We start from the raw sequence: 140,316 nt of genomic DNA, 5'->3' as shown, positions 1-140,316 counted from the left end.
TTCAAGCTGGATTTAGAAAAGGCAGAGGAACCAGAGATCAAATTGCCAACATCCGCTGGATCATGGAAAAAGCAAGAGAGTTCCAGAAAAACATCTACTTCTGCTTTATTGACTATGCCAAAGCCTTTGACTGTGTGGATCACAATAAACTGTGGAAAATTCTGAAAGAGATGGGAATACCAGACCACCTGACCTGCCTCTTGAGAAACCTGTATGCAGGAAGCAACAGTTAGAATTGGACATGGAACAACAGACTGGTTCCAAATAGGAAAAGGAGTACATCAAAGCTGTATATTGTCACCCTGTTTATTTAACTTATATGCAGAGTACATCATGAGAAACGCTGGGCTGGAAGAAGCACAAGCTGGAATCAAGATTGCCAGGAGAAATATCAATAACCTCAGATACGCAGATGACACCACCCTTATGGCAGAAAGTGAAGAGGAACTAAAAAGCCTCTTGATGAAAGTGAAAGAGGAGAGTGAAAAAGTTGGCTTAAGGCTCAACTTTCAGAAAATGAAAATCATAGCATCTGGTCCCACCATTTCATGGGAAATAGATGGGGAAACAGTGGAAACAGTGTCAGACTTTATTTTTGGGGGGCTCCAAAATCACTGCAGATGGTGATTGCAGCCATGAAATTAAAAGACGCTTACTCCTTGGAAAGAAAGTTATGACCAACCTAGATAGCATATTCAAAAGCAGAGACATTACTTTGCCAACAAAGGTCTGTCTAGTCAAGGCTATGGTTTTTCCAGTAGTCATGTATGGATATGAGAGTTGGACTGTGAAGAAAGCTGAACGCTGAAGAATTGATGCTTTTGAACTGTGGTGTTGGAGAAGACTCTTGAGAGTCCCTTGGACTGCAAGGAGATCCAACAAGTCCATTCTAGAGGAGATCAGTCCTGAGTGTTCTTTGGACGGAATGATGCTAAAACTGAAACTCCAGTACTTTGGCCACCTGATGCGAAGAGTTGACACATTGGAAAAGACTCTGATGCTGGGAGGGATTGGGGGCAGGAGGAGAAGGGGATGACAGAGGATGAGATGGCTGGATGGCATCACCGACTCGATGGACGTGAGTCTGAATGAACTCCGGGAGTTGGTGATGGACAGGGAGGCCTGGCGTGCTGCGATTCATGGGGTCGCAAAGAGTCGGACACAACTGAGCGACTGAACTGAACTGAACTGAATGGCAATTCCAATATCCCAAAGAATTGAAAACAGAGTCTTGAAGAGATATTTGTGTATCCATGTACATAGCAGAATTGTTCACAATAGTCAAAAGGTGGAAGCCATCCAAGTGTCCATTGGTGGATGAATGGATGAACAAAATATGGTGAATATATGCATGCAATGGAATGTTACTCAACCTTCGAATGAAAGGATAGAGGCTACAATGTGGATGAATCCTGAAGACATTATGTTAAGTGAAATAAACCAGTCACAAAAAGGCAATGTATGATGCCATTTATATGAGGTTCCTGGAGTGGTCAACATCATAGAGACAGACTGGAAGGGTGGTTGCCAGGGGCTGGGGAAGGGCCAGGGAGCTGTTGTTCAATGGGTATGGAATTTTAGTTTTGCAAGATGAAGAGTGTCCTGGAAATTGGTTGCACAACAATGTGAATGTACTTAACACTACAGAACTGTACACTTGAAAAATGGCTAAGATGGTAAATTTTATATTAACGTGTATTATTTTATCACAATGAAAAATATTTTGGGGGGGTAATTCCCTGGTGGTCCAGTGGTTAGGACTTGGTGCTTTCCCTGTAGGGAAAATGAAAGTGTTAGTCGATCACTCGTGTCCCCCATGGACTGTAGGCAGCCAGGCTCCTCTGTCCGTGGAATTCTCCAAGCAAGAATACTGGAGTGAAAAAAATTATAAATTTGTATAATTTTTACTTAAATTAAAAACAAAATTTAAAAAAAATTATAAAATTTTTAATCTAAATTTAAAAAAAAAGAATACTGGAGTGGGCAGCCAACTATTCCCTTCTCCAGGGTATCTTCCTGACCCAGGGATTGAACCCAGATCTCCCACACTGGAGGCAGATTCTTTACTGTCTGAGCCACCAAGGGGCCTGGGTCAATTCCTGGCCTTGGAACTAAGGTCCCATAAGCCACACAGCATGGCTTATATATAAATATACATATATATATGTGTGTGTGTGTGTGTATATATATATATATATGTATATATATATATAATTCTTTCCCCTGGGTGCGTGGTCTGGAGGCATTCAGAAGGGTCTAGCATTTGACACATCATCATAGGCTATCCTACCCAACTACTCCCCCAGTAATAGAGTCGTTTACCTTTACACCAAGAAGGTTAGGAAAGTACTAGAATCTGCACATGGAATGTGCTCAGGCCGACTTCGAGAAGTTTGTGCTGTGAGACCTAAAGTTCTTATGAGATTGTCTGAAATGAAGAAAGTATGCAGCAGGGCTTCCAATGGTTCCATGTCTGCTAAATGTATCTGTGACAGCATCAAGCATGCTTTCCTTACTTATTTATTTTTAAAAAAATGTTCCCATCCTCGAAAGTGCATTTCCCTAGTAAACACAGCAAACAGATGAGGGTCTTATTTTTTATTTTTTGGTCACACCACTAAGATTGCATGTGGGATCTTAGTTCCCTGACCAGGGATTGAACTTGTGTCCCCTGAAGTGGAAGCATGGGGTCCTAACCACTGGACCTCCAGGGAACTTCCTCCTGAGAATTATTTTTGCTTCACGTTTCCTAAAGTCTAGTCCTTAGTCTTCTGCTCTTTTCTCTCTGCACAGATTCAGCCATTACATCCATGTAGGTGCCTTTGAAACCCCAGTCCCCTCTGACTTTCCTGGTGATTGTAGACCCACACATCCACCTGCCTGAGAGAAAGTTCCACTTTACTGTCAGGCCAACGCTGGCTCCAGAGTTCAGTGCTCCAAACTGACCTCATCGTTCTTCCAGGCTTGAAACCTGGGAACTGTTTTCCACTCCTGCCTCTCCCTTGGCACAGTTAGTCACTACGGCGGAGTCACCCCCTACTGCTAATGGCTTTCATGCTCATCATTGTAAAGCTGTGGGTGTGCGACCTTTCACACAGACTGGGCAGAATGGGTCCCCACCTGGGATAGGCTGGTGTCAGTATAGAAGTCTGTTACAGACATCAGAAGTGTGTGACAGGGGCAAGGGCAGGGGAGATGAGGACCGGGGCAATGGGAGGAGAAGGAGGCATGTGGTCAAGATCAATGCCAGATCCCTAGGGTAAGAGGGGTCAACAATCAGGGCAAGCATAAAAACTGAAGTCAAGAGGGACTTCCCTGGTGGTCCGGTGGGTAAGAATCCACCATCCAATGCAAGGAACATGGGTTTCAACCCTGGTCGGGGAACTAAGATCCCACATGCCTCAGGGCAGCTAAGCCCAGATGCTACAGCTCCTGAGCTCTCAAGCTGTAGAGCCAGGGCTCCACGACAAAAGAAGCCTGCATACCACCAGTAGGAAAAGCCTGCACACTAAAACGAAGACCCAGTGCAGCCAAAAAAAAAAAAGTCATGAGCCAAAAGCAGACCCAGGAGCTGAGTTGGTGGGGCTTGTAGGACTGAGCATAGGAGCTTTCACTGGCTTCTAGGGACAGAGTTTGCTTTGGGGGCCGAGGGGGGGTTCCCCTGGGGGAGGTCCAGGTCTGTACTTTCTCAGCTTTGCTGTGTGCACCTGTCAATTCCCTCCTTTCTATCCTCCTGCCCCAACCCCAGCTCAGAGCAATCCATTTGTTGTTGTTTGTTGTTCAGTTGCTAAGTTGTGTCCGAGTCTTTGAGACCCCCATGGACTATAGCACACCAGGCTTCCCTGTCCTTCACTATCTCCTGGAGTTTGCCCAAGGTTATGTCCATTGAGTCAGTGATGCTATCCAACCATTTCATTTTCTGCTGCCCTCTTCTCCTTTTGCTCTCAATCTTTCCCAGCATCAGGATCTTTTCCAATGAGTCAGCTGTTCCCATCAGGTAGAGCTTCAGGCTTCAGCACCACTTGCCTGAAATTTGGGAACAGTTTCTCTGCTTGGCATCAGGTCATTATGCTTTGTAGCCTCTGAAGAAAGAGCACAACATCTACCGCACACCTGCCAAGGCCTTTGTATATTTTATCATATTCATCCTGGCAGCCACACAGGATGGCAACGCCTGACATTTGTTCCATGCCTCTGGTTTTTGTTTTATTTTCACAAGCACTAACTCATTTGACGCTGTGGTAACCTAGTGAAGTTGTCAGAGCTCTATTTGGTGGATGAGAAAACTGGGACCAGAGGGATTAAACTTGTGACCCAAAGGCACCCAGGTCCTTGTGACTCCAAGTCTAGCCCATCTGTATCACCTGCGGGCTTGTTAGAAACACAAAATCTTGGACCCATCTTGTTGTTGTTTAGTCGCCCAGTCATGTCCGACTCTTTGCGACCCCATGGACTGCACACTAGGCCTCCCTTTCCCTCACCATCTCCCAGAGTTTGCCCAAGTTCATGTCCATTGCATCAATGATGCTGTCCAGACATTTTATCCTCTGACACTGTCTTCTCCTTCTGCCCTCAATCTTTCCCAGCATCAAGGACATTTTCAATGAGCCTGCTGTTCGAATCAGGTGACCAAAATACTGGAGTTTCAGCTTCAGCATCAGTCCTTCCAGTGAATATTCAGGGTTAATTTCCTTTAAGATTGACTGGTTTGATCTCCTTGCTGTCCAGGGGACTCTTGGGAATCTTTTCAGCAGCACAGTTCGAAGGTATCAACTCTTTGACGCTCTGCTTTCTTTATGGTCCAGCTCTCACAACTGTCTGTGACCACTAGAAAGACCATAGCCTCTGACTATATGGACCTTTGTCGACAGGGCCCACCTAGGCCACCCAATAGGAATCTGCATTTTAAGAAAACCTCTCCTCCCCCACCCAGGGATTCTCTAGCCTGGGTGGTTGTTGGAGGAATTTGTACTGGAAATAGCCTTATATGGCTAAGTCAGCCCCAGTTAGCAGTGTTTGACACAAATAGGACAAGGTTACATGCAACCCTCTGGGTCAAGCTCCACCATTGGCTGGGAGTGAAACTGACCAGGTCCGGGATTGGATGGTGAAAGAAGAGGGGAAAGAGGAAGTCAAGCTGAGGGGCATTTGTGGAGTTTCTGCTGGGTACCCACGGCTGTGGCTCCAGACACACATAGCAAGGAGGCCCTGGAGCTGAGTGTGACTGGGGAGCAAGACGTGGGAACCCATCAGAGAAGACTGCAGCCCAGCACCTGGGGGTGAGCTCAGTGGTGTGACTGTTAGTGCTGGAGAAAGTGCCAGTCCACTGGGAGTGGATCATCCTGAGTGGAGGCAGAAGGAAGATCGGGGGGAGGCAAGTAGGCCTGGGGTGCAGAAGGCCCTTCAGACCATGCAGGGAAGTGCAGGATCAGTCTGCCGGGCAGCGTCTGGAGGGTCTTGGCCGGAGAATGTCTTACTCATTTCTCTATCCTTTGTCGCTCTCACCAGTCTCCCCTTCTCAGGGAAACTTCTATGTTTACTTCTCTTAGGACTTTGCAGCTGGATGAGATGGTGGGATGGCATCACCGATTCAATGGACATGAGTTTGAGCAAACTCCAGGAAATGGTAAAGGACAGGGAAGGCTAACATGCTGCAGTCCACGGGATCAAAAAGAGTCAGACATGACTGAGCGACTGAACAACAAGAACTGCTCCTTGCCAATTCTCAGCACCTAGATATGCATCCATCAGACCTCCCTCCTCTTTTTAAGTCTTGATAAAACCACTGCCCTTTTTAATTTTACTTTTTAAATTTATTTATTTATTTTGGTTGTGCGGTCTTTTTTGCTGCATGTGGGCTTTCTCTGTGGTGCACAGGCTTCTCATTGCAGTGGCTTCTCTTGCTGCGGAACACAGGCTGTAGGCGCTCAGGCTTCAGTAGTTGCAGCACAGGGGCTCATAAGCTGTGGCTCGAGGGCCCTAGAGGATGCAGGCTTTGGTCATTGCAGCACTCAGACTCAGTAGTTGTGGCTCCCAGGCTCTAGAGAACACAGGCTCTATTGTTGTGGCAGATGGGCTTTATTACTCCACAGCATAGGGAATCTTCCGCGGATTGAACTCATGTCTCCTGCATCAGCAGATGGATTCTTACCCACTGAGCTACCAAGGAAGTCCAAAACCACCACGTTTTACCCTCACCTAGGGAGTGATCCCTGACTCCTCCCTTTCTTATGACCTCTACCTTTAGCTCACTTACCTCTGCTCTGAATTATCTCTAAGAACACTCTATCTGAAAATGGTTTCCTTACCTTCAGTATCCCTACCTCCTACACAGGAGTCTTAGAGGTTTCCTTTGATGGCTCCAGATACCACAACCTAGCTGTGGCTAGTAGCCCTCCACACATTCCTCCACCTGACTCTACATCTCACTTGCCCCAGTGTTCCTGTTGAGTTGGCCACCCCTTCCCCTCCCTTCCCTCCCTCAGATCCTTCTTGTCCATTTCTGCTGGTCTGCCTCTACCCAGTGAGACTTCCTATCTTTGTGTCTTCTATCCAAAGCCTACCTCTCTTTTTCAGTTTAGTTCAGTCACTCAGTTGTGTCCGACTCTTTTCGACCCCATGGACTGCAGCGTGCCAGGCCTCCCTGTCCATCACCAACTCCCAGAGTTTACTCAAACTCATGTCCATTGAGTTGGTGATGCCATTCAAGCATCTCACCCTCTGTTGTCCCCTTCTCCTCCCGCCTTCAATCTTTCCTAGCATCAGGGTCTTTTCAAATGAGTTAGTTCTTGACATCAGGTGGCCAAAGCATTGGAGTTTCATCTTCAGCATCAGTCCTTCCAATGAATATTCAGGACTGATCTCCTTTAGGATGGACTGGTTGGATCTCCTTGCAGTCCAAGGGACTCTCAAGAGTCTTCTCCAGCACCACAGTTCCAAAGCATCAACTGTTTGGTGCTCAGCTTTCTTTATGGTCCAACTCTTACATCCGTACATGACAACAGGAAAAACCATAGCTTTGACTAGATAGATCCTTGTTGGCAAAATAATGTCTCTGCTTTTTAATATGCTGTCTAGGTTGGTCATAACTTTTCTTCCAAGGAGAAAGTGTCTTTTAATTTCATGGCTGCAGTCACCATCTGTAGTGATTTTGGAGCCCCCCCAAAAATAAAGTCTGACACTGTTTCCACTGTTTCCCCATCTAATTCCCATGAAGTGATGGGACCAGATGCCATGATCTTAGTTTCTGAATGTTGAGTTTTAAGCCAACTTTTTCACTCTCCACTTTCACTTTCATCAACTCTTTAGTTCTTCTTCACTTTCTGCCATAAGGGTGGTGTCACATATCTGAGGTTATTGATATTTCTCCCAGCAATCTTGATTCCAGCTTGTGCTTCATCCAGCCCAGCATTTCTCATAATGTACTCTACATATAAGTTAAATAAGCAGGGTGACAATATATAGCCTTGATGTACTCCTTTCCCTATTTGGAAAGAGTCTGTTGTTCCATGTCCAGTTCTAACTGTTGCTTCCTGACCTGCATACAGATTTCTCAGGAGGCAGGTCAGGTGGTCTGGTATTCCCATCTCTTGAAGAATCTTCCAAAATTTGTTGTGATCCACACAGTCAAAGCTTTTGGCATAGTCAATAAAGCAGAAGTAGATGTTTTTCTGGAACTCTCTTGCTTTTTCAATTGATCCTATGGATGTTGGCAATTTGATCTCTGATTCCTCTGCCTTTTCTAAATCCAGCTTGAACATCTGGAAGTTCACAGATCATGTACTGTTGAAGCCTGGCTTGGATAATTTTGAGCATTACTTTGCTAGCATGTGAGATGAGTACAATTGTGCGATAGTTTGAGCATTCTTTGGCATTGCCTTTCGTTGGGATTGGAATGAAAACTGACCTCTCTTTTTAGGCCCATTATATGCCTTCACTTTTTTTTTTTTCCTTTCACTTCTTTTATGTTGAATGTGGACTCGGGGATTTGTGACCAGTGGCCCCAGTGTTAATGATGATCGCTGTTATGCAAAAACATCATAGAAAAGACTGGAATAAAATAGCAACATAGCAACCACGGTGGTCTCTGGATTCTGGACAACTGGTACATTTTTGTTTCCTTTTTTCCTTTAAAAAAAGAGTTTCCTATTTTCTAGGCTGGTCATGTATTATGTATTATGATTATACAAAGAGTATAAACTTTATTATGTTTTCTACAGAAGAGACTGAAGTCAAGGAGAGGGGGAAGGGCAGGAGATTGTTTTGGAAGGCGGCGGTTGGACAATCTGGATGACTCTCCTTGGGAGGATGGAGAGGTAGAAGGTACAGTGTTAGATGCTGTGGTTAATTCAGAGGAGTCATAACCTTGCCCCCACCCCTCCACTCTGTGACCCGGGGCAAATGAGTTAACCTTCTGAATCTCTACATTTGCTAGTTGTGTGGTTTGGGGCAGCAAATTTACCTTCTCTAAGCCTGGTTTGTTCAATAGCTTTAATAACTGTGGAACTGTGTGCCAGGCACAGTTCTAGATGCTGGAGTCTGGCAGGGCACGGTTCAAATTCTCCTCTTTCATGGAGTTTTATATTCTAGAGGAGATACATAGGTAATAAACAACCAGAAATAAGTAATATTTTTATATGTGTACACACACACATGGGTTTCCTCAGTGGCTCAGCTTTAAAGAATCCACCTGCAATGCAAGAGATGCAGATTAGATCCCTGGGTCAGAAGATCCCCTGAAGGAGGGCATGGCACCCCACTCCAGTATTCTTGCCTGGATAATCCTATGGACAGAGGAGCCTGATGGGCTACAGTCCATGGAGTTGCAAGAGTCAGACATGACTTAACGACTAAACCACCAACCACCAAAATGTAAAGTGTGGGACTTGGATATCTTTTTTTGTTTGTTTTGTTTTTTGATTGAATGGCATGCAAAATGTGGGATGAGGGATCTTAGTTCCCTGACCAGAGATTGAACCCATGCCACCTGCTAAAGTGGAAGCATGGAATCTTAACCACTGGACCATCAGGGAAGTCCCAAGAGCTGGCTATCTTAAATCAAGTGGTCTGGGGAGGTCTCACTGAAGAGGTGCCATCTGAGCAGAGACCAGAAGGAAATGAGAGAGCCAGCTTGAGTTAGTGCTCAAGGAGAGAACTCCAGACGTGCAAAGGCATCAAGGCAGGAGTAGGCTGGGGTGTCTGAGGAACGGGGAGCGGGCAGGGCAAGGAGGTGAAACCAGGGGCAGTGAGCCATATGACATGGAGCCTGGTAGGTCATGGTTAAGACATCAGTAGTAGACTTCCCTGGTGGTCCAGTGGTTAAGAATCTGCTCGCCAAAGCAGAGGACTCAGGTTTGACCCCTGGTCCTGGAAGATTCTGCATGCTGCAGGGCAACTAAGCTCGAGCGCCACAGTTACTGAGCCTGCGCTCTAGAGCCCATGTTCCACAACAAGAGAAGCCACCACGGTAAACCTACGCACCGCAGCTAGAGAGTAGCCCCTGCTCACTGCAGAGAGAGAGGCCCTTGAGCAGCAACAAAGCCCCAGAGCAGCCAGAGATAAATAAATAAATAAAAGTTCATTAAAATGTATTTTAAGAAGACATCAGTGGGTAGGGATGTGGCAGCAGGGATAGTGGTGGATATATTTCAAACACAGAGCGAAGAGGATTTACTGATATATCAGCTGTGGAGTGTGAGTAAAAGAAACACATCAAGGAAGAATCTTTACCAAAAAAAAAAAAAATTATTTGACTGCACTGGTTCTTAGTTGCGGCATGTAAGATCTTGTTCCACTAGCAGGGATCGAACCCAGGCCCCCTATATTGGAAGAACAGAGTCTTAGCCACTGGACCACCCGGAAAGTCTCAAGGAAGAATCTTAAACTGGTTGTGGCCTGAGCACTGGAAGAATGAAGGCACCGTGTAGCCATTTACTGATCTGGAGAAGGCTGTGGAAGGAGCAGGTTTGGGGGGTGAAATAAAGTTTTGGTTTTGGAGAGTATGTTGGCCTTGTCTGTCATGGCCACGTCTATGACATCTAGGTCAAGGCCTAGAGCAGGCAGTTGGGTACTCAAACCTGGAGTTCAAGGACAGCCACGACTAAAGATACAAATTTAGGTGCTGTCAGCATAGAGAGATTAACCTTAAATCTGTGAACCTGAATGAGGTCATCTGGGTGTGAATAAGGACAGAAAATCTTAGAAGGACTGAATCCTGGGCCCTCCAGTGTTTAGATGTCAGGAAGGTGAACAGGAACCAGAAAAATACACAGAGAAGGAAGGGCCAATGATACAAATGGGAAAATCATGGAAGAGTGAAGACCCAGAGGCCAAATGAGGGTGTGTTCACTGGCCGTGATCCCTTATGTTACTGTTACTCATACACTTTGTTTTGTTTTTGGTCACACCATATGATTTCCGGGACCTCAGTTCCCTGACCAGGGATTAGACCCAGGTCACGGCAATGAAAGCCCAGGATCCTAACCACTAGGCAACCAGGGAACTCCTGCTGTTGCTCATATCATTGACAAAGGCCCACTATCAATATATACATGGGTCAAGTCATGGTGCAGCTAAGCCCCAGCACCACAACTACCGAGCCTGCTCTGAGCCCTGAGCTACTGAAGCCTGGTGCCCTAGAGCCCATTCAGTTCAGTTGCTCAGTTGTGTCCAACTCTTTGCAAATCCATGGACTGCAGCACGCCAGGCTTTCCTGTCCATCACCAACTCCCAGAGTTTACTCAAACTCATGTCCATTGAGTAAGTGATGCCATCCAACCATCTCATCCTCTGTCATCCCCTTCTCCTCCTGCCCTCAATCTTACCCAGCATCAGGGTCTTTTCCAATAAGTCAGCTCTTTGCATCAGGTGGCCAAAGTATTGGAGTTTCAGCTTCAACATCAGTCTTTCCAATAAACACCCAGGACTGATCTTTAGAATGGACTGGTTGAACCTCCTTGCAGTCCAAGGGACTCTCAAGAGTCTTATCCCATACCACAGTTCCAAAGCATCGATTCTTCGGTGCTCAGCTTCCTTTATAGTCCAACTCTCACATCCATACATGACCACTGGAAAAACCATAGGTTTGACTAGACAGACCTTTGTTGGCAAAATAATGTCTCTGCTTTTTAATATGCTGTCTAGGTTGGTCATAACTTTTCTTCCAAGTGCTCCACAACAAAAGAAGCCATTGCAGTAAGCTCCCAAACCGCAACTAGAGAGTAGCCCCTGTGCAGCACCAAGGATCCAGCACAGCCAAAATAAATACATAAATGCACGTGGGTGATTCTACAAGCATCTTGTCCACAGTTTCTCAGAGGAGTGGTGTCATGATGGCTACATGAAAGAAAGGCCACCATTTTTAATGATCAATTGTTGAACATACCAATTCCATTTAATTTAATGTTTAAATTAAATTTAACCATTTATTTTAACTAGCCATGCCCTAATCCCAGTCAAGTTCCCCTGACCTCCCACAGGCACAGTGATGGAAATCTAGAGGGAAGAAGCACTGTAGGGTGGAGGGGAGCAGGTTTGGTGGGGGAGACCATACTTGGAATTCCAGGAAGGCAGCTGGGGCCTGAGATCCCATGATAGAGCTTTGGTCTGGGAGCCTGGTGAGACTCCGATGAGATATGAGCCCAGACAGAGTGCCCTGGCCCTTCAGGATAGTGGCGCCTTGAGCTAGAATCCAAGGAAGCAGGAAGGGGAGCCAGTCTCAGAGCAGAGAAGTCCTTTGATTTTTAGTGTTAGTCATGTCACTCAGTCATGTCTGACTCTTTGCAACCCCATGGACTGTAGCCCGCCAGGCGTTCTGTTCGTGGAATTCTCCAGGCAAGAATACTGGAGTGGATTGCCATTTGCTTCTCCAGGGGGTCCTCCCAACCCAGGGATCAAACCTAAGTCTCCTGAACTGCAGGCAGATTCTTTACCATCTGAGCCACCAAGAGTCCCTCTCTGTGACCCCTGACCTGCCAGACCTTGGAGTCACCATTTCCTCACCCATCTCCCTGAGCAGGAATTCCCTCTCTGATTCCCATTCTAACCTGCCCCACCTCCATCTGTTTTTCTCCCTCTGGCAGCAAGGCCTTCCAGTCCTCTCAAATCAGCAGGCCCTCTGGTCCATGGGCCTCTGCCACCACCCTGTCCCCGGAGTCCTTCACCCCACAGACATCTTCACACCCACCCAAGTGCTGAGCCTGAGTTCATACAATAGCCACAGCAGATACTGTCTGTTCTCTAAAATAAATAACGTCTCCCCTTGTTCCTGCTGTGTCACTAAACAGGCACAACTCATACTTTCTGAAGCCACTGGCCCTTCTTATTATCCTGCTTTCTGAACGCAGAATCCCTCTGGGCACTCTGTGACCTTTATTTCTTTATTTTAAAAAGTTTTTTTTTTTTTTTTTGGCTACGCCGTGAGGCATGTGGGATCTTAGTTCCCCGACCAGGAATAAAACCCTCATCCCCTGCAGTGAAAGCGTGGAGTATAAACCACTGGACCACCAGGGGAGTCCCTCTGTGACCTTTCGAGAGAGAGAGACCCTGCTTTATCTAAGTGAACTTTTACGTAAAAGATGGGAGGATGGACCTTGGCTAATCCTAGAGAAAGCCTGAGGATCACAGGGGTTGGATGGGGAGGGAAGGGGAGAGGTGATGACGGAGGAAGTCACCTGTCTCCAGCCGGAGAACTGTGCACCCCGTTTCATGGAAGAACAGTCTCTTTTTGTCTTGCAGTTGTAATTTGCAACACTCTCTAGAGTTCACAGAACACAGCGTTCCTTCTCGGGATGATTCCACCCCTGGGGAGCCAGTCCACAGCCTTGGCTTTCAGAGCAGTGGCATTAACCGAGATAACTGCGGAAGAAGAAAACCCACAAGGCCTGTGGGGCAGGGAGTGTGGTGGGTAGGGATGTGGGTGTGTCCAGGTGCAGGCTGCAGGGCCTTGGAGTGACCCTGCAAGAACAGCAGGCCCTCTGCCTCTCTCACTTGCTTCAGGCAATGTCACTGGCTGCTGCAGCGGGGCCTCACAGGGTCCAGCTCAGAGTTCATCTTGGAAGGGGCAGAGGAAGAGTCCTTGCGCCTGCGCTGGAGATGTCCATAGTCTAGTTGTGCCAATGAGATAGGAACTCAAGGTTGTTTGGAGGACAAAGGGAAGATATTAAGGAGGTGGGGTGATGATAGAGGAACATTGGGGTGTCCCAGCTTTACAGGACAATCTTGAGTCTTCTTAGCCTCCAGGCTCCTCAGCTTTCCTCTCTAAGGAATGAGGTCAAGGCTGTCTGCCGTTCCTCACCTCAGCCTTGAGTATCCACACAGCACAGGTGGAGGGTGAGGAAGGGGAAACACAGTTGGAACGTGGGCTCCTGTGGGAGTTTCTCTCTGGTCACCTGCTGTCTGTTCTGAGGACTGTTCAAAGCTGGGGAGTTAACAGTTCTCTGTATTGACCTATATGGGAATAAAATCTAAAAAAAAAAAAAATGTGGATATAACATATGTGGGCTTCCCTGGTAGCTCTAGTGGTAAAGAATTTGTCTGCCAATGCAGGAGACAGGGTTCGATCCCTGGGTTGGGAAAATCCCCTGGAATAGGCAATGGCAAGACACTACAGTATTCATGCCTGGAAAATTCCATGGATAGACGAGCCTAGAGGGCTACAGTCCATGGGGTCTCGGAGAGTCGGACCAGACTGAAGCGACTTAGCATGTATGCACATATGTATATGTATCACATTCATTTTGCTGTACACCTGAAACTAACAAATTATAAGTCAACTACACCCCAATAAAAATTAATAATAATTTTTTTAAAAAGCAGGGCAGTTGATCCTTCCTCCTCCCAAGCAGAAAAGTTCAGCAGGATGTGACCTTGTTAGGTGAGCCCCGATAATCAAAACCCTAATGGGTGATGTAGCCTATCTCTGTAAAGATACACAAGGAACTGGGAGCACTGCCTTCCTCTGGGGAGAACAAGGCAGCTGAGCGAAAGGGGTGGGGGAGGGAGGCTTGTTTTTCTCTGGATTATATCCTTTTATGCTGTTTTCATTTAATATCATGTGATCGTAATATCTAATAAAAAATAAATATACTTCAAACTTGAAAGCGATTGTAGTGGTTCCAGGAACCAGTTCAAGGTTGGGCAGAGCCAGGAACTGGCTTTCCTGGGGTTTTCTCCTTTAGATCCCCCTCCTCTGACCACAAAGGGTAGGTGAGGGGATAGGAGGGTAGATGAAGGGTTCAGAGGGGCCTGCAGGCCAGGCTTCAGGTGGCCCCTGGAGCGGGGTGTCTCATCACTGAGGCCTGCCAATGAGAAGAATGCACCTGCCTCCCTTTTCCCCTCTGGGTCCATTACAGACCTTCCCGCCAGGTCCGAGGACCAACATGTGGGGGGGCGGGGGGCAGTTGGCACAGGCTGTACCCTCCCACACAGGGCACTGTGTGCTCACCACCCACCAGCCCGAGCAGTCTGAATACATCGGCCTCAGAAGTTGTATCAGCAATGAGAGCCACTGGGAAGGTGGGGAGGGTCATGAAGGTGGGCGTGTGGCCACCCAGGGAGGTCAGGCACGGCTGAGGGGAGAGGGCAGGCCAAGGTAGAATGCGGCAGATGATGCAGACAGCTTCATTCAACCCCGGCATCAACAGGGAAGCCGGAGGTGGCCACTGCCACTGCTCCTGGGCCAAACCTGGAGGGCTCATTCCATGCGCCCCAGCCCAGCAGGTGCCAGCCCTTGATCGGCATGGCCAGTGAGCCTCGGTCTGAATGAGCAGCTGAGGTACAGGAGCTGCAACCCCCGTGCCCCCTTCCCCCAGATCTCGGGGCTTCCCAGGAGGTCTCCAGGTCTTCCCACTGTGCCTCTACCCCAGATCCCCCAAGTCCTGTTCTCCCTGCCTCTTCCACCTGCTCCTCCTTCTCCTGAACCAAGTCCCTCCCTCTGTCTAAACTAGGCCTCCAGGGACTTCCCTAATGGTCCAGTGGCTAAGACTCAGTGTTCCCAATGCAGGGGGAGCCAAGGTTCAATCCCCGGTCAGGGAACTAAGATCCTGTATCTCACAACTAAGAGTTTGCATGCTGCAACTAGCGCAGACCTGATGCAGTCAAATAAATAAATATTTTAAAAAGAGTTCACATGCTGCAACTAAAGATTCTACATGCCATAACTAAGACCTGGCACAGCCAAATAAATAAATAAAATACTAAAAAAATAAACTGGGTCTCCAATAAGCCTGCTTCCTGTTCGGGTATATACCTGGGAGACAGGATAAAAGCAGCACGAGGATGTAGCAACACCCTGTGGGCGGGACTCCTGGTTCTGCCACATAACTTTCTAGGCCTCGGCTTCTTCTTTGAGGGCCTCCCTATGTCACAGCATTGTCACCAGGATCCCTTGAGGCACTGATTCATCCTGAAAGCACTTTGTAAAATGAGGCATACGGGTCATCTGTGTTATGTTATTGCATATTAGGTAACTGTTACTGGCTCATGGGGATGCATGTCGTAAATGGATGCTTGTCCTAAACGGATGCTTAATGAATCTTCGTCTTGAGCTGATAATGCCTTTAGGGTGCCTAAGAGGGCGGGTGAGCCCCCCCAGGTGGGCTCCCCCCGCAGCATTCTTCCCTTGGGCCTAGGCTCTGAAAGTGAGAGGTAAGGGCAAGTAGAGGAAAATCCACCCTTCTAAAGGAATAGGACGAGCTGGAGACTTCTTCCTAAGGAAGTGGGCTGCTGGCAGGGACAGAACCTGAGGGCCCAGGGGTGCCCAGGCCTTGCCTTCCCACTGGTCAGGTCCAGGTCCCAGCCCCATTCACAGGCTACCCATGCAGAGGAGCAGGACGGAGTCAGAAATGCTACCCTAGCCCCAGGTAGGGTCTGCTCCCAGATCCTCAGGGGGCCCTACTTTGCTTGCGGAGAAAAGGAGCTGGAGACCTAGGAAGGCCAGAGCAGAGGGAAGTGAATGGGTGTGTTTTTCAGGGCGGGTGGTGCACAGGAAGCTCTGTGTGCCAGGGACAGGCTGAGTTCACCCACCCCTCGCCTTGCGTCAGCAGCTGAGCTGGCTGCCAGGCCCTGGGAATTAGGCAGGAGCCTCCCAGGAGATTCCTGGCCTTGACTCTCGCTCTCGGGGGGAGGGTGGCAAGGAGGAGCTGGCAGCCTGGGTCTCCTCCACTTCCCGGTCACCCAGCTGCCCCAGCTCCTAGCTTCCCAGGCCGTGAACGGCCCATGTGATCAAGAACAGTACACACAGCTCTGGGCTGCAGAGGCTCACCCCACCTGCCCAAGGTCTCCTTACTGGAAGACTTCCTAGAGTTGGTGGCATCTCCCAAGTAGATTTGGGGACTTTGGAGCTGGTTTCTCTCTGACCTCCAACATCCATGCTTTAAAAATAACCCTCTACCTACAGCAGCAGTTGCTACAAATGTGGCCTTCCACCTTGCCCTTGCTCTATTAATGATTCATCTCAAGTTAATTATGACAGGAGATTCACAGAGGGACTCCTGACTATGGTGTTTTTCCCAGGACCCAGCGCCACTGTTTGGGATTTAATACATTGGTGAGAGCTGCACGAGGGCTTCCCAGGTGGCACTAATAGTAAAGAACCCACCTGCCAGTGCAGGAGATGTAAGAGATGCAGGTTTGATCCCTGTGTCTGGAAGATCCCCGGAAGGAAAGCATACCAACCCACTCCAGTATTCTTTCCTGGAAATCCCGTGGACAGAGGAGCTTGGCAAGCTACAGTCCATAGGGTCACAGAGTCGGACACGACTGAAGCAACTTCGCACTCATGCATGTAAAAGCTGCTGGCACTTCTTCTTGTCCCTGGATCCCTTTGGAGTGCAAAAGTGTACTGCCTGGGGAGCAAGAGTCTGGAATTTTTTTTTTTCTTTTTTTGGTTGTGTCATGATGCTTGTGGGATCTAAGTCCCCCACCAAGGATTGAATCTGTGCCCCCAGCAGTGGAAGTGCAGATTCCTGACCGCTGGATCGCCAAGGAAGTCCCAGGAGTAGGTTCTACGTGTAAGCACCACAACAGTCCCCCTGCACCTCCCCGATTCCAGGAGTTTCTCAACAAGAGTGGGTGGAATTTAGGAGTCCTCTGGAGGGCACTGATCAGTCCTCCTCACTCTCTGGCTATCTTACCAGCCTCCTGTGGCCAGCCCCTCTGGGGCCCACTTCTGGGTTGTCCAGAGAGCTAAGCTGAGGGCTATGGGCAAAAGAAAGGTGACCCGAGCAGGCGCCAGAGCAGAGGAACATAAGAGCTTGTGGGGGCCTGGATCAGCCCTAACTTAGTGCTTCTAGTCTCTTCTGGACCTGGTTTCCAAGTCTCTCTCAATTCCTTTCTCTCTCCAGGCCTTATCTCCCGCTGACGTGACACTAGAGTGAAAAACAAACATGCCTCCTCCTGCCACCTGCCATCCATCCTCCCCACCTCCCATCCCCCCAATCACAGACCTCTCTGCCCTCCTGGGCTCTTAATCTTCTCATCTACAGAATGAGGACACAGGACAAGGTGGGCTACAGCTTGTGTAGGTGTCTAGGATGTCATCCTCCAGCCAGAACTTGTTTCTCATGATGTTCTTCCCTTCTCGGCCCACTTCTCAGGCCTTGTTCTTGGTTTTTCCGCTCCGCGTCTTCTGTCCTTCTAATTTGATTCCCTCATTATCTCGGGCTGGACATGAGGCTCTTCAAAACTCACGTTTGCCTTTTACAAACTGTGTCTCCTGGGTTATCACGTCATCCAGACCGCACTGAAGATGGGGCACTTCTCCCCAAGGAGCACAAGGAAAGCTCAGCGGGAGGTCAAACCTGGTGGGGCTGAGCAGGGTGGGTTGGTGAGGAGATAGAGGGGGCAGCGGAGGCAGGTGACAGAGACATAATCCCAGGCAGTGTGTACTTGGCCCCAGGCCCGGGGGAGCTGGGACTATCTAAATTGGAAAAGCCCTTGGAAGTTATCTAGGCCAACCTCCCTGCTCCTCCCACCCCATTTTAAAGATAATAATATATAATATGTTAATTACTCAGTCATGTCAACTCTTTACAAACCCACCAGGCTCCTCTGTCCATGGAATTTTCCAGGCAAGAATATTGGAGTGGGTTGTCATTTCCTACTCCAAAAATCAAGTGACTGGAAAGAAAGTATAATTGAATACCTAAAAAAGAAAGAGAAACTGGATTTTTCTTAAAAGGTGGTCCATTAAATTGTTCTGCTTCATTGAATATGTGGATACAACAAACTGTGGAAAATTCTTAAAGAGATGGGGATACCAGACTACCTTATCTGCCTCCTGAGAAATCTGTATGCAGGTCAAAAAACAACAGTTAGAACCAGACATGGAACAACAGACTGGTTCCAAATTGGGAAAGGAGTACTACAAGGCTGTGTAGTGTCACCCTGCTTATTCAACTTATATGCAGAGTACTTCATGCAAAATGCCTGGCTGGATGAAGCACAAGCTGGAATCAAGATTGCCGGGAGAAATATCAATAACCTCAGATATGCAGATAACACCACCCTTATGGCAGAAAGAGAAGAGGAACTAAAAAGCCTCTTTATGAAAGTGAAAGAGGAGAGTGAAAAAACTGGCTTAAAACTTAACATGCAAAAAACTAAGATCATGGCCCCTTGTCCCATCACTTCATGGCAAATAGATGGGGAAACAATGGAAACAGTGATAGATTTTATTTTCTTGGGCTCCGAAATCACTGCAGATAGTGACTGCAGCCATGAAATTAAAAGACGTTTCCTCCTTAGAAGGAAAGCGATGACCAACCTAGATAGCATATTAAAAAGCAGAGACATCACATTGTCAACAAAGGTCCATCTAGTCAAGGCTATGGTTTTTCCAGTAGTCAAATACAGATGTGAGAGTTGGACTATAAAAAAGGTTGAGTGCCAAAGAATTGATGCTTTGGAACTGTGGTGCTGAAGAAGACTCTTGAGAGTCCCCTGGACAGCAAAGAGATCAAATCAGTCAATCCTAAAGAAAATCAACCCTGATTATTGATGCTGAAGCTGAAGCTCCAATACTTTGACCACCTGACTTGATGAGCCAACTCATTGGAAAAGACCCTGATGCTGGGAAAGATTAAAGGCAAAGTAGAAGGGGGCAGCAGAGGATGAAATGGTTAGACAGCATCACCGACTCAATCAACGGCCATGAATTTGACCAATCTCTGGGAGATAGTGGAGGACAGAGGAGACCGGCAGACTGTAGTCCTTGGGGTCACAAAGAGTCGGACATGACTTAGCCACTGAACAAAGACAACAATTAAATGGAATAATTTTGCTTCAGGAAGAACTCACTTTTCAGGTGGTGTTTTTCTCCTTTTTTGTCACTCACTTGTGACATCCTCATCGTGGTCCGTAGGTGTCTGAAAACCAGACTTTCCAGAAATCCTTCTGCTCCCAACACCCCTCTCTCTCCTCCACTAAATTTGCACAGTAGAGAAAGGAAACATCTGGGAGAACTTGAAAACACTTCCAAAATGATTTCAGCAGGAATTCCCTGGATGTCTAGTGGTTAGGACTCCGTGCTTTCATTGTGGGGGGCCCGGGTTCAATCCCTGGTCAGGTAATCAAGACTCTGCCAGCTGTGCAGCCAAAACAAAATAGATAAATAAATAAGGAGTTTTTTTTTTTTTAATGAGCTCAATATCCACATGAAAGTGTTAGTTGCTCAGTTGTGTCTGACTCTTTGTGACCCCATGGACTATGGCCTCTGTCCATGGAATTCTCCAGACAAGAATACTGGAGTGGGTAGCCAGTATTACCAAGAGGAGGGGGATAGGAAACCCAGGTGGGCAGAGAGAACAACAATTATAAACCTTTAGGCAGAGATGCCTAAAGGTCACATGTGTATGTATGTGTGTGTGTTGAGGAAACAAGTCAGGAAGCCCCTGAAAATGGAGCATGCAGTCAGGAATGCAACCAGGCTTGACCTATATTCATAGTTGAAAGTGAAGTTAAAGTGTTAGTTGCTCAGTGTCCAACTTTTTGTGACTTCATGGACATTAGCCCGCCAGGCTCTTCTGCCCATGGAATTCTCCAGGCAAGAATACTGGAGTAGGTTGCCATTCCCTTCTCCAGAAGATCTTCCAAACCCAGGCATCGAACCCAGGTCTCCTGCATTGCAGGCAGATTCTTTACCATCTGAACCACCAGGGAAGCCCATATTCACTGTTGGGACTGTTATTAGGTACCAATCATTCGACCCTAGTACACGTCAGGGTGTGTTAGGCTAAATATACATTAGTAGATAGATAGATAAAATTTCTTACTCTCACAACAACTCTAAAAAGTAGGTATTAATTGCCCCATTTTAAAAGTAGAGACCAAGGTTAAGGCCACACAGACATAAAGCAACTGAGCCTGATTCAAAGTTAGGTCCTTTAGCCCCCAAATCCCATGTTTTTTTCCCAGGGATCAGACTGCCTTTTTATTTATTTATTTATGACCGTGCTACATGTCTTGAGGGATCTTAGTTCCCCAGGGACTGAACCCGGGCCCTCAGTAGTGAAAACAGCAAGTCCTAACCACTGGACCACCAGGGAATTCCCAGAGTGCCTCTTTAGAAACCAAAGTGAAAAAGCATGCTGGCAGGTTGCACAGAACACATTCTGAGCCCCACAGTGTGGTCTTGTCTGGGAGCAGCCACACTTTCAGGCCTTCCCCAGCTGCAAGCCTGCATGCCATACCCTGGGCCCTATTGACCCTTCCAGGCCACTAAAGACAGCAAAGCACTCTGGGTAATCCACAAGCTTCTTCACCAAATGGCATTTCTTCAAGACTTGATCCCCCAGTTGGTGACCGTGCTTAGAATTTTCTAGAGTCTAGTTCACTGGATGAGGGGAAGTAGAAAGAAGGTGTTTGGAGGGTGACTGGCATGGTGAAAAACAAGGGGTGTCATCTATCATCCGGATCACAGAAATATGTGCAGCCCCAAACTGTTCTCCCTGCATCCGTGCTGCCCTCAGACCCACTCAGCACTTCACAGCTGAAGCGATCCTCCCAAAATACCATCCCTCCAGCACCCCCACCCCCCAGCTCAGAGCCTCAGTGGCTCCCCTTTGCTCACACTCATTACGGAGGACCCAGCTGCCACCGCCTTCTCCAGATTTCTCTCTCACCATTGCCCCTCACACTCGGGAAGTTAAGAGACATAGAACATTTTGATAGCCATGAACTATATATGTGGCTATCTGAATTTAAATTAATTAAAAATGAATTACATTATAGGGAATTCCCTGGCAGTCCAGTGGTTAGGACTCTGTGCTGTCACTGCCATGGCCTAGGTTCAATCCCTGGTTGGGGAACTAAGATCCCACAAGCCACATGGCACAGCGCCCACGCCCCCCCCCCAAAAAAAAAAAAACTTGAAAAAAGTTAATTACATTATTGTTAAAAATTCAGCTCCTCGGTCACTGTCACATTTCAAGTGCTATTGTGGCTAATGGCTTCTGTAGTGGACAATGCAACTATAGAATGTTCGTATCACCACAGAATGTTCTATTGGAAAACACTAGGTTAGATTTTCCTCTTACAAATGAAGTCCTGACAAGGAACACTATGAGCTTCAGAGAGATCCAGAGTAGACTTGACCTATTCAGTGACTCTCTCAAGAAATATTTGGCACGTACTGTATCCCAGGTCCTGGATACACAATAGTGGGCAGTTGTGGCAGCTGGTCCTTTCCTGGGAGTGAAAAGGCACTTGCTTGCGATGTATTAGGTGCCCAAGCCTAGGCTGGGGCAGCCAGGAAGGCTTCCTGGAGAAGGGAACATTTAAGCACAGACCTGCAGTCTGAGGAGGCACCAGTGAGCCTGAGTTGCTCTCCAGATCATGTTCTTTTTGGCCCTCCGGATCTTTTGTCACAGATTGTCCCCACTGCCTGGACTGCCCCCTCCTCTTTCTCCCCAGGGAGGGAAGGAGTGAGACTCGTTCCCTCAGCTGGGACCAAGCAGCCACTAACTGCTGAGCCCTTTTCTGTGGCCTCTACTCTCCTCCTACAGGCCATGTGGCTTCAGAGCTAGGTAAATTCATGACTTGGTGAAAAACAACAACAACAACATAAAAAAAAACAGGCACTAGGGTGGAGGACTCCTCCTGAGAAGTCAAACCTGCATATCTGGTGAGGGATGCAGGAGTCTGTATGTGTTGCTGAACTCAGGTTCAGCTGCATACCACTAAGTTCAGTTCAGTTCAGTCGCTCAGTTGTGTCCGACACCCAGAAGCCAATAATTTGAGAGGCAAGTGTCAGTGAAAGGAAAGGTGTTTTAATCAGAGAAGCCAGCAATCTGGAGAGAAGGTGGACTTGTGTACTGACACCAGCTGTGAAGATTCTACTCAGCCATACAGGTTTTTAAAGGGGAAAACTGGTGGAAAGAATCTCAGTGAATCATCTAGACAGGAGGTTGGGTTCTTCATCATTCTCCATTGTGTACAGACTGGCTGACTTTGTCTTCAGATGCTATCCTGCCTGCATGATCTGCCTGCAGGATTACTAAGTGGGTTATCAGGGGTAGACAACTACTCATTTTGTTTTTTAGTTTATTTGGCTTTAGTTGCAGCATGCAGGATGTAGTTCCCTGACCAAGGATGGAATCCTCACCCCCTGCATTGTGAGCGAGGAATCTTAACCACTGGACCACCGTGGAGGTCCCCACAGAACTACTCATTTTTTAACTGCTTAATTTTTCATTCTTACTTCTTTTCATTTAGGAAAAGAATCAACAGTTTAGACAAGGCTTGGGCTTTCCAGGTAGTGCTGGTGGTAAAGAACCCACCTGCCATTGCAGTAGACTTAAGAGACACAGGTTTGGTGCCTGGAGGAGGAAATGGCAACTCACTCCGATATTCATGCCTGGGAAATCCCATGGACAGAGAAGCCTGGCAGGACACGACTGAAGCGACTTGGCAAGTATGGAGTGCATTCAGGAGAGCTAAGGAGTAAGTTTCAATTGCTTAGTGATCTCATTCTTATAATTGGGCTCTGTTAAAGTTAGGAACAGAAGTGGGCCAACAGGAAAGGGGTGAAAGAGCTGCTTTCAATTCCCCACTGCCATCATCATTTCATATCTATGGAACTACGGGGCAAAGATCCATCTTCTGTAACTTCTTTATGCTAACAATGGGCACAGTATTTATTCTCAGAGTGGAAAATGTTAACATGGGTCTGTAGCCTGTCTTTGTTGACAGTTTTAGTTGCCTGCTGACATATACGGGCAGAGTAAACTACAGTCAGTTTGATGCCCACAAAGATATAGGTTATTTTGAGACATGTATGTTAATCCATTCTCTTGAGGCCAGTTCTTAGAATTGTGCTAGCCATGGATTCTATACTGCTCAAGATGGAGCAGCTTATGTCATGGCTACAGTCTGGTCATTATGCAGTTAGGGTTTTTTCCCTCTGTTGGCAGTTACAGTATCTGTAAAACAACTCAGGAACATGCATCAGACACTGGGTCTGTGACTCTATTGTCCTCATCAGTAACTGCTTGGTTTGGTACAGGGAGAAGGGTGAGGGAAGGGTGGGGCCACTGCAGGGTTCTAATAGATTCCGTTAGTATCCTGAGGCCCACCCTAAGGCGGGTCCCCACCCTCTCCAGCCCTGAGTTCCTGCCTGAGTCAGTCTGGTAAAGGGTAGGGAGTGGCCACTCCCATCCATAGTCTGGAGGGAGCCGGAGCAGAAGGGGGCTCACTTGGGGATCCTACTGTAACAGGAGGGGAAGGGGCGGGGCATTACTTTTGAAAGAGAGACAGCCCAAGGACACAACATAAACCGATTAGAATCAAATGGGACCGAGATGCAGACAAGACTAGGCCTTAATCCTCAATCAGCAAGTGAAATGACACACCCAAAAGTGCCATGACAGTTCCAAGGCACTGTCAAGACTAAGGAGTGGGTGGTGGCCCAAATCCTGGAAATCTCTGCCCCTTCCCAAAAACAGTTGGAATAATCCTCCCACTCATTAACATATGAAATGACCCAGCTTATAAAAACTAACCAGGCCCCATTTGGCTGCTGCACTCTGTGGAGTGTGCCTCTCTCTGTAGCTGAATAAATTCATTTCTCACCTATCACTTTGTCTCTCACTGAATTCTTTCTGCCATGCGACATGAAGAACCGGAGCTTCATTAGGTCCTACAACCACTGTGGGTTTTGGCTGGGTTAGAGTCCCAGCTATATGGGTTCAAGTCCTAAGCAAGGTTTTGACTGGGTTTGAGTCCCAGCCACGTGAGTTCAAGTCCCAATCTGTTGTAAAAGGTTTCACTATTATCCCCCTGCTCTACTAGAGCCCAGCTGCTAGTCCCCTCTCCACATGGATGGGCAGCAGCATTCACCCCCACCTCGGCCTGCGCCGTCTGCCCATCCTGCTCCTCCTCCTGGTGCCCTGGGCGGAAATTACATCCGTGCTGTAGTGCACACTGGAAGTGGCAGTTGACTGACCCAAATTCACACGCGTGTTTTTGAGGGGAAAGAAGGGTCAGAGTGCAGCCCATTAGGCCCTGCACGGTCCTCATCTTCCACATGGTCCACCTCACGCAAGCCCCCCAACCATAGGGTAACTGGTAGGGAGGATTATCTTCACCTCCGTTACAGGAATTAAAGTTGGGAGGGGAAACTTGCCAGAGCCAGCTGTGGTGAAGCCAACAACGCTTTCCTGGACGCCTAGCCTGGACCTCCGTAGCGCCCACCCAGCCTCGTGTTTGCATTTCACCCGCGCGCCCTCCTTCACCACCTCCCCCTGGCTCCCGCCCCGGAGCCCCAGCCTTGGGGTTGGGTGCGGGCAGAGTCGGTGGGCGCAGAGCTCAGGCTACGGCTAGGAGCACGGGTCCGAACCCTCCGTGCCAGCCCGAGCGCCGCTGGAGACTGCTGAGCCGCCTTTTGTTTCGCGGCTTGTGCGGAGTCACGGTCACATGCGCTTCCGGCACGGGGTGTTCCGGGCGCAGCGCCAGGGCCCGGGGACTTGCCCGCCCCTCGGCCCAGCCCGCGCGGGGCCGCCCTTCTCCGCTCTCCCGCCCGCCCGCAGGCCGCCGGCTTATCTCGGAGCCCGCATCCCTGGAGCCTCCCTCCCGGGGGCGTGCCTGTGGGCAGCTCAGCTCCGATGGCCTCTTGTCTTCTCTGAACAACGCGTGGATCCGTCCATGGCAGCCTGGCCCGGTTCTTACCCAGATGTTTCCTGGGGTCCGCCCCACCCCAGACAACACCCAGCGCTCAAAATCGGGCGCATCCCTCCCAGATGGAATGCTAGGCGGTAAATGGGTGGTGGGCAAGTACTGAGCTCATTTCATGGGGTGGCTGAGCAGCACCGAGCCTTTCTCCTGCCCCTACCCTGACTCCCGCAAACAAAAAGAAACAAAACTCAGCCCACCCAGGGCGGCCGCCACAGACCATCTAAGGGCCAAAACCCCAGCCAAAGGGCAGAAAAGGGGCCGGCCCTTCTGTCCTGGCCTGGCCACCACTGCTCTAGCACTCCCAGGCCCAGGCTGTGCCCTGGGACACTTGAGAACCTCGGCGCCTCACGGAGGAGGCTGTCTCTGCTTCGCTCAACAGAATTCAAGAATTCATTCAACAAATATTTATTGAAAGCAAAACTATGTGCAGGGCCACCAAGTCTCTCCCAGAGGCCAGCTCCCTGTTAAACCTCCTACAACATGCGGGTGGATTCTCCTTGTGTTCAAGCAGGACTGCCCAGACTCTAACCTGTGAGGTTCAGCTTCCCCCAGAAGAGCTTCATTCAGAGCAGCTTGGGAGGCATGCCTGGGGGCCAGGAATGGGGGCCCTGCCTGTCCCCTGCTTCCCAGTGGAGAGGGAGCAGGGAGTAGCAATGTCAGGCTTTGGGTGAGAATGGAGTAGGGACTTGGGGGCACTTTCTGTCTCTGGGCCATCCTTCCCAGGGGCCTGGAGGGACTGGGACAAAGGATGGGGGAATCTGGGGTGGCAAACTGGAAGAGAAGAGGGAGACAGCCCACGGGGCAAAATATGGGGCCAGAGGTGAGGCTGCACATGTGCTGTGGCATCAGGGCTTGGTGGGGAAGAGCAGGCAGGTGAGCTGCCGGCTGCCGCTCTGCCTGTCCAGGAGCGGTAGGGGGTGCTGCATGTAGTGCTGGACCATGGCGGCCACGGAGGAGAAGAGCTGCACAGGGACGGGAGGGCATCGGTGAGGCCCTTGAGCCCTGTGCCAGGAGAAACTTCCTGAGGGAGCTGGGGGGCTCTGGCAAGGGCGTTTTGGACATTTTTCTACGTATTTTCCTTCCTGTTGCCCCATGAAGCTCCACTGCATCCTGCTGCCCCATTCCAGGCCTTCTGTCTGATGGCACCAGTGTGCATTTCCCCCAAACAACTCTGGGGCCCCTGCCCGGGACCTCTGGTATGGGGACCTGAGGAGTGACTGTCTCTGGTTTGCAGCCTAGCAAATGCTGGGTGCAAAGCTGAGTTCTTGGTACAGACAAAAATCTGGACTACCCAGGCCCTGCCGTCTTCCCAGCTGGGTTCATACAGGTACAAATGCCCCAACCTGGGCTCCAGGCAGGCTGGGCCTTGCAGGAGTGGGTAACTCCTCCAGAGTAGAGTGGGCCTCTTCTCAAAGTGCAGGCTTTTGGGAAAGAGTTCAGACTTGTGGCCAAGGATATTGATCACCCTTGGAGAGGATGAGATGGTTGGATGGTATCACCAACTCAATGGACATGAGTTTGAGCAGCTCAGGGAGTTGGTGATGGACAGGAAAGCCTAGCATGCTGCTGTCCATGGGGTCGCAAAGAGTCAGACACAACTGAGTGACTGAACTGAAATGACTGATCACCCACTCCAGAAAAAGACAAAATGTGGTTTTCCCCAGGGAAATGCTCCCAGCTGGGCCCAGGGGCTGCTCTGCTGAGCTTCACCACTTCAGCACCCACCTCCTCATGGTTCCTGCCCTCACGGCCCAGGGCATAGTGGCGCCCATCAGCCAGCCGCCTGATGGGAATGTTGAAGACTCGGCCGTGGAGAAGTACTGCCAGGGTGAAGGGCTGGGTGCCGCGAGGGCCTGAGCTGGGGCGCACGGTATATGCTCCATCCTGGGGAGGGCGCCCATCCATTAGCCTCACATTTCCAGCTGCAGCCCTGACTCCAATCCCTGCCCAGCTGCTCCCACCTGCCAGCCACAGCCCCTGAGCAGAAGGGGTTTCTGAGAAGGCCCTGGGGGTCTGCAGTGGGTGGCCCACCTTCTGGCATCGGAGCAGGGCGCTCTCAGCAGCATGGCGGTCACAGTTCCCTGAGTACCAAGGCTGACCCAGCAGATTGCCTTCCTGTACACACACCCAGCAGATCAGTGATATGCCAGGGCACCAGATCGGGAATGGGGAGCAGAGAACACCCCGGCGACTTGCAGTTATTTGTGTTCCTGTCGGTCTTCCCCAGGCTGAGTCCACGCAAGCTCAACAAAACGTGTCCTGTCTAGAGCCGCGTACACACATCCAGCCCAAAAGGGCTCCTGGGTGTGGACCTGGGCTCTGTTCCTGAGGGCCTCCCCTCTGCCCCCCAGCTCACTTGCAGCCCCTCCTCACCTGGGCACCTGAGGTGTTCTGGGTGGCAGCTACAGAAGAAAGAGAGGTTCTCCTTTCTGCCGGAAGAAGCAGATTATAGCCCTGGGGCTGGCCAGGGATTAGACCTGGGAGGCTTTGGGCCCAGCTGCGAGGGCGGGGGAGGTCCCAGGAGGTGTGCAAAGGCTTCAAGGCCAAAGTGGACACCCAGTGCTTCACCCCTCCCCTCCTAGGGGTCCCGGTAAGACCCACCGGCCAGGCCACGCGTGACCTCCAACTGAGGAGTGATGTTAAGGTACAGACTGGGAGCTTCCCGATTTGGTGCAGACCCTGGAAAGTGCCCAGGGCGGGTCCTCTCAGACCTGCTCTCAGCTGGAGTCAGAGCTGCAGGGACCCCCTCAACCAAGCAGGGTGCAGGCGGGCTGGGAGACAGTCTGTGGCCTGCAGGGCTGTGGCTAGGGAGGGCCCCACGTGAGTGCATGGATCCATGCTGGTAGTGCTCATACTCACCTTCAGAGGTGGCCTTTGATGCTCCCTAGGACACAGGATGTTGAGTCAGGCCTGCTTCTTTGGGCGGGAAGTCCCACTCTGAGCCTCCCTTTTCCCCTCACTCCCAGCTCACCTCCGCACCCCCACCCCCAGCTCTACCCCAACCCCAGCCTCTTACATTCTGAGCTTCTTGGGGGGTTATGGTGGGCCTGTGGGGAGCAAATTGGGAAACAAGGGTTCAGGGCCTTTACCTCCTTCAAAAGAAAAGGTTCAGTGACCCCAGAGATCTCAGGGTCAAGGCTGGGGAAGCCTGGGCTGGCCATTCCACCCCCCCCACACACACAAACTTGGGGCACTCACCTGGGCCCCATGGATATCCTTGGTAGAGGGACTGGGGCCGTCAGGACTGGGGAACTCAGAGTCTGAGTAAAGGCTGGGACTAAAACAGCAGGGCTGAGCATCAAGCAGGGAGCTCCAGGAGCCTGGGCCGGGGCTAGGGGGCAGTTGCAGAGTCTTCTCTGCTTCTCTGCAGCTTGACCTTTGGGGAGTCTGTCCAACCAGGCAGAGCGCTGTCCTGGCCACAACAGCTGGGAAGCCCCCACAGCCCCTGCTCTAAAGGGGTTCCCTCCGCGGCAGGAACAGTGTGGGTCACTCTAGACCAGAGGCATCTGTGTGTGTGTGTCTGAAGGCAGATATGTGTTGGTGGGGTACTGAGAGAGGATGGGGCAGACAATGGAGCCAGAAGACTGTGCTGTGCTGCTGGTGGGCAGCCGAGGACCTCAGGGCAGGGCGGGGTGGGGTGGAGAGAGGGATTCACCTGGACTGGCCTCACACTCCACATAGATGTCCTCATCGGGCTCCTTCGAAGGGCCTGGCACCTAAGATAAGGAGGGAGTGTGGTACCCAGGGTTTGAGCAGTGAGTGGGAAGGAGGACGAAGCCATCATTTGGGGGAGCTATTGGTACCTCAACCCCCCCACCCCCCCATCCTAGGTGGAAATGGAATGACTAAAAGTGCTCCTTTGCCCAGAAGAGGGCACCCATGAGCACCTGCTTCCCATCCTGGGCTCAGAGAGCCTGAGAGTCCAGGAGGAACTCTGGGCAGACACCTCCTGGGACACTGGCTGACGCCCTGCTAGAGCCTCTGGCCAAAGGGGAAGGATCCTGCTCCAGGCCTCTTCCCCTGGTTTTAGGGGTATTTCCTGGCGCTCCCACCCCACCCCACCACCACCACCAACTTCCTAGCCAGTCCTAGAGTGAGGGGCCACTCACCGCTCGGGCCGGTTCACCCAGCTCTGGTAGGAAAAGGAGAGACCCACCAGTCAGGAGCAGCAAGGAGAAAGGAATTAGTGAAACTTAGGCTGGAAAAGCAGAGCTTCCTTGGAGCTTCTCTGAGGGGATCCTCAGAGCCAGCTTTGAAGTCCCAGGAGAAAGCCCTCCTCACCCCTAACTGCCTTACTTCATACCCCAGGGTGCCCCTCACCTGACCCAGAGACCTCAGCAGGTGCCCAAGGGGCCGAGGAGCCAGGGACTCTGAGTGAGGGCCTCAGCCTCCTCCCAAACTGCCTGCCCTAGGGGGATCAGCAGGTAAACATGAGGAACAACTCGGGGGATGCAGCGACTGGGCAAAGCATGAGACCAGTGTGAGGCCAGCTCCCCAATCTCATGGGAGCCAGGATTCCCCTTCTCAGGGCAGGGAATGGGTGGGCCTCGGAATGAGACTGGACATCCCTATTACCTTGCCTTCCAAAGGGCCAGCTCTGCTTCAGGGCCTCCAGTGGGCTCGGCGCTGCCTTGGGCTGTGGGCACAATGCAGTGGCAGGAGGGAGAACGGGGGTCAGGGAGCAGCAGCATGAGGAGGGCAAGACTAGCAGGGTGGGATGCAGAAGGACTGTGTATATCTGTGCAGCTTTAAAAAAAAAACAAACCCAACTCTTGTGACGCCATGGACTGGCCCACCAGGCTCCTCTGTCCATGGAATTCTCCAGGCAAGAATACTGGAGTGCCATGGAGTGGCATGGAGTGCTATGCCCTCCTCCAGGGGATCTTCCCAACCCAGGAACTGAACCCAGGTCTCCTGCATTGAAAGGCAGATTCTTTACCGATGGAGCTACCAGGAAAGCCCCTGCCCCCCCAAAAACTACAACACAAGCATTAATGTGCAAAGGAGGCAGCTCTCCTCTTTACCTCTGTTCTGTGGCTCTTTCTTTGTTGTGAGCCTCTTTTTCTTTTTATTCCCATACAATATAGGATGAAAGTGGCAGCTCTCAAAGCCCACACCCGGGATCATGGAGGGATGACAGCTGGCAGTGACTGGCAGCTGAGCGAGGGCTTTCTTCACTCCACAGGCAGGGAGGGTCCTGAGAAGCTCTCAGCTTCAAGAGGTAGGGGAGCTTCAATGCACCCACCCACCCCCACTCCCCACTCTTGGCCCAGGCGAAAAGGCTGAGTCTTAGGTGATGCTGATGGGGAGGGTGCAAGGACCAGACCAGGCAGGTGGGAGGAGCCACTCTCAACAGGGCTCTGGCTTCCGACGCAGCTAATTTTTCAGGGGCCTCATGAATGCAGATGTGGGGGAATTTTGCATATGGGATGCCTCTTAGATTTACTCACTGGAAAATGGTGCGCTGGGGTGGGGCGGGCAGGGAGGCTGTGTACCATCTCCGGCTGGGGCTGTGGTGGTGGCAGTGGTGATGTGGGAGGGCCCAGGGGAGCAGAGTGATCTGGAAAACACTCCAACATTGTGACTCTGTGGGCTCCTCCCACATAGGTTCCTGTTTTCCTCTGGCCCCCTCACCCAGTCTGTATTCCCTTCTCCCTCCCTCCCTCCCCTCCCTTGCTCTCTGGCTTCCCGACTGCCCCGTCACCATGGCAACTGGAGGCGGCCAGCTTCCCTGCCCCCACCTGGCCAAGCTGGGAGCTGTGGGGGTGGGATGCCAGCAGCGACTGGGACTCTCCTGGCATCCCTACCCTTGCTCCAAGTTGTACATGGATCTCGGAGGGGGTTCTCCAGGCCCCAGGGACCCTGGCAGGCATCCTGCTTGCCTGCTGTTGCCGTGGTTACACGGCCCCTCCAGGCTCGTCACCCCTTCCCACTTATCCTCCCTTTCCCCTCCTCCCTCCCTTCCTCTGTCCCTCTCTGCCCAACCAAGAGGCCTCAGTGACTGCCAGCTGAGACCTCCCCTCGCTGTCCCAGGCCAAACAGAAGGGGACGAAGCAAAACCTGGGCCCTCTCCCCTTGTGGGGACCCTCCTGTTCTGCCTGATCCCCACCTCTCTGCCTGAACTTCCCAGCCCTCACCCAAGTACAAAGAGTCCTCCTCAGTGCCAGAAAGGTGGGCAGGGGTGAGGTGGCGGAGTAGAGCCTCACAGGGGGGCAGCTCATATTTATCCTCCTCCTCTTCCTCCTCCTCTGGGGCTTCCAGGAAGGAATGCTGAGCACAGGAAGGACAGAAGGGATACAGGAGCAGTGGTGGCAGCCACTGCCTCCTCCCACCCACCAGCTCTGGCTCAGCAGCTGGACTTACCCTGTGTCTCCAGGTCCCTGGGACAGACAGAGGAGATGGGCAGGGTTCATCTTTTCTCCAAGCTTGGGAGTCTGAACAAGAGACTGGTGAGACTGGCCTCATCTCCTCCCCGCCCAGCCCCTCTCTAACATAATGACTTGCTCTCTTTCCCAGATATAATAAACTATCTGCACTTTTCCAGAGGCCTCAAAGGAACCATTCATGATGGGCTCTTTCCTAACACTGCAGGAGGACCAGTGAGGCATTTTGGAGATAAGGGGCCCTAACGGCCTGTTCCGTCTATGTCAGTCCTCCACTGCGTGCGTGCTAAGTCACTTCAGTTATGTCTGACTCCTTGCGACCCCCAAGGACTGTAACCCACCAGGCTCTTCTGTCCATGGTAAGAATACTGGAGTGAGCTGCCATGCCCTCCTCTCCAGGAGATCTTCCCGACCCAGCAATGAAACCCGTGCCTCTTCCGGCTCCAGCATTGGCAGGCAGGTTCTTTACTACTAGCGCCACCTGGGAAGCCTGCCAGTCCTCCACCCCATGCAGCTCTAATTCTGAACCAGACAGATGAAAGAGCTGGGCCCAGTGACTTAGAAGCGCTGAACTATAATGAGCAGGAGGTATCCAGAACCCCCAGGGGAGACTCTGAAGGGACCCCTGCACATCCCAGACTACAGTCCAAGGGGTCACCAAGAGTCAGACACAACTGAGTGCACACACACGCACACACTACACATCTGGGGGGGGCGGGCAGTGATCACTTACTTGCACATCTTGGAGGTGGAAGCGGTGGCCCCGACCTGCAATTGGACTCTAGTCAGCTCTGCCCAAGGGGCCCTGAGTTTGTGTCAGCCAGACATCGCACAGCCCAGGGACATTCACAGACATGGCACTGCCCCCTGGAGTTGTGCGACAGCAGCCTGGGACCAGGGAAGTGGGAGGAAGAGTCTGGGGGCAGAGCTCATGCCCCTGGGTGCACAGCTTGAGAACTTGGTGCTCCAGGGAAGCCAGCAGCAGGGGAGCCCTTGTGTTCCCTGGGCAGTGGAGGCACATGAATGATCTCGCTGGGCGTGGTAGGACCGGGCAGAATCAGCACCACTCTAAGGATGGCTATACCCAGGAAAGTTGCAGCGAGGTGGAAATGAGAGGAGGGTAGAGAAAAGAGAGGAGCCCGGGGACTCACCTGGCCTTTCTCCAGCTGAGCTTCTCCTGAAAAGGGTCAGGGAGGGGAGTAAAGGGGTAATCAGTACATCTAGAATGACTCTCCGTGTCCAGAGTCCTGGGGCCCCAGGGTGGGCAGGTCTGTATATCAGGGGCTGCCCCAGAACCAAGTCTCACCATGGCTAGGGTGAAGGAGCTCTGCCTCCCCTGAGCCCAGGTTCTACCGCAGATGGCCTGGTGACAGGGGCCCTATTGTTCCTATCATTTGCATCTCTCAAGCACCAGGAAGGAGGACCTGCTGTGGCTCCAACCCCAGGCCAACTTCACCCATGCCACGCCCAGCCCTACCTTCCCCTCGCCTCCCTTTCATCACCTCCCACAGCTGAATCTCTAGCCCCTCTGCCCCACCCCCTCAAAAAAAAAAAAAAAAAAACGGGAGGAAGAACTCCCTCTTCAAAGCCCTGGCCCACAAAGCTGGACCAGGGGCCCCCAGTTTCCTGATCAACGTTCCCCTCCTCCTAGAGTTTCAGACTCCACTCAGGATCAGCCAGCCCACACCCTTTCCCAGTTGACAGAAGACAGGGCATTAGATCCAATTAAAAACAGGAGATAGGCTTTCCCTGGTGGCTCAGTGGTAAAGAATCCACCTGCCAGTGCAGGAGACAATGGTTCAATCCCTGATCTGGGAAGATCCCACATGCAGCAGAACAACTAAGCCACATCGATTGAGCCTGTGGTCTAGAATCCAGGAACCCCAGCTACTGAGCCCACAGGCTGCAACAATGAAGCTCATGCGCCCTGGAGCCCGTGCTCTGCAACAAGAGAAGCCACTGCAATGAGAAGCCTGTGCACAGCCACCAGAGAGTAGCCCCAACTCTCCTCAACTAGAGAAAACCTGCACAGTAACGAAGACTCAGCACAGCCAAAAATATATAAATAAATAAAAATTTTAAAAACAACCAGGAAACGATCCCTGCAGACACTCTTCTTACATCTTTTGTGCCTGCTGTCATTTGTTGGTGACTACTGATCGATGATCAAGGAGATGAAAGTTACTGAAAAGCTCAGAAACAAGTAGTTGTATTTAGTTCGACTGCTGTCTTTTGATTTATTAATTTATTTTTGGCTTCACTGGGTCTTTGCTATGCGTGCTTTTCTCTAGTTTCAGGGATGGGGAGCTACTCATTGCAGTGCTTTCTCTTGTTGCAGGGCTTGAGCTGTAGAGAGCAGGCTCAGTAGTTGTGGCAGACCGGCTTAGCTGCTCCGTGGCATGTGGGATCAGGGCTTGAACCTGTGTCCCCTACATTGGCAGGCAAATTCTCAACCACTGACGGTCAGGGAAGTCCCTGATTCCTTTCTTGATGGATGTAGGTGTTCATTTGGTAGGTAGTTATTGAACGTCCACTATATACCAGGCACCATTCCAGGCGCTGGAGGTGCTGCAGGCAAGCTGAACAGGCAGGCATTACACACACATTTCCTCACTGGATTCTCACAATAGCCTCATGGTGTGCTTCCTAATTGTTTCCCTGCTTTGCCGATGAGGAAAATGAGCATATTAGTCAGCTCAGGCTGCCATCAGAGAGTACCCCAGGCTGGGTGATTGAAACAACAGAAGTTTATTTCCTCACTGTTTTGGAGGCTAGAAGACCAAGGTCAAGGTGGCGTCAGGGTTGATTTCTGGCTAGAGCTCTCTTGCTGGCTTGCAGACAGTCAGCTTCTTGCTGTGTCCTCATATGGCCTTTCTTCTGTGCATGCAGGCAGAGAGAGAATTCTGGAGAGAAAGGTTTCTTTTTTTTTTTTTTAATGTGGAGCATTTTTAAAGTCTTTATTGATATGTTACAGTATTGTTTCTGTTTTGTCCTTGTTGTTCAGTCACTAAGTCATGTCCAACTCTTTGCAACCTTGTAGACGGTAGCACACCAGGCTCCTCTGTTCTTCACTATGTCCCAGAGTTTGCTCAGATTCATGTCCATTGCGTCAGTGATACTATGTAACCATCTCATCCTTACTACCCCCTTCTCCTTTTATCTTCAATCTTTCCCAGCATCAGGGTCCTTTCCAGTGAGTCGGCTCTTTGCATACGATGGCCAAAGTATTGGAGCTTCAGCCTCAGTATCAGTCCTTCCAGTGAATATTCAGGGTTGATTTCCTTTAGGATTGACTGGTTTTGATCTCCTTGCAGTCCAAGGAACTCACAAGAGTTTTCTCCAGCACCACAGTTAGAAAGCATCAATTCTTTGGCCCTCAGCCTTCTTTATGGACCAACTCTCACATCTGTACATGACTACAGGAAAAATCATAGCTTTAACTATATGGTTTCTGTTTTAAGTTTTGTTTTTTGGTGGCAAGGCATGTGGGATCTTAGCTCCCTGACCAGGGATCAAACCTGCACCCCCTGCATTGGAAGACAAAGTCCTAACCACTGGACCATCAGGGGAGTCCCTAGAGACAAATTTCTGATTTCTTCTAATAAGGACACCAGCCTTATTGAACCGGGGCCCCATCCTTATGATCTCATTTACCCTTTTTTAAAAAACATTTTCTCATTTGCCCTTAATTACCTCCCTAAGGGCCCAGTCTCCAAATACAATCACATGTGGGGTTAAGCTTTCGACATATGAATTTGGAGGGAGACAAAATTCAGTCCAAAGCACTGAGAATCAGAAATGAAGTGACCTTCCCAAGGTCATACAATTGGTAAGTGTTGGAGGTGGGATTCAATGCAAGCTTTGCACAAACCAGAGCGTATGCACTAGCCACTGAGCATCCTGTACCTCATCTAGGACTGGGTCTTGATCCTCCTTTCCTGTGATAGAATTAGAAATGTCAGTAGTCACACGTTTCCTTTAGACGCCCATAGCATCCTAGTGCTCCATTGTTTAGTTGCTAAGTCGTGTCTGACTCTTTTGTGACCCCATGGACTGTAGCCCGCCAGGCTCCTCTGTCCATGGGATTTCCCAGGCAAGAATACTGGAGCAGGTTGCCATTCCCTTCTCCAGGGGATCTTCTTGACCCAGGGATCAAACCCATATCTCCCACATTGGCAGGTGGATTCTTTGCCACTGAGCCACCTGGGAAACCCCGGTGCTCTGTTACCTGAGTGAACTTTGGAACTCTAACTTCTGAGAAGTTTTGAGGCAAAAAAGAAAAGCCCAGGCCAGGCCTTGTGTCGGGCTCTGTTTAGACAGGAAATGGGGGGACACAGATGAGGATCTCGTTAAAGTAAGACCTTTCTAGGGCACTGTAGCTTTCCTGTGGCTTTTATTTTGGTGACGTCCTAGCTGTTGGCTCAAAGGAACAATGAAGGCCATGTACTTGCATCTCTGGAGGCCAGGGGCACTGGGGAGAGGACCCAGGGTTGGAGCTGGCCACAGACAATAGACAGGAAGACCAGATAATTCTTGGGACCTGCAAGCAAAAGGACACTTAAGAAGCTATGAACTCAGCAATAGGAAAGGATGAAATAGGGAACTTCCCAGGCGGTCCAGAGGCTAAGATTCTGTGCTCCCAAAGCAGAGGACCCAGGTTCGATCCTTGGTCAGGGAACTAATATCCCACATGCTGCAACTAAGACCCCACACAGCCAAAGAAAGAAAGAAAGAAAAGGGTGAAATAATGCCATTTATAGCAACAGGGATGGACCCAGAGATTATTATACTAAATGAAGTAAGTCAGATAGTAAAAGATAAATATCGTGTGATATCGCTTATATATGGAACCTAAAATATAGTACAAATTGAGAATTCCCTCATGCCCTGGAGGTTAGGATTCCTGGCTTTCACTGCTGTGGCCTGGGTTCAATCCCTGGTCAGGGAACTGAGAACCTGTAAGCCGTGGTGTGGTCAAAAAACAAAAAAATTTAATAAATATATAAAGATTTTAAAAATAGTACAAGTAAACTTATTTACCAAACAGAAACAGATGCACCAACATAGAAAACAGACTTATGGTTATCAAAGGGGAAGGAGTATGCATGCTCAGTCGCTTCTGACTCTTTGCGACCCCATGGACTGTAGCCCACCAGGCTCCTCTGTCTATGGGATTTCCCAGCAAGAATAGTGGAGTGGGTTGCCATTTCCTTCTTCAGGGGATCTTCCTGACCCAGGAATTGAATCTGCTGAGCCACCTGGGAAACCCTAAAGGTGGAGGGAGGGATAAATTGGGAGTAGGGGATTAACAGATATACACTTCCATATATAAAATAGATAAGCAACAAGGATTTACTGCATAGCATAGGGAATTATATTCAATATCTTGTAACAAACTGTCATGGAAAAGGATCCAAAAAATAGAATATATATATATATACACACACACACACACACACACATATATATATATACATATATATGTACTATATATATGAAACTAACACAATATTGTAAATCAACTATGCTTCAATAAAAAAGAAGTTATGGAAAGTCATCGGGGTGGTTTGAGAGGTACCCATTTGGTGTTGTAGGAAAAACTAAAAGGAAAATCAAGAAAGAATCCGGGCTTGGAGTCCGGGATAGCGGTTTCCTCCCGACCTCCCCTCCCCAGCTGACCTTTGTTCTGTATTTGGACTATAAGGCAGGGGGCAACATCCCCCCCACCCCAAAGGGACCTCCTGTAAAACTCAACAGGATTCTCTAGACGCTATCCTGATGCGAACCCCAAACTGAGTGATCTTCCCAGTCCATTCAGCTCTGGCCTCAGCCACCTCCTCTCCTGTTCAGGGTTTTGCATAGGCAAATGCCAGGGCCTGGGTGAGGGAAGGAGGATGGAATCCATGCCTTCTGGGTGGGGGCACTGGCTGGCAGATCAGGGAGCAGAGGACAGACAAAGGGTGTCTCGTGGCTTTGTGTCACCGCAGCCAGGCCTGTAGCACCACGCTTCACGCTGATGGCACAGGCAGATTTGGACAGCCTCTTTATCCATCTTTGGCACAGCATTGTCTTGTGCACATAACTATAGCTATTCCTTTGGGATGAATTCCTAGAAATAGAATTGCTGGAAACTCATATTTTAAAGGTTCCAGTGCCCCACTGTCTGGCAGCATCTGAGTGTCAATTTTATGGTTCTCCCACAGCTCCCAGTGATTCTCTGCATATTCCAGATCTCAGCTGCTGATCTCCAATGATAAGAGGCCGACATCCTCAGGCGCAACGTAGTCTAAACCCATCCTAAGAAAAAAACAGCTCTGGAGAGCGGTGTTCCCCCCATTTGCAGGATCACAAGAATCACTGGAAGACTTATTAAAGTCTTAGGTTTCCAGACCTTCCCTGAGATCTTAAAAATCGGATGTTCCAGGAGGGAAGTGGGAATCTATATTATTTTAAACAAGCATCCTAGACGATGCTTACGAACGTTCAAGTTTGAGAAATGCTGCTCTAAAAAATGCTTCTCATTCTGAGAAGATGCAACTCCTAGGACATCTTTAGAAATCACAGACAGCCTTTAGCTCATTTGGAACACAGGGGTCGCCAGCAAAGAAGAAACGTGACACAGACCCCCCCTCCAGAGGTCTCTCCCAGTGATAGAGGGCAGACCCCAGGAGGCGTTCCATCTCTCTAGGCTACAGTTGTCCTCTGTGTCAATGGGGATGAGAACAGGGCATTCCTTGTGGTGTAGGTGCTTCTGCTGAGTAAGATGAAGCACATGAAACACACTTTGGGCTTCCCTGGTGGCTCGGTGGTAAAGAATCTGCCTGCAATGTAAAAGAAACGGGTTCAATCCCTGGTCGGGAAGATCCCCTAGAGAAGGGACTGGTGATCCACCCCAGTATTCTTGCTTAGCGGGCTTCTTGCAAGTCCATGGGGTCACAAAGAGCTGGACATGGCTGAGTGACTGAGAGAGTTATGTGAAACACACAGCACATGTGCAGTGAGTATCACCTCTTCCTGAGGAGGTGGTGCTGAGGTCCGTGGTGGTGTTGCCAGCAGACAGGGAGGGTGGCCAAGGTTGGCTGGGGTCCCAAGCGTGTGTGAAGCATTGTGAGCACGAGGGGGTGGTTTCTGAGGACCTGATGGAGGACAGGTCAGCAGGCTATGGTCAGAATTTTCAGAGGTGGGAGGGTGTAAGCTACGGAGCAGGAGATGCTGAGAACTGTGGACCCCTAAAGGCTGAAGGTCTGCCATTTCCACTGGCTGTGGAGCGCTTCCTGCTTTGGGGGCCACCTCCGTGTTGTAACTTCTTGCCTCCAATCCCAGAAGCCAGCTGCGGCTTTCCCCGGCCTCCTTAATTGCTGGGGTGCAGGCATTCTGCCAGCCAGGTGCCCCCACACTGGGCTTTGTAGCCAAAGCTGGCACCCCAGGGCCATCTACCCTAGGGACGGGGTGATTGCTATATCCTGTTTCCAGAGGCCAGAGAGGCTGAGACCCCAGTGGAACCAGGACTGGGATCAGCTTGGCTATGGCCTTTGGGACATTGTTCCTGGCTCGTTCTCTGGTCCTCCTGGTAATGTAACCAGCTACAGAATATTTTTAATAAATTATTTTCCAGTCTAAACTAGCTAGGGCTGGTTTCTCTTCCTTTAAGTGAAGAACTCTGATTTACAGATGGAGCATCAGTGGGATCACCACAGAAATACCAAGAAGTCCCAAACTGGGAGGGCCGCATCCAGGTATCTCATGAGAACAGGAGGCAAGGTAGAAATAAGTGTCATAGCTTTATATTTCTATCATAACGCTATATTTCTATATATTTTTCTTGGGCCTTTAACATGACAAGCATTAATTAACTTTCTAATTCTTAAAACTAATGGACTTTCCTGGTGGCTCAGAGGTAAAGAGTCCACCAGCCAATGCAGGGGATACAGGTTTGATCCCTGGTCCAAGAGGATTCCACATACCTCAGAGCAACTAAGTCCATGTGCCACAACTACTGAGCCTGTGCTCTGGAGCCCAGGAACCGCACCTGCTGAAGCCTGTGTGCTCTAGAGCCCATGCTCCTCAACATGAGAAGCCACTGCAACGAGAAGCCCACGCACTGCGACTAGAGAGTAGCCTCTGCTTGCCACAACTAGAGAAAGCCAGGGTGCAGCACCACAAACCCAGCCAAAAATAATTTTTAAAAAAAATCAGTTGCTACAGGTCAAAAAATAAAAAGAAGGAAGCAAAGGAGGGAGGGATGACCTGGATTTCAGCTATGAGGACGCACCGTGAGAAGGACAACCCTGGGAGTTGGGGGCAAGGCCAAGGGTAGGTTCTGGGGGGTCACTACAGGACAACCAAGGTCCCTGAAGCCAGGGAAGTAGGGGGACAGGTGGGAAAAATCAAAAGCATAGTGATAAGACAGGCTTTCTCCTCCCAGGAGAATAGGAATCCATCAGGGTAAGTGGAAGAGGATGGGGCAGAAAGAGGGAAAGAAGAACTTTCTGACCACGAGTTAGGACCACATGGGTGGCAGAGGATGGGGAGGGGAAGTGGGGAAGGAAGCAGGACCTCTGAGGGGTAAGGGAGAATGAATGAGTCTTAAGGATTCCTAAGGATATTTTTACCTGAGCGGGTGGTCTAGTTAGAAGCCCAAGAAGCAAGTAGGAAGAGGCATTAGGCCAAGTGAACTGTCTGCAGATGGGTTAAAGTTGGTCAGGGCAATCTTGAAGGAAGGTGGTTAGCAGGAGGAAGAGAAGGAGTCTTCCTGGGCTGATGAGAGGAGGGCAATGTGGGAGCTGGTTTAGCACAAGCTGGCAGAAGCCCTCCCCTACCCACTCACCCCACTCCTGGCTGCCACCCTCTCAGGCTTGCTGATTCAGCTTACTCTGGTGGCAGCTGTGACACGTGATGGAGACTGACCGATGACACTCAGACCAGCCTCCTAAGAGCAGTCTCGGGCCGTATCCCTTCCTGACGCACCTTCATTTATTGCTGCAGCTTCAGAGCTTTGTGACCAGCGCTCCCTCCATCTCCCTGAAGGTAGATACAAAACTGGGTGTTCAGTTGGTATTTTTCTAGAGAGCAGAGCACTAGCTTTCTACAGATTTAGCAGTAGTTAGGGTTGCGGCTGAAAGCTGAGGTTGGCTTTCTCTGGCGTCTAGGGTAAAGCCAGGTCTCTGTACCACCCATCTTGTACTTCCCTGTTCTGGATCACTAACTCACAACAGATTGAGTCTTGACCCAGCTCTGCCAGGAACCCTTGCTCGACCCTCCCCAACCCTCTGACCCCTTGAATGGAGACAAAGGCTTCCTGTTGCCTTGTAAGATCAGCCCTACCTACCTCTCCAGCCCCACCTACCTCTCCAGCCCCAGCCTTTCCATTTTTCCCCATGGATGCACTTTTGCTCACCTTCTGTCTGTGGTTCCTCTATGACTGGGCCCCAGGTGGCCCCAGCTACACCCTGTTGACTTAAGGAAATTTCATTTGGAAGAAATTTAGATCTTTACTGTCCTTATGGAATATGGCAAAGAGGGAGGGCACTCTAGGGACCTCCCTGATTGTCTAGTGATTAAGCTTCCACTGCAGGAGGCACGCGTTCCATCCCTGGTCAGGGAACTAAGGTCCCACGTGCTGCACAGTGCAGGGTGGGGTGTGGGGAGAAGAGAGGACACTCTTAAATGCAGTTTAAAAAAGAAAGGAAGAGGGACCTCCCTGGTGGTCCAGTGGCTAAGACTCTGCACTCCCAATGCAGGGGGCCCCAGTCTGATCCCTGGTCGGGGAACTAGATCCCACATGCCACAACTAAGATGCAGCACAGCCAAATAAATAAATAAATATCTAAAGAAAGAAAAAAGGACTTTCTTACATGTATGTTCTACTTCAAGAATTGTTACCATCCCCCCCAAATCCACTCTCATCGTCTCTGCAACTGGCAACCTTCACAGATGTTGTGATCACCCTGTCCCTCCCCTCAGACTCCAGCCTTCTCCCTCCTCAACTCCTTATCATGCAGATCACCAGAGCTCCTTTAGCTGTCCTTAAACTTGATGCATTAACCCACTGCCCAGATTCTGCCTGTGGGAGAGCCCAGCAGGTGTCCCAGTAGCAGGAAGCCTGGATAAGATGGGGGCAGGGAGGCTTCCCTGGTGGCTCAGACAGTAAAGAATCTGCCTGCAACCCAGGAAACCTGGGTTCCATCCTGGGTCAGGAAGATCCTCAGGAGAAGGGGATGTCTACCCACTCCAGTACTCTTGCCTAGAGAATTCCATGGACAGAGGAGCCTGGCGGGCTACAATCCGTGGGGTCGCAAAGAGTCGGACATGACTGAGCGCCTAAGATGCATTTTCACACACAGGGTGGCTGTCAATACGTAAAATGGTACCTGGCTTGGTTCATCCCTTTCTAGTCTCAAACAGGCTCCTTACCTGGGGGCTGTGCACTTGCCTTTCTTCTGCAGGAACGAGTCCTGCCCCTTGCCTCCCTCTTCCTTCAGGCCACAGATTCTGTGACTCTCAGAAGGGGTCCCAGACCAGGGTAGTGTGTCTCCCACACACATTCTTGGGGCTCCACTGTAATTAAATCTGTGGGTACATTTCAGGGCTGGACTGTGAACTCCCACTCAACTATAAGAGCTCTACACGGGTAGCAACTGTGTCTGTCCGGTTCATTACCGAATCCCAAGTGCCTGGCCCACAGCTTGGCACATACCAGGCTCTCAAAAACATTTGCTGTAGCTGCACATTCAAATGTTACTCACTCTTCACTGCCTGCTCAAAGCCCCGCCCCTCCCTGCAAACAGCCTCCATCCCTTCCCTGAAAGGCCCATGGCTTGCTCCTTTCCTGTCACGGGACACCAACCACAGGCCTAGGCTCAGCACAGTGTCCAGTAGCCCTTTCCCTGTTTACGTGGGTGCAGAGTCGCTCAGTCGTGTCCGAGTCTCTGTGACCCTACAGACTACAGCCCGCCAGTCTTCTCTGTCCATGGGATTCTCCAGGCAAGAATACTGGAGTGGGTTGCCATTTCCTTCTCCATTCTCTGTGTATCTGCTTCTTTAAATGCAAATGGTTACCAACAACTCTTCTCTGGGTACCTTTGACCCTGTCATCACCCTACTGGGTCCTTTCCTCTATTTACCTTAATAGTGGCATCTATTTCTACCTCCTCTTTCCCTACACTCCACCCCTCTCATTCCCCAACCCCACTGGCACCCCCTCCTTGGCCAGATATAGAAAGGCCCTACTTAGGCTTCCTACTTCAGCTCCTATCTGGAGAGCCAGGCATCTCCTGTTGGCATTGCTCCCTTGTTCTTTCCGCCCATGACTGATGAGCCAGAAAGAGTATGGAAAACCGACCTGGCCTTCAATCTCCCCCTCAGGAGAGACCAGGAGCTGCCACTCACGGATGTGTCTCCGGTCACACATCCTTCCTTGATGGGTGTGGAGAGCCCTGAGATCACACTCCCCACCTTAACCAACGGAAAAGCTGAGACTAGAGCGGAGATGAATGCTGGGCCTTGGGCCAAAGCCAACTGATTGTGTAGGCAAGACCAAAGCCCTCAGCGCCCTCCGCCCTGTCCCTGCCTGCCATAGGGATCTGAGCAGTTGTTCCACGGCAAAGGACGACCCCTGGTGGTGATAAGAGGCATGGCGGGCTGTTCCTCACCCCCTAGACTGGCTGACAGAGGAAAGGGCGTAGCCAGCAGGACCGCAGACTTGGTCTTCAACCAACTGTTGGTGTGAGGACTTTGCTTTGAAAAATCAACAGAAATTTTTGAAGTCCTATACAAATGCAATATTAAATATATACATATATATACATACAAACAGTATTCAAAACCTTAAAGATAAATTCAACTATAATTCCACTATAAGTGGAAGATATTACTAAAATAATGAATTTATTTTGTTTTGTTTTTTAAATATTCACTTATTTATTTGGCTGCACCAAGTCTTAGTTACGGCATGTGGGCTCTAGTTCCCCACCAGGGATCAAACCTGGGCCCCCTGCAATAAGAGTGCGGAGTCTCAGCCACTGGACCCCCAGGGAAGTCCCTGTTTATGGTTTTTAAATGCTAGTTTAAACATACATTTATTGAAACATACTTTTATTCATGTGCCAAGGATATCTCTGCCAAAATGGGAATCTTGCTGTTGCATCCAGATGTGTAACCAGGATAGGTGAAAGTACTTTCATGTATAGAATATGTATGTTTCTAAGTTGCTCCCAAGGCCCTGAAACCCAACTTTTTTCTTTTAATTTTTATTTCTTTATTTTTGACTGCACTAGGTTTTTGTTGCTGTGTGTGGGCTTTCTCTGGTTGCTGAGATCAGGGGCTATTCTCTATTTGCTGTGTTCAGGCTTCCCATTGCAGTGGCTTCCCTTGTTGCAAAGCATGAGCTTTATGGTGCGTGGGTTTCTGCAGTTGTGGCTCACAGGCTCAGCTACCCCACAGCACATGGAATCTTCCTGGATCAGGGATTGAACCCGTGTCCCCTGGACACCAGCGATTGAACACGTCTCAACAACTGGACCACCAGGGAAGCCCAAAAGAACCCAGCTTTTGGTGCACCTTATCCTTAGATATATTTCCCGTAATGACTTAATAATACTGCCCTGTGATTTTAACTGTACCCTGCCGGTTGGATCTTCAGGAAGCAGGGTTAGGTGTTAAATGGCTTTGGCATATCCCTGGCAAGTCACATGAGCTCTTACTGATTCAAGAGTCTGGTGCTAAGTCTTGGAATGCAGGAGAGAATGGGCTCTTATAGGGTGCCAAGGACTGTCTCCAAGTTTCTATGGCACCTATCTTTCATCTCTAGGGGCAGAGGGGCTACTCAACAAAAGATTGGTTGTCTTGTTATTGAGCCTAGGTTTGGCTGCTTGCTGATGGAAGCCAATATTAGAGAGGCAAGCTTCCCAGGTGGCGCTAGTGGTAAAGAACGCACCTTCCAAAGCAAGAGACAAGATTCCTGAGTTGGGAAGATCCCCTGGAGGAGGAAATGGCAACCCATTCTAGTATTCTTGCCTGGAGAATCCCATGGACAGAGGAGCCTGGTGGGCTACAGTCCATGGGTTTGTAAAGAGTCAACTCAAGTGACTTAACACAAACAAGCAGCACGAAGACTCAGTAGAAAGGAAAAGTGAGTGACCTGGGGAGAAGGTGGACTCGTGTCTGGAGACCAACTCCAAAGATTCTGCTTAGCCATGACAGTTTTTTTTTTTTTTTAATTTTAAATTTATTTATTTTTAATTGAAGGATTAATCTGCTTTACAGAATTGTATTGGTTTTTGCCAAACATCCACATGACAGTTTTTAAAGGGAGAAATATGGGGGAAGAATCTCAGTGAATCATCCAGGCAGGACGTTGGGTTCTCTATCATTCTCCATTGTGTACAGACTGGTTGACTCTATCTTCAGATGTTATCTTGCCTGCACGATCGGCCTGCAGGATTGCTAAGGGGGCTTTTGGGGGTAAAGAGCTTAGTCATTTTTAAACTGCTTAATTCTTTAATCTTCTTTTATCTAGGAAAAGACTCAACAGGTTAGAGCATAAGTCAGGAGTTAGTTTCAGTTGCTCAGAGAGCTCATTCCTGTAACTAGGTTCTTAAAAGGTTAGAGGGTGGGCTTCCCTGGTGGCTCAGACAGTAAAGAATCAACGCAGGAGACCTAGTTCGATCCCTGGGTCAGGAAAATTCCCTAGAACAGGGAATGGCTATCCACTCCAGTATTCTTGCCTGGAGAATTTCATGGACAAAGGAGCTTGGCGGGCTACAATCCATGGGGTCACAAAGAGTCAGACACGACTGAGTGACTAACACTCTCACAAGGTTAGAGGGTAATAGAAATGGGCAAACAGAAAAGGGGCTAGAGACTTCCCTGATGGTACAATGATTAAGAATCCGCCGGCCAATGCACAGGACATGAGTTCAATTGCTGGATCTGGAAGATTCCACATGCCTCAGAGCCATGGAGCCCGTGAGCTACAACTAGTAAGTCTGTGTTCTAGAATCCTCCAGCCACAACTAGTGAGCCCAAGTGCTGCAACTACTGAAGCCCGTGTGCCTAGAGCCTTTACTCCTCAACAAGAGAAGCCATCTCAATAGGAAACCATCACACCGCAAGGAAGAGTAGCCCCCCACATGCCAAAATGAGAGAAAGCCTGTGCAAAGCAATAAAGACCCAGTGCAGCCATAAATAATGAAAAAAAGGGGCAAAAATGCTACTTTGTCTTAACAGAAACACTTGGAAACAAAATATCTAAGAACTTGCCAGGCAGCAATGGCATGCTTAGAGACCACCCCACAGTTAATATGACCCCTACTCCAGTTACCAAAAGGAACCTGGGCATTTTGCTTTCAATATCCTCTCTGGAGTTGTTTCTAACTGTTCAAAGATTAAATGGAATGCTTATAGAAAGCAGCTAGTCTTCACCTAACTACAGAAGAATAAAATCTCATTGTGACATTACAGGATCATGGTTATACCTTCTTGTGTGTGTGTGTGTGTGTGTGTGTGTGTGTGTGTGTTAGTCGCTCAGTCTTGTTCGACTGATTGTGACCCCATGGGCTGTGTGGCCCACCAAGCTCCTCTGTCCATGGGATTCTCCAGGCGAGAATACTGGAGAGGGTTGCCATTTCCTCCTCCAGGGATCTTCCAGACCCAGGGATGGAACCCAAGACTTGCGTCTCCGGCATGCCAGGCGGATTCTTTACCACTGCGTCATCTGGGAAGCCCTAATACCTTCATAAACTAGTTGTTTTCCACCTTTGATGATCAGGGAACAGCAGTATATGGCCAGATCAGAAAGTGTAAAAGCTGAAAATGGGGTTGAAGACAGAAAGTCCAATGTGTTGCTGGCCACTGTGGTGTCAGTGCTCTCGATACAGATGTAACCTGAACCCTCACTTGGGAGCCAGAAATCAGCCGAGAAGAGGCTTCGGGAGAGAGACTGCCCTGGCCCCGTCAGGTGGATGAAGTGGGGCTTCATCCCACCAGACAGGCTGGACCCTTGAGTTCCTGACTGGCACCGAAGGGCCTGGGTAAGTCCTTGCTATAGTGTCTTCAGCGGATCTTTATGTAAGGAGGGGAGTGCTGGCGCTAGACGCTAAGGTGTGAGCTGAGCACTTTGAGAGCGAGCATACGGAAGGAAAGTGCCCTGGTTATTACTTCCTGGCAGCCCCTCGGCCTTATCTGGCTCTGCCATATATAGCTGATGCCGGGGTGCAGGGAGCTCAGAGCGGTCAGACACCGTGGACCGAATATCTGGACCTACATCCCAGAACTCGGAGAACCCTGGCCTTCCCTGGGCTGCTCCATGAGATGTGCAGGCCACACAGAGACCCCCAACAGGCTTAATCCTGCCACAGGGTCCGGGTACTCCTCCCTCCGGGAAAAGGGAGTTCGCTCCAGGCGGTGGAGAGAGGGTTAAGGAGGCAGACTCTGCGACCCAAGGCTGCTGGCCGAAGCGCCCACCCGCCATCCGCTTCCCCGGAAGCCCCAGCCGCGTCGGGAGGGCGGGGCTCAGGATCTCGGAGAACAGCTCGAGTCCGCGACCCCACGGTGGAGCAGCGTGTGCAGGGACGGGGAGCCGAGCCTCGGGGAGAGAAGGGACCTCTTCCACACGAGGCAAGGGGTACCCCCACCTGGAGCCGGGGGATCCCACCGCGCCTGACACTCGCCTGACATTCGCTTCCGGTCGGGAGCGCCTCCCTCCCGAGGCCCCGCCCCCACGTCCACTGCCTGCTGGGATTTGTAGTTCGTAAAGGCGGGACCAACAGGCCGGGCGCGTGTATGTGGGTGTGTGTGTGTGGGGGTGTGTGCCAACGGGCCGGCGCGTGTATGTGGGTGTGTGTGGGTGTGTGTGTGTCTGTGTCTGTGTGTGTGTCTCTCGAGGTCCGCTGTGGCGTCCCCATCCTTTTAACCTCACCCCTGAGGGCTCATTGCACTTAGGCAAGGCGCAAAGACCGCAAGCTGGCGTTCCCGAGGTCCTGTCCTATCCCCCACTCCTGCTGGGATTTGTAGTTTAGGCTGGGGTCTGGCCTCGGTGGGGCCGGGAATTGGAGTCCCACCTGTGCCCGGCCTGGTGCCGTCCTTATTCCTGCTTTTTTCAGTGGACCTTGGATCTGGATAGTAGGCCTGGCGCGGGTCGCAATCTCGGCCAAGCTCCCCCTGGTCCTTCCTACCGGCCGGCCTCCACCTCCCACCCCGACCCCCGTTCACCAGCTCGATCTTTGTGCCTGCGCCTATGGGACCAGCCGCCAGATTCTCAAACCAAAGCACGAAGAGGGGCGCGGTCTGGGAGGGGCGGAAAGCCCGGAGAGAAATCCAGAGTGAGCACTTAGCCTGGGAGCCCCAGCCCAGCTCTGCTGAAGCAGGCGATGATCCAGGGCCCTTTCAGTACTTAGAGAGTCTGTGATCAACGGTGTCCCAAAATGGTGACCAGACCCGCCCAGGACTGGCTGGGCACATTAGAGCTGATTACCCTACAGGGTTGACAGACCAAAATTTTTATTTGCCAAATTTAGCAACCCTACAGGAGCCCAGAAAATGGCAACCAAACTCCAGTATTCTTGCCTGGGAAATCCCATGGACAGAGGAGCCTGGCGGACTATGGGGTCACAAAAAAGCTGGACAGGACTTAGCAACTAAACAACAGGATATCAGGGAGGGAGGAGTGCCGGGAGCCGGCGAGAGACATTCCACTCGTGACAAAGGTCATGAGGAAGGAGGCTCGGCATACGCAAAGGCGGGATCGAGCCTCAGGAGTCCCCCTGGATATTCCCGAGCATCTACCCCCCAAAAACCAGAGTCTGCCTACTTTATTGCTTTGTGCTCTCACCTCTGACTTTACTGGGGGCTGTCCCCCACCACCATCTCGCTCTCTCTGTCAAAGAGTTAACTTACAGCTCCAATTAATAAAGTTCCTGGGCAATTAGGAGTGTTTAAATCCAAACCCCTCAGCTGGCTCTCTAACTCGCCTGACAAGTTTACCCGGACTCCTACAGCTATGCATACGATTGTTTACAGTCTTCCAGCCTCGAGAGGCACAGGAAGCTTAAGATATTCAAATAGCTTAGAGCCTCTCAGAGAGTTAGAAACTGTCAGAATAAAACTAGTAAAAGATTTCATTGATGAACCAATGCTTGTTGCCAAGTTTTCACATCCCCTGAATTGTATCCTTGAATATGTATTAATTAATAGTTGGTATGTAGAAAAAATAAGTAGTGGCCTTGGTGTTAGTAACTTTAGACCCTTAAGGTAATAAATTCTTTCCTTTGTTGAAAACCCATTACACATCCGCCCTATAGGAATGCAATTTTATCTTTGGAAGATGGCGCCAAACCTTAAAATAATTACTCTTAGAGAAAATAAGTCTTAAGGTTGATAAGTCTTTGTCAAGAGTCATAAAATGTTAATAGGCCTTCCGGCCAGAAGATAATGTAAATCACCTAAACCATTTGTATACGATAAATTTGCAGGAAATAAACTCTGGTTTTTGATAAGGATCAAAAACTGCTGACTTTGCATCCCCTATTATCCTCTATGTGTAACTTACGGTATAAAAGCCCCTGTTGAAAATAAAGCTACGAAAAAAAAAAAAAAAGAAAGAAAAGAAAGCTACGGGCCTTGCTCACCAACGCTTGGTCTCCCCATGTCATTCTTCCCTTCAACTTCCAGCTGAGTCTCCATCTGGAGCGCGGAACCCACCATGCTTACTAATTATGCCTGGGCTTCTAAGATCCGACCGGGAAGGCCTCAGTGTCTCCTTTCCTTCGGGAGAACGGAAGGACGCCTGCGGCCTACGTAAGTGGTGCAAACTTCTTGTCTTGAAGTTTTATTGGTCTCCCGCGTAAACCAAGCTACTCAGCCTCTTTTCTCCACTGAATTTCCTCACTGAGCTATCCTCATTCTATTACTCTTTATATCTCGAATTAACATTTGAATAGGTTGCCTAAGCCATCTCTCCTTCGAATACCCTGGATCAGCCGGGGGTGGACCCCGGCAGAGGAGGGCTCTTCTGACCATGAAAACCAAGAAATACGTCAACCCTGGCCCACAGGTTTGCTTTGAGGATCAAGTTGGGGGATGGGAGTTGTGTGAGGAGAGGGTGTTTTGTAAACTGTAAAGCCTGGGGCCTGGGTGAGGTGTTCTCTGCACTCTGAAGTGCTGGAGAAAAGGTGCTGGGGCTTCAGATCAGATCAGATCAGATCAGTCGCTCAGTCGTGTCCGACTCTTTGCGACCCCATGAATCGCAGCACGCCAGGCCTCCATGTCCATCACCAACTCCCGGAGTTCACTGAGACTCACGTCCATCAAGTCAGTGATGCCATCCAGCCATCTCATCCTCTGTAGTTCCCTTCTCCTCCTGCTCCCAGTCCCTCCCAGCATCAGAGTCTTTTCCAATGAGTCAACTCTTCGCATGAGGTGGCCAAAGTACTGGAGTTTCAAATTAGCATCATTCCTTCCAAAGAAATCCCAGGGCTGATCTCCTTCAGAATGCACTGGTTGGATCTCCTTGCAGTCCAAGGGACTCTCAAGAGTCTTCTCCAACACCACAGAGGGGAAGGTACACTTAGTGTGGACTCCCTGGTGGCTCAGCAATAAAGAATCTGCCTGCAATGGAGGAAACCTGGGTTCAGTCCCTGGGTTAAGAAGATCCGCTGGAGAAGGGAATGGCAACCCACTCCAGTATTCTTGCCTGGAGAGTTCCATAGACAGAGGAGCCTGGCAGGCTACAGTCCACAGGGTCACAAACAGTTGGACAAAACTGAGCGACTAACCCTTTCACTTTTCACACTTAAGTGTAGTTAAGTAAGATGTCACCGTTAGGAAAAGCTGGGTGGCAGTTACATGGAACCTCTCTATACAGTTTTTTTTTAAGTGGGGTGTAAATGGGTGGAGGCTGGTCTTACCAGTCAAAGGTTACAAAGCCCTTTCGCTTTTCATTTGGTGACAGCTTTACTGGGTGTACAATTCAGTGTTTTTTTTTAGTATATTCTCAGAGTTGTGCAGTTATCACCACAATGTAACTTTATAACATTTTCATCACCCCCAAAATAAATCAGTGCTGCTGCTGCTGGGATGCTAAGCAACAGCTAATCTACTTCCTATTTCTATAGCTTTGCCAACTTTGGACATTTCATATAAATGAAATCATATAATATGTGATCTTTTGTGACTGGCTTCTTTCACTTAGCATGATGCTTTAAAAATTCAGGTTGTAATGTGTATCAGTACTCTGTACTACTTTTGTAACTTCCTGTGAGTCTATAATTATTTTGAAATAAAAATTCTTTTTTTCTTAAAGCATGTTACCTAGAGAATGAGCAGAGGTAGCCTTTTATGTGTGAAGAACTCAGAGCTGGCACTAGCATTCACTGCTGAGAGCAAGAGAGGCCTTGGGAGAGGAGTAGAGAGAGCAGGGCCGGACAGGGAGGAGAGAGGCAGGTCTCAGTCCAGATGCACCTCAGGAGATCAGGGAGGCTGGGGGTCCTACCACCTGGCTCTGTATTTACTAAGGATGTCTTCAGCTCAGTTCAGTCGCTCAGTTGTGTCCCACTCTTTGTGACCCCATGAATCGCAGCACGCCAGGCCTCCCTGTCCATCACCAACTCCCGGAGTCTACTCAAATTCATATCCATCGAGTCAGTGATCCCATCCAGCCATCTCATCCTCTGTCATCCCCTTCTCCTCCTGCCCCCAATCCCTCCCAGCATTAGGGTCTTTTCCAGTGAGTCAACTCTTCGCATGAGGTGGCCAAAGTATTGGAGTTTCAGCTTTAGAATCAGTCCTTCCAATGAACATCCAGGATTGATCTCCTTTAGGATGGACTGATTGGACCTCCTTGCAGTCCAAGGGACTCTCAAGAGTCTTCTCCAACACCACAGTTCAAAAGCATCAATTCTTTGGCACTCAGCTTTCTTCACAGTCCAACTCTCATATCCATACATGACCACTGGAAAAACCATAGCCTTGACTAGACGGACCTTTGTTGGCAAAGTAATATTTCTGCTTTTGAATATGCTATCTAGGTTGGTCATAACTTTTCTTCCAAGGAGTAAGCATCTTTTAATTTCAGGGCTGCAATCACCATCTGCAGTGATTTTGGAGCCCCAAAAAATAAAGTCTGACACTGTTTCCCCATCTATTTCCCATGAAGTGATGGGACCAGATGCCATGATCTTAGTTTTCTAAATGTTGAGCTTTAAGCCAACTTTTCCATGCTTGTCTTTCACTTTCATCAAGAGGCTCTTTAGTTCTTCTTCACTTTCTGCCATAAGGGTGGTGTCATCTGCATATCTGAGGTTATTGATATTTCTCCCGGCAATCTTGATTCCAGCTTGTGCTTCTTCCAGCCCAGCGTTTGCCATGATGTACTCTGCATATAATAAGCAGTTATATAAGTTAATAATATAAGTTATATTATTATATATAACTTAACTTATATTAACTTATATAACATATAAATATAAATATATATAAGTTAATAAGTTAATAATATAACTTATTAAGTTATAATAAGTTAAATAAGCAGGGTGACAATATACAGCCTTGACGTACTCCTTTTCCTGTTTGGAACCAGTCTGTTGTTCCATGTCCAGGTCTTAGAGCAAATCATTTCAACACCACTTTGCCACTATTTCCTCATCTGTAAAATGAGGATAATAAAAGGATCTAGTTAAGGACTTCCCTTTGGTCCAGTGGTTAAAAATCTCCCTGCCAGTGCAGAGGACAAGGATCTGGGAAGATTCCACAGTCCTTGGGGTAACTAAGCCCACAAGCAAGCCACAACTACTGAAGCCCACATACCGAGAGCCTGTGCTCCTCAACAAGAGAAGCCACCGCAAACAGAAGCCCATATACCTCAACTAGAGAGTAGCCCACACTTGCCACAACTAGAGAAATCCTGCTCAAAGCAATGACAACTCAGCACAGTGAAAAAGAAAATAATTTTTAAAAATAGTCTAAAAAAAAGAGGATCTATTTTAGAGGGTAAATGGAAGGATTAAATGAGAAACCCATATGAAGGACAGCACCTGGCACTTAATGCCAACACTCAAAAGAGCTATTATCAGGACCTTAGAGTGGTGCTGAGGATCCAGTGTGATCTTACCTGGGCAGACCTGTCCTGTCTCAGGCACGGTGCTCTACTTGAGCTTCTCTTGCCCTGCTCATTTGTGCTGTATTGGACAGTCCCATTTTCCCAACCAGTCACCAAGGAAATTCAGGATGTCGCCATCCAGGAAGCCTCTGAGTACCCTTCAGTGCTTGAAAACAAACTTTAAAAAAAAAAAAAAATCTGTTTATTTGGCTGTGTCAGTTCTCAGTTTTGGCACATGGGATCTTTATTGCATCATGTGGCATCTTTCATCTGAGGTGCAGGCTTCTCTCTATTTGTGGCGTGCAGACTCAGCAGTTGTGGCACGCAGGCTTAGGTTCCCACAACACGTGGAATCTTAGTTCCCTGAAAGTGAAATAAGTGAAGTGTTAGTGGCTCAGTCCTGTCCAACTCCTTTCGACCCCATAAACTGTAGCCCACCAGGCTCCTCTGTCCATGGAATTCTCTAGGCAAGAATGCTAGAGTGGGTAGCTATGCCCTTCTCCAGAGGATCTTCCCAACCCAGGGATCGAACCCAGGTCTCCTGCATTGCAGGCATATTCTTTACTGTTCAACCACCAGGGAACTAGCCCGTGTCCCCTCTATTGGAAGTCAGATTCTTAACCACTGGACCACCAGGAAAGTCCCAGAAACAAACTTTTAAATTCTGAGCTTTATCCAGAAAATGGGCTTCCCTGGTGGTTCAGACGGTAAAGAATCTGCCTGCAATGCAGGACCCAGGTTCAAACCCTGAATCAGGAAGATCCTCTGGAGAAGGGGATGGCAACCCACTCCAGTATTCTTGCCTGGAGAATCTCATGGACAGAGGAACCTGGTGGGTTACAGTTCATAGGGTCACAAAGAGTTGGACACAAGTGACTTAGCATGCACATTCGGAAAAGATAACCATCCAGACTCCTGGATATTCCTCAGAGCAGCTGAAATGATCTAGAAAACTTCATTGTTGATCAGATTAAAGGCTAGTAGCATCCTGAGTGCAGAGAAGGCAATGGCATCCCACTCCAGTACTCTTGCCTGGAAAATCCCATGGATGGAGGAGCCTGGTAGGCTGCAGTCCATGGGGTCGCTAAGAGTCAGACACGACTGAGCAACTTCCCTTTCACTTTTCACTTTCATGCATTGGAGAAGGAAATGGCAGCCCACTCCAGTGTTCTTGCCTGGAGAATCCCAAGGATGGGGGAGCCTGGTGGGTTTCCGTCTATGGGGTCACACAGAGTCGGACACGACTGACGCGGCTTAGCAGCAGCAGCAGCAGCAGCAGCATCCTGAGTCAGTGTTTCTTCATTTTTTTTTTTTCAATGTTTCTTCAAATGAACATTTTGGGAGAATGTGATATGGAATGTTTAGGGATTGTGACAGAACCCTGCCATCCCCCCAGGCTGAGGAAATGCAATAGTTCAGCCTGATCTGCTCTTCTGGACTGGAGTCAGAAGAGCCAGAAGAGGGTGGACAACAGGTGGGAGGATAGTGTCTAAGCTTTCCTCAGGAGTGGAGTGGAGTCCCTTGGTGTTGCCCAGATGGTGTTCTACCTGCTTCGGTAGAACCAGGCTTTGAATTGTCACTCTCCAGGGAGGTGGTGCTAGTGGTAAAGAACCTGCCTGCCATTGCTGGAGATGTAAGAGACACAGGTTTGATCCCTGGGTCAGGAAGATCCCCTAGAGAAGGGCATGGCAACCCACTCCAGTATTCTTGTCTGGAGAATCCCATGGATATAGGAGCCTCGCAGGCTACAGTCCATGGGGTTGCATAGAGTCAGACTGATTAAAGCAACTTAGCATGCACATGTCAGACCCCATGCATCGGGTCTCATCACTTCATGGCAAACAGATGGGGAAACAATGGAAACAGTGATGGACTTTGTTTTCTGGGCTCCAAAATCACTGCAGATGGTGACTGCAGCCATGAAATTAAAAGACGCTTGCTCCTTGGGAAAAAAGTTATGACCAACCTAGACAGCATATTAGAAAGCAGAGACATTACTCTGCCAACAAAGGTCCATCTAGTCAAAGCTATGGTTTTTCCAGTAGTCATGTATGGATGTGAGAGTTGGACTGGGACTGTGAAGAAAGCTGAGCACTGAAGAATTGATGTTTTGAACTGTGGTGTTGGAGAAGACTCCTGAGAGTCCCTTGGACAGCAAGGAGATCAAACCAGTCTGTCCTAAAGGAGATCAATCCTGAGTATTCATTGGAAGGACTGATGCTAAAGCTGAAACTCCAATACTTTGGCCACCTAATGCAAAGAACTCACTCATTTGAAAAGACCCTGATGCTGGGAAAGATTGAAGGTGGGAGGAGAAGGGGGTGAAAAAGTATGAGATGGTTGGATGGCATCACCGATTCGATGGACATGAGTTTGAGTAGGCTCTGGGAGTTGTTGATGGACAGGGAAGCCTAGCATGCTGCAGTCCATGGGGTCGCAAAGAGTTGGACACAACTGAGCGACTTGAACTGAACCAGACCCCATCAGTGGGCCTTGGAGAAAGTCATACTGGTTGTAATTTTCCAAGCTGCTTGAAAAAGTCCTCTTACTTCTGGGTCAAGGGGCCATGCCCTAATCCTGGTGCTTCTTGTCAGCTGACATCTTGCGAGGTTTGGCCTGCTGTGCATGGTTCTCTTCATTCAAAAGCCAATGTGGGAGTGTGGACTGTTGGTGGTTCACTTAAAGAAGACCTGACCTCCAAGTATGGACACTGGCTGGACTGTTTCCCTCTGAATAAAAGGAAGGGTGGGGTGTTATATCTCCTGCACCAGTTTGAAGCCACACTAGCCTGTATTAGAGTCCTGGTTCTACTACTGAACTGGCAGTGTGACCCTGGACCTGTGACCCACCCTCTTTGAGCCTCTCAGAGGATTATCTATTAGGCAGCATAACCACAAATAGTTGTGAGGACTGAACGAGGTCGCGTTTAAAGCACCAAATACAGGGACTTCCCTGGCAGTGCAGTGGTTAAAACACTGAGCTTCTGCTACAGGGGTAATGGGTTCAGTCCCCGGTGGGAAAGTAAGATCCCAAATGCAGTGCGGGGCATTGGGGGTGGGGGCTGGGTGGGGGAGGTGCGGTGTGTGTGTGGTGGAATAAATAAATAAAAGATTTTAAAGCATTGAGTACAAAGCAGGCACTAAAGGAGAAGTAGCTATTCCTGTTTAATCCAGCTCAAGGATCTAACAATTGAATCGGATGTGAACACCTTGCTCTGGCCAAGTTTACCACATAGTAAGGTTGTTAGTTTCCCTAATACCAGCCCAAATTCTCAGTCCCTCTCGGTGCCGAGCCTCCACCGGAGGGACGACTGCGAGGGGCCCGGCCCTCCCCCCTGACTCACTCGGGTAGGCGGGGAGGCTTCCAGCCTTTCACGTCGGGGACGGGGGCGGGGGCGAGGGCTGGGCTGGGGCCCGGGAGAAGAGGAGGGGAGGGCAGCAGAGACAGTGCCCAGAGCGAGCCAGCGGGGCGCAGACAGGCAAGTAGCGCTTGGGGTCTGACCAGCAGGCGCCTGAGTTCCCCCTGTAGGCTTCTGAGGGGCTCAGCCGGTCACGGGGCACCCTGCTCCCCCCTCTTTTCTTAGGGGTGCACCCGCGTGTCTAATCATCTCTCCTCCTTTCCCCTAAGGAGGGGCGGGAGGGAGCAGCCGTGCTAAAGGAATGTTTATTTTATTCCATTTGGGACCAACTGAGCATCTCTCACTGGGAGACCGGAGAGGGAGGAGAAATATGAGTTTGTTAAAAAGAAGTTTTAGTGTTTGGTTAGCAGATAATGTCAATAATAGCCTGTGTACTGTTAGAGTTCCAAGAGGCTTGAGACTCCTAAATTCTTTTAAAGGAACTGCTCTTTTGTTTTCTTGTTAGTTTGTTTCCTTGTTAGTTTGCAAAGCCTCCTCTGCCCTCCTCCGCGATGGGGCCACCTTTTTTTTCAGCCAGGTGAGGCTCCAGTGTAGCAAGAGAGCAGTGAGTTGGATTCATCCTTGTGCCCTTGGTCACTGCGGAGTCTAGAGCCCCAGAGCCACTCAGGTTCTGCACTGGTGCACACCGGAGTGGACCAGCCTTGCTAGGGCGGGGCTCCGGAAGGGCAACAATGGAAAGCCAAGCCCCAGGAGCGATCTGGGGTTTAACTTCCCATCTCTCTGCTAAATTGTGAACTGGGGGAGGAGGCAGGAGGATTGCTTCCAGAGATGCCCGGCACATGAACTGAGGTCCCGGGATAAATTCTCTGTTGGCCAGAGAAAGCCATCTAAGTTAATTGAGCATCTATTATTTGTTCAGTTGTTGCATAGTCGATCGGTTATGTCCGAATCTTTTGCGAATCCAAGGACTGCAGCCTGCCAGGCTTCTCTGTCCATGCTCCCAGGCAAGGATATTGGAGTGGATTGCCATTCCCTTCTCCAAGGGATCTTCCCGACCCAGGGATCCAACCTTCTTCTCCTGCAAGTCTCCTGCATTGCAGTCGGATTCTTTTACTACCGAGCCACCATCTCATTAATTACACCATCTCATTTAATCTGCTTGTTTATCTTCATGCCCATTTTACAGATAGGGCACAGGGAGGCTACAGAAAGTTAAGTCACTTGCAAGAGGAAGCAGTTGTGGTTCAGTCGTTCAGTCATATCTGACTCTGAGATTCCATGGACTGCAGCCTGCCAGGAAGACGAAGCAGAATCAATAGTAATCAAACTGTTCAGTCTTTCCATTACACCAGACCCTCTTCTTAAGGACCTGGAGACACTCAGGTACCAGCTAGAGTTTGTGTTCTTTGAAGAGAACATTTAACTTCTCATTTTGTTCCAGTCCAGAAATTCTAATGTGGATTGATTCTGTTCCACTGCCACTCCCTGGATGGGGCCCTGAAGGCTGAATCTTATCTCAGTCTAGTCTGTTGATTAGCCCTGGGCCAAGCCTGGCGGGTATCTTGGGGAGACGGGCCAGAGTCCTGGGCTAAAAGGCCCTTGACTTCCTCCTGGAGCGTGTACAGATTCTAGCTGCATCCTCCCATACAGATTTAGGAGGGCATGGAAGCTTCTTCCCTTGCTCTACCTGCCTCTCCCTGTGTGATCGTGGACCAGTCACTTGTGCTCTCAGGGTCCCCCTAGCCTCCTCTGGAAAGCAAACAAGCAAGTTGGACAGACTAGCTCCAGGGCCTTATGATGTATTGAAGGCAAGATGGCGTCTGGGTAGAGTCAGAACCATGATTATTTTTATTGCTGTCCCTCAGAGCGCCTGAGGCTGAGAATGTGTGATAGTCAACACCTGGTGAATGAGAAGCTGAGCAAGGGTCGACGTGAGAGGCAGCCAGCATGTGTGAGCGCGTGCTAAGTCATGCCCGTCTCTGTGCCACCCTGTGGACTGGAGCACACCAGGCTCCTCTGTCCATGGGATTCTCCAGGCAAGAATACTGAAGTGGGCTGCTATGCCCTCCTCTAGGGGATATTCCCGACCCCACATCTCTTATGTCTCCAGCATTGGCAAGTGCGTTCTTTACCACTAGCGCCACCTGGGAAGGCTTAGTGACCACAGGGCATTACAGACCCTTCATTATCCTAACTTGCACCCTTAGAATTACTATTGACTTGTTAGGGATTTGACCAGGGACCTAAGCACTCGGTTAAGAGAGATTCAGATCCAGTGCTTGTTCCCAATGTCTGCATGCATGCTAAGTCGCTTCAGTCGTGTCCCATTCTGTGGGACCCCATGGACTGTAGTCTGCCAGGCTCCTCTGTCTATGGAATTCTCCAGGCAAGAATACTGGAGTGGGTTGCCATGCTCTCCTCCAGGGGATCTTCCCTACCCAGGGATTGAACCCACATCTCTTTTGTCTCCTGCACTGATGGATGGGTTCGTTACCACTAGGGCCACTTAGGAAACCAGCATGCAGGACATCGCAAAGTCTGTGTCACCCACCTCTGCCATTCCCTGGGAACTGAGCTTCAACAACTACAACAAAAGTCAAATGTAGTCATTCAGGCAAGGAGAAAGACAAGCCAGGGAGGAGGAAAAAGTGATGCCGAGGCAGTGACTCCACCCAGGAAATGTGACTAATTCAGCTGAAGCCAGGGCCAGGCAGTCATGCCTGCCCCAGGCTGGTAAGCGGGGGAATGTGGCCAGTCTCGGCTTTCCTGTGGTTTTTCTTGCAGGCCCCAGACTCAGGGCTGCTAGCCCTGGCCTGCTGCCGCTGGCGGAGGCCACTGTGATGGGGAGGCTTGGAGCTGGGGTGGGTTTCCAGCCTCTGGGCAGTGGCGGGGCGGGTCTCTGAAGAGCCAGCCTGGTCGCAGTGTTGCTCTCCTCTGTCAGGCCCTGCCTGGCTGCCCAGCACAGTCCACCCCTTCCTGTGGAGGACGGACCTCAGCACTAGCTGGGGCTGGAGCCCAGGGGTGGGGCTGATGGGTGGGGCTACCTGGAGGAAGAGCTGAGGGAAGTGAGAGACTGAGGTGGGGCTGGAGGAGCCTGAAAAGCAGAAGTAGGAGGAAGCAGAGCTGCGCGGAACAGGTGAAAGTGGGGAGGAAGGCCGAGGGAGATGGGGTGTGGGGTGGGCTGGCCGGGACCCTCTTAGGTGGGCAGATGAGGGCAGACACAGAGACTCACATTTCTGGAAGCTGCTTTGTCCAGGACTGGTGTGCACCCTCCCCCAACACACACACAGACACTGCTGCCCTGTCCAGGCACTGGAGCCTTGTGGGTTCCCTGGGTGGGATAAGGGACGCCCGGACCAGGGATTGTCCTGGCTTGTGGAGAGGTGGTGTGTGATCTGCTACCAGAGGCCACCACACCGAGTGACCTGACCAGACTCCTGAAGGCCCTCAGCCAGCCCAGAGGTGCATTCAGCTTTGATGGTACTTGTTCCTAAGACGGGATGGTGGTGTGACAGCAGATGGGTGGGCTGGAATGGGGGAGGGGGCAGGCCTAGCATTTGAATTCAGACCAAACTATGCCTCAGGGTTCATTATTTTTGCAAACTTAAGAAGAACTCTGATGGGGATCTGGCCAGCTGCCTAGGGTAGGGTACGGGAAGGCAAAGGTGGAGCCCGGAAAGGGTGGGTCAGTCACGTGCATGGTCAGTCTTGTCTGACTCTTTGCGACCCCATGGACTGTAGCCGGCCAGGCTCCTCTGTCCATGGGATTTTCCAAGCAAGAATACTGAAGTGGGTTGTCATTTCCTACTCCAGATGATCCTCCAAACCCAGGGATTGAACCCGCGTCTCTTGCATCTCCTGCATTGGCAGGCGGTTTCTTTACTGGCTGTGCCACCAGTTTGCACCTGGGAAAGGGTGGGAGTCCTGCTTGGTGTCTGGGGAGGGAGCACTGACTGAGGATCCCCAGGTGAGGCTTCTAGACCCTGCAGCTCCTGTGAAAGCCCAGGTTCTCAGCTGGGAATAGCTGGTGTCATCTCTAGTGTTGACACTCACCCCTGATTCTTTCTTGGGGAGTGGGGTAGGAGCTGTTGGCATTTCACACCTAAGGGCAAACGATGAAGGGACCTGTTGGGAATCAGTGGAATCGGAATCTGAGAAGGGTGCAGACAGCATCGAGCACCTGTCATCTTTACAGCTGACAGGCATTGCTGGAAAAGTCTGCATAATCAACTCCCCCACTCCCAGTGTGTCTTCAAAGGCCAGCTCCTTCCTAAGTCAGGACCTCGGGACAGCCAGCAGGGCACCCGTCCTCCCCTCCAACCCTGGCCCCTAATTTCTGCCTCCAGGGCTGCTCCTCCCTATTGAAATCCTGGGTTATCTCTTAGGCTCCATCTGGTCTAATCATTGGAGCTCAACAAGTGCAGTTAATCCTGAGTGCCTGCAGGCTACTGGGCACAGCCCAAGGTTCCAGGCAAAATATGGTTCCTTCCTGAAAGGCCTTTATAGTCGAGTCGGGGAGACGGCCAGGCCTGTAACTCAGCATGCTGTGGCGGAGTGGGAAAAACTAAAAGGTTTTAACATAAGAAGTATAGAAGCGGCTCCCCTGTGAGGTGGTGAGTTCCCCACCAGGAAAGGTATTCAAGAAGAAATGGTGAGGGATGTAGGGATTTCTGTGCCGTGCTCATGTCTGGGTGTGTGTTGGGAGGCAGATCTGGAGTGTGTGTGTATGTGTGTGTGTGTGTGTGTGTTAGTCTTTCAGTTGTGTCTGACTCTTTGTGACCCCATGGACTGTAGTGCGCCAGGCTTCTCCGTCCATGGAATTCTCCAGATGAGAATACTAGAGTGGGTAGCCATTTCCTTCTCCAGGGGATCTACTGGATCCAGGGATCGAACCTGGGTGTCCTGCATTGCAGGCAGATTCTTTACTATCTGAGCCACAAGGAAACCCGAGTATTAAATAAAGCTCCTTCTAATGCTGACATCTGATTCTGTGATGTTCCGCACCTAGGGGAAGTTTTATGTGGTCTCCTGGAAGTGACGGTTTCCTGCTTCACAGCCCATCCTCTAGAGACCATGAGACTTGTGGGTTGTTCTTCATTTCTGGGCCCCTTCCCAATGCCGAGTTCCCAGCATAGACCTAGAATGGAACTGAATAGACCTTGTCATGGGCTGCTTGAGGAATGCAGAAGTGCCGGGCGTGTCCCCTGCTCTACCTGAGACACGGAGCTATCAGGTCATACTCTAAGACAGCCTGTGAGCGGGAAGAAGATGAGAACTCCCAGAGAAGGACAAAGCCGCCAAATGAGAGCTGAGGCTTGAAATGGGTCTGGATGAGTGGCAGGGCTTTGATGGTCCTCAGGGTTGAGGTTGGCACTAAGGAAGCTGAGGGGCTGTGGGCTTGGGCAGAGGGGTTGTGGGGAGAGGACGAGTGACAGGCCAGTGTCAGTGAGCGCTTGGTGGGGGCCAGGGAGCAGCGTTAGAGTCACCTGGAACTTCTCTGGCACTGATACTCCAGTTCCACCCTGGAGAGTCTGGTTTTAACTGGCCTGGACATGGGGATTTAAAAAAAAAAAAAAAAACCCAGGTGACTCTAATATGCAGACAGATAGAGATGCTGTTCTGGACACAGTTAACTGGCAGAATGAGAACCACCTAGGACATAGTTCAAATGCCCATGGAATCAAGACCCATGGAATCAAGTCTCCAGGCCTGGGCTTCGAAGTTTTTGTAAGATCCTAACATAGTTCTTCTGCAATGCAGGAGCTGCAAGAGACATGGGTTCAATCCCTGGGTGGGGAGGATCCCCTGGAGGAGGGCATGGCAACCCACTCCAGTATTCTTGCCTGGAGAATCCCATGGACAGAGAAGCCTGGTGTGCTACCATCCATGGGGTCGCAGAGAGTCAAATGTGAATGAAGTGACTTAGCACACGCACTCGAAACGTAATTCTAATGGGTGGCCAGGCTAGAAAGCCAGAGGGATGAGGGCAACCAGCCCCTCTCAACAAAATGCTGCGATGGCTCTCGGAGGCTGGCAGCCCCACGTATGGTCTGCCTGCTATTGAGTTATGGCCTGAGCTCTTAGCTCAGGAACAACAACAACAAAAAATAGCTGGCAATGAGCACGCCATTTCTGTCCCTGAGCTCTACCCACCCTGGCTTGTGCTTGGGGGCGGCCACCTCACCGCTTGGGGCCTGAGTCACAGGCTGAGCTGTCTGTTGCAGGGGATGTGGGCACAGCATGTGACCCTTTGTGGGATTGAGAATCATTGACATTTCCTCCCCCAAACCTCCCCCTCACTGTCTGCCCCCCTCCCTTGGGGAAGTGTGATTCCAAAAATGTGCCTTTCATTTGTGTTTTGAGTAGGGCTTCCCCGGTGGCTCAGTGGTAAAGAATCTGTCTGCCAGTATAGGAGCCCCAGGAGACGTGGCTTCCATCCCTGGATGGGGAAGATGCCCTGGAGTAGGAAATGGCAACCCACTCCAGTATTCTTGCCTGGAGAATCCCCATGGACTGAGAAGCCTGGTGGGCTAGAGTCCATGGGGCTGCAGAGTTGGACACGACTCAGTATGCACATACTATGTTGTAAATTAGGAAAGAAAAGCAAAGTCATTACTCACATGGTATTTTACACCCATGGCCACTGCTCCTATTTCTTTTTTTTTCCTACTCAGACTCCACACCCTCTGCTCTCCCTAAAAGTTCTCTTTGTACTTCCTGCTTCCCCAGCCCCTCAAGAGTCTCCTAATGGTGACTTTCAGCCCTGAAATTCTCCAGGTCCTTCTCTTGCACCACTAGGGCTCCCTGTTCAGTCGCACAGCATAAATTGTGTGACGGTTCTTGACTGTGAGCTCTGCATTTTCAGTCAAAGAAATCCTCTAGAATTGGGCACATAGGAGAGTGAGTGAAGCTATAGCTACTGCAGTTGCTAATTTTTAAAAAGATAACATTTTTAAAATTTTTTGTTTATGTATTTATTGGCTACACTGGGTCCTTGTTGCTGCCTGCAGGTTTTCTCTAAGTTGCAGAGAGCTGGAGCTGCTCTCTAGTTGCGATGCGCGGGCTTCTCTTGTTACGGAGCATGGGTTCTGGGGCGCTCAGTAATGGTCCTCCTGGGCTTTAGAGCGCAGTCTCAGTAGTTGGGTCCCACAGCCTTTGTTGCCCTGCAACATGTGAGATCTCCCTAGTCCAGGGATCGAACGTGTGTCGCCTGCAATGGCCAGCGGACTCTCAACCACTGGACCACCAGGGAAATCCAGAAGACAGTATTTTTTAAAATGCTTGCCTTGAGCATTTTTTTTCCTGAAATAACTTTTGTCCAAAAAAGGTTGCTCTTACTGTCCTACAGAATAAAGATGATATTCATCATCCTGGTATTTGAGGGATGCTGGACATATAGAAGTGGTAGCTAATGCCTGGGAATGGAGGAAATTCCCTAGGTAGGGAGTTTAGAATTTGAGAAAGCGCTAAGTCTAATGTTAGCTGTAGGTTTTTCTGTGTTTTTTTTTTCTGGGATTTTTTTGTTCAATTTTGGTAGATGCCTTTTATTAGGCTAAGGACATTCCCTTCTGGAACTTCCCTGGCAGTCTAATTGTTAAGACTGTGCTCCCATTGCAGGGATAAAACAGGTTAAGACTGGGCTTCCCTTGTGGCTCAGCTGGTAAAGAATTCGCCTGCAATGCGGGAGACCTGGGTTCAATCCCTGAGTTGGGAAGATCCCCTGGAGAAGGGAAAGGCTACCCACTCCAGTAGTCTGGCTTGGAGAATTCCATGGACTTGGAATTCCATGACCCCATGGACAGTCCATGGGGTCGCAAGAGTTGGACATGACTGAGCAACTTGCCCTTTCACTTTCTTTCCCATTGTAGGGAGCATGCATTTGATGCCTGGCTGGGGAGCTAAGATCCCACGTGCCCCATGCTGCTAAGTCGCTTCAGTCGTGTCCGACTCTGTGTGACCCCAGAGACGGCAGCCCACCAGGCTCCCCCATCCCTGGGATTCTCCAGGCAAGAACACTGGAGTGGCTTGCCATTTCCTTCTCCAATGCATGAAAGTGAAAAGTGAAAGTGAAGTTGCTCAGGTTGTCTACTTGAAAGTTATACAATCGTGTCCAACTCCTAGCGACCCCATGGACTGCAGTCTACCAGGCTCCTCCGTCCATAGGATTTTCCAGGCAAGAGTACTGGAGTGGGGAAAGGCCATTGCCTTTTCCCACGTGCCCCATAGCATGGCCAAAAAAAGAGGAAATTCCCTTCTATTTCTCTTTTGCTGAAAGCTTTTTTTAAATCAAAAATGGATGTAGAATTTTTCTAAGTGGTTTGTTTTTATCTATAGAGATGATTTTATGTTTGTTTATATGGCTTGTCAATCGGGTGGATTACATTGATTTTCAGATGTTAAACCAACTTTGCATTTCTGGAGTAAACCCTGTTTAGTCATAATGTTTCACCTTTCTATATATTTCTGAATTCTATGTGCTAAAATTTTGTCAGGTTTTTTCTTGTGTTCATGAGGGATATTGGTCTAATTTCCTTTTCTATAATATTTTTATCTGATTTTGTTACATCAGGAAAATGGTGGCAGCATGGGATGGATTATGAAGGATTGGCATGCCTTCCTTAAGTTTTTGGTAGAATTTATCTGAACTTGAAATTTGGGGGTGGGTAGTTTTTAAGTACCATTTCAGTTTCTTTTGGGATTCCCTAATAGCTCAGTTGGTAAAGAATCTGCCTGCAATTCAGGAGACCCCCGTTCGATTCCTGGGTCGGGAAGATCCACTGGAGAAGGGATAGGCTACCCACTCCAGTATTCTTGGGCTTCCCTTGTGACTCAGCTGGTAAAGAATCCGCCTGCAACTCGGGAGACTTGGGTTCAATCCCTGGGTTGGGAAAAGCCCCTGGAGAAGGGAAAGGCTATCCACTCCAGTATTCTGGCCTGGAGAATTCCATGGGCTGTAAAGTCCATGGGGTCACAAAGAGTCGGACACGACTGAGTGACTTGCACTTTCACTTCCCGTTTCTTTAGTAGATATTAGAACCCTTCAAATAATCTATTTCTTCTTCTTTTTAAAAAAATGTTTATTATTTGGCTGTGCTGAGTCTTAGTTGCGGCATGTGGAATCTTTAGTTTTGCGTGTGGGATCTAGTTCCCTGACCAGGGATGGAACCCGGGCTCCCTGTATAGGCAGCACAGAGCCTCAGCCACTGGACCACCAGGGAAGTCCCTCTAATTCTTGTTGAGTGAACTTGCATAATTTGTATCCTTCAAAGACTGCCCATTTTGTATAAGTTGTTGACTATATTGGCATAAAGTTTTTGTGATATTCTCTTTATCCTTTTAATACTTGTAGGATCTTTAGTGGTGTTCATCTCTCTTGTTTCTGTATTAGAAATTTGTGTCTTTTCTTTTACTTAATCAATGTGTCAAACGGGTCATCATTTTTTTTGATGTTTCCAAAACCCAGCTTCATTGATTTTCTCTATTTTTTTGGCTTCCTATCCATTGACTTTAAGTTATTGATTTTAGACTTTTCAAATATAAGCCATTATTACTTAGAGAGGCATATCCCAGCCTCATGCAATGCCCAGAATTAGGACTCCTGTCTAGAAGCAGAAGAGGTCACAGCAAGGGGAAGACCCTGGCCCAAGGAGCCCAAGACCTGGCTTTCGCTAGCCACTCACAAGTCACTGTGTCACTTGGGACTTAGACTCTTTGAGCCTCAGTTTCTTTGCCTGAATAATGGAGAAATCTGCTTTTGGAGGTGAATTAGTTGAATAATGAAGCACTTGGCCTCTGGGAAGGACCTCCCCAGACCAACGTGAAGGCTGGTACTCATGACATTTGTAATCATAATGGCTTTGATTCTGTCTTTGCAGATCCAGAAACAGCATGTACTCACCCATCCCCCAGAGGTAGGCTGTGCGCCCCTTCCCCTTTCACCCTTCTCCTCTTCACTTCCAAGGGCAGCCCCTCCTCTCCCCCACACCGCAGTCCCCAGGCCTGCCCCAGGTCTCTCTGCTTGTCTCCACTGCATACGGGCCTCGGCCTTCACCAACCCGCTCCCCTCCCGCAGCGGCTCTCCGTTCCCACCGACCGTGAAGCTCCCTGGCCTGCACATATGGAGGGTGGAGAAGCTGAAGCCAGTGCCTGTGGCCCCTGAGAACTACGGCATTTTCTTCTCGGGAGACTCCTACCTGGTGCTGCACAATGGCCCGGAAGAGCTCTCCCACCTGCACCTGTGGATCGGTAAGGGAGGGAACTGGGAGGACTGGTGGGGGGTGGGGGTGGTGCTGGCCCAGGCAGGGGTCGGGGCTGGCCTAGGTCTCACCGGCAACCTCCCCCGACCCCAGGCCAGCAGTCATCCCGGGACGAGCAGGGGGGCTGCGCCATATTGGCCGTGCACCTCAACACCCTGCTCGGAGAGCGGCCTGTGCAGCACCGAGAGTCACAGGGCAATGAGTCCGACCTCTTCATGAGCTACTTCCCCCACGGCCTCAAGTACCAGGTCAGAACCCACTGCCCACGCCCTCTCCTGTGGCTTCTCCTTGAGCTCCTTCCCGCTAGTCGTGACCCTGCAAAAGGCGCAAGGCCACTCAGGGCTGGAGCCTCCTCCCACCCGGTTCCTGCTTGCCTGCTTTCCTTCCTGCCCAGTGGGAGGGGGCATGGGGTGCTGGTGGGAGGGGACGGGGGGGGCCCACTCAGGCTGGCCATCCGGGCTGCAGGAAGGCGGCGTGGAGTCGGCGTTTCACAAGACCTCCCCAGGAACCGCCCCAGCTGCCATCAAGAAACTCTACCAGGTGAAGGGCAAGAAGAACATTCGTGCCACTGAGCGGGTGCTGAGCTGGGACAGTTTCAACACAGGGGACTGCTTCATCCTGGACCTGGGCCAGGTAGGTGGGCAAGGCTGACTGAGCACCCACTCATGTTGCACTGTGTGTGTCTCTCTCTTTTTTATGCCTGTGCTGGATCTTAGCTGTGGCATCAGGGATCTAGTTCCCTGACCAGGAATCGAACCTGGGGCCCCCTGTTTTGGGAGCCTGGAGTCTTAACCATTGGACTGCCCAGGAAGTCACTGGGTTTTTTTTTTTTTCTTTTCAGTCACACTGTGCACACAGCCTATAGGATCTTAGTTCCCCAACCAGGGATTGAAATGGGGGCCACAGCAGTGAAAGTGCTGAGTCCTAGGCACTGGACCACCGGGGAACTCCTTGGTGCTATTTTAAAGGGCAGGGACTAGGAAGCCAGAGCAGAGGGAAAGGGGCTGAGAAGCTGTAAGCCCATTCCAAGTGGGGTCACTGTGGCTGTTAGAAGACATCCCTGTATTTGTTTGGACAGAAACCTCCCTCTGCTGTCTAGTCTTGGCCTCTAACACTGAGTCTACTCTCTAGTGCTCCTGGAACCTTTGAAGCTCTGAGTTAGCTGCCTCCCATCCCATGCGTTAATCAGTTCATTCATCTCTTCCCTTGGTGAACCTATGGCCCCTGCTCTGAGCCAGCATGTGTGCATGCTAAGTCGCTTCAGTCGTGTCCAACTCTTTGTGACCCCATGAAGGACCCCAGGCTCCTCTGTCCAAGGTATTCTCCAGGCAAGAATACTGGAGTTGGTTGCCATGCCCTTCTCCAGGGGATCTTCCTGACCCAAGGGTTGAACCCGCATCTCATATGTCTCCTGCATCAGCAGGCAGGTTCTTTACCACTAGCGCCACCTGGAGACCACAAGTTGCTGGCCCAGGGCAGGCAGCCAAGGCCAGGTCTATCACTGACTGTATTTTAACCCATGACAAGATGTGATGAGGGTCCTCTTAGGAGCAGTGGGATGGGCTGGGGGAGCTTATGGCAGTGAGGAGCCTTCTAGGCCAAGCCACTGCCCCAGGAAAGTGCCACTTGACTAGACTAGGGGAAACGCCATTCCAGGGGAAGGTGATGGGTGAGCTGAGGCACTGAGTGGGAGAAGGGCACAGACATGCCTGTCGACAGCCAGGAAGGAGGCAGCCTGACTTGGACGCAGGGTGGGGACAGGACCAGTGGGAGTGGAAAGTGCTAAGAAGCTGCGACAGGGCAGGAGGAGATTGAGTCTTTGAGGGTCTGGACTGTACCTGTCGTGCTAAAGATTTGGAACAGGAAGAGGAACCTGGATGCTGTTTAGAAGGAGGACTGGAAACATTGAGATGGAGGCAGGGGACCTACTCAGTAGAGGTGATGAGGGCCATGCCTGGCGAGTGCGCAGAGGCATCTGACATTCTGGGCCCAGGGACGCCATTCACCTGTTCACCCATTCACCCTTTCATTCACTCATTCACCCAATTCATTCATGCAATAACTATTTATTCTGGGCCTAAAGATGTGCCTGTTTCTGTTTGGCACTGAGCATACAGCAGTGGGTCAGGTCATGCCAAACAAAACAAAACCCTCATGCCCTAATGAGGCTTACTTTCTAGTCAGGGAAAATACATTATAAATAAGATAAAGATGTTTCAATATATGACACAAGTGATGTGGAAAATAAAAGTCTGTGGGAGATGGGGGTGTGGGGCAGAGAAAGGCTCTCACAGAGACTGTCATTCCTGTCCCCAGAGGCCTTGCTTCCCTTGCTTTCTTGCTTGTCTTTGATCGTCTTGCCTCAGTTCTGCAGAGGACAGGATGCAAGTGGCTCTAACCTGAGCCTCCCCACTTCCTTCCAGAACATCTTTGCCTGGTGTGGTGCGAAGTCCAACATATTGGAGCGGAACAAGGCACGGGACCTGGCACTGGCCATCCGGGACAGCGAGCGGCAGGGCAAGGCCCACGTGGAGATCGTCACCGATGGGGAGGAGCCTGCCGACATGATCCAGGTTGAGAGACATGGGGGTAGCAGGAGGGTGGCCTCTGCTTGAGGCCACCGAAGGAGGCAGTGATCACAGCAGGAGGGCTGTAAGGGCATCTGGGGCCCTGCTTAGGGCTTGGCTGGTTCATCAGGTGCCTTGGTGGGACTCAGAGTCAAGTACCCCTTGGGATGAAGGGACTGGTATCCAGGGACCGAGCCCTCTCCAGCTCTGCCTGGTGCCTTTGTGCAGACATGGGTGTGGGGGTGGGAGTGAGGGGGTGGCCCTGGGCATGATAGGTGCCCAGGAATCCCTGGAAATGTGGCCTGCCCTCGTCCCTGCAGGTCTTGGGTCCCAAGCCCTCTCTGAAGGAGGGTAACCCTGAGGAAGACCTCACAGCTGACCGGACAAACGCACAGGCCGCGGCTCTGTATAAGGTGGGTGTCCCGGGCCTGCCCTGGGACCAGGCGGGGGTGTGATCTTGATGCCTGTGGGGCTGAGAGAAGAGGAGAGGAGAAAGCAGCGGGCAGGTGGGGCCAGGTTCCAGGGTGGTTTATCAGGGCGTGGAGTGAGGGGAGGATGGGAAGTGAACCGATGCTCGGCCCTCCTGGGGAGGTGAATGTCACTTCCCTTCCAGCCCATTCTTAGATATGGAGGTTTGAAACAAGCCGATGCTGAGCTTTACTTTGTTTTTTTTAATATCTATTTATTTATTATTTATTTGGCTGCGTTGGGCCTTAGTTGCAGCCACAGTCTTCTTTCTAGTTGTGGCACTTGGGCTTAGTTGTCCCATGGCATCTGGGATCTTAGTTCCCTAACCAGGGGTCGAACCTGCATCCCCTGCATTGCACACTGAAAAGAAGTGTTAGTTGCTCAGTCATGTCCAACTCTTTGCAACCCCATGGACTGTAGCCCACCAGGCTCCTCTGTCCATGGCATTCTCCAGGCAAGAACACTGGAGTGGGGAGCCATTCCCGTCTCCAGGGGATCTTCCAGACCCAGGGACTGAACCCAGGTCTTCTCCATTGCAGGCAGATTCTTTACTGTCTGAGCCACCAGGGAAGTCCCTGAACTGTACCTTTTTTGAATTCTTTGCATTTACTTGTTAATTTGGAATCTAATTAATTTCCACAGATTCAGGGGCTCTGGGAGGCGGTGACTGAGGCTGAAGTGGGGATGGGGGTTGTCTGGGATTTGCCTATCAGCTGTCAGTTCTTCCCCTCCCTTCGGTCTGCTGTTCAGCCTGGGGTGGTGGGTGGGACCTCTACTGGAGGGACCTGCTCCTTGGTGGAGGTCAGAGCTTTGAACTGCGGGAAGGAGGGTGACACGGCACTGCCCACTGTCCCCCAGGTCTCTGACGCCACTGGACAGATGAACCTGACCAAGCTGGCTGATTCCAGCCCCTTCGCCCTCGAGCTGCTGATACCCGATGACTGCTTTGTGTTGGACAACGGACTCTGCGGCAAGATCTACATCTGGAAGGGTATGTGTAGCTTCTCCACACCAGCCTGAGGCCCCTGTGGTCACTCTAACCAGGAAGGCTTCCCACGAGAGGGCTCAGCCAGCCCATAGACACCTGGCTCAGCGAGCCTCCGTGGCTGATGGTTAATTCCTGGCAAGGGTTCTGCACCTTCAGCCCACCTCTGAATCATCTGAGGGCCCTGTTAAGACCCAGAGCGAACCACACCCCTGAGACTCTCATTCTCGAGGTCTGGGTTTCCCAGGTGGTGCTAGTGATAAAGAACCCACCTGGCAATGCAGGAGACATAAGAGACGCAGCTTCAATCCCTGGATAGGGACGATCCCTTGGAGGAGGGCAGGGTAACCCACTCCAGTGTTCTTGCCTGGAGAATTCTATGGACAGAGGAGCCTGACGGTCTACAGTCCATGGGATCGCGGAGAGTTGGACACTGAAGTGACTTAGCACGCATGAGACTTTGCAGGCTCTGGGAACCATCTCTCGGGTTCCCAGGTCTTGCTGCTGACTTTGTGTTGAGGACCACTTGCCACAGAGCTCTCCTAGGCCTCAGTGCCACTGGGACCCCTGCTTCTGCCTGTCTGCCTTGACTGTGACCAATTCTAGATATGAAATCTCACCTTATGCACTGGGTAGCAAACTGGTAGGGCTCGTTTTTCCAAGAGGTTGTATTGGCTAGAAATGAAACACCCTTGGGCAGAAGCCTGCTTGCTAGATCAGACTCTAAAAATATTGTAACAAAGCTCTGAGTCTGTGAGTAATTCTCTGTGCTTGTCTTTTCTTGTTCTTTTTTTCCCCCCCGCTGTGCTGGGTCTTTGTTGCTGCATGCCTTTCTCTAGTTGCGGTGAGCAGGGGCTTCCTCTTGGTTTGATGCTTGAGTTTCTCATTGTGGTGGCTTCTCTTGTGGAGCACAGGCTTTAGGTGGATAGGCTTCAGTAGTTGCAGCTCGTGCTTGTGGCGCATGGGTTTGCTCTGAGGCATATGGAACCTTCCCAGAGCAGGGATCAAACCTGTGTCCCCTGCATTGGCAGATGGACTCTCATCCACTGGAACACCAGGGAAGTTCTGTGTCTTTTCTTGTTCTTGAATGTGTCTCAACTGCCCAGATTATAAACCTCTTGAATGAAATCACATTGTCTCTAGTGCCTTGATGAGATAGCATTTGCTCAGTATAGCATTTGCTCAGTAAATATTTGTGACATGAACCAGGACCAGGAGAACTTTCCAGCTAGGAGGATGGAGAAGTGTTAGGTGTTGTAACTTGGCAGCTATTAGGCATCACACTCTTGCCTCAGGGAAGGACCAGGAGTGGCAAGCTACAAGGCAGGTTTCTAAGAGGTGAGGAGGATGGTGGTAGGGGGTGGGGAGGATTGTGTTGCTGGGGCTGCCTTTGCATGCCAGGCTTCCCTGTCCTTCACTGTCTCCAGAAGTTTGCTCAAACTGATGTCCATTGAGTCAGTGATGCCATCTAACCATCTCATCCTCTTCCTGCCCTTAGTCTTTGCTAGCATCAGCGTCTTCTGATGAATCATCTCTTTGCATCAGGTGGCCAAAGTATTGGAGCTTTAGCCTCAGCATCATTCCTTCCAAAGAATATTCAGGGTTGATTTCCTTTAGGATTAACCAGTTTGATCTGGTTTGGAAGTGTCTTTAGCCCCAAGCAAAGAATGGAGAAACCAGTGGGAGAAACAGGAAACTTAGGAGCTGGGAAGAGAAGCATCAGGCAATCACAGAGGAAGGATACAGCACATTAATCTCAGATATATTGTGGCTAATTAGAGTTTTAATAGCCTGGCTGAAGAGCCAACCACAGTTGACAACATTGTTTCCTTGGAAAAATTCCTCCAGGTGGAGCAGGGTTTGGTTAAAGGCGAGAAGGGAGGACACTGCTGTTCCTTTTTACTGACTCTCAGTTGGAATAACCATTAGGCTGATGTTGGCATCTAGCTTTATGGGAGTAAGATTGCAGTCAATCATGCCCTTTTTTTCTGTCCAATTTAATTTTGCAAGAAAGGCTTGATAACAGTACAGTTGACAGACTCAAAAGGCGGGGGGCCCTGGAAAGGGAGAGAGGGGCCTGAGTGTCTCATGCGAGGGCGACATTAGTTCTCCCTGAATATCCCTGGGGCCCTGGCCCGAGCAGAATGATGATTGGAGCGGGCAGAGGGCAGTTTTCATCTGGAGCTGTGAGTTGGGAGAGGCTGACTTCTCACTGAGCCCCCTCAGGGTGTTCTTAGGACCAGGAGGCCAGCTATTCTGTGGGTGTGTGAGCTCAGTTGCTCAGTTATGCCTGGCTCTTTGTGACCCCACGGACTGTGTAGCCCACTGGGGTCCTCTGTCCATGGAATCTGGACCTCCTTAAATCTCCTCGAGACAAATGGGATGCGGGCTAGAGAGGGTCCCTGCTCTTTTAAAATTTATCCTCCTTATGATCCAGGGCGCAAAGCTAATGAGAAGGAGCGGCAGGCGGCCCTCCAAGTGGCGGAGGACTTTATCACCCGCATGCGGTATGCCCCAAACACTCAGGTGAGGAGCCCTCCCTGTGCCAGCACACCCTCTTCCTAGACTCTTCCCTGGGCCCCTGCCCCTTGCTTGGACTGGACAAGAAGGGTGAGAAAGCCCCGGGCACAGTCAGGAGCAGTCAGGCCTCCCCTCCTGGAAACACCCAGTGGGAAGGCCCTTCTCAGTCCTTCAGAGTTTTACAGTACATGTTCTTTTCTTTTTTTTTTTTTTTAAACTTGTTAATGTACTTTTTTAAAAAAGATTTTTTAAATTTGTTTTTAATTGGAGGATAATTGCTTTTCAGTGTTGTGTTGTTTCTGCCATATGACAATGTGAATCAGCCCTAAGTATATGTTCCCGCTCTCTGGAATCTCCCTCCCACCCTCTGCCCTGCACCCCCCGCCCCCCGCCCCCACGCTGCACTCCTTCCTGCCCCTCTAGGTTGTCACAGAGCCCAGGCTGAGCTCCCTGGGTTATACAGTGACTTCCCACCAGCTATTTTTACACGTGGTAGTATATGTATGTCAATGCTACTCTCTCAATTTGTCCCAGCCTCTCCTGTCCCTGCTGTGTCCACAAGTCTGCTCTCTGTCTGCATCTCTGTTCCTGCTCTATAAATAGATTCATCAATATAATTTTTCTAGATTCCATATATGTGTTATTATACCGCATTTGTTTTTCTCTGACTCACTTCACCCTGTATAACAGGCTCTAGTTTCATCCACCTCACTAGCACTGATTCAAATGCATTCCCTTTCATGACTGAGTAATATTCCACAATCCGTGTTTTTTTCTAAGAGGATGATGGGCAGCGCTCCCCTGGGAGTCCAGCTAGCCAGATGTGCCTCTGGATGACTCATGTGGCTCCTCTGGGCCATGGATTCTAGCTAGTTCTGCCCTTCTCACTGTTTTCTCAGCCCATGTCCCTGTAATCTTTCTTGTCTCTTGGCTTACCTGGAAGAGCATCACTGGCTGGAAGGCCTGTGGACTCAGGCCTGGTGCCCAGCACCCTCCTCCCTGGCTCTGGAAGAGGCAGAGGTGGCAGCCTTGTGAGCCAGACTCTCCCCTGCCATCCCTACAGGTGGAGATTCTGCCCCAGGGCCGCGAGAGTGCCATCTTCAAGCAATTCTTCAAGGACTGGAAGTGAGGGTGGGCATCTCCCTGCCTCTACCTCCTACCCACTTGCTCCTCCTCTGACCTTCTGGTCAGTGCTGAGGTGCCCCTGCCCATGATCAATAAAGGAGACCAGTACTTTTCTTGCTGTTTGCCTGCATTGCCTGCCCTGGGCTAATACTCCCTGCCACACTAGTCACCCAGCTCTGCCCCATGCTGGGTGGAGTAGATGTGTTCTACGTGTGCTAAGTCACTTCAGTCGTGTATGACTCTGTGACCCCTATGGACTGTAGCCGACGAGGCTTCTCTGTCCATGGGATTCTCCAGACAAGAACACTGAAGTGTGTTGCCACTTCCTTCTCCAGGTCTTCCCAACCTAGGAATTGAACCTGCATCTCCTGTTGTCTCCTGCATTGGCAGGCCGGTTCTTTACAACTAGTGCCACCTGGTGGCAATTCCACAGCCTGTGAGAGGCCAGAGATGGCTTTGCAGAGGGGCCAGCTCCTGAAGGGGCCAGGTGCTCCCAGTGGGCTTGGCTGGCACTACTGCAAACCCAATAGGGAGATGGCATGGGGCCAGGGCTGGGATCACTTTCAGCCCGAGGTTCAGTCTCACATTCCCGACTGGGGGCAGGTTGTGGCAGCGGGTGAGCGCCTCCACCCAAGCTGGAATTTCCTCAGGTGCTCCAGTGAACCGCTCCAGGCAGCTTCCAAATGATGTATGTTCACCAAGCAAGAGCATAGCTCTTCACATCCATACAGGAGGTCAGCTTGTCATGTCCTAAGTACACTGCATGGGCTCAGGGCCACGTGGGGTCATGGGAATAGCACCAGACTAACGTCAAGGAGGGTTGTGGGTTCAGGTTCTCACCTGGCTCTCTTTGAGCCTGGGCAAGTTGCTTTTCCTCATCCAGGTCCTAGGGGTTTTTGGGGGGGGGCGAGGCGGGGGCATGCTGCACAGCATGTGGGATCTTAGTTCTCTGACCAGGGATCGAACCCACACCCACCCCTCACGATGGAAGTCTGCAGTCTTAACCACTGGACTACCAGGGAAGCTTCCCTAGTTCGTTCTCTTGTGTACTGGGGTGGTGACTGGAAGAGCAGAGAAACTAGGGGGCTAAATAGCGGGAGAATGGAGTAACCCCAAAACAGTCCCACCCTGGGGTGTGACCGCTGGGTAAGCCCGGACTGGACAAACCGGAGTCCTAGAGGCTTGGCAGGGCTGCAGCCGTCCTGACCCAGGGTCACTGCAGGCCCTCAGAGCTGTCTGGCTTTAAGCCCTGACACACTGCATCTTCCATCTGAAACAGAGTGGTGGTGGTAGTAGTAGTGTTAGTCACTCAGTCGTGCCCGACTCTTTGGGACCCCATGGACTGCAGTCCACCGGGTTCCTCTGCCCATAGAATTCTCCAAGCTAGAATACTGGAGTGGGTTGCCATTTCCTTCTCCAGGGAATCTTCTTGACCCAGGAATCGAACCTGGGACTCCTGTATTGCAGGCAGATTCTTTACCATCTGAGCCACCAGGGAAGCCTATCCCAACCAGAAATTCTGATCAATTTCATCTTAGTGGTATTGTGCTGAGAAGCATAGAAAAATCAGCTCTTTGCATATCCCCCTTGTTCTCCAACTTTCTCTCCACACAGAGACATCCCGGCGATCACTGGATAGCCTATGCAAAGAGCACGTGCCAGGGGTGAATTTTCAAAGGGGAAAGAGGGATGTTTCCCCTAGAAACTGACATTTTTAGCATTGTAAAGCATTTTGGGTCTCTCATGAAAAGCCTTGGAAGGTTTTTCCTAAGAAAAATGCACAGATTTAAGATTTTTGTTATCTATTTTCAGAGGGTTTATGCATCTCTCCACAACCACAGAATTCTGTCCATCCACAGAATCGCAGCTTAATCCCTGGACAGTTGTTGCTAATGTCTCCAGGTCCTAAGCTGTATGGAGAGCATCCACTGGCAATAACACAGAATAGGCTTCTGCAGGGGCCACTGGGCTCCCCTCCGGCCAGAGGCTCCCTTGGGCTGGTCCCTGCTGTGCCATGGGCTGAGCACTAACGGTCCAGGTCTGTTGAGTTGGCCTCCAGGTCTCAGAGCAAGGGAATGGAATCTGCAGGAATCACTGAACTTGACATTCCACAGTTGGCATGGGGTGGGGGGAGGGTTACATTCTAAGCCCACCAGGCCCAGTAATCTCTCTGCTGCCATTTCTGCTGGTCAGGACCAAGGAGGAGGGCACAGGATTAGTTCAGGTCAGGCAAAGACGACACAAAGCAAACAGCAGATCCTTTACCAGCCCTACCCTTGAGGCATCCTGCTGACAGGGGTTCCTTCCATACTTGGGTGGCCGTCTGTCATCTTCACCTTTGTGATGGGTCCCCCTGCACCCGGTCAGACTTGGAGATGCCTGCGGGGGCTGGACAGCTATCTTCCATGACTCTACTTGGGGGAGGTCAGAGAATAGGAGAGAAGCCAGGTGGGACTCTCGCCTGGCCCATTCCCTAGCTCCAAAGCCCTGGAGGCCCCTTTGCGAGTGAAAAGCGACAAGTAGCTTCCCCAGAAGCAAATGCAGGAAAAACCCTGTGTGGATGCCTCATAACAGTCACCCTTAAGAACAGCCAGGGCCACCTCGACCAATGGCTAGTGTGCAGAGTCTCTGGGTCTGTAAGTGCAGCCAGATGAGGCTGGACGGACTGTGAATTCGGCAGGAGTGTGGCCAGGGCACAGTGGCCTCTCCTGGGGCCTGTGACCGGTGCCAACAACAACCGGCTAGAGTGCTTGGCTCTAACGGGGAACCCTGGGATAACGGCCACAGGACGGTGCAAAGTGTGTCTGGAAGGAAAACACTTGAGATCCTAAACCTAGAATTATTTTATTCAAAAACTGCTGGTGTGTGAATTTCCTCCTTCCTTCAACCAGGCCAGAAAACCAGCCCTGATGGGACATGTGCAGCCTCCATGGGGGGAGCCCAGCTGCGGGTCTGGTTCCCTATCACAAACAGTGGGAGGAGGCATGGGGAGAGATGAGGGTTGGGTGAGCGCCAGACCAGAAAAGGCAGGCACTCTCTGGCTCACACCACCCCCTGTCGGCTGCTGCCGCGACTACCCTCTCCCTTCACATTCTAACTACTCAGCCCCCGTCTGGTCCCTGTCCTGTGGACCCCAGGGCCTGAAAGACCCACTGCCAGGTTTTGGCGCTTCTACTTGGGAGCATCTTTGATGCAGGACTGTGTGGAACATGCATATGGGTCCTCCCACCTGATGATCCATTCGCTGTCACTGATATTACCTGGAATCCGACTATGGAAGCTGTCGCCCAACTAGTAATACAGCAAAGTTCTTGCCCTGAAAGCAGGGCTCCAGAGAGTGAGTCTAATCTAATGGCCCTGTCTCAAGCAGGTGAGGGCCCTTGGCTCCACCCACCAGCCCCAGGGGCTTCCTACATCCCCTCCAGTAGCACCGGAAGGGGTGAAGCCCAGCCAGGGTCCGCCCTCTGAAAGCCCCTCCAAGGCTTCCTGGCTGGTGGCCACTGGGGTTGATCAGATCAGCCACGTGCCTTCGGACGAGTGTGATGGCAGGTCACACACGCCTGTGAAAGTGAGATCCTTGGAGTGAGGGGCTTGTGGCCCAGAGCACTTCTGTGTCCCCAACAGGGAGGCCTGTCCCTTTGACACTCCAGCCAAGTAGGTCTCCAGGGTTTTGAGCAGCCGTCTGGGGCTCTTCTTGGCCGACATCTCCAAATCTGGAACAGAGAGGATTGGGGAACAGAAGGCTGGGGGAGGGGGCTCCGGGATGCACAACGCAGAGGCTCTGGAGAGAAGGGGGAAGGGGTTTTCTGAGATGGAGAGCTCACCAGAGAGGGGAACCAAGACACCAGACTTGGGCACAGGGGCCACATACTCTACCCTGTCCGGACAATCTCAATTTTGAATAGTCAGTCTAACTGAGCCAAAAGTTGGGCCCATCTTTTGATTCAGAAAATACGGTAACCAGAGGTATTTGGCCAGAAAGGGAAGAGAGCAGCAGGCTCCCAAGGGTGGGATGATGGAGACTTGGGATGATGGAGACTTGGGGAAGCTGAAACTTGAAAAGGTATGAATGGGAACTGGGGGTAAGGGAAGCCGGCCAAAACCAGTCGATCAACCACCCTGGAGTCCCTGAACCCAGGGACACTAGGAGTGCAGGAGCTAGGCACCCTGAGAAGAGCGAGCGCACCCTTGAGGACAAAGCCTGAGTCTGAGATGGTCTTGTGCTGTGTCCTCCAGACGTGTGCCAGGCGGAGGAAGGTGGCGGCATAGAAGCTGTTCACCACGGGGATCACTTTCTGCTGCCGGTTACATTCCCTGCAGGACAAGGATGGGCACGCGCTCAGCAGTGGACAGACACCTGAGGGTGCCTTCACCCTGTCCCCCGGGGAGCCCTTCCCGGGGCAGCCTTCACATCTGAGGTCAGGGTTGAGGAGGAGGGGTGGGTTGGGAGGCTGGTGCAGGGGTAGTCTGTCCAGGTTCCCCGGAGCCAGAAGGTTTTGAAGAGAGCTGGGGGGATAAGATGGTGGGGGGATGAGGTGGTCGGGTGAGGGAACCAGGCTCTGACAGCCAGGGCAGTGAGCAGCGTGAAGACTCACCTGGAGAGACACTCCTCTCTTAAGGCCTGGATGGCGATACGCGTGATATTCACAGACATCAAACAGAAGGGGAATTGCTGGAATGGATGGGGTACCAGGTCAGTGGCATTCCAGGCTCTCAGCTTCTGTGCTTCCCGTTGCCCATAATCTAGTCTGGCCCTCGGGAGATGACAACAATCACAGCCAGAGGCAAACAGCTGGCATTATTAATGCTTACACTTAATCTTCACCATAATATTCCCATTTTACAGATGAGGAAACTGAGGCCTAATGATCTTAAGTAACTTTCCTAAAGCACTGAACCAGGATTCCTACTGAGGTCAATGCACTCCAAAGCTGGTGCACAAACCTCTGTGCTAGTTCTCAGCCTCTTCAACATCGCACCCCACCAGCTCTCCTTGGCCTTCATCAGACCCGTCCTGCGTGCTGCCTGTGGCCCACATCACCCCCTGGGGTTGGATGGACATAGGAGGGATGAGGTGCAGTTATCTAACCAACTCTGTAGGTTCTTAAAATCTCTTCTCCCTTCTGTAGGCTTCCGGTTATTTGACTGCTCATAAGCTCTTCACCCAAAAGCTGACAGAGAAAGTACAAGTAGGCAGAGAGTCAGCCTTGACTTGGGGTGCACCCCGACTCTTGGTAACACACAGGCCTGAGAACGGGCTGTGCAGGTCACACTCCTGAGACGGGCAGCCAGGGCCCACCAGAGTGCTTCACCAAAAAGGTCCTCGGAATCCTCCGTGGAGTCCACATGAATGCTGTATTTTTAGAGTGGCCACTTCCTATTCTTTTATAAAAGATTTAAAAAAAATTTCTTTTATTTTTGGCTATGCTGGGTCTTCACTGCTATGTGGGCTTTTCTCTAGTTAGAGCATGTGGGGGCTACTCTCTAGTTGCACTGCATGGGCTTCTCATTGCAGTGGCTTATGGAAGAGCATGGAGCTCTCGGCATGCGGGCTTCAGTAGCTGCAGCACATGCGCTCGGCTGTTGCAGCTCCTGGGGCTCTGGAGCACAGGCTTATAGTTGTGCTGCACAGGCTTAGTTGCTGCACAGCATACAGAATCTTTCTGGACCAGGGATCGAACCTGTATCTCTTGCATTGGCTGGTGGATTCTTTACCACTGAGCCACCAGGGAAGCCCCTTTCCTATTCTTTAACAACAAAAACCCAACCAAATGAAAAGGGGCTTTTCCCAGAGGATTTGCAAATATTACATGTTAGTTTCTGCCATAGTACCCATACAAGGACGTTGGCTGAGAGCAACATGTAGACCAGTGTGTCCCTTAGTTTAGAATGAGAACCAAAATCTACATATTCTATCTGCTTCCTCAAAAAAGAAAATCTGTTACATTATGATGTAGAACCATACAGTCCAGTATAACAGCAAATAGCCACATGAAGCTACTGAAATATCAATTAGTTGAAAATTAAGTAAAATTAAAAATTCAACTCCTTAGTCAAAGTAGCCAGATTTCAAGTGCTCAACAGCCACACATGTTTAGGAGCTGCTACACTGGACAGTGCAGACAGAATGTGTCCTTCACTGCAGAAAGTTCTGGGGGACACACTGAACTGTAGAGGGTCATCTGGCTCCACAAGAATTTTTCTCAGGGTCTTCCATGACACCTGGATTCCAGACCTTGGCCTGGCCATCTGTGAGCTGTGTGTCCCCAGGAAGGCCACCGAAACTCCATGAGACTCAGCTCTCTCTTCTCTCAAAACCAAAAAGGAAATGAACATTGAGTGCTGGGGCTTCCTTGAAGGCTTAGTGGTAAAGAATCTGCCAGCCAGTGCAGGGGACAGGGGTTCCATCCCTGATCTGGGAAGATCCCACATGCTATGTAGCAACTAAGTCTGAGCAGCACAAATACTAAGCATGCACTCTAGAGCCTGGGAGCCATAGCTACTGAAGCCCGTGTGCCTAGAGCCCATGCTCCACAAGAGTGTGTGTGCTTAGTCCCTCAGTGGTGTCCTACTCTGTGACTCCATGCACTATAGCCCACCAGGCTCTTCTGTTCATGGATTCTCCACACAACAATACTGGAGTGGATTATCATTTCCTTCTCCAGAGGATCTTCCTGACCCAGGGATCGAACCTGGGTCTCTTACATTGCAGGTAGATTCATCATCTGAGCCACTAGGGAAGCCCCACAGCAAGAAGCCAGCACACCGCCACTAGAGAGTAGCCCCTACTTGTGGCAACTAGAGAAAAGCGCTCGTGGTTATGAAGACCCAGCACAGCCAAAAATAAGCAATAACAACAACAAAAAAATAAAATACGTTGAGTGCTATGCAGAAAGTAGTGAACAAAGCAGACCTGTGGCTGCCCTCCTTAGAAAAGCATGCTTCGAAGGCTGGCATCTGGGAACCCGGATTTTGAGAAGGCTCCCACCACTCCCCCAGGCTGACTCACTGTACCTAATCTGTCTGTGCAAACCACATGGTTTATGCTGAACACCTGCTTTCCATCCGATTCTGGAATTCTGGTACATGCCACACAGATGGTGGGCTTCCCAGGTGGCGCTAGTGGTAAAGAACCCACCTGCCAGTATAGGAGACATAAAAGATTCGGGTTTGATCCCTGGGTTGGAAAGATGCCCTGGAGGAGGAAATGGCTACCCACTCCAGTATTCTTGCCTAGAGAATCCCATGGACACAGGAGCCTGGTAGGCTATTGTTCATGGGGTCACAAAGAGTCAGACGTGACTGAAGCAACTTAACACACACACACACACACACACATATACACACACACACACACATACACACACATACACACACACACACACATACACACACACACACACATACACACACACAGATGGTGCCTGCATGACCAGCCCCCAGTAGAAACCTCAGATACTGAATCACTAGTGAGGATCTGAGACGTAACAGGCAGGAAGGCCACAGGTCTCCAAATGGAGGAAATAGCCTGCAAGTGTCAGCATTTTTTTCTCTCTCTCTTAAGCGGCAGGAGGAAACAAACTTTAAGTGTCAGATTTTTTTCCCTTCTCTATACAAAATTAAAAGGAGGTTTCTATTAAAATTCTGTGTTGCCATGACGACACCTGGTTCCACCTGAACTTTTCTCAAACCTTGAGCTAACCAATGCATTTTTCTTATGGAAATGTTTTTCTTAGGCTACGTTAATGAACTATGTATTTACCCTAGACTGTCTTTCTTCAGATCAGTTCCACTTAAGACTCAGAACCCATAAGGGTTCAAATAACCAGTATGCCATTGTTCTCCTAATTTATGTTAATGAAACTATATATTTACCTGGAAACCTGCCTTTCTTCAAGATGAACTGAAGATTGATCAAGATCAATTCATCTTCAAGATCAAGATCAATTTCTTCTTCATGTCTTCTTCATGTCAATGGCCCAGGATCACTCACCTTGTGCCAGTATTATTGCAAAATGCATGTTGTGGGTGACGAGCCTAGTGCCACTCTAAGTTTTGAGATATTTCCTTTCTCTAATTAACAGCTTGCTGATACGTATATAACATACTGCTAAAGGTTAGCAGAGGGGCGCTCTTTCTGCCCCCTTCTGATGTCTATGTCAGAAACTTTCTCTATGTCTTTTATACTTTAATAAAACTTTACTACACAAAAGCTCTGAGTGATCAAGCCTCGTCACTGGCCCAGGATTGAATTCCTCTCCTTTGGAGGCTAAGAATCCCAGCATCTTTCACGGCTCAGCAACAACCTTTCAGACCCTAGTTGGCAACATTCAACGTGTTGGCCAATTTGATGCTGCTGGAAGTCCGTGCATTCCATGTGCCCACACAGGGAGGGGAAGCTCCTGGAAGCCTGTGTCTGGTGTCCGATGGATTTTGTCCACACACTTCTTCCCTCTGCTGATCTTGCTTTTGCTGCAGCTAATCACAGCTGAGAGAACAACTATAGGCCAAATCCTGAGAGTCCTCTCAGTGAACCGATGAACCTGGCAGTAGTCCTGGGGACCCCGATGCGAGGGCCATGCTGGGTGGAGTCCATTTGTTAACCATTACACAAACTCTCTGAGACAGCTTTTATGATCCACAGGCTACATTTTCCACTAGCCCACAACCTGCCTCGCAGAGCTGCTCTGAGGAGTCATTTAGATCACATAAGCAAAATGCTAAGGGCAGCACTGGCCTGAGGAGGTGCTAACAAATGTTCGTAACTATCCATAGCTGAGGTCAACAGCGGTGCATCTGTATGTTCCAGGTACTGACTACTTAATTACCACAATACTTGTGTAGTATCATGCCTTCCCTTGATTTCTTTCAGTCTAAAAATAAATATGGCAACAAGAACATGTAGCAACATAATTAACAGGATCTGAATTTAGCATTCATTCACTCTTGGGAACATTCTTTTGTTTTTCAAAGTACTTTATTTTATACAGTATCTTTTTTTTTTTCCTGGCTGTGTGGCTTGTGGGACCTTAGTTCCCCGACTAGGGTTTGAACACAGCCCCCACCCCACCCCCACAGGGAAAGCACTAGCCCTAACCACTGGACACCAGGGAATTCCCTCGGGAACATTCTTACAAAAACGTACTTACTAAAAAGCCATGAAAAACTGGGATTCAGAGTAAAATGTCTCCTTTCCTTCAGCAGTTCCCTTGGACCTGAAAAGTGTGGCTTTGAGCTAAAACATTACACTGAGGTGGTGTTTTGGGAACTGACTAAAAGAACAGCAGAGGGAATCAGAGTCTTCTGAGTCTTCATTTGAAATTTCATTTCTCTTTATGACTCACCTCTGAACCCCGAAGCAGGAAGACCAAATCCAGATCAGTTGGTTTTTTTTTTGGCAGCTGCTGCCAACACAGCGCCACCCCCTGGAGATTCCAGTTCAGCAGTTCCGTGGCGGGAGGGGCCTGGGCACCTGCATTCCCTCAGGTGACTGAGAGCTGGGCTGCTGAGATCCCCACTGTGAGGAGCACACTGCTGGGCGAGCTGTCAGGAGACGGGGGTCCTCACGCCAGCTTCACCACTTTCTAACTGTCCCACTTTGTGTAGACACATTTCACCTCTCTGATTCTCACGTTCCTTCACTGGGAAACGAAGATTTCCAAGGATCATCTCTGCCCAACCTCTTGCAGGCTCATCATGTTGATGGAATAAAATAACAGATGGAAATGGCATGGAAGATGACACCAGTTGCTGACTGTGAGTAACTATTGTGGTGAGCTGCTTCTCTGCCTGCCAGCAATCAGCCCGATGTACCCTGCATCTCGCCATCTGAACTGCAGCACTCCCTCCTCAGGACAGCATGGATCACACGCTTCCACGGAGTCCCAGGGTCCACCAGCATTTGTAGTGTCTGGCCAATTCCTCTTTAGCAGGATGTATCACAGGTACCTGAAGCCTCAGCTCTCTCCTTAGGGAACTATGCTATGCTCAGTTGCTTCAGTCATGTCCAACTCTTTGTGACTCTATGGACTGTAGCCTGCCAGGCTCCTCTGTCCATGGGATTCTACAGGCAAGAATACTGGAGTGGGCTGCCATTTGCCCCTCCAGGGGAATCTTCCTGACCTAGGGACCAAACCCACGTCTCTTTAAGTCTCCTGTTTTGGGATTTCCCTGGTGGCCCAGTGGGTAAGACTCTGCACTCCCAATGCAGGGGACCCAAGTTTGATTCTTGGTCAGGGAACTAGATCCCACATGCCTCAACTAAGAGTTTGCATGCCACAACTAAGACCTCATGCAGCCAATTAAAGAACACACAAATATTTTTTAAAAAAGTCTCCTGTATTGGCAGGCAGGTTCTTTACTCCTAGCACCACCTTGTGGCTAACTGTATTTGGCCTTAGGGTCAGTTCTTCCAAAATTGAATGTCAAGCCCTTAAACTAATGCACTTTCTTTCCCCCCAAAAATTTACCAGCTGTAGTTTCAGCCTCTGAATCAGGTCTCAGGTTTTCTTTACTCTTGGCAGTCAAAGGTCTATCAAAAGTCAGTTCAAAGTTAGGACTGGCTGCTGGCAAGGCTGTGTCCCCGAGCTGTTACTGTGGCTGCCTGTGTGCCTCCTGGAAAACTGTTATTTTCAAGATTCATAAGGGCTTGAAGTGAAGTTTTAAGACACTGAAGGACTTAAGAGTTCAAAGAACTATAAAGGTGGAAGGGACCTTAGGATCATTTAGGCCAAATCTCTTATTTCATAAAAGAGCAAACTGATACTCAGAGAGGGTAAGTGCATTTGTGCTAAGTCGTTCAGTCGTGTCTGACTCTGCGACCTTATGGACTGTAGCCTGCTAGGCTCCTCTGTCCATGGGATTCTCCGGGCAAGAACTGGAGTTGGGTGCCATGCCCTTCTCTAGGGGATCTTCCAGACCAAGTGATTGAACCCGAGTCTCTTACATCTCCTACATTGGCAGGTGGGTTCTTTACCACTAGCGCCACCCAGGAAGCCCATAGATGACTTGCCTCAAATCACAGCTAAGTAATCATACCACAGGTGGAACTAGGATCTAGATTCCTGACACCTACACCTGCCCTCTTATTATTTTAGGCTGCTGTTCCTTTTATTGTCTGGCATGCATACTGTGGAGTAAATATAAATTCACTATAAACTGCACAAAGGCCAGCGGGTGAAGGGATGACGAACAGGTTAGTCAAAGTGGTCAGGCTGGTCCATACCTAGATGGAGTACCAGGGCTTCCTCTCTCGTCCTGCTCTTCCCTCAGCCTAGCATGTTCTTCCCTTGGATATCCAGGGACCTGCCCCCCTCACCTCAGTCAAGCCTGTCCTTGAAAACAAACGAGGGGTGCTGAATAACCCTCTACCCTGACCTCCCTGTTTCTGCAGGAAGGTCTTACAGGAGAGCCTTAATACCCCACCAGAAGGGAGGCACTGAGCTCCTAGATGATTTCTAGGAAATACTCATGAACTGTGGGACCTTGGGCAAGCCATTTTCCCTCTCTGGGTCTCTCTCCACTGCCTCTACAACAAGAGGCTAGTCCATTATTGCTAAGCTACCCCTCAGCCTTCGGGACACCTTTCCTAATTGTTTTTCATTTCTGGCTGCGCTGGTTGCTGGGCACGAGCCTTCCCTAGATGTGGCGAGCAGGGGCTACTCTCTAGTTGCGGCGCACAGGCTTCTCACTGTGGTGGCTTCTCTTGTGGAGCACGGGCTCGAGAGCTCAGGCTTTAGCAGTTGCAGTATACGGGCTTAGCTGCTCCGTGGCTTATGGGATCTTCCCAGACCAGGAACTGAACCCATGTCCCCTGCACTGGCAGGCAGATTCTTAACCACTGGACCACCAAGGAAGTTCTGGAACTCTTAAGATGAAGTAGCGTCGCTGCAGGAGATTGCACTGTTTCATAAGCTAACTGATCTGGTTCTTAAACTTGACCCAGACATTACCTCCCTGCATCGTGAAGACCACAGAACACACCCACATTTTCAACTTGTGGGTCCTGATCTACCTCAGAACCAGATCCTCATGAAGTACCCTCTTGCCTCCTCCAGTGTCTCCTGGAAGAGACGGGCGAATGTGAAGTCATCAGATGTAATGAGTGTTTTTTCCTCAAAAGATAACAGAGATATTCAGTGAACATCAGAAATGAGAAAACTGCCTGCGTGATAGGAAATGTGTGATTATTTGTTTTTGCAGTCCAGGTGGCGCTAGATGTAAAGAACCCACCTGCCAATGCAGGAGACATAAGAGACAAGGGTTTGATTCCTGGGTCAGGAAGATCCCCTGCAGGAGGAAATGGCAAACCACTCTAGTATTCTTGCCTAGAGAATCCCATGGACAGAGGAGCCTGGCAGGCTACCGTCCATGAGGCCGTAAAGAGTCAGACACAACTGAGTGACTAAACACACACAAGAAGTTTTAGATTCAAATGGATCTACTTTACTTTACAGTGCCTGTATATCTAGGTGCAGGATGTTGTGTGTGTGTCTGTGCATGCTCGTGCAAGTACAGATACAGTTTTGAAAACACAGTTATGTATTACATATGTATAATTATCCAAAAGATGTATATAAAAATGTATTTTTACTCATGGAAATCAAAAATTACTATGATAACTAACACTCCTTGAGTGACTAATGTGCTTAGCACTTTACACAGGGTTGGAATTATTTTATACAGGGTTGGAATTATTTTCTCATGTTACAAAGGAAGAAGCTGAGGTTCTGAGAATTAAGTAATAATGACCAACAACATGGTTACTGGAGCAGTCTGCAGCACAGGCCGGCCTGCCCAGGCTCTAAGACACAGTGATCTGATGAAAATGCTGCAAGTCTCACCTCTGGTTACTCATTCTCAGGTCCTCTCTCTCAAGTAGCATTACACCCCACTTCCTGTTCTCTGTGAAGTGCACTGGTGGCTGGGCGGGTCCACTTACCCCTGGCGACCATTCCTATTAGAGCCGAGGGAATCAGTGACACATACATATCTCCTAAGCTCTGGCCGCTGAGAGGGCCTAGAAGCAGGGAGATCGTAATGGCAGTGGGAACACCAGCATTCAGATCTTGGTTTTCAGATCACATTCTCCAACGAAAGAACAAAAGCTCCGTGGAGAAGTGTTTGGCTTCAGGGCTGGGAATCACACAGAGAAAATAAAACATGAGCGAGGGTGTCTTCTCGGATCTAGAAAGTGCTCAAAAAAGGACAGGGCATGTTCAAAGGGCACAGGTACCAACCTGAAAGAGCTCTTAAAGTGGGCATGGCTGGAGCAACAAAACACATAATACATAATGATAGTACTGGATTATAACCTATAGATAAAATAAATATCTGATATAAAAAGAACCTGAATAAATAAACAGCACAGATGCCTCTTTCTTACAGAAGAATTCCAACTAACAAACGTAAGGGGAATGAGGGAAACAGAAAATCACCATTAGAACCAAGTCTGAGGAAAAACAGGATATTTATATAGTTTCAAGCTATCATCCTCCAAGACAGTGATTAATTATGGTGGCTCAAATGGTAAAGAATCCGCCTGCAATGCAGAAGACCCAGGTTCAATCCCTGGGTTGGGAAGATCCCTTGGAGAAGGGATCTTCTACCCACTCTAGTACTCTTGCCTGGAGAATCCCATGCACAGAGGAGCCTGGTGGGCTATGGTCCATGGAGTTGCAAAGAGTTGGACACAGCTGAGCGACTAACACGTTCACATTCAAAGTATATCCCCCCATGAGTGATTATTTACAAAGGGAAAAATAGTGACTTTACAGAGGAGAGGCCTGGCTGCTACCACCTTAACCACGTGCTCCGGGTTAACCTGACCAGTAGTAAGACACACTGACACGGGTGCTCCTGACGTGAGGGCTGTCACTTCCGTAGGGTTCTTGCTCAAAATGCATAACCTCAATCTAAAATTCATATGGCAAATGGAACCCTCGCCCCACACTTGCTCTTTTCCATTTCAGTTGGTACCACTCTGGTTTTGCAGCTGCTCAAGCTAAAAAGCACCATTGACTCCTCTCTTTTTCTTACACCTGCATCCAATCCATTCAAAAATATGCTGGGTGTATTGTCTACAGCCTATACACTCAAGATTCTATACCCAGGATCTGATTACTTCCTACCTACTCTGAAAAATACTCTGGACCAAACCACCATCACCTCTAGCTTGACTGTGAAAGTCCTCACGGGAGACCACTCTCAACCCACTGGCTGGCAGGATGCATTAAAGAATGTAAGTTGGACCGTCATTCCAGGCTGTTCAAAACCCTCATTTGACTCAGAGTAAAAGCGAACGTCCTCATCACAGTCTATCAGGTCCGACACCATCTGGTCCCTGTTACCCCATCACCTTCTTCCCACTGTCCTCCCAGCTCCTTCTGGCCTCCTGCCATTCCCTCCCATGCCAGACACGCTCCTTCCTGGAACCTCTGCTCTCTATGCTTCCTTTGCATGGAATGTTCTTCCTCTAAATACCAGCCTGGCTAAATACCAGGAGAGCTAACATCCATCCCCCCAACTTCAAGGCATGGTTTAACCCTCACCCTCTCATGAGAGCTACCCTAATATCCCATGAAAACTGTATTCCCAGGACTTCCCTGGTGGTCCAATGGTTAAGAATCTGCCTCCAATGCAGGGGATGGAAGTGGGATTGATCCCTGGTTGGGGAACTAAGGTCCCACATGCCGCAGGGCAACAAAGCCCAAGTGCTGCAACTAGAGAGCCTGCAAGCTGCAACTACCGGGACTGCGCCGCAACCATGCTGCAGTGAGGACTCAGTGCAGCCAAAAACCCCAAACAAAAACCACCGTAATCCACCCATGTTCTCCCAACTAGAGAAAGCCCCCATGCTGCAGTGAGGACTCAGTGCAGCCAAAAACCCCAAACAAAAAACCACCGTAATCCACCCATGTTCTCCCAACCAGAGAAAGCCCCCATGCTGCAATGAGGACTCAGTGCAGCCAAAAAACCCCAAAACAAAAAACCACTGTAATCCACTCATGTTCTCCCAACCTTGCCTACTTAGCACTTAACACACCCTATTATTTATTTATGTATTAAACTTACTGTCTCGTCCTCCCTGCTAGATGGATCTCATTGATGCATCCCAAGCACCAAGAACAATTACTAGCACAGGGAATGCTGAATAAATATCTGTTTAGTCAATGAATGAATTCCAGGCCCCATGAATCTGGGATAGACGAATGGAAGGAAACAGGTCAAGTTTGTTGTCTAAAATCGGGGGACTACCACCTTTACTACAGGGGAAAACCCTGAAGAGAGGCCTGGACAGAACCTGAGGGCTACAGGAGCCACTCCTGAGCTTTCATAAGCCCATGTGTGTCACCCGGCCCTGGGAGGCAAAACCTCTCCTCTGGGCACGTGAAGGCTGAATGCGCCCTCCCCCAGGGCCAGGAGAACATGCCAGAGTCAGGAGGGCAGCACGCTGAAACACTGACACCAGGGTTGTGTCCAGTGCTCGTGCACATTACCGCACTGAACTTCCCCAACTACACGGCTGAAGTTTCCATGAGCTCCTCTCTATGGATGCAGAAACCAGGGCTCTGAGCAGCTGAGGTGCTGGCTTGAGACACACACTAATGAGTGGCGGAGCTCGGGCTCCAGCCAGGTCAGGGGAATGCGGGTGCCCATGCCTGCTTGCCTCAGCTGTCCTGAGGGCCCACAGCAACTGGAGATCTACCTGAGAAGCTGTCCCCCTACTCAGGACAGCCCTGTGCCCAGGTCCTAGCCCTGCAGCCTTCTCTGCTGGCTTCTCACCAAAGCCCCACCTGGATATGATGACGAGACAGGCGGAGAATCTCCCGGGCCATTAGCAAAGTCTTTGAGTCCATCACCAGGTACAGGAGATGCAGGAGGGCAAGGAAGCCTGCTCCTCTGAGGTCTGTGGCTGGATTTGTTCCTAAGACAAAAACCAAGAGAAAACTGAGGGAGTTTAATGAAACCCTTGGACAGCAAGGAGATCAAACCAGACAATCCTAAAGGAAATCAACCCTGAATATTCATTGGAAGGACTGATGCTGAAGCTGAAGTTCCAGTATTTTGGCCACCTGATGCGAAGAGTTGCCTCATTGGAAAAGACCCTGACGTTGGAAAGACTGAAGATAAAAGGAGAAGTCTGGGATGACAGAGGATAAGATGGTTGGATGGCATCACTGACTCAATGGACATGAACTTGGGCAAACCTGGGAGATAGTGAAGGACAGGGAAGCCTGGTGTGCTACAGTCCATGGGGTCCCAAAGACTTCGACACAACTGAGTGACTGAACAACAACAACAGTGAAATCCCTGCTCCCTGAGTCAATGACCTTGATCACAGCCCAGGTGGAGAATCTAGACTTCCTCTGACTGACTGCAATGAGGTGGCCCTCAGCTCTGCCAGGGTGGTCAGAGATGCAGGGAAGGGACTTTTATCCTTCCCTGGTGCCAAGGAGCCCACCTCTCTCTATGGGATGTCAGGGGAGGTGACATGGAACAGCAGTGAGGCACCCCTGCCCCTCCCAGCCAGTGGTACTAGTGGAGGCTCAGTGGGATACTTGGATTTCTATCCCCACCTGGCAATAACGAGGTGATATCACCTGTCCCCCACTGCCCAGTGTCAGAGGAGGCCTGCTACAATAGAAGATTTAAAGAAGATCCACAGTGTCATTATATACTACCCCAAATGTCTAGGACAAAATAAAAAAATCACTCATTACACCAAGAACTAGGGAAATCTCAAGCTGAATGACAAAAGACAATTAATAGACAGCAACATTGCTGGGGGAAGGGATAGAGTTTGGGATGGTCATGTACACACTGCTATGGATAACCAAACAGGACTTACTGTATACCACAGGGAACTCTGCTCAATGTTATGTGGCAGCCTGGATGGGAGGGGAGTTCGGGGGAGAATGGATACATGTATATGTATGACTAAGTCCCTTTGCCATTCATCTGAAACTATCACAACATTGTTAATTGGCTATACCCCAATACAAAATAAAAGGCTGCACAGCAAGGGGGAATCAAGATTACAGTCAGAATGAAGGCTGCCAATCAGGATAGGGAGACTACCCTCGCTATTTGGCTGGGCCCAGTGTAGTCAGTCATGTCCAACTCTTTAGGACTCCACGGACTACACAGTCCATGGAATTCTCCAGGCCAGAATACTGGAATGGGTAGCTGTTCCCTTCTCCAGGGGATCTTTGCAAGCCTGTGATCGATTCCAGGTCTCCGGCATTGCGGGTGGATTCTTTACCAGCTGAGCCATCAGGGAAGCCCAAGAATACTGGAGTGGGTTGCCTATCCCTTCTCCAGTGGATCTTCCCAACCCAGGAGTCGAACCGGGGTCTCCTGCATTGCAGGCAGATTCTTTACCAGCTGAGCTACCAGGGAGGCTAGTAAAGTAATGCTCAAAATTCTCCAAGCCAGGCTTCACCAATATGTGAACCGTGAACTTCCAGATGTTCAAGATGGTTTTAGAAAAGGCAGAGGAACCAGAGTTCAAATTGCCAACATCCGATGGATCATCAAAAAAGCAAGAGAGTTCAAGAAAAATATATATTTCTGCTTTATTGACTATGCCAAAGCCTTTGACTGTATGGATCACAAAAAACTCTGGAAAATTCTGAAGGAGATGGGAATACCAGACCACCTGACCTGCCTCTTGAGAAACCTGTATGCAGGTCAGGAAGCAACAGTTAGAAATGGACATGGAACAACAGATTGGTTCCAAACAGGAAAAGGAGTACGTCAAGGCTGTATATTGTCACCCTGCTTATTAACTTATATGCAGAGTACATCATGACAAACACTGGGCTGGAAGAAGCACAAGCTGGAATCGAGACTGCGGGGAGAAATATCAATAACCTCAGATATGCAGATGACACCATCCTTATGGCAGAAAGTGAAGAAGAACTAAAGAGCCTCTTGATGAAAGTGAAAGAGGAGAGTGAAAAGGTTGGCTTAAAGTTCAACATTCTGAAAACTAAGATCATGGCATCCGGTCCCATCATTTCATGGCAAATAGGTGGGGAAACGTGGAAACAGTGGCTGACTTTATTTTTGGGGGCTCCAAAATCACTGCAGATGGTGACTGAAGCCATGAAATTAAAAGACGCTTACTCCTTGGAAGAAAAGTTACTCCTTGGAAGGAAAGTTATGACCAACCTAGATAGCATATTAAAAAGCAGAGACATTACTTTGTCAACAAAGGTATGTCTAGTCAAGGCTATGGTTTTTCCAATAGTCATGTATGAATGTGAGAGTTGGACTATAAAGAAAGCTGAGTGCTGAAGATTTGATGCTTTTGAACTGTGGTGTTGGAGAAGGCTCTTGAGAGTCTCTTGGACTGCAAGGAGATCCAACCAGTCCATCCTAAGGGAGATCAGTCCTGGGTGTTCATTGGAAAGACTGATATTGAAGCTGAAACTCCAATACTTTGGCCACCTGATGCGAAGGGCTGACTCTTTTGAAAAGACCCTGAGGCTGGGAAAGATTGAGGGCAGGAGGAGAAGGGGACCACAGAGGATGAGATGGTTGGATGGCATCACCGACTCAATGGACATGAGTTTGGGTAAACTCCGTGACTTGGTGATGGATAGGGAGGCCTGGTGTGCTGCAGTTCATGGGGTCTCAAAGAGTCAGACATGACTGAACAACTGAACTGAATTGAATGTAGTCAGAAAAATCCTTAAATGTGTGACAGGGAGGTAGAAACACAGCATCAGGAAGAAGGATGCAAGGACAGATTCAGCTCTGAGAGATGTTGTGTTCCTGGCTTTGAAGGAGGAGGAATGTGGGAGGCCTCTTAGAAGGTGCAAAAGGCAAGGAAATAGATTCTCTCCTGGAGAGTCTAAAAAGGAATACAGCCCTGCTGTGACCTTGATCTTGCCTCAGAGAGACTGTGTCAGACTTCTCAACTACAGAACTAGAAGGTGGTAAATCTGTGGGTCTTTTTTCTTTTGGGGCTGTACTGCACAGCATGTGGGACCCATCCAGGGATCAAATCTGTGGCTCCTGCATTGGAAGCACAGAGCCTTAACTGCTGAGCTGCCAGGGAAGTCCCTTGTATTGTTTTAAACCACTAAATTTGTGGTAATTTTCTGCAGCAACAATAGAAACCTACAAATGCCTTTGGTAAAAGGCAAATGCCGTTTATACAAATGCCTTGGATAAAGGTCTCAGTAAAGAAATATCAGATATAAAGAACCAAACAGAAACTTTAGGACCGAAAACTATAATAACTAAAATTAAAAACTCATTGGGTGGGCTCAACAGCTGAACAGAGACAACAGAGGAAAGAACCAGTGAACTTGAAGACGGAAAAATATAAACAGCCCACTCTGAACAACAGAGAGAAAAAACAAAACAGAATGAACAGCGCCTTGGAGACCTCTGGGCTATACAGCTGCTGCTGCTATACAGATATCCCCTTAAAACGAACAGAGCCTCCGGGACTAAGAGGAACAGTAACAGAAGATCTAGCACCTGTGTGGTCGGAATTATACAAGAAAGGAGAAAGAGAAGGGCTGAAAAAAGTACTCAAAGCAATAATGGCTGATAATTTACCAAATTTGGCCAAAGACATAAACCTACAGATCCAAGAAACTGAGCAAAACCCTAATAGGATAAACCCAAAGAAATCTCCACTAAGACATACCATAGTCACACTCCTACAAACAAAAGAAAAAAAGTAAGCAAAAAAGACCTTGAAAGTAGAGAAACAAACCACTCCTCATCTACCAAGAAGCAATAATTCAAGTGCCAGCGGAATTCGCATCAGAAGCTATGGAAGCCAAAAGGAAGCAGCCTATTTATTTTCAAGGGATGAAAGAAAAGATCTGTCAACCTGGAATTCTACATTCAGAGAAATCATCCTTCAGGAGTAAAGGGGAAATCGAGACATTTTCAGATGAAGGAAGGCTAAGAGGATTTATGCTGGCTGACCTACTTTAGAAAGTGGCTAAAGGAAGTTCCTGAAACAGAAGGAAGTGAAAAAAGAAGGAATCTTAGAAGATCAGAAAGGAAGAAAGAATAAGGGATAGAGTAAACATATGGGTAAATACAACAGAATTTCCTTTTCCTCTTGAGTTATTTAAATTAATGGTTGAAAGAAAAATCATAACACTGATGTGACTCTCCATGTCCAAGTCAATTATATTATAGATGAGGGACGGTAAAGGGACTTAAACACACTGTCAAAACCAACAGAGCACAAATAAATTTTGAGCATATAAAGTTTCCTTTTCAAATCAAGATGTTTTCCTGTTTTATATAAATGTAATTTTATATATGGTTTAGGAAAAAAATGGACAATTCAAAAACAGGTGAAATAATTTTGTTTCACTCAAGAAGTGAAATAATGTAAAACACAATTTTCATTAACACTAAAAGAAAAGAGCAAAAAGAAAACACTAGAGGACTTCCCTGGTGGTCCAGTGGCTGACTCCAAGCTCCCAATGCAGGGGGCCTGGCTTGGAACCCTGGTCAGGGAACAAGATTCCATATACCACAGCTCAAAGTTCCTGTGTGTTACACGGAAGACTGAAGATTCCACGTGCTGCAACTAAGAATCTGAGCGACTAAACTAATTAATTAATTTAAAAAAAAACCACTGGATTCTAAATCATACCACTCCTATGCTTTCCATTCCACTAAGAGTACACGTTTTACACTGGCCTGCAAGGCCCCGAGTGAACAATTCTTGTCCACTTCTGCCACTGTTTTTTCTCAAAAAAGAGTTACACACATTTCACTTCAGGGCCTTTGCATTAGCTGTCCCCTCTTCCTGGAATGCTTTGCCCCAGATATCCCGTCTCATGGTGCTGGCGTAACAGGAAGAGGACTATCTGGGTTCTCATGCTAGTCTTGGAATAAGGAGTCAGGGAGATGAACCATTTCTCTCTCTTACCCTGAAAGCCCAGATCTTCCCAGTGGTCTCCGTGGAGGGCACAGTCAAACTTGGAGCCAGTCAGCTTCTTATAGATGGTCTGCAGGACTCGGCCGTGCATGGGGTCTTGGCTATCCAGGCCACCTGCCCCCAAACACATGCATGCTCTGCTGAATTGGCCCTCAGGGAAGGACTGAGTGCTTCCCAGAGAACGCACAGCCAAGACAGACCCGGCCTGGACGCCCACACCCGGCCCTCCCCACAACATGGTGAATGCAAGAGCCTCGGTTTAGTCTCAGTCACAGGATGGACAAACCGTTCTCTCTGCTTTGCGGCCGTGCACTCACACTGAGCGATGGTCAAGACCAAGTCCCTTTCTTCACGGAGGCCCTGGTGGAGCTTCGGAGGCCCGAAGAGGTAGTGCCGGAGGGCAGCAAGCCCGGTCCTTCGGATGGTGGGCTGGATTCTTTTCTGGGGAGAAAGGTGCAGGAGTGGGCAGAGTGCTGAGTTCACTTGCTTTCATGAACTTACCATGAGGATCAATCAGTACAGGACTGGTCTTGTAGAAACGAATAGTTCCCAACTAACTGGCTGGCCTCTGAGCCAGGGAAACAGGGCAGAAGCTGTGAAGCATCTGCTATTAATAAATCTCCAAGGGACTTCCCTGGCGGTTCAGTGGTTAGAACTTCACCTTCCGTTGCAGGGGGTGTGGGTCCTGGTTGGGGTGTTTGAGCCCTAGTTGGACAGCTAAGATCCCACATGCCTCCAAGCCAAAAAACCGAAACATAAAACAGAAGCAATACTGTAACAAATTCAATATAGATTAAAAAAAAAAAAATCTCCAGGGACAGGTTCTTCCAGCTCTCAGGTTCTTTGTAACCAGAAAGAGATGTCCCTAAGCCCAGATCTAATCAGCCTGTATTTAGCCTGTATCAGTCAGTATTTAGCCTCTGGGCTTTTCCAGAAATGGCTCTGTCACTGACTTCCAAGGAAGCTAGAGGGGACTGGCCATGGGGACTGGCATCTGATAGACAGACAGACACACAGATGCCAGGCCAGGTCTCCCAGCAGGGCTGCTTCCACCCTTTGTTATGTCTGTGTTTGTCTCTCTCTGTAAAAGACATACAGGCTAACAGCCCTCTCAACTTCCAGGATAAGACAGTCAGTGAGAAGGGGAGTCTAGGGCACTTTCTTGGAGCTGGATACCCCTGAGGGGTAGCTGGCACCTTCTGTCCACACCACAGCAGCACTGGCTACACCAGCTCCTGCTGATGCCTTCGTGTTCAGAGCCACTGCTGCAGGGCTTAGGATACTCTGATTTCAGCAGGTTCCGGCCCTCTGGGATCAGTCTGATTCCTATCTTCAGCCTCTCTCTTCAAGCCAGGCTTTGGTTGAACATTTGAATTCACAGTCCTCTAAACTTACCACCCGGAGAAGGCAATGGCACCTGACTCTGGTACTCTTGCCTGGAAAATCCCATGGACGGAGGAGCCTGGTGGGCTGCAGTTCATGGGGTCGCTAAGAGTCGGACATGACTGAGCAACTTCACTTTCACTTTTCACTTTCATGCATTGGAGAAGGAAATGGCAACCCACTCCAGTGTTCTTGCCTGGGGAATCCCAGGGACTGGGGAGCCTGGTGGGCTGCCGTCTATGGGGTCGCACAGAGTCAGACACGACTGAAGCAACTTAGCAGCAGCAGCAGCAAACTTACCACTAGGCACTCAAGATGTCTGCCAGCTTTTCATTTCCTTAGCACTCTTTTTCCAACCCCACATATTTTTTAAATTCCCAAAGAGCTTCTAGTTCCTCTAGGATATGGAAAATTTTCCTATATTGGCCATCAATCACTCAGCTCTCTGGACAGGCTACCCTGCTTCCTAGCATCTGATTCCAGACCCCACCCCCGTCCCTGCAATCCCTAGGATGGGAGAGTGGGCAGCAGCTCCAAGGACCCCCCTAAGACAGGACCATTAGAGCTCCGGGGACACAGTCCCTGAGACCACATGACACCTGGGTCCTCAGCCACCTGTGATTCTGTACCCTGAGATTTCTGAGTTGGGAAAGAGCCCTCGACTGGAAGCTTCCCTCTTGCCTGCCCAGTGCCCTATCCTCTGCTTAGTCACTCAGTTGTGTCCAACTCTTTGCAACTCCATGGACTGTAGTCCGCTAGGCTCCTCTGTCCATGGGGATTCTCCAGGCAAGAATACTAGAGTGGGTTGCCATGCTCTTCTCCAGGGGATCTTCCCGTGGCCTATCCTGATGGGGTAGAAACCTAGCTTGGGGGAAGAAAGCGCTTTGCTCAAGACCCCAGTGCCCCCCTGGTGTCATACCTTGAAGGAGGAGAGGTCCACTGTCTGGAAATGCTGCAGGGCCTCACTGAAGGAGATGAGCTGCCCAGGCTGGTCCATGCTAGCCTGGCTCCCTGTGGCAAAAGGGAAGACACTCCAAGAATTGTGACAGGAGCCACTCTATCAACAAACATGTACCAAGGGCCTTCTGGTTGTCACCTCTAAGCCCAGCACAGGCTTCCAGCTGTCAGTGTCAGACACCTACAGCTACAACCAACCCGGTGTCAGGGGGCTGGTGTTATTCACAGGGCGGACTCCCTTTCAGAGCTGGCTGTGTGGAGGTGGACCAAGCTGAGCCCTGCAGAGTAGAAGCTGATCTGTAGGAGCCCCCAAGTCCACTCATCTGTGAGTGGGGTGCGTCACTGCCTGGAGGAGGTACCCACACAGAAGCTTGCGACAGGTCTGTCTAGGGGCCTTTCCCGGTTTCTACTTCGCCTTCTCATGCCCTGGAGATGAATGATCTCTCCTCCAGCCTTTGCTCCAGGGAATTAACTCGTCAACCAGCAGTTCAGGTGACGGCTGATACAGCCCCTGAAACGTCTCTCCAGGTGCTCAAGTGGGGCTCAGGCTAGATTTAGGTCTCAGTTCTCCCCTCCCACAGCTCCACCTAAACCTCCCAAAGGAACGAGACACAGTTCTGACAGCCCCCAGTGCCTTCCAGCAGACGACTTCAACCTCCATCTCCAGAGATTTCCTTGTACAGTGAACCATCTGCTCAACCTGATACAGGGGTCCTGGCTGCCCAGCTCCATCCTCTGCCCGACCTCATCACCCTGCAGAAGCTGACCCTGACCATGGTCCTCCTCGTCTTCTCTCAGACCCCGTGGCATTCACCTCCCTTTCCTCCAGAGGTTGGAGGGCATCACCTTTGAAGTGGGAAAAGAGGTTTTATTCTATGTCACATATCAAAAATGAGAACACTCAGGAATTCTGTCTCCTAATCCCAAACAGAGCATCAGCCTCGTGGGTAGACAGTGCCTTTAGTGGCAGCAGGCTGTGTGGAAAGGGTGCCATTCCTCTAGTTACCTGTCTCTGGGTGGATGCTCTCCACAGCTTCCCATTCTTCTTGGGCTTGGAGGACTTCTGTACTCACAACTGCAATAGTGAGACAAGGACATCCCCTGAGATCTATGTATGTCTGGATCACTGTTGTAGCCCCTGGCCTTATCTGCCTGTCTTGCCAGACAGCTGCCAAAGTGAGCTTTCAAAAAGGCCAGACCTGATGCCAGCCCGCTGCATGGAACCCTCTAGGGATTCTTCGTAATTCTCACAATGAAACCCCAACCCACCTTCAGCTCCAACCTCTCCTGGCGCAGCTCCATCTCAGCATGCAGCCAACTCCAGCACCACCCTCCCCTGGCACCTTCTTCAGCCTCTGGAATCTGCTTTTAGGAGCAGCACCATGAGAGTTCCCGACACCCTGTTCTTGTCACAGTGTGGCAACTGTCCTGCCCACTGCACTGGGAGCTACAGGAGGGCAGGGTTCTTGGGGTTCAATGGGTGCACCATGAATGTTTTTGTTGCTATTTTTGGCCACACCGGCTGGCATGCAGGATCTTAGTTCCCCAATTACCTGGGATCAAACCTGTGCCCCTTGCAGTGGAAGTATGGAGTCCTAACCACTGGACCACCAGGAAAGTCCTCATAATGAATGTTTGAGGAATGAATGAAAAGCACAATGAAAGGAGGGGGGACAGAAGAAAAAAACAGCTGCAGGACAGGCTCTCTATAATCACTGCACAGCCCTTTACTCCACACCACAGCTGCCACTCTCTGGACCGAATTCTGGTGTCATGGCTGTCACTGGCTTTTCCCCTTTGCTAAAGAGGACACAGGCAAACAGTGGGGAGGATGGGGAGGCTTCTGTTCAAACCAAACTGGTGAGCCTTCCAGCCTGGATAGTGTAAGCAAGTTAGGACAGCTCCCCTCTGCCTTGCAACCAGGGCTGAGGAATTTCTGTGACAGTGAACTGTTTTGGAAGTACACTTGCAAAAGGGCTTCCCTAGTGGCTCAGATGGCAAAGAATCCACCTGCAATGCAGGAGACCTGGGTTTGATCCCTGGGTTGGGAAGATCCCCTGAAGAAGGGAATGGCAACCCACTCCAGTATTCTTGCCTGGAGAATCCCATGGATAGAGGAATCTGGTGGGCTACAGTGCATAGGGCGTAGAGTCAGACATGACTGAGCGACCAATACACACTTGGAAAATTAAAGAAAAACCTACCCCAAACTCAAAACACTAATGGATAACGAGGCTGAGGAGGCTGCTGGGGAGCAGGAGGGGACCACAGTGAAAGCACCCTGTAGAGACAAATGGCTTGTGAACTTTTTAGCTCACTCACAAGCTGTGCTTCTTCAGGCAAGTTACTCAACCATCTGTAATCTCTCTTGAGATTACTATGAGAACAGAGTCTCGGGGAGCACGTGGCCCAAGGTCGCCTGCTCAGTGCGCCTCAGCTAGCAGGGCCGACACAGTTGTGGACTCCGGTCTAGCAGGATTGTGGATGGTGGTAGCAGATGAGATGGATCTGGACTCTTGCCAGTCCTTGCCCGGGGCAGCAGATGGTACAACAGGGCTTCCAAACTAGGTAGCTTCAACAGAACACAGGATATTTGACCCGGGACCATGAGGAAAATAAAGACTTATGTCCAGCACGCTGGACCCCTGGCAAGTGAGCTACAACGACAAAGGGGTTGAACAAGGAAAGTGGAACGGCAGCCATGGACGCTTATCAGGATGACAAGAGTTCCCCCACCCTTCACCCCTCATCTACATCCAGCCTCACTGAGTTAACCTTCAGATTATCACAATGCAATTAATCTTTTACCCCATGCATCCTTGCCTATAAACAAGTTGGTCAAAGGCCGTGCACCAGGAGTAGGAACCTCATGGGCAAGGGTGTGGGAGTTTACTGTGATAGGAATGCAAGTAAGAGGAAGCACACGGTCTCAAGGGGCAACTTCAATCTGGTGCCCGAACTAGAGACAAACACCCAACCCATGTAAGAGCATATTGCTCCTTTCCTAGTTCTTTTAGGACTCAGGGAGACAACTCCCACCTCTGCACACAATCCTGATGTAAATACTGCTTTCTCCACACGAACAGAAAAGCATGGAGCTTCCAAATCTCCAGGAAGACAAAGCCAGTTCACGTTAGTATGGCTCTTTATCATTTTTCCTTTTGTCAATTACCTCCTTTACTTAAGCCCTTTTCTCTTTATTCACACAGTAAATGGCACTACTGATTTAGTCAGCCTATTAATTTAAATTAGCTGAGTGCTGTCTGAAAAAAAAAAAATGTAATTGTTCAAACACGTATGTACACATACTCAGTCATATCCAACTTTTTGTGACCTCAGGACTGTAGCCTGCCAGGCTCCTCTGTCCACGGAACCTTCCAGGAAAGAATATTGGAGTGGGTTGCCATTTCCTTCTCCGGGGATCTTTCTGACTCAGGGATCGAACCTCAGTGTCCTGCGTCTCCTGCACTGACAGGCGGACTCTTTACCACTTTACCACCTGGGAAGTCCAGTGTAACTGCTCAATATGATCAAGAATATCTGGCACAGAACTGCCAGTTGTACTGAAACAGAAGACATTTTGGCATTTGAGGAAACATCTCTAATCAATGTTAGGTCTGCCAACACGTGGTAAAGACAAAATTCAATTAAAAGAAACTCTATAGGGACTTCCCTGGCCATCATAGTGATTGAGACTTTGTCTTCCAACACAAAGGGTATGGGTTGGATCCCTGGTTGGGATCGCCTGAAGGCCAAAAAAATCAAAAACATAAAACAGAAGCAATGTTGTAACAAATTTAATATCCATATGGTAGGGCAGGGGAGGGAGATTCAAAAGGAGGGGATATATGTATACTTGTGACTGATTCATGTTGTTTGTGGCAGAAACCAACACAACACTGTAAAGTAATAATTATCCAATTAAAAATAAAATTTAAAAAATGGTTCTCTTTAAAAAAAAAAAAAACTTCTGAGACCTTCAAATAATTTTTCTACACTGGAATATTTTTAATAGACTCCCATATTCTTGGAGATTACACATTCAGTTTGCAAGATTTTAAGATAACAAAACACACCAGTGAGTGCTCACTATGATTCTGTGTGCTAAGCACTTTCCATTATCTCGTTTAATCCTTATAAAATTTATATCATACAGGTTCTGATATAACCCCGCTTTTACAGATAAGTAAAGCAAGGGTTAGAAAGATTAAGTTCCTCACTCTGGGTCATGGAGCTGGTGGGTGTAAGAGTTAAGACTTAAGCCAGAGACATGTGACTCCAGAAGTGGTCCTTCTGAATTGGTGAAGTGTGCTTCCTTGTGCGTTATATTAGCAGGCAAAGTGAGCTTTAAATAGAGTATAGGAAGCGCCATGTCAAGCAGGTAAAACAAGATTAACTTTTCAAAGCCTTTTCATCTACTCTGTATCATTTCAGTATCACAACATCCTTCAGAGGACAAAGGAAATACTGATACCTCCACTGTAGACACAGAGATAGTATAATTTTTCCAAAAGGCAAGTAAGTCACTAGCAGGACTTTGGGGACCAAGTTAGGATTCAGGTCTCTCAGGACTTCCCTGGCAGTCCAGTGGTTAAGACTTCACCTTCCAAAGCAGAGGGTGTGTGTGGGTTTTATCCTTGGTCAGGGAGCTAAGATCCCACATGCACTGCAGCCAGAAAACCAAAACATGCGACAGAAGCAATACTGTAACACACTGAATAAGAGACTTTAAAAATGATCCACATGAAAAAAAAAAAAAAAAAACCCTTAAAAAAGAATGAACGAACTCAGGTCTCTTGACTCCTAATCCAGTGTCAGTTCTAGTTTCCCTTGAAGAAGGATAAATCTATAAAATTCTATAGGAAAAGTAGTGAGAGAAATTCAAGGGAAGAAATTCAAGGAAGAAAAGGAAAGACCCACGAGCTCTGCCTTGAGTCCCACCCAGGCTCCTCGGGCCCTGAAGGGGACCTTACCACGGGGCTCCCAGGCGTTCGCCTCTGCTGTCAGGGCCTGGAGGACGCTGTGGTTCTTCAACTCTGAGATCTGTAGGGGCAGGTGACCTTCAGTGTGAGGGCGGAGTCCAAGTCCTCCTATCCACACAAATACATACTGCCCACTGTACCAAATATTCTTGAAACTGGAGGCCATTAGAATCTGTCTTCCCAGATGGGTTGGTTAAAGCCAATCTTAATGAGTGCATGCTCAGTCGCTCAGTTGTGTCCGACTCTTTGAGATCCCACAGACTGTAGCCTTCCAGGCTCCTCTGTCCATGGAATTTTCCAGGCAAGAATACTGGAGTGGGTTGCTGTTTCCTCCTCCAAGGGATCTTTCCTACCCAGGGATTTAACCCACTCCTGCATTGACAGCTGGGTTCTTTACCACTGAGCCACCTGGGAAGCCCAATCTTAATGAGAGGCACCTGGAAAATACCAACTATGATGGAGAAGTTGGGCAACGTAGGGACAAGTATATGCCCTCCTTGAAGAGTAAATGGATAAAAATCTACTCAACTGAGATAGTGGTGAGCTGTTGACATCCCCACTGCACTTTATATTCTGCTTCATTACAACAATTTTCTGATTAGGCAGATTGTTTTGCATGTCTGTTCCCACTCCTACCCCCAAAGTATGTACTACTGGAGGGCAAGGTTTGTGCCATCCTGTGTCCCGGCACCACATAGCAGCATGTTACACGAACGCCTACTGACAGAAGACACGGGGCTGTGGGCAGTACGTACAGAAATTCCTCTGAAAGCCAGAAGAGCACTGCTGTCCTTGTCACATGGTGGAGAGGACCCAGCAGACACACTTTCAACCTGCAAGGCAAACGAGTCAGTCTCTCAGGCACGTATCAGTCCCCCAGAGATGAAAGCTTGAACAGCACACCCTTTCCCTTAACACACACACAATGGATTAACCCTGGAGAAGTCAACTACAGGTAATACTGTAAGGACAACTCCTGTTTAACCTGGTCTGCAAAAAGCTTAATGTTAATCTAATCTCATACAGACTTCTTGGCCACATTCAAAGTCTCAGGGCTCTGAGTAAGTAAAGTTGAGTGAGGCGGTTTCCTCATGTTCTGCTCAGCCAAATCTTTCCCCTGCTGGAGCTTAAAAACTACCCAACAAACCTTTTGCAACTCATATCAAAACACAAGGCTAATTTTCCTGTCTTTGGTGTTTAGTTGCTAAGTTGTGTCTGACTCTTTGCAACTCCATGGACTGTAGCCCACTAGGCTCCTCTGTCCATGGGATTTCCCAGGCAAGAATATTGGAGTGGGTTGCCATTTCCTTCTCCAGGGGATCTTCCCAACCCAGGGATCAAACCCAGGTCTCCCACATTGTAGGCAAATTCTTTACTACTGAGCCACCTGGGAAGCCCTAATGCTTTTAATGTTAAAAAATGAAAAAAAATCCTACAAGTCAGTAAGAGAAAAAAAAAAAGAAACCAGTAGAAAAATGGGCATGGATGTAGATGGTTTGCATAAAAGGAAACACAAACAGTTCTTAAACATGTGAAGAAATGCTCAACCTTACTCATAACAAGAGAAATGTCAACTAAAGTCAACTACAACTACTCTTGAAATAACATTTTTCACTTACCTTGTTATCAAAGATCAAAAAACGTGGTAACACCATGCTGGGTAAAGGACCAAGAGCTGTAGACACTGGAGAGTGAACTGTTACCACCTCTCCGGCTTGATAATATCTGACACGATCATGTATGCTGTGTCTATTTGGGGCCTGCAACTGCATTTGAGGAATTTATCTAATATATATACTCATCCGTGTGCAAAATGACATGCTTACAGTGTTACTCATGGCTTTGTTCGTCTGTTTTTGTTCGTTTGTTTTGGCTGCACTGGGTCTCTGTTGCCATGCCATCTCTAGCTGTGGTTCGAGGACTTCTCGCTGTGGTGGCTTCTCTCGTTGTGGAGCACGAGCTCTAGGGCACATGGGCTCTAGTAGCTGTGGCACACGGGCTTAGCTGCCCCCATGGCACGTGGGATCTTCCTGGACCAGGGATCAAACCCACGTCCCCTGCACTGGTGGGCAGATTCTTAACCACTAGACCATGAAGGAAATCCATGGTAGTACTGTTTATAAAAGCAAAAGGCTAGAAAAACTCTGAATGTCCACTGACGGACTTCTTTCTTTATTTTACTCTATTTATAACCCCTCCACCCGCTGTTTCACCGAGATGTAATTGACATACATCACTGTGTAAGAGGCAAGGGGCACAGCATGACTGGACTTATATACGTTATGAAATGATGACCAGGATAGGGTTATCGATCATCCATCATCATCTATTGGTACTACATCAACAAACAAACAAAACATTTTTTTCCTTGTGATGAGAACTCTTAGGATTTATTCTCTTAACTTTCATTCTAACATACAGCAGTGCTACCTTTATCATGTTGTACATTATATTCTGAGTACTTATTTATCTTCCAACTGGAAGTTTGCACCTTTTCACTATCTAATTCCCCTTTCCCCATTCCCCTATCTCTGGTAGCCACAAATCTAATCTCTTTTTCTACAAGTTTGTTTTTGAGTTATAATTCACTTACAACACGATGTTAGTTCCTAGCGCACAACACAGTGATTTGATGTTTCTATACATTTCAAAATGATCATCATGATAAAGCTAGTTGTCACTAGTGAACTAATTTTAAATAAATTAAAGCATATCCACTTAATGAGATCCTATACAGCCATTTAAAAAAAAGAGTAAGAAAGTACTTTATAAATGATTTGGAACAATCTTCATGATATTACTATATTAAGTGAAAAAGCAAAGGGCAGAGTATACTTTATCATTGGATTTTCTAAAAAAAAAAAAAAAAACCCCACATAAATCTATTTGCTTGTTTTTATAGAGACTATTTCCAGAATTATAGTCTTCAAGGAAGTACTAACTTTGCCTCAGCAGGAAAACAGGGTGGCTGGGGAACAAGAGTGGAAGATATTCACTATATGTACATCCTCATACTTTTGGATTTTGAACCATGTGCAGTATTATTTTCTCTAAGGCAGATAAAAGAAAAATAATAATAATTACGGGAAAATAACTAACAAAGGTATCATTGTTATATCAAGGCCCTGGAATCCCAGACTGTCCTGTTACTCTAATCCCGCGTACTTATTTTTGCCAACTAACACTCCTTAGACACAACTTTGATTTTTTGACTTCTTTTTGCCTTCATTTTTGCCAGAAGGATGAACCCATAAACACACCACAGCAGAGCTACTCCTCCACAACTGGCCTCCTGATGTCTAAGCACCATTATTTCCCACTTAGCTAAAGTGAACACACTGCTGCAATTCCTCTCACCTCCAGCCCTTGGGTCATGTGGTCTCGCCCCCACCTCCACCTTCTCAGTGTTTTCTGGGCCCTTCAAGATCAGTTCCATCTCCTCAGGGTGGCTGAGCTACAGTGGTTTCCTGCAGTTACGAGGGTTTCCTCAGATCTCTAAGTCCCATAGCCTCTGTATGTGGCACAAGGTCCTCTGCAAAAGACCTGTCTCCCCAGTCAGACTCTTCTTGTATACTTGTTTTATATTTCTCAGACCATCTGCACAGGACTAGGCTCAAAATGGGCTTCTCTGGTGGCTCAGACAGTACAGAATCCGCCTGCAATGCAGGTGACCAGGATTTAATCCCTTGGTCAGAAAGATCTCCTGGAGACGGGGATGGCTACCTACTCCAGTATTCTTGCCTGGGAAATTCCATGGACAGAGGAGCCTGGCGGACTACAGTCCATGGGGTCACAAACAGTTAGACACACTCGAAGGCTCAAGATACATTCTCAATGATATCTGGTGATTCACCGTGCTGCACAACTCCCTGTAGGAGTCTGTGTGCTCAGGACTCATCGCATCGTTCTCTCCCCTCTAGTATCCAAAGATAAATGTTCTCTGGAAGAACAGTTCATCTGTCTCAGGAGAGTGAAGAAAACCTCCCTGGACTCCCAAAGCACAGGCTTTGTCCCCATTCTGGCCACTGCACCCCAAAGGCTACATTTAAGACCATTTCTGGGAAGGTAGGGAGAAACATGGGGAATACAGGGTAAGCTGCCAGGCTCACACATATCCACATGGAACCAGGGATCCTGAGGATAAACAGGTCAAAATGGGTATTTGAGAGAGAAAGGGCCAGTAAACAACCCAAACTGATTGAAATATATATTTCCTGGGAGATTCCAATTGAAACTTTTCTCCCACCCAAGCAAATCCAAACCCAAATCCTATAACCTACTTAGAAAGCAAACCATTGGGAAAGGCAATTGATCCAGAAGTAACTAAGAGCTTCTTCTAAAAGAATAAGAGAACTGTAAAGAGAATTTTTCCTACACATTTCTAAAGGTCCACACCCTCTTGATATATGCTCTCTCTTATTATTATTAACAATACATCCCATACCAACACCTTCTTTCCCAAATGGATATGCTTGCTTACCTGTCCATCTCTTAATTCTTTCTCATGGAAAGAGTGAGAGTTTTCATTCATGACTCAAACTCATTTGTTCAAGTGACTTTTGTCCTTGGGCTCAGAAAGGAGTTTAACAAGGTCTGAGATTAGAAGCTATGGGGAGAGCCTGGGATTTGACTGTTCTACCGTTGCCCTCCTTCTTGGCAGTCGTTCAGACTAAGAACGAGAAAACAGTCCCTGTGTGCCATCACCAGGGTGGAGGCTTCTGTGAGTCCTGACAGAAGTCCTTGAGGACACACTCTGGAGTCTCAGCCCTGAAAAAAAAAAAAAGATTAAAGAAGAAAACTAGTTTCATCATTCAGTTATGCCTCTGACTTGAAAAATCTTCAAACAGGTACCTCCCTGGTGGTCCAGTGGTTGGGACTCTGCTCTTCAAATGCAGAAGGCACTGGTTTGATCCCTGGTTAGGGATCCCACATGCCACGATCTATGGCCAAATAAATAAATAAAAATAAAATGATTATGGGATTTTAAATCATTAAAAAAAAATCTTCAAGCAGCTGTAAACATATTCCAAATAAACATGCTGCCTTAGTGAATGCCTGCCTCTTACTATCCATGTAACGGGACAGAAAGAAGGGGTCCCTGCAGGAGTTTAAGGGCTGGCTTCTCAGTGTCCAGGAGGCAGCACCACTGTAAGTGGTAGGGATCTGTTTTTCTATTTGCTTTTTAAATTAATTCTTAATTGGTGGATAACTGCTTTACAGGGATCTGTTTTTGACAATGAAGTTACTGAGATCTGGGAAATTATCTAAAAGTGAAAGTGTTAGTCGCTTAGTCTTGTCCATCCCTTTGTGATCCCACGGGCTGTAGCTTGTAGGTTCCTCTGTCCATGGAATTCTCCAGGCAAGAATACTGAAGTGGGCAGCCCTTCCCTCCTCCAGGGGATCTTCCAGACCCAGGGATCAAATCCAGGTCTCCTGAATTACAGGCAGATTCTTTACTGTCAGAGCCACCAGGAAAGTCCATGTGTCTCAAAAGGGTGAGGATAATTTAGGGTGACACATTGGTGGGTGGTCTTAGCTGAAGTGCTCAGGCTTTACTCAGGTCTCAGACCTGGCAGGGCCTAACACTCAATTCGGTTCCTATGATGGTATTAACAGAAACTCAAAATGCAACACAATGCCCCCCCTTCCTCAGTGAGCACCAGTACTGTACATCTGGCAGCTTCCTGGCCAGTGAAGCTAACTCTAAGTATTTCTTCCCATGAGTCCACCTCAGGAAGTGATTTGGGCAGGCCCATACCTCACCATGGGAGAAGTGGACATCATGAGCGCCTGTCACAACAAGAATCTGGGTAAGTGGGCAGGTGATGGATAGTATACCTCACAGACTTGGTTTACCTTTCTTTTGGCTGCACTGTGTGGCTTGCAGAATCTTAATTCCCCAACCAGGGATTGAAGCCCAGCCCTCTGCAGTGAAAGCACAGAGTCCTAACCACTGGACCACCAGAGAATTCCCCAGTTGACTAAGAAAGGCTGACTAAGAAAGAAAGGTGGCATTGCTCTGAGGTCAGCTCTTCAGAGAACACAATCTGGGTTCCCTACAAACCGGAGGCCAGGAACAAGATGGACTCTTTGTCAGGAAGCTGGATGCACTGACTGTTCCTAACACCAAGAGCCAGAATACCTCCTGATTGCTGGACTGGACACCTGGCTCACTGTAACAGGGGGAGGGCAGTGCCCTCCAGTTATAGCAGCTCAGGAACCAACTCTCTCTGTGTCCTCTGGCGCCTCAGCATCTGCCTCCCTTTCCACTCCTTCCCCCTTGACCTTCTCAAGTGTTCTGCATATGACAAAACACTCACACATCGACCAACCTTGGGAAGATGATTGGCAGGTACGGCGACCCTGAGCTCAGGGAGGCTCTTCTATTACTGGGCTTATATTGAATCCAGCAGTGTTGAATCATGACCAGCTTTACATGCCTGCTAGTGCTCAGTTCTGGCTGGAGCCCTGCCAGGACTCCATGAGGGACATTCACGATCTGTATTAGAGAAAGAAATGAGCAGAAACTGTCAAACGAGCAAGTACTAGAAGTTATAACGTCACTCCTAATAATATTAGGGAAGTTCCTTATGGCTGGGCCTGAGGAAATGGCCTTCCTATAAAGACGGATCCTTTTGAAATTAAGTATTTATGGTGCACCTATTGTATTTTGTTAATTAAAATTTTTTTAAAAATGGAAGTAGTGGCTACCCTAGTGGTCAGTGGCTAAGACTCCATGCTCCCAATGCAGCCAGCTTGGGTTCAATCATTAGCCAGAAAACGAGATCTCACATGCTGCAACCAAGAGTTTGAATGCTGCAACTAAAGAACATGCATATGTCGACTAAGACCTGGAACAGCCAAATAAATAAATAATTTTAAAAAATCGAAATGTAGTTGATTTACAATGTTGTTATTTTCTGGTATATAGCAAAGTGATTCAGATATATAACACATATATGGGCTTCCCAGGTAGCACTAGTGGTAAAGAATCTGCCTGGCAATGCAGGAGATGAAAGAGGCACTGGTTTGATACTGTGGGTGGGGAAGAGCCACTGGCGCAGTAAATGGCAACCTGCTCCAGTATTCTTGCCTGGAAAATTCCATGGACAGAAGAACCTGACGGGCTACAGTCTATGGGGTCTCAAAGACTCAGACACAACTGAGTCTATCTACCTATCTATCTACATAACTGAATATATTCTTTTTCCGATTCTTTTCCATTACAGATTATTCAGTTCAGTTCACTTGCTCAGTCGGGTCCGACTCTTTGTGACCCCATGCATTGCAGCACACCAGGCTTCCCTGTTCATCATCAAATCCCGGAACCTCCTCAAACTTTTGTCCATAGAGTCGGTGATGCCATCTAACCATCTCATCCTCTGTTAGTACAAGATACTAAATATAGCTCCCTGTGCTATACAGTAGATCCTTGTTGTTAATTTTTATGGTGCACCCACTTTAGGAAAGGAGCTACATTAAAGGGAATAATTTTAAGTTTAAGCTTGCTGGGGCTTAAACGCTAAATAGATATTTAATCTAGAAATTGGAGCGACACTTTCAGTATAAATGCATACACAGGTAGGCTGGTTCTTTCATCGGCCTTTCCGCTGGGCGCTCCCCGCCCGCTCCAGTCCCTACCCGGCCCCGGCCGTAGGCGTCGTCATCCCAGGGCGCCCGCCCAAAAACTATTGACCAGTTTGAGGGTCCCAGAGTCGGTGCTCGCCGGCTGTGATGCGCGGACGTCAAGGGAGATCTCAATCCAGCAAGAACCCAGCCAGACAGGGGCTGCGTGGGGACTCTGGCCAGAAACTTTCTCAATTGTTCGGAGGGGAAAACAGGAAAGCGATTTGCCACCGGTCATCTAGCGAGTCCGCGGCAGAGCGCAAACCACAACCCAGGTCTCCTGTCTACCAGGATCGGGAGTCTCTCTCGGTCTTACACGTCTCACCCTTGTCTCGCCCCACGGCGACCATTTCCGCCCCACATTCCTCCTCCTCTGACCCCCGCCCGGGGATCGCCGGCCGAGTCCCCGAGTTCCCAGTTCTTCGCTGTTGGGGTCTCCCAGCCCCGCCAGGCCTCCTCCGCGCAGGAACACGGCCCTCCGCACAGCAGGCGAAGCGAGTACGGGGAGCCGCGAGGGTCAATCTCCGCGAGCGACTTCGCCTTTCCGCGAGCGACTTCGCCTTTCCGCGGGCTGATCAGCGGGCACGGTTGACTCCGCCTCCCTGGTGGGAGGACTATCTAACTGAGCAGAGCTGCGGCTCCAGACCCCAGGCGCTGTCCAAGCGAAAGAGTTGCAGGTACCCGGCGCCGGCGCGATGTGGGTGTCGCTGCTGCTACTGGCTGCGCTGCTGCTGGTCGTCCTCGGCAAAGTTTACAAGGGGCTGTTCTCAGGCAGCTCCCCGAACCCCTTCTTGGAGGATGTCCAACGGCCACCCGCGCCTCTGGTGACCGACAAGGAGGCCAGGAAGAAGGTTCTCAAGCAAGGTGAGCGGGGAGACACCCCGGGGACCTAGGCTGCTCCCGAGCATCCTCACGGGTTAGCGTTTCCCAGATGCAAAGTGCTGGAAGGGCATCTTTGCATGTATAGGCGCCCGCTTTAGAATCCACTCCTGGCGAGAGCCTTGGTCCCCGCAGGCCCAGGGAATCGTGGCCTCTGGGTCTCGGGCATCGTCCTGGGCGAGCCAAGTTCTTGTCATAGCCACACTCAGACCCTGCCGCTTGGTATAGCCATGGCTAACGGTTTAAACAAGAAGAGATCTTCCCCCCTCTTTGACTTTAAGACCGTAACATTCTCACTTATCTTCCCCAGGGGTTCAAGGGCGTGGGAGAGCTACACAGAAACCTTTGTAGGAAATTGCATTTGGTTCATCACGGGATGTGACTGATAATGCTGGTCCCATAATCTTGCGGTTGAAGAGAGGCTCAGTGGGGTGCCTCGGGCTCAGAGCTCTTTGTTTACGGAGAATCTGCACTGTCATCTTTTAAAAAGTATTTGTGGGTTTCTTTTAGAGTTTAAAGAAAGAGTTCGGCTGCTTAATAAATAAAATAAAGACAGTATTGTTGTAAGTGGAAGGACTATTATTTCTGAAATCAGAGTTTTAACTGGACTCTGTCACTGTCTCTGTCGCAGAGAATCAAACAGGACTGAGCAACTGAACAACAAACAACAGTGATTTACTCTGTGAAAAAAGTGAAAGTAAAAGTGTTAGTCACTGTCCGACCCTATGCGACCCTGGTAGCCCTCCACGCTCCTCTGTCCATGGCATTTTCCAGGCAAGAATACTGGAGTGGGTTGTCACTTCCTTCTCCAGGAGACCTTCTCCACCTAGGGATCAAACCCCAGTCTCCTACATTGCAGGCACTTTCTCTACTGTCTGAGCCACCAGGGAAGCCTGATGTACTGTGTAACCATTAGCAAGTCACTCCATTTATCTGGATTGGTCTAAAGATGAGATGATTAGTTTGTTTTTGAAACCAAGTGTTGATCTCTCGTAGTGGGTCATGATATCAATTTAATGAGTTGCAACTAGCATTTTAAAATTCAGTCAAATGGAAAATATCAGTGTATCCTACATAGTTGTGCTAAGTATTGTGGAACTTCTTTATATTATATACTGATGTATGAAATGTATTTTTCACTGCAGGTCTTTTAAAAAATGTTTGAAAAGTTCAAAGTTTTTACCGAGTTCTCTGGCATCTTGAAAAATCCCAAAACTCAGTTCTTCTGGAGTGATCTTGAAAGAATAGATCTTATGTAGAAAGTGCCCATACAGCACCATGGGCTGTCCAGTTTGTCTTGTTTAGGTGCTTCCTCCTCGATCCCACATCCAGGCTTTCCCAGTGTGAAGGGGTGGTGCTGTGATTTCTCAGAGGAGCTCTGTCCTGCCTCTGTATCAAGATCTTTAAGAACCATGATCTGAGTGGGCTGCACCACTACTGCCTGCAGATCCTGCATTTTCTGAAGATAACCTGCTTGTGAATAGACTGTTGCATGAGCCACCATCCAGCCCCATGATACTCTTCTCTTGTCCCCCACCTCCTTGTTTTCTTTCTTCCCTAGCTCGGTCTCTGACTGCATTTATTATTCTTAGCCTGGATCATGGTCAGCACTTGTGTGTGTGTGTGATAGTTTATGAATTATTCTTTCCTTGCAAGTAGGGAAAATCCTCAGCTACATAGTGGTTTTGGTTAAATCAGTTCTGCTGCTGCTGCTGCTAAGTCGCTTCAGTCGTGTCCGACTCTGTGCGACCCCATAGACGGCAGCCCACTAGGCTCCTCTGTCCCTGGGATTCTCCAGGCAAGAATACAAGGAGTGGGTTGCCATTTCCTTCTCCAATGCATGAAAGTGAAAAGTGAAAGGAAGTCGCTCAGTTGTACCCGACTCTTGTGACCCCATGGACTGCAGCCAGTTCAGATCAACCTAAATCACTTTGTTCAACCTTTCCCAGTGGGTCCTGAGTATGTCCTAGGTAAAATGTTTGAGATATTTTAGTGAGGAGCCCTGTGCCAAACTGCTCTAGAAATTTTTTGGAGCATCATATAAGCTAGAACATTCTGCCTTGCTTTCCACCTCATTGTCCTTTCATTGCGCTCTCCATCTCCTCCTTTGCTGCAGCTTTCTCCGTCAGCCGAGTGCCAAAGAAGCTGGATGTGGTGGTGATTGGCAGTGGCTTTGGGGGCTTGGCAGCAGCTGCAATCCTAGCCAAAAGTGGCAAGCGAGTTCTCGTTTTGGAACAACATACCAAGGCAGGAGGCTGTTGTCATACCTTTGGAACGAATGGCCTTGAATTTGACACGGGTAAGGCTGCCAAGGCAAAGGGGTGGGAGCAGGAGGTTTGGAGCAGCCGCAGTGGGACGATCCTGGGCTTTTCAGTGGTTTTGGAGGCCCAGGTTTTCTTTGCCCTGGGCACTGTTGGTCTGACAGCTTTCCTGCCCAAATTCCTTTAGAAAAATTCCAATCTGATCTCAGATGAAGGGAAAAGAAGTTAGAGACACACCACATGTATCTCCATGGTCTGACAGCTGTACCTGCTGAACTGGGCGGGGATCTAGTGGTTTCTGCTGCAACTCCCCTTTTCAGAAAGGGTGGGTACCCCCTCTGTGGGCGTGGGCTTGGCCTGTAAGACGCCTCTTTCACCTCGCTTCCTTGTTGGAGCCTTTCCAATGCTCAATTCCCTTATCTCTATCATGCCTTATTTTTCTATTTCTCAACAGGAATCCATTACATTGGGGATATGCAGGAGGGTAGCTTTGACCGTTTTATCTTGGACCAGATCACTGAGGGGCAGCTAGACTGGGCTGCCTTGTCCTCTCCCTTTGACATCATGGTACTAGAAGGGCCTGATGGCCGAAAAGAGTTTCCCATGTACGCGGGGATGAAAGCCTACATTCAGGGCCTCAAGGACAAGTTTCCCCAGGAAGAAGCTGCCATTGACAAGTATATGAAGCTGGTTAAGGTAATACGGACATGTGTTATTCCCAACAAGGCTTACCTTCCTTATTAGTGGAGTGACGGGTGAGGGAGGCAGGAAGGAGGAACAGACATGTTTGTCTGGAACTCAGCCCAGGTCCGAGTTGACCTCTGTGCTCAGCCAGGCCCTCTCTCTGGAGCCTGGGCTCAGCAGCTGCCACTCACACTCTGGCCTGGCCAGGCTGGCTTCCATGTGGTTACATCTGTAACCCCTTTCCTCTGTAACCTCACTTCATCTGAGACCAGATTGGAATTTTTCAAAAGGAATTTGGGCAGGAAACTGAAAAGCAAAAAAGGACTCATCTGAGGGGAGAATGGGAAAAAAAAAGAAAAAAAAACTTAGAGTACAGAGTTTTACGATCCAAATTTAGCCAAGTTCTGCTTCCCTGATGGCTCAGCAGGCTCAGAATCCAGTGCAGGAGACCACCTGCAATGCAGGAGACACAGGTTGGATCCCTGATCCGGGAAGATCCCCTGGAGAAGGAAATAGCAACCCACTCCAGTTTTCTTGCCTGGAGAATCCCCATGGACAGAGGAGCCTGACAGGCTACAATTCATAGCTTGGAAAAAGTCGAACATGACTCAGCAGCTAAACCACCACCACCAAGTGTTGCTGGTCCCTTGGACTGTGCAGGCTGTTGGACAGGCAGTTCTGTCACAGCGGGTCTGGAGGTGAGCCCTGTTCCTCCCTGCTTACTCCCCTCCCAGGTGGTATCCCGTGGAGCCATTTATGCTGTCCTGCTGAAGATCCTCCCACTGCCCGTGGCTCAGCTCCTCACCAAGTATGGGCTGCTCACCTACTTCTCTCCGTTCCTTCGTGCATCCACCCAGAGCCTGGCTGAGGTCCTGCGGCAGCTCCCCGCCTCCCCGGAGCTCCAGGCTGTGCTCAGCTACATCTTCCCCACTTACGGTGGGTCCTGGCCTTGGGCCCTGGGAAGCCCCTGGCTCTTAGTCTTTCTTCCTGAGCCTGGTTTATTCAGTCGCTCAGTCATGTCCGACTCTTTGCGACCCCATGGACTGCAGCACGCCAGGCTTCCATGTCCTTCACTATCTCCTGGAGTTTGCTCAAACTCATGTGCATTGAGTCAGTGATGCCATCCAACTATCTCATGCTCTGTCACCCCCTTCTCCTGCCTTCAATCTTTCCGAGCATCAGGGTCTTTTCCAATGAGTTGGCTCTTTGCATCAGGTGGCCAAAGTATTAGAACTTCAGCTTCAGCATCAGTCCTTCCAGTGAATATTCAGGACTGATTTCCTTTAGGATTGACTGGTTTCATCTCCTTGCTGTCCAAGGGACTCTCTAGAGTCTTCTCCAGCATCACAGTTCAAAAGCATTTCTTTGACTCTGAGGCTGCCTAGCTAACTAAAGTGGAGCTGCTCACACTCCAGGTCTTCTTGAGCTTAGGGAAGAAATGCCTGTCTTCCTCCCTGCTGGATACCTTGATAAAAATCCCCCTCACCTGTGTCCTGGATGGTTTTCTTTCTAGTCCACACTCTCCTCCCTGGCAGCATGGCAGTTTGCAGGGAGGTCATTCCCACTGGCCCAAGACCTGGAACACTCCCTGTTTGCCTGTTTGGATAGAAAGAGGCTGCCCTGAGAATCACTTGGATCCTGGGAGGCATAGACTCAGGTTGCATGTTTTCTATTTTTTTTTTTTTTTGGTCACGCTATGCAGCTTGCAGGATTGTAGTTCCCCAACCAGGCATTGAATCCAGGCCCCCCACAACAGGGAAAGCACCTAGTCCTAACCACTGGACCACCAGGGAATTCCCAAAGGCTGCATGTTTTCTGACAGGAACCCGTGTTCCTTTTTTATTTTTTCATTGGAAGAAAATTACTTTACAATTTTGTGTTGGTTTCTGCTGTACAGCAATGTGAATCGCCATAATTATACATGTATCTCTTTCCTCTTGAGCCTCCCTCCCCTCCCCCCACCCCACCCCTCCCATGTTCTGCTCTGAATGGTGTTGCTGCCTGCTCTTGCCTCATCACCCCCTCCTTCCTTCTATAGGTGTGACCCCCAGCCACACCACCTTTTCCATGCACGCTCTGCTGGTTGACTACTTCTTAGAAGGGGCCTTTTATCCCCGAGGGGGCTCCAGTGAGATCGCCTTCCACACCATCCCTGTGATTCAACGGGCCGGGGGCGCTGTCCTCACAAGGGCCCCTGTGCACAGCATCCTGCTCGACTCAGCTGGGAAAGCCTGTGGTGAGAGCCCTGCATCGTCTTCACAGTCCTTGGCGTCGGTGGGAGAGACTGGGAGTGGAGAGCAAAGAAAGCACTGAGGGCAGAGACCTCCAAATAGGGGGTTACAGGCTGGAATCTGCCTCAATCTGGGGCTGCCTGGGAATAGCAATTGACATGGTCTGGAAGTGAAAAGGACACAGGAAGGATAAAGGGTGGTGTGGTCCCCAGAGAACAGTATTTCATCATTTATTCAATACAGACAAGTAGTTATCCTTTAATCCAGGAGTTCCTTGAGTGTAGAGGCGGTGTCTTTTTTATCTTTATGTCTATAGACTTTAGCACATACTGGAGCCCAGTATATGTTTGTTCAGTGACTGATAGAGTGAGTTGTAACCTGGGTGCTCCATAGGGTGGTGTGGAGGCCGCCAGGATGCCCTGTAAATGGCAGAGTGGGGCTCAGACTCTACCTTGGCTCAGGTGTTTGCTGTCACCTGAGCAGAGAGTCAAAATTCCACCAAGGATAAACTGCAAGGAGAGGCTCTATGCAGGGAAGGGCTCTGGTAAATAGACAGACCATCTAGGGTAACTTCAGAAGCCTCGGCAAAGGGAGGAGAGAGAGGCCTGAAGGAAACAGGGCTGGTGTGATGGTGAATTCACCAGAGTAAGCATTCAAGAAGGAGGTAATGAGTGGGTGGCCCAAGGCACCCAAAAGTCAAGGGAGAAAAGGCCATCGGTAATGTTTGAGGACGTATCTGTAGAAGAGACTGCAAAGTTCCCAGCAGTGAGGCAGGGGTGGCCATCAGCTGTGCAAGACTTTCTCTCACAGTCACAAACCAGTTTTCCTTCCAGCCGTCAGGTGGTCTGTGAACCAAGGAGGGTTTATCATTGAATTAAATTCAGTTCTGGATATATTTATGTTTTTCACATGCTATGTGATAAAAGATGGAGATAAAAGATAAGTAAATCCTAATCTCTAACTCAAGAAGTTTCCAGTCTCAGAGGGCAGATGACTGAGATATAACCAAGGTGCCGCATGGAGGCACGAACTGAGGCTGGAGGTGGCACAGGATGGTGGGACCGGGACCCTCAGAGGGAGGTCGTGATAGGTGAGAGGAAGCTGGTCAGAGGGGAGAGGAGGTCATTCCAGGTCGGGGGAACAGAATGTGCAGAGGCACGGAGATATGAAAGAGCTGAGTTTCTTTTTTCTCTTTTTTGGCTGCACTGGGTCTCAGTTGCGGCACATGGAATCTTTGGTCTTCTTTGGTCAACTCTCATCTGTGGCATGTGGGATCTAGTTCCCTGACCAGGGATCGAACCTGGGCCCCCTTCATTGGCAGCTCAGTGTCTTAGCTACTGGACCACCAGAGAAGTCCCATGAGCTGAATATATTTAGGCATCTGAAAATGTTAGGTTGAATCATAAGAGTCTGTCACATTTCTAGGTTAAAAAAATGATTGACTGTCAGCCGTTGGGGGCTTCCCAGATGACACAGTTGGTAAAGGATCCATCTGCAATGCAGGAGCTGCAGGAGATGTGTGTTTGATCCCTGGGTCGGAAAGATCCTCGGAGAAGGAAATGGCAACCCACTCCAGTATTCTTGCCTGGGAAATCCCATGAACAGAGGAGCCTGGCAGGCTACAGTCCATGGGGTTGCAAAGAGCCAGACACAACTGAGCATGAATGCACACACATGCTATTTGCATATAGTCCTATCTAATAGTTTGGTGAAAACTGTCAGACAGTCAGAGATGAGGCTGGATCCACAGAAGGGAGCACATCACAGAAGGCTGATAGGAGGGTTTGGAGTTTAATTAGAGGTTGAGGTGTCACTGGAGGGTTTAAAAGAGAGTGTGTTGGAACCAAAAACTCTGGCAACAGTAAAGAAGGACCTGGCATTTTAATGAAGGCTATCAGCTCACGGGCTCTGTCTGGGTTAGTGTGGAGGTTGGCTGGTGGCTAAAGAGAAGAGCTCCCATATCAGATAGAGAGAGAGCTAGAAAGCCAGTGGGGACTGTGGGCCTTTTGGGCCTTGTAGGCAGTGCTTTGGGCTGATCCCTCACTCTGCAGTTTTAGCTGGGGCCTACCTGCCTGGGTCAGTGTGGGAGAGATGGGGTTGGGTAGGAATGGGGGCCTTTCTTGTCTTCTTGGAGTGCGCAGAACCTCAGCTAAGCTCTTGTGCCTGCAGGTGTCACTGTGAAGAAGGGTGAGGACCTGGTGAACATCTATTGCCCCATCGTGATCTCCGACGCGGGATTGTTCAACACCTACGAGCACTTGTTGCCAGAGCAGGCCCGCTGTCTGCCAGGTAAACAAATGAGTTGCGTGGCTCTCCTCCGAGTGCCCTGGACCTGCCCTCTGCTTCCAGCTGACTCAGCCTGGCTGATGCTTTCCCCAGCATCAGGGCTGCCCTTTGACCCTCCTTAGGCAGAAAAGGTGAGCACACCAATTTCTATTAATAACATCTATCCCCAGCAGGCCTCTGTTTAGGGGGTGGGATAACTTCCTTTTTCCTGCATCTTCCCCAAAGACCCTTTAGTTTTTATCTCTCATTTCATCCTTGGCAAATTTACACCCTTTCCCCTGATAACCTTAACTGCGTTTCCCTTTCCTCTTTCAAGTTTCCAGTCCCAGTTGCCCATTTCTGGTTTCCTTTGATCTTAGATCATCTCCCTGATAGTTAATGATGGTGGATTGAGTCTTAAAGGAATGGTTCCTGGGTTTTTCATTAAGTTTGCCATGTGAATTCTGCTTCCTTCCTTAATTTCGTACTTGTTTGGTGTGGGGAAGTCTGGTCTGACATTGCTGTTAAGGGAAGGGAAGGCTGGAGTGGAGACGAAGGTCTTGATATCGTTGCTGTGGGCCTTATTTGGGACCTAAGGTTATGTTTTCCTGCCTCTGCAAGGAACCAGCTTTGTATTGGTGCTGAGGCTGCAGGGGTATCCTCCTGGATTCTTCTCCTGGAGCCCTGCTCTCAAAACCTGGGACCCAGATAGAAATAAGCCTGAGTCCAGTCATCTCTGGGTTTCCCAGGTGGCTCAATGATAAAGAATCCATCTGCCAGTGAAGGAGATGCAGGAGACTCGGGCTCAATCTTTGGGTGGGGAAGAGCTCCTGGAGGAGGAAATGGCAACCCACTCCAGTATTCTTGCTGGGATAATCCCATGGACAGAGGAGCATGGTGGGCTACAGTCCATGGGTTTGCCAAGAGTTGGACATGACTGAGCACACACACACATGCCAGTCATTTCTACTGCAGGCCGTGTCCAAAAATAAAAGCCTGTGGTTTTGTGTGGGGAGCCATGTCTGTGTGCGAGCTTTACCTTTGTCCTTGCATCTGATCCTCAGCTGCTGGGTAGAGCTCATGTTGATGGCAGGGGAAATGGAGGCACATAGGTGAATCGCTGCCCAAGGCCCACCCAGCTGGAGGCAGCCAAGTGGAGAGGAAGAGGCTGATGTTTCTGACTCCTAAGCCTGGATTCCTGGTACCCTTTGGGCTGGAAACGTGGGGCTTCCAGAGAGAAGGCCTTACTAGAAGGAGGAGGAGAGCAGATCAGCTCCCAAGGGACAGAGTGGCTGAGCCAAGGTTAGCTGGGGCATCACCATTTGGAAATGGAGCTGGCAGCTCCCAATGTGATTGAGGGATGGAGGCCGCTGGCCGGGAAGGGGCCAGCGATCTAGGAGGGTGAGAGAGAGGTCTGTGTCCAGGCCTCTGGCTGGGGTGGGAGGTGGGGAGTAAGAGTAGCCCAAGATGCGTTTGGGATGGAAACCTTGATGGAAACCTGAGGAGGAGCCTAGAGCCCAGTACAAGAAGCATCCACCCTGGAGGGTGGGCCCGCGGCTGCTCTTGGGGAACCCGGGAAAGAGACCCAGTAGAAAACTGAGGTCTTGGCTTTCCTGGTCGGCGAGAGGGTCGGCGGCTGCTGTGACTGTCTCTGGGGTACAGGACGTGTACTTGGGAAACAGGCCCTCAGCCCTTTGCCTCCTTTCACTGGGCCTCGGCCAATGTCCACTGCCAGCAGAGGCCTTCCCTCTCTCAGGCTGGGTGAGCTGTGTGGCCTGAGGCAGAGACCGCCCAGTGGCCTTTGGTACTTCCAGCCTCCCTCTCTCCCAGGACCTTTGAACCCTGACGCTGTCTCCTAATGGCCCTGGGCCCTCATCAAGTGCACGTCCTCAGGTGACAAAAAATCCACGAGAAAGAGAATGCAAATAAATGACATGGAGTAATTGGAGGGACACCTTAAAAAAAAAAAAAAAAGCGAAAGTATTTTCCTGCCTAGAATGATTCCTAGTTCCCTTTGAATCTAAAAGGCATTAAGAACATAATTTGTTTTTTGTTTGTTTGTGTGTGCTCAGTTGTGTTTTGCTCTTTGCAACCCCATGGACTATAACCTGCCAGGCTCCTCTGTCCATGGGATTCTCTTGGCAGGAATACTGGAATGGGTTGCCGTGCTCTCCTCCAGGGAATCTTCCCCACCCAGGGATTGAACCTGAGTCTCCTGTGTCTCCTGCATTGGCAGGTGGATTCTTTACCCTAAGCCACATGTGTAAAGAACATAATTTCTTTTACACTTAATGGTCATACAACCTAAGTGAATAAGGAAAGGACCCTATGAGGGAGTTCTGTATTTTCTGGAAACTGCTTTCTGTGTTTAGAGATACAGGGGAAGATTACTCTTATATTTGTGGGCTCTCCTTGTTCCAGCTAGTTATTGTTTAGTCCCTAAGTCGTGTCTGACTCTTTTGTGACCTCATGGACTGTAGCCTACAGGCTCCTCTTTCCATGGGATTTCCCAGACAAGAATACTGGAGTGGGTTGCCATTTCCTTCTCCAGGGGATCTTCCCAACCCAGAGATCGAACCTGGGTCTCCTGCATTGTAGGCAGACTCTTTGCTGACTGAGCCACCAGGGAAGCTCCACCTTAGTCAACCTCTGGCCCCACCGAAAGACAGTACATGGTTTTGACTTGGTTATTCCACTCCTACCTTCTTTCCCACCCCCAAATTCTATTTTGGTCACATGGTGCTGGATGCAAAAACAAAAAAGGGAGCTTGCCCCTCCTTCACTGGCAGGTACAGCTTCCACTGCTCACATGCATCTCAGCCCTGAGGACAGTCTCCTGTGCCAGCACCCTCCGCCCTCCTCCTGCCTGAAGGACCGGCCACCCCTCCCAAGTGGGAGCTGGATGAATCCCAGTTTGAGAACCTTTCAGACAGTGGTGGCAGTGATGCTCAACCGAGAGGCCGCAGAGACTCCTGGGATTCCTGATGTTTCCAGCTGTTTGGGGTAGAGATTCTGACAGTTCTGTCTCTGTATCAGAGATGGAAACAGGATATCTTGTGGCCTTGGGGACAAGGCAGTGCTGGTTGGGGTCGAGAGTATGGAGGTGAGGTGGTCAGACCGAGGGAGTCTTTGTGAATAGGAGTGCCTTTCTTAAATTCTGGGGCTGAGCTTGGACATTATTGAGGATGTTTTGAAGAGGACATTTGTTTGAGCGAGGAACACTCACTGACAAAATAAGTAAAGGAGCTGAGGCTGGTCTGGAGCAGTAGGGTTTGGTCTCATCATTGCGTGACTGATTTGAGACCCAGGGTTCTTTTAATTGACTTTTTTATGGAATATAGTTGCTTTTCAGTGTTGTGTTACTTTCTGCTGTAGAACAAAGTGAATCAGTTATAGGTACACATATATCCCTTCGTTTTTAGATTTCCTTCCCCTTTAGGTCACCACAGAGCACTGAGTAGAGTTTCCTGTGCTATACGGTAGGTTCTCGTTAGTTATTTATTTCATGTGTGTGTGGGGGTCAGGGCGGGGGGTAAGTTAGTCGCTCAGTCCTGTCCAACTCTTTGTGATTCCATGGACTGTGACCTGCCAGGTTCCATGGACAGAGGAGGGAGCCTGGCAGGCTATAGTCCATGGAGTTGCAAAGAGTCGGACATGACTGAGGGACTAACATTTTCACTTTTATCCATTAGATGGTTTGTAGTCAACTTAATACTGAAGCCAAGGCTTGTAACAGACTGCTGTTCACAGCCGTGGCCTTTGTCATGTGGAGCCCTGTCCTCTGCTCGTATTGATTTATTGGCTGCACTGGTCTTTGTTGCTGCACGCAGGCTTTCTCCAGTTGTGAGCAGGGGCTACTCTTTGTTGTGGTGCACAGACTTCTCAGTGCAGTGGCTTGTTTTGGAGCATGGGTTCTAGAGCACAAGCTCAGTAGTTGTGGCACACAGGCTCTGAGGTATATGGGATCTTCCCCAACCAGGGGTTGAACCCATATCCCCTGCATTGGCAGATGGATTCTTTACCACTGGATCACCAGGGAAGTCCCTGCTCTTAACTTAGACATTAAGGTGACAATGGGACCATGACACAGATGCTGTGAATGGCTCAGGGAGCTGGCCATCTCTGCTTCTCAAGGCATTCAGAGCAGATGTCTGGGGCCATGGCCATCACAGGCAGGAGACTGAGGAGCAGGCCGAGTTGTCCAAACAGCTGAGGCTGCAGATGAGGCGAGTGGGTGTCTGCTGGCTCCCGGGGTGGTGGCAGATCTTGGTGGTCTCCTTTTCACGGCCCTCCTAACCGTCTACAGGTGTGAAGCGGCAGCTGGGGATGGTTCGGCCCGGCCTGAGCATATTCTGTGTCTTCATCTGCCTCCGAGGCACCAAGAAGGACCTGGGGCTGCCGACCACCAACTACTATATTTATTTTGACAAAGACATGGACAGGGCGTAAGGCATGGGTGTACATGTGCAGGAAGGGTAGCAGCCTGGTCCCCCAGAGCCACAGATGCTAGGGGGGAAGCAGCAGGATATAGGATGGGAGGAGATGGGCAAGAATCTACTCTGAAAGGACTTTTTCCCACCTGGGCTGTGCCTTGGCTTCATCCCTTGGGGGCACCTGGGGATAAGCTGTGCTCGGGGTGGGGCTGGTGGCTGTGGGGGACATGGCCAGGGCCAACAGCCCCTCTCCTCCCCAGGATGGAGCACTATGTCTCTCTGCCTGGGGACAAGGCCGCCGCGCACATGCCCCTTCTCTTCATTTCCTTCTCGTCGGCCAAGGACCCAACTTGGGAGGACCGGTACCCAGGTGAGGCTTGATGTGCTGGGGGCTGGGGCTTGGGTCGGGAGGGGCGGCAGCAGTGACCTGGCTCTGTGTCCCCAGACCGGTCGACAGCGATCATCCTAGTGCCCACCTCATACGAGTGGTTCAAGGAGTGGCGGGACGAGCCCCAGGGAAAGCGGAGCAGTGCCTACGAGAACCTCAAGAGCTCCTTTGTTGAAGCCGCTGTGTCGGTCTTCCTGAAGCAGTTCCCACATCTGGAGGGGAAGGTAGGAGGGCAGAGTTGGTGGTCGGTGCATCTCCGCCCCTTCTATGGGGCTGGGAATGAGGCCTGGGGTGACTGAGCTCCAGGGGAGCCTATGCTGGCTGGCAGCTCGTGCAGGGGCAGGGAAAGAAGAGGTGAGGGTCTCACAAGGTCCCCCTCCCACTCTTCGGCCACCTCTTTTGCCTCTTCAGGTGGACAGTGTGACTGGAGGGTCCCCACTGAGCATTCAGTTCTACCTGGCGGCTCCCCAGGGGGCCTGCTACGGGGCTGACCATGACCTGGGCCGCCTGCATCCTGGTGCAATGGCCTCCATAAGGGCCCAGAGCCCCATCCCGAACCTCTACTTGACAGGTATGCTGAAGGCCCCATCCTGCCAGGAAAACTGGGACCCTGGGCCTGTCAGTCAGTCCTCTGTTTCTGTTGCCTTGGTGGCTGAGGACCCTGGTCCTGGTCTGAAGGCATCTCTGTGGCCCTGGCTCAGGGGCCAGTCTCCCCACTGCCCTGCTTGGAGGTGGGGCGGGGGGATGCTCACAGGCCTCCACTGTTGTCTCCCAGGCCAAGATGTCCTCACCTGTGGGTTGACTGGAGCCCTGCAAGGGGCCTTGCTGTGCAGCAGTGCCGTCCTGAAGCGGAACTTGTACTTAGACCTTTGGAAGCTTGGCTTGCGGATCCAGGCCCGGAAGAAGAAGAATTAGTTGGCTCAGGGAGGAGTCAGAGGAACTGGCACATCCCCTGCCTCACCTGTGTTTTTCTGCATTAGTTCCTTAATCACGTAAAGCACTCTAACTATTGTTTCTCATTTCTGGATACAGGTCCAACACACAGATCTAGCATAGATGGTGGTTCTTAAACTGAAGCTCTCTCACACCTTTTAGAACATGCTGTTCCTACAAAACGCCCAGCGTGGGCTACTGACGTGGGTGGCTTTCATGGCCTGTCAAGCTGCGCTCTGCATCCCACACCCATACCTCCTATGTCTGAGCCATCAAATGGATTATTCTCATCAGGTGGCTAGAACCCTCGAGAGCATGGGTCAGCTGGAGCAGGGGGGTCCTGTTGGCCTGAGGCTTCTCCTCCCGTTCCCCCTTAGTGCCTCAATGCAGGAGTTCTACACAACAGAGAGGTGTCTGGTGAGCATGGTTTGGCTTGTAGTTCCACAGGCTCAGAGGATGCAGATCCTATTTTTCTGGTTCCAGTGGCTCTTCTGAGAGTGTGGGGAAACTCCTGTGATATGGTCCATGTGGATGTGGGGGCTGGCAGTGGACAGGACGTGTTAGTTAGCAAGGTATATACGTTATGGGAGAACATCCAATTCGTATGCAGCTGGGGCCTAGGCTTCCTTTTGATTGGAGTCACGCTGGGTTCTCACTGTGTCAGCACCAGGATACCCTCCCAGACCTCAGGGCCTGAGCACCAAGGTGCAGCTTCCCAAAATACACAGCAGTCAGGGCAGAGGCCTAGAAAGACAGCTTCACTGGGGTTGACACAGGCGGAAAGCATTCCAGCCAAGGGTACAGCAAAGGACAAACACTGGGCGGTAACGAGTATATTATGACGAGCAGCCCAGTTACCTCTGACCTAGAACCAGGGCTGCCTGGTGAGGAGGAATGGGGTTGGAAGTAAGGATCAGGTCATGGAAAGTTACAGAATGTGTGCAACGCCTGGGAATGCATTTCCAGTGTGTTGGAACTTACATGGGGATCGGGTGGGAAGGTGAGTGAAGGTGCTAAAGGTTAACAAAAAAAAAAGACCTTTTCCTTACTAACATGCCTTATGTCAGTCAATTTTAATGCAGTACTAATAACCTTAATATTTTAGAGGGGGATTAAGAGGTACAATATAATCATTAATACTAAAATAACTTCATATGGGGACAAATGATTATAGACTTATTGTGATCAATTTTGTAATGTATACAAATGTCAAATCACTGTGTTGTACACCTGAAACTAATACAATGTATATCAACTATACTTTTTTTAAAAAGAGGAAAAAATTAAATTTAATAATTTTATAGCTCTAATATTTGAAATTTGTTTTGGTTTCTATGCAGAGATACAAAACTACGTGGTGATGGCATTCACAGAAACTCAGTAAAACATTATATGGAAAAATACTTATCGTTGGACCAAATAAGCTTTAAAGAAATAAATCATTAAATTACAATAAGAAAAATAAAACTGCACAACAGTGGTATTCTGCTAATTGGGTGAACAAAAAAGAAGGGAAACAACTTCAGCAATCAACCATTTATTGAACACTTTAAAATTCTGAATTAAAGGAATACCAAAGAGTGTGAGGAAGCTGGTTTTGTTGGCAGCTTGAAACCTGATAAAGCTCAGACCCAATGCCTTTATGAGGAGTTTCAAGATTGGGGTATTTGGGAAATCCACATGTGACTTCATGGAATTGGGCTGAGATTCAGTCTTAGTTCTTGACGTACAGTTAAATTTGAGAAATCTCTCCCCAGGTTTCCTTCTTAAGCAAGGCAAGGCCAGACACAATGGTCCCACCCAGAATGTTTAGGAGATAGCTGGCAGAAGTACAGGGTCTGGTGCAGAGTGCTCTCCTCCCTGCTCAAATGGTTCAGAACATGTGCAAGGCTTGCCAGCTTTCATCTCACATGCAGCAGCATTCCACATATAGTCACCCTCCCAAAATGAGGGGCAGGCTTGTGAATTAAATGATGTGAAGTGGGAGGAGGAAATGAGAATCCCTACTGGGAATTTGAGAGGTTTAGGGGTCTGTCACCAAGTTTCACGAAAAGCCATCACGTGGCAAGAAATGTGAGTGTACATAGCTAGTTGTCAGGTCTTTACGAGTTAACTTAGCCTTTTTAGGTAGACTCTTCAAATGATTCTAAAGCACAGATTCCTCCAAATAGAAACCACTCTTCAACCAAAAACTGGGCGGCAAAGCAAAGCACAGAGCTGACTGGATAGGGCACCTCTCCTGCCTGCCCGCGCCCCACCCCAGCTAGAGAGATCCTCCCACTACCACCAGCTCACCCTCATCTACACAATCTCTAGGAAAACACGCTTCAAAGAGTATCTTCAAGATGACAGTGACCCAGAAAACAACTTTTCCTTTGGTGTGGGAGATTTCTTTCAGTGCAATTTCTAAAGTGAAACTTAAACTCGACCGTATTCTTTCACAAGAAATCGTCCTGCTCTGAGACTTAAAAAGTGAAGCTACATGGACTCCACAATACGTATGTGTCCACCTGGTGCCAACCTGCTCTCGGTGCCTGAAACCAATCTTGCTTTCTGCTCTCCTCCTTCCTAGCAGAATCCATCAATAAGGGCAGCAACCGGCAGACAGAAAGCGGTGTGTGAGGCCTCAGAAAGGTCACAGCCAGATGTCCTAAAGAAAGAACACGTCTCCTTTGTGCGGAGAAATGAACTCAGGTCCCCAGGGACTGCCCTTTGTGAGGCAGATATGCAGATGACGCCACGGGCGCTCCCGCGAGGAGCTTCATCTTCTTGGGGAGACCAGACAGAGATGTCAGATACTGACTGCTCTGCTCTGCTTTAGTTCCAAAATGCACGAGTGAGATTCTGTTTACTGGAGTAAAACAGAAAGAGCTGATCAGGTGGGGTGGGGGATTAGGCAGGTGCATGGGCAAACTGGAGCTGGGGCCTGAAAAAACAGGTTTTTGGGGAGGCAAAGGAAAGAAGAGAAGGGAGTGTGCCCTAACTGAAAATCAGCCACCAAAAGCCAGGGGCTGGAGAACGTATCAAGGATGTTGAGGCCTGATGGTTGCCTGACAAGAGGGGCCTTAGGCCCCGGGAGGATGCAGAGAAAGACGGGCAGGACAGCATCAGCCTGCAGAGCTGTAAACACCAGGGTCCATGAACTTGATTCTCAGAGCCACGAGACAGAAGCTTCAGAGCACTCTGGTCTTTACACACACGAGGAAGTGGACAAGAGATCAATGAAGGTGGCTCCTAGGGGAAAAAAAAGATCCAGAAGGGTAGTGAAGTGGGTGGGGGTGTGGGGCAGGGAAGCAAGGAAAATGAAGAGAAAGACTGTAGCTAGAGATATTTTTCTTTTTAATGGATAGGACTTTTGTGCCAAGAGATAAAAATGTCAGCTTGGAGTCGAGATGATCAAAAAGACTGGGCAATTGAGAGGGGCAGCTTAATGTGTAGAAGAAGAGAAATTCTGTTTCAGTGACAACAGGTTGACAAGCTGGAATGTTCACCACACGGCAGGACAGGGTTCTCTGGGAACTAGGCTGAAGACAGAAACTTGGGAGTCACTTATCCAGAGGCTAAAGAATGAGTAAGTTTCTGAGGAGACAAAAGGATAGACCTGTCTTTGCAGGCATTCTCCCCCACCAGCACAGGAAAAGGAAAAGGGAGTTCTCAGAAGCCAGGCGACAAAGACCACAAGAGGAGAGGCTGAATTTGGATGGTCTAAGTGTCCAATTCTATTCAGGGCAAGACTAAGCTTTGAGAACAAGCCACTGGATTTGGTGATCTGAACCTCTGGGAAAACATTCTTGGCAGAAAGACAGAGACTAATGAGTTTGTAAAGGTTATGAGGAGGATGAATGGCAAGGGAACTGAAGCTATACTTTCTGGAGAAGCTGAACAGCAGAATGGACCACAAACAAGATGGATGGGAGCAGAGAATCTGGGCACACAGATAGGTGACAGGAAAATGGTGCCAGTGGAAGACAGGCAGAAATAGAAAACACCAGAGGGGAGGAAGAAAGGCAGGGAAGAGGGAGACAGAGAAGGAAATAAAATAACCATGGTCTTAGGGGATGATGCCAAGAGTCTTCAGTCCTCACCTTTACAAATGTCACCTGCAGAGGATGAAAATCTCCACTCAGTCATGGGCTGTTTTAAGTGAGGTGGAAGATACCATGACAAACACTATGGCCCCTTCTTCCACCAGACTTCTTCAACAGCCTAGAACTCACCCTTTTCCTCTCTCACTTCCCACTTTCTTAAATTTCCCTGAGATTAGCTATTCTCTCTGTTTCTTCTTTGCAGAAACAACTCTCTTTAGGCTCTCTATAATAGGGTAGTACAACAGTTAAATGAAACTTCAAACAACAGTCTGATCTAGGAGGCTACCCTTGGTTACCCCCAGGGAATTCTCTAAATTTCTTAAACTTTAATAACCCCTGACATGGGACAGAGCGGGAATTTTTACTAATTAGCCTTACCATTTTATATCAGATAAGAGGACCCTTAACTAGATTTAGGTAAACAAGGGACTATAATCAGTTTGTAAATATAAGTAAATACAAATATTTTAGGCAACAAAGGCAAAGTAAGAATTTGTGGGAATCCTGTTTCTTAAAAGTCCTCTAAAAAAATGCAGACCCAAACCAAATGGTCCTACATGCCTTCAAAGCATGAACTCAACTCTACTTCAGAAAGTTCCTGTAAGGATGGTAAGCAGGCATAAACACAATGTTTCGATAATCGTTAACTGTTATTTTTAAAACATCTGTGACAGGGAACAGTGGCTTTAAGCTTTCCTCCCAGAATCCCCGAGTTCAGTTTTCTGCTCAGTACAACCAAATGCAAGTGGATTCACTTTGTCTTAAGTGATAGGAAACTGTCAGAAGAGCATGAAGAGCTTGCACTAGGCAGGCTGGACTCGAGGGCAAGAAAGCCCGTTTTGTAGCTGCTGTTTCGGTTTGCTGCTGGAGACTTTGAAGAAATTCGTGTTCACAGGAGCCCTCAGGCCATCAGCAGTTACTACCTTCTATATCTTTTGTGGGGTACACATCCCCACAAAGGAAAAGGCCTTGGTAGCAATGGGCCTTAATCTGCAGTTTTCTCCTAGGCCCTCGAAAGTAAATAGTGTTGAGTGCAATGGTGTTTTCAAGGGCTAACCACCTTCAACCCAAGGCCCCCGGCAGGGCACCTACCCAGGGCCAGGATCTCCCTTTGGTCACAGCTGGGTGCCCACATGCTCCTCCACTCACACTCAGAGGGGGACAGCCTGGAAGACACCAGCATAAATAAGGGGAACACAGGAGGACAAGGTCGCCAAAGTGCAGGTGCAAAATCTAAAGCAACCCCCCTTCCCCACCACCTCTGCTAGCCCTGACTTGCCACCAAACCCTGGAGGAGGGGGTGTCTCTTAGGTCACAGTGTTTTTCTCTTCATTCTTCTTGATTTAGAGACAAATCAGCAGGGAGGACAAGGTTCTCAAGAACAGAAAAAATCAAATCTGAAACGAGAGCAATACAATCCATTGGTAACTTTCATCTGTTTTCATCTGTTTTTATATCTTACTGCTGGGATGATGGGGCAGGGGCTGAGGCTGAGGGGAAGAGATCTCCTAGAATTTTCGGTTCAGAGGAAAAACTCAAAATGAAGACAAACTGACCCTCACTGTACAAAAAACAATCGATAAAATAAAAGCTTTTAATACCAATTCTCAGGGTGAGTCAAATGCCTGTGAAAACTTGTGAAGTGCTGGTCGAGTGTGAAAAGTATAGGCAGACAGTCGAGGGAGTTGCTCTGAGGTCTTGATTTTCCCAGAAACTAAGGGGGAAAAGATCACGTGTTTTGGGACTTCCCAATGGGATTGCACTGGTCCAATGGTTAAGACACTGCCTTCCAATGCAAGGGTGCAGGTTCGATCCCTGGTTGGGGAGCGAAGATTCCCACATGCCTCCGCCAAAAAAACCAAAAGAAATCCAGAAGCAACACTGTAACAAATTCAATAAAGACTTTTAGAAAAAAAAATATCACAGTGTTTCTGGGTCTGAGCTTCCTCATCTACTGAAGGAAGATGATGTTGTAGAGGTCCTGAGAATCTTCTAACACTAACACTGCAGACATGTTTACAGGGGATGTCTGTATGCTGTGGTCTGAGAAGGGCAGAGGCAATGGCAAACAGCACCCCCAGAATCAGCTGCTGCCGCTATACCAAACACAAGCCCATGGCTAGGTGCATCTGAGATGGTGTATTCCTCCCTCCTCTCTCACCTTCTGGTCCAAACGTTGGTAGTCAGTAGCCTTTGGCCGCCGTGTAACTTTGGATCTTTTTCCTTCCAGGACGAAAGCTATAATCTGGGGAAAAAGACAAGACAGTGATTAACAAGTGACTTTATGGTGACAGATTTCAGTCTCTGAAATTAGAGGTAATCACCTGGCGGCCCATTTGTTAATGATCTTGACAGCAAAAAGAGTAAACCATTCACAGAAAGGCCCTACTGACAATTATAAGGAGGACAGGGCCTAGTTACATCAGAATCCTTTATCCTAAACGGAAATGACAGGTGCAGGACAGCTGTTCTAGGCTCTAGCCAGCTGGAGTCTATGTGATTTACTCAAGAGAACGCAGCCTATTTAAAAGCAGAAACATCACTCTGCTGACAAAGATCTGTATAGTCAAAGCTATGGTTTTTCTAGTAGTCATGTATGGATGTGAGAGTTGGACCATAAAGAAGGCTGAGTGCTGAAGAATCGATGCTTTTGAACTGTGGTGCTGGAGAAGACTCCTGAGAGTCCCTTGGACTGCAAGATCGAGGCAGTCAATCCTAAGGAAAATCAACCCTGAATATTCACAGGAAGGACTGGTGCTGAAGCTGAAGCTCCAATACTTTGGCCACCTGATGCAAAAAGCCAACTCACTGGAAAAGACCCTGATGCTGGGAAAGATCGACGGCAGGAAGAGAAGGGGGTGACAGAGGATGAGATGGCTGGATGGGATCATAGACTCAGTGGACACGAGTTTGAGCAAACTCTTAAGAGATTGTGAAGGATAGGGAAGCCTGACATGCTGCTGTCCTTGGGGTACAAAGAGTCAGATAGGACTTGGTGACTGAACAACAACACAGTGAAAAGAACTGCCAACTCCTCCCCAACTGAGACTCTTCCAGGCTAAGCAAGTCCCCCTTCTTTTATCTTAATATCAAGCAATACTTACTTCTAATCTGCAAATGTACTCTTTCACCCCACACTTTACTTCATCTGAACCTTACCACTCTCATTTCATACTTAAGGTTACTCTCCATGATAAGCACTCGGATGTAGAGTAAAGAATGTACCTTTAAAATTTTTTTTTTCATGGCCACATTCATGTGGCATTGGGGATCTTAGAACCCCAACCAGAGATCAAACCTGTGGCCCCTGCAGTGAAAGCATGGAGTCTTAACCCCTTAACTGTCAGGGAATTCCCAGGAATGTACCACTTTTACTAAATGTCTTCTCTCATTTCTCACAGATCTAGGCCTTTTGACTATCATGAATTGAACCCTTCAATTTTAGTCAGACTATTAGAAACTATTAAATTCTTAGGGCTCATAAGAAATGCAATCATTTGGGAAGAATCTGAAAATGAATATATATAAAAAACTGAATCACTGTGCTGTACACCTAACACAACATTGTAAATCAACTACACTTAATGTTTTTTTACATTTCAGTTAAAACAAAAAAAGAAATGCAATTATTTTGTCATTGGGAGTCGTTACTAAGCAACACAACAAACCCTGCTGAAGTAAAAGATGAGTGTATTCATGCAATTTCTGGCCTTTCTTCTAATCAGAAACTCAGCTGCAGAACATAGACCCCTGAGTGCTCTGCTGCTGGTATTGACGACTCTGTAACCATTCTTTCTCTTCCTGCGGATGGAAGACAAACGCTTGGGAGAGGAAGCTAGAAATAAGACAGGAAGCACTGAAAACAGGAAGATCACTGCTTTAACTACATACAAACTGTCAGGTCCTCAGGTCCTCCTCAGGATGTGAGAGATTCTAAGTTCCAAGATTATGGGAGGAGACTTTCATTTGGGTCAAATCATAATAATGTCCTAAGCTTCACACGTGATGCAACAGCAGAAGGCACTCGGAGGAAACAGATGTGAAAACAAATGATTTCTAAAACAAAGGGGAAAAAAAACAAAAAAAAAGAACCCTAGAAAATCCAATAGAGAACCCTGGCAGGATCTCAGGAGAAAAAACGGAAGTTTGTTTCTTAAATTCCCAGGGCTTACTGGCTGATGAGTGATGAATACTCACACATCAGGCTTTCTGGGTGGAGGAAATCCCACTCCTCCTCTTAAGGGCATTCTTGCCTTACCTTCCGCTTATTGTGGTAGGCGATATAGAGGGCAGCGACGAGAATGGCTGCTGTCACCAGATACGCAAAAAAGTGGCTGCTCTCTGCACTGGCATTTCCAAGCTTATCCTTATAAAGGTCATCCTTTTTACTCCAAGTATTCGAAAGTGTCCCTTCACGGTTCTCCCTGGAGGCAGGGCCAACCATTTCTTTCTCTTCTTTGGGTGGTGCGTCTTCCTCTGGCTCTGTATCCCCTTCTTCAGTCTCCTTGGGCTCCACATCTTCAGTTAGTTCTAAGGGCTTACCTTCTCCCTCCTGCTGGGGAGAAGAGGGGTCTGCCAACACTTTTCCCCCAGGTTCAGTTCTGGAAGTCTGCAGAGCTTTGCCAGTTACTGTGTTTACGTGAAGCTTGGTGGACTCCTTGTTATCAGAAGAGGGGCTGGAGACCAACTTGTTGGATTGGTCTCTGGGGGAACTGCCAGGGTCGGCTCTCCCGGGGTGCTGCTTGGTTCCCGAATTGTCAGTGCCGGTTTCCCCAGGGTGCTGCTTAGCTCCCGAATTATCAGAGTGGGTTTCCGAGGGGCGCTCCTTGGCTCCCAATTTGTCGAAGCCGGTATCCGCCGGGCGCTTTCCCGAATTGTCAGAGCCGATTTTCGCGTCGGTCTGATTTAGAAAGGTTTGGTTACTGTTTTCTTGCCCAGACTGAGCGATCAAGACGTGCTCCCTGGAGCTTCCTGCAGAAGCCTGATCGTCCTTCGGAGCGGCTGTTCCGGGGACTGGAGCAGAACTGAGCAGGAAGTCTGAAACAGAGAAACTATCTGGCTGAAGAGAGGTACTCGGGGAGAAAGGACTCCTCGGAACGTTGCAACGGGCAAACGGGAGGGGAGTGCTGGCGAGCGGAGAGGTGGCGAGGTTCGGGCAAGCAAGAAGTGAGGTCAGGGGCCGATAGGCCACGGTGAAGATGACGGGCCCCGGGGCGAGAGTGGGATTACTGGGGGCTGGTCTTGGGACTGCGGTGGGGTGGGGGCGGGGGGAAATTCTTACCTGCTGCCGCGACGCTCAGTAACACGAACGCAACCAGGAACCGCATCCTGCACCGACTGCGCTTCCTTCCCCTAATGCTCTCGCGAGATCAGCACGCTGGCTTAGCGTTATGTCCCGCCCCTTCCTGTGTGCGTCGCCACAGCCACACCCACGCAAGGGGCAGAGATTAGAAAAAAGCCCCGAAAGCTGGGGTTCCGCTATTTCATCCGAAGTGTGACTGCTTTTCTTGGTGGTGGGGCTGTATTGTTGCGTGTAGAAGGCGTATTTGTCTTTTCCTGCTTTCTTAGCTCCGCGGCGGCCGCTACAAACTTAGTCCCCCTTTCCTTCTTCGCTCTCGTATTTACGAGACAATACTGGCGGAGCAGGAGCTCCCTGGCCCACGGACGTACCCACGGGAGTGACGTCGTTGGGGCCTGGCGCTTGCTCGCTCCCATCCTCTACCTGCCTTTCTACCTTCTCCCTCCTTCATGGTTCTTTCCCTGCAGCGCACAGATGTGTGGAAATCTGGAAACAGACACTCAACCCATCACCTTTATAGCGGGAGCCTTCGCAACCCTGCTCCCTGCTCTTTTGACCCCCCCACGGAAACGGTGTCAAAGATCTTTTCTTAAAAGTTCATTTGTTTTCTGATCGTGTAAATTATTCATTCACGCTAGAAAAGTCACTAAATGTGTACAAGTAGAAAACAGAATCTCTGCTTTCACCCTTCCAGAGTAGTGACTATCAACGTTTTAGCGTATTTCTGTCTTGCAAACAATATTTTTGATTAGGTAATATCTAACGGTTGAAAAATCAAAATGGGATTTATTTTGTGAAAAGTTCACATTAGAAAGTTACTGAAGCAATTATCTTTAAAAACCTCAAAAAGTTCTTGTGGGATTTCTCTTGTGGTTTAGTGGTTAAGAATCCACCTGCGAATGAAGAGGGCATGAGTTCCATCCTTGGTCCCATGGGGCAGCTAAGCCGGTGGGCCACAACTACTGAACCCAGTGACCTACAGCCAGCGCAACAAGAGAAGTGACAATGAGAAGCCCCTGTTATCTGCAACAAGAGGAAGCCTGAGCAGCGAATAATAAATAATGAAAGAATGTTTTTGCTCTCTAGCTCTCCTCCACAAGTTCCTATTCAGTGATTTTTTAAAACAATTAGGATAAATATAAATGTACTCCCGCCCCCTGTTTCTTAAGTAGTGTGTTTTCATAGTCTTTTATTCTATAATCATTTTCTCCCAAATTGCAATTATTGGATATATAGTTTTGTATCATGCTGTTTAAAATGTCTGTTGTGTTCACACAGACTATGGGAAGAAAATAGTGTGTTTAGGAGTTAAACATTTAGGAAGCTGTTGCAGTAGTCCTAGAAGGACTAGCATAGGTACGGTGAGAATAGAGGGAAGTGGTTGGACTCAATATAAATTTGGGAGGAAATACCAACAGGCCTTGGACATAGCTTGGCTATGGGAGGGAGGTATGATGTGAGGAAGATGTGGAAAACCAGATTTAATACGATTGGGGCACTAAAAGTGAATTTCTTGCCTGTGAGACAGTCAAGTAGAAATAACAGAGAGGTAGCTGGGAACATGAACATCAAATGTGAGTTCAAGGGCACTCTCCCCTAATTAATTTAAATATTGTCAAACATGACTGTTAATGGTTTCATAAAAAATTTATATTTATCATTGGTTTTGTGACAGTTTCCTTATTATTGGAGTTCTGAATTATTTTCAGTTTTCTACTCATAGTGATTACTATTTATAATCAGGTGCTGATTAGGTGCCTGAGACAGAAGCTCAAAAAACTTAAGCAACTTGTTTAAGTTGTGCTATTATCTTACCCATCCTAGGTAAGTGACTATGCTTAATCTGCTAATTTGAGAGGAGAAAAATAGTCCTTGTTATTCTCTTTTAGTTTTTTAAAATTTTTATTTATTTTCGGCTGTGCTGGGTCTTCACTGCCTCACAGGATTTTCTCTAGTTGTGAGTGGGGACAACTCTTCCTTGCAGTGCACGGTCTTCTCAAAGCGGCAGTTTCTCTTGTCGCGGAGCACAGGCTTCTAGGGCAAGCAGGATTCAGCAGTTGAGGCGTGTGGGCTCAGTATTTGTGGCTTCCAGGCTCTAAGCACAGGCTTAATGGTTGTGGTGAAGGCTTAGTTGCTCCAAGGCTTGTGGGGTCTTCCTGGACCAAGGACTGAATCCATGTCTCCTGCATTGGCAGGCAGATTCTTTACCACTGAGCCACCAAGGAAACCCATTATTCTTTAATGTTTACTGCACAAATAATTCACCTGACTTTGAGCAATTAATTGTTTTAGGTATCAATTTCTTCTTTATGAAATGGGAATAAAAGTGTTGAGGGTGAGAAAATTCATACAGAGTATTTAACAGTATCTACCATATGGCACCCAACTCCAGTACTCTTGCCTGGAAAATCCCATGGATGGAGGAGCCTGATAGGCTGCAGTCCATGGGGTCACTAAGAGTCGGACACGACTGAGCGACTTCACTTTCACTTTTCACTTTCCTGCATTGGAGAAGGAAATGGCAACCCACTCCAGTGTTCTTGCCTGGAGAATCCCAGGGACGGCGGAGCCTGGTGGTCTGCCATCTATGGCGTCGCACAGAGTCGGACACGACTGAAGCGACTTAGCAGCAGCAGCAGCATATAATTAAGGCTCCCAATACATTCACTATAGAAAACATTTAAAAAATAAAGATAAGACAAAGTAAGAAAATAAAAAGGTCCTGTTCAGTTCAGTTCAGTCACTCAGTTGTGTCCGACTCTTTGCAGCCCCATGAACCGCAGCATGCCAGGCCTCCCTGTCCATCACCAACTCCCGGAGTCCACCCAAATCCATGTCCATTGAGTCAGTGATGCCATCGAACCATCTCATCCTCTGTTGTCCCTTCTCCTCCTGCCCTCAATCTTTCCCAGCATCAGGGTCTTTTCAAATGAGTCAGCTCTTCGCATCAGTTGGGCAAAGGACTGGAATTTCAGCTTCAATAGCAGTCTTTCCAATGAACACCCAGGACTGATCTCCTTTAGGATGGACTGGTTGGATCTCCTTGCAGTCCAAGGGACTCTCAAGAGTCTTCTCCAACACCACAGTTCAAAGCATCAATTCTTTGGCACTCAGCTTTCTTTATAGTACAACTCTCACATCCATACATGACTATTGGAAAAACCATAGCCTTGACTAGACAGACCTTTGTTGGCAAAGTAATGTCTCTGCTTTTGAATATGCTATCTAGGTTGGTCGTAACTTTCCTTCCAAGGAGTAAGCGTCTTTTAATTTCACGGCTGCAGTCACCATCTTCAGTGATTTTGGAGCCTAGAAAAATAAAGTCAGCCACTGTTTCCCCGTCTATTTGCAATGAAGTGATGGGACCGGATGCCATGATCTTAGTTTTTTGAATGTTGAACTTTAAGCCAACCTTTTCACTCTCCTCTTTCACTTTCATCAAGAGGCCCTTTAGTTCTTCTTCACTTTCTGGCATAAGGGTGGTGTCATCTGCATGTCTGAGGTTATTGATATTTCTCCTGGCAATTTTGATTCCAGCTTGTGCTTCCTCCAGCCCAGCGTTTCTCATGAGGTACTCTGTGTATAAGTTAAATAAGCAGGGTGACGATATACAGCCTTGATGTACTCCTTTTCCAATTTGGAACCAGTCTGTTGTTCCATGTCCAGTTCTAACTGTTGCTTCCTGACCTGCATATAGGTTTCTCAAGAGGCAGGTCAGGTGGTCTGGTATTCCCATCTCTTTCAGAATTTTCCACAGTTTATTGTGATCCGCACAGTCAAAGGCTTTGGCATCGTCAATAAAACAGAAATAGATGTTTTTCTGGAACTCTCTTCTTTTTTCGATGATCCAGCGGATGTTGGCAATTTGATCTCTGGTTCCTCTGCCTTTTCTAAAACCAGCTTGGACATCTGGAAGTTCATGGTTCATGTATTGCTGAAGCCTGGCTTGGAGAATTTTGAGCATTACTTTACTAGTGTGTGAGATGAGTGCAACTGTGCAGTAGTTTGAGCATTCTTTGGCATTGCCTTTCTTTGGGACTGGAATGAAAACTGACCTGTTCCAGTCCTGTGGCCACTGCTGAGTTTTCTAAATTTGCTAACATATTGAGTGCACCACTTTCACAGCATCATCTTTCAGGATTTGAAAGAGCTCAACTGGAATTCCATCACCTCCACTAGCTTTGTTTGTAGTGATGTTTCCTAAGGTCCACTTGACTTCACATTCCAGGATGTCTGGCTCTAGGTGAGTGTGAGTGATCGTACCATTGTGATTATCTGGGTCACGAAGATCTTTTTTTCTACAGTTCTTCTGTGTATTCTTGCCACCTTTTCTTAGTATTTTCTGCTTCTGTTAGGTCCCTACCATTTCTGTCCTTTATTGAGCCCATCTTTGCATGAAACGTTCCCTTGGTATCTCTAATTTTCTTGAAGAGATCTCTAGTCTTTCCCATTCTATTGTTTTCCTCTATTTCTTTGTACTGATCACTGAGGAAGGCTTTCTTATCTCTCCTTGCTATTCGTTGGAACTCTGCATTCAAATGGGTATATCTTTCCTTTTCTGCTTTGCTTTTCGCTTCTCTTCTTTTCACAGCTATTTGTAAGGCCTCCCCAGACAGCCATTTTGCTTTTTTGCATTTCTTTTCCCTGGGATGGTGTTGATCCCTGTCTCCTGTACAATGTCACGAACCTCCGTCCATAGTTCATCAGGCGCTCTATCAGATCTAGTCCCTTAAATCTATTTCTCACTTCCACTGTATAATCATAAGGGATTTGATTTAGGTCATATCTGAATGGTCTAGTGGTTTTCCCCACTTTCTTCAATTTGAGTCTGAATTTGGCAATAAGGAGTTCATGATCTGAGCCACAATCAGCTCCCGGTCTTGTTTTTGCTGAATATAATCAATCTGATTTTGGTGTTGACCATGTGTAGAGTCTTCTCTTGTGTTATTGGAAGAGGGTGTTTGCTATGACCAGTGTGTTCTCTTGGCAGAACTCTATTAGTCTTTGGTCTGCTTCATTCTGTACTCCAAGGCCAAATTTGCCTGTTGCTCCAGGTGTTTCTTGACTTCCTACTTTTGCATTCCAGTCCCCATAATGAAAAGGACATCTTTTTTGGATGTTAGTTTTAGAAGGTCTTGTAGGTCTTCATAGAACTGTTGAACTTCAGCTTCTTCAGCGTTACTGGTCAGGGCATAGACTTGGATTACTGTGATATTGAATGGTTTGCCTTGGAAACGAACAGAGATCATTCTGTTGCTTTTGAGATTGCATCCAAGTACTGCATTTCAGACTCTTTTGTTGACTATGATGGCTACTCCATTTCTTCTAAGGGATTCCTGCCCACAGTAGTAGATATAATGGTCGTATGAGCTAAATTCACCCATTCCAGTCCATCTTAGTTCGCTGATTCCTAGAATGTTGGTGTTCACTCTTGCCATCTCCTGTTTGACCACTTCCAATTTGCCTTGACTCATGGACCTAACATTCCAGGTTCCTATGCAATATTGCTCTTTACAGCATCGCCAGTCCCATCCACAACTGGGTGTTGTTTTTGCTTTGGCTCCATCCTTTCATTCTTTCTGGAGTTATTTCTCCACTGATCTCCAGTAGCATATTGAGCACTTACCGACCTGGGGAGTTCATTTTTCAATGTCCTATCTTTCTGCCTTTTCATTACTGTTCATAGGGTTCTCAAGACAAGAACACTGAAGTGGTTTGCCATTCCCTTCTCCAGTCGACCCAGAGTTATTAAGAATAATACTTTCTTGGTTTTCCCTTTTTTATAGGCAACTATGTGTATATGATCAATTATTAACTGGAAACGAAGCAAGTCAGAGAACACATGTGCAATTCTCATCTTGCAGGTCTCTTTGTCACTTTAGTGACAACTAGTCATGTCACCTCTTTTGGGACACTAACATCTCCTTATTTTCCAGTTTCTTTACTCAGCATCCCTTGAGGGCTCACAATTGTCATAGAACTATTTTCAGAAGGATAATGAAATTGACGGCACAGAGTTGATGTAAGATAAGGAGTTATTAGGTATTTCAGTAGAGGGAGTGAAACCCGGTTGCAGTGGGATAAGTAGTAGATGGAAGGTAAGTAGAAGCTAGCTTTTTCTGGAAGTTTGAATGTGAAACTAATATGGAAGAGGACTGAGTGTTTTTAACCTGACTGAGAGGAATAATTTACTAGACAGACCAAGATTACAAGACAGAGAGATACGATGACTGCTGGAGGGGCTGGGATTCAGGGGACAGTTCACCCTGAGTCGACCTTGAGACCTGTGGAAAAGCAGTTAGCACGGCTGGAGGGTGGGTGAATACTTAGGTAGGGATGTGGGAGATCAGAACAGAATTTTTTTTTTTTTTTCACCTTTTTTGGCTGTGTGGGATCTTATTTCCCCAAACAGGGATTGAACCTGTGCCCCGTGAATTGGAATCTTGTTGGAATTTTAACCAGTGGACCACCAGGAAAGTCCCCAGAATAGAACATTTTAGCTGGCCTCAATTTCCTTGATATTCTAAGGGGCAACATAGTCTTTGAGAGAGAAAAGGTGGGGATTAACCCGAGGACTTGAGGATGGTGGAGAGAAGAGTTGTTGAGGGGAATAACACAGGAAACTGACAAAGGCTAAGTGTAGTAACTGATGAAATGTGCTGAAGGCCTAGCTTATGTTAGGTACGTGTCTATTGTGGCACCTACTGCAGGTGTGTGGTTTTTCTCCAGGAAGTGCTGTTACCTGGAATAGGAGCAGAGAAGGTAGATTTTAGAACTAACTTCTTACTCACACCAATACTGCTTTAAGGGAATGATAGGGCCATAACTTGAATAAATCTTAAATTTCCTGGCACTTCTACATATAAAAAATACTCAAAAAACTTGGAAAAGAAGGGACTTTCCTCAACCTGAAGAGGGCATGTACAAAAACCATACTACTAACATAACGGTAATGATAAAAGACTAGATGCTCTCCCCCTGAGATAAAGAACCATGCATGACTGTTCTTACCACTTTCATTCAACTTTGTATTGGAAGTAGCCAAGATAATTCAGCAAGAA

At 49.0% G+C, this 140,316-nt stretch overlaps 5 protein-coding genes across 32 annotated transcripts; 2 read left to right on the top strand and 3 right to left on the bottom strand.

The window, feature by feature from the left end:
* Window positions 1-25,556: 25,556 nt before the first annotated feature.
* On the bottom strand, window positions 25,557-33,067 carry SH2D6 (SH2 domain containing 6). Its single transcript, XM_086326546.1, is given in 17 exon segments — window positions 25,557-26,129; window positions 26,893-27,282; window positions 27,541-27,596; window positions 27,769-27,846; window positions 28,027-28,051; window positions 28,184-28,214; window positions 28,366-28,444; window positions 28,823-28,883; window positions 29,277-29,299; window positions 29,743-29,803; window positions 30,618-30,727; window positions 31,305-31,437; window positions 31,531-31,601; window positions 32,284-32,318; window positions 32,702-32,727; window positions 32,857-32,928; window positions 32,930-33,067. Coding segments are annotated over 17 exon segments (1,389 nt in total). The 5' UTR covers window positions 32,951-33,067; the 3' UTR covers window positions 25,557-26,012.
* A 13,192-nt stretch (window positions 33,068-46,259) lies between these two features.
* Window positions 46,260-74,033, top strand: CAPG (capping actin protein, gelsolin like). Of its 7 annotated transcripts, XM_086326522.1 has the most exons (11): window positions 46,260-46,579; window positions 49,218-49,343; window positions 65,875-65,910; window positions 66,072-66,244; window positions 66,349-66,503; window positions 66,721-66,888; window positions 68,679-68,828; window positions 69,143-69,235; window positions 70,149-70,281; window positions 72,713-72,801; window positions 73,859-74,033. In XM_086326522.1, exons 2-11 carry the CDS (start codon window positions 49,249-49,251, stop codon window positions 73,922-73,924), a joined length of 1,158 nt encoding a protein of 385 aa, XP_086182648.1. In that variant the 5' UTR covers window positions 46,260-46,579; window positions 49,218-49,248; the 3' UTR covers window positions 73,925-74,033. The 7 variants fall into 7 exon arrangements, with proteins under 7 accessions (XP_086182648.1, XP_086182651.1, XP_086182653.1 ...); XM_086326525.1 differs by lacking the exon at window positions 49,218-49,343 and having other exon boundaries at window positions 46,363-46,579; XM_086326527.1 differs by lacking the exons at window positions 46,260-46,579; window positions 49,218-49,343 and adding an exon at window positions 55,878-55,988.
* Window positions 74,034-76,745: 2,712 nt separating this feature from the next.
* On the bottom strand, window positions 76,746-110,281 carry ELMOD3 (ELMO domain containing 3). Of its 19 annotated transcripts, none has more exons than XR_015136779.1 (15): window positions 109,810-110,281; window positions 108,501-108,667; window positions 107,020-107,108; window positions 106,649-106,935; window positions 102,924-103,001; window positions 102,160-102,229; window positions 98,193-98,261; window positions 97,149-97,240; window positions 95,164-95,287; window positions 94,838-94,960; window positions 89,715-89,845; window positions 86,861-87,054; window positions 78,516-78,592; window positions 78,107-78,234; window positions 76,746-77,633 (listed from the first exon to the last, which is right to left on the bottom strand). XR_015136779.1 is itself a non-coding variant. In XM_086326533.1 (14 exons), the coding sequence occupies exons 4-14, from the start codon at window positions 106,697-106,699 to the stop codon at window positions 77,431-77,433; spliced, it is 1,146 nt and encodes a 381-aa protein (XP_086182659.1). In that variant the 5' UTR covers window positions 106,700-106,935; window positions 107,020-107,108; window positions 108,501-108,667; window positions 109,810-110,281; the 3' UTR covers window positions 76,746-77,430. The 19 variants fall into 19 exon arrangements, 13 of the variants coding, with proteins under 13 accessions (XP_086182659.1, XP_086182669.1, XP_086182660.1 ...); XR_015136780.1 differs by having other exon boundaries at window positions 110,111-110,281; XR_015136781.1 differs by having other exon boundaries at window positions 110,120-110,281.
* Window positions 110,282-110,313: 32 nt separating this feature from the next.
* RETSAT (retinol saturase) lies at window positions 110,314-125,449 on the top strand. 4 transcript variants are annotated; one of them, XR_015136774.1, is made up of 12 exons: window positions 110,314-110,658; window positions 112,790-112,972; window positions 113,389-113,630; window positions 114,353-114,554; window positions 115,657-115,854; window positions 118,019-118,138; window positions 122,421-122,559; window positions 122,808-122,917; window positions 122,993-123,159; window positions 123,347-123,506; window positions 123,711-124,285; window positions 125,209-125,449. XR_015136774.1 is itself a non-coding variant. In XM_086326516.1 (11 exons), the coding sequence occupies exons 1-11, from the start codon at window positions 110,490-110,492 to the stop codon at window positions 123,848-123,850; spliced, it is 1,830 nt and encodes a 609-aa protein (XP_086182642.1). In that variant the 5' UTR covers window positions 110,314-110,489; the 3' UTR covers window positions 123,851-125,178. The 4 variants fall into 4 exon arrangements, 3 of the variants coding, with proteins under 3 accessions (XP_086182642.1, XP_086182643.1, XP_086182644.1); XM_086326516.1 differs by lacking the exon at window positions 125,209-125,449 and having other exon boundaries at window positions 123,711-125,178; XM_086326517.1 differs by lacking the exons at window positions 113,389-113,630; window positions 125,209-125,449 and having other exon boundaries at window positions 110,321-110,658; window positions 123,711-125,178.
* Window positions 125,390-133,310, bottom strand: TGOLN2 (trans-golgi network protein 2). The gene is made up of 4 exons (XM_086326544.1): window positions 133,238-133,310; window positions 132,215-132,993; window positions 130,118-130,201; window positions 125,390-129,353 (listed from the first exon to the last, which is right to left on the bottom strand). The coding sequence occupies exons 1-4, from the start codon at window positions 133,281-133,283 to the stop codon at window positions 129,348-129,350; spliced, it is 915 nt and encodes a 304-aa protein (XP_086182670.1). The 5' UTR covers window positions 133,284-133,310; the 3' UTR covers window positions 125,390-129,347.
* Window positions 133,311-140,316: the final 7,006 nt, after the last annotated feature.

Source organism: Bos grunniens, chromosome 11 (genome assembly GCF_055505025.1).
Source record: "Bos grunniens cultivar Pamir isolate PY7600 chromosome 11, Bosgru_T2T1.0, whole genome shotgun sequence".
Taxonomy (NCBI): Eukaryota; Metazoa; Chordata; class Mammalia; order Artiodactyla; family Bovidae; genus Bos; species Bos grunniens.
This window is presented reverse-complemented; position numbering and strand designations above follow the sequence as displayed.

Coding starts and splice junctions, on each gene's coding strand:
- ELMOD3 (XM_086326543.1), bottom strand. CDS start 106,699: ATGAATGAAAACTCTCACTCTTTCCATGAGAAAGAATTAAGAGATGGA. Junction 98,262..102,159: donor GAACGCCTGGGAGCCCCGTG/GTAAGGTCCCCT, acceptor TCACTATTGCAG/TTGTGAGTACAGAAGTCCTC. Junction 97,241..98,192: donor GAGCATCCACCCAGAGACAG/GTAACTAGAGGA, acceptor CTTTTGCCACAG/GGAGCCAGGCTAGCATGGAC.
- RETSAT (XM_086326516.1), top strand. CDS start 110,490: ATGTGGGTGTCGCTGCTGCTACTGGCTGCGCTGCTGCTGGTCGTCCTC. Junction 112,973..113,388: donor TGGCCTTGAATTTGACACGG/GTAAGGCTGCCA, acceptor ATTTCTCAACAG/GAATCCATTACATTGGGGAT. Junction 118,139..122,420: donor GCAGGCCCGCTGTCTGCCAG/GTAAACAAATGA, acceptor AACCGTCTACAG/GTGTGAAGCGGCAGCTGGGG.
- CAPG (XM_086326522.1), top strand. CDS start 49,249: ATGCTTACTAATTATGCCTGGGCTTCTAAGATCCGACCGGGAAGGCCT. Junction 49,344..65,874: donor GAAGGACGCCTGCGGCCTAC/GTAAGTGGTGCA, acceptor CTGTCTTTGCAG/ATCCAGAAACAGCATGTACT. Junction 72,802..73,858: donor GGTATGCCCCAAACACTCAG/GTGAGGAGCCCT, acceptor CCATCCCTACAG/GTGGAGATTCTGCCCCAGGG.
- TGOLN2 (XM_086326544.1), bottom strand. CDS start 133,283: ATGCGGTTCCTGGTTGCGTTCGTGTTACTGAGCGTCGCGGCAGCAG. Junction 132,994..133,237: donor ACTGAGCGTCGCGGCAGCAG/GTAAGAATTTCC, acceptor TCTCTGTTTCAG/ACTTCCTGCTCAGTTCTGCT. Junction 130,202..132,214: donor CCTACCACAATAAGCGGAAG/GTAAGGCAAGAA, acceptor CTTTTTCCCCAG/ATTATAGCTTTCGTCCTGGA.